This window comes from Nicotiana tabacum, chromosome 8, assembly GCF_000715075.1.
Source record: "Nicotiana tabacum cultivar K326 chromosome 8, ASM71507v2, whole genome shotgun sequence".
Classification (NCBI taxonomy): domain Eukaryota; kingdom Viridiplantae; phylum Streptophyta; class Magnoliopsida; order Solanales; family Solanaceae; genus Nicotiana; species Nicotiana tabacum.
This window is the reverse complement of record NC_134087.1, coordinates 5,253,155-5,397,333: the sequence shown is the minus strand read 5'-3', so window position 1 is coordinate 5,397,333 and position 144,179 is coordinate 5,253,155. Positions and strand designations below refer to the sequence as shown.

General features: G+C 38.2%; 4 protein-coding genes and 1 pseudogene across 11 annotated transcripts; 3 read left to right on the top strand and 2 right to left on the bottom strand.

Moving 5' to 3' along the window:
- Positions 1 to 29,685: 29,685 nt before the first annotated feature.
- On the top strand, positions 29,686 to 42,799 carry LOC107787319 (protein ROOT HAIR DEFECTIVE 3-like; annotated as a pseudogene).
- Positions 42,800 to 47,348: 4,549 nt separating this feature from the next.
- On the top strand, positions 47,349 to 54,236 carry LOC107787320 (protein HOTHEAD). Of its 2 annotated transcripts, none has more exons than XM_016608868.2 (6): positions 47,349 to 47,667; positions 48,571 to 48,958; positions 52,031 to 52,341; positions 52,445 to 52,830; positions 53,137 to 53,705; positions 53,779 to 54,236. In XM_016608868.2, exons 1-6 carry the CDS (start codon positions 47,577 to 47,579, stop codon positions 53,831 to 53,833), a joined length of 1,800 nt encoding a protein of 599 aa, XP_016464354.2. In that variant the 5' UTR covers positions 47,349 to 47,576; the 3' UTR covers positions 53,834 to 54,236. The 2 variants fall into 2 exon arrangements, with proteins under 2 accessions (XP_016464354.2, XP_016464352.2); XM_016608866.2 differs by having other exon boundaries at positions 47,370 to 47,667; positions 48,568 to 48,958.
- A 985-nt stretch (positions 54,237 to 55,221) lies between these two features.
- On the top strand, positions 55,222 to 60,494 carry LOC107787321 (putative pentatricopeptide repeat-containing protein At1g17630). 2 transcript variants are annotated; one of them, XM_016608869.2, is made up of 4 exons: positions 55,222 to 57,699; positions 58,079 to 58,178; positions 58,652 to 58,886; positions 60,042 to 60,494. In XM_016608869.2, the coding sequence occupies exon 1, from the start codon at positions 55,343 to 55,345 to the stop codon at positions 57,515 to 57,517; it is 2,175 nt and encodes a 724-aa protein (XP_016464355.2). In that variant the 5' UTR covers positions 55,222 to 55,342; the 3' UTR covers positions 57,518 to 57,699; positions 58,079 to 58,178; positions 58,652 to 58,886; positions 60,042 to 60,494. The 2 variants fall into 2 exon arrangements, with proteins under 2 accessions (XP_016464355.2, XP_075075019.1); XM_075218918.1 differs by having other exon boundaries at positions 59,951 to 60,494.
- Positions 58,862 to 60,470, bottom strand: LOC107787322 (uncharacterized). Its single transcript, XM_016608871.2, has 2 exons — positions 59,527 to 60,470; positions 58,862 to 58,983 (listed from the first exon to the last, which is right to left on the bottom strand). Exons 1-2 carry the CDS (start codon positions 60,468 to 60,470, stop codon positions 58,941 to 58,943), a joined length of 987 nt encoding a protein of 328 aa, XP_016464357.1. The 3' UTR covers positions 58,862 to 58,940.
- A 2,829-nt stretch (positions 60,495 to 63,323) lies between the features above and the next one.
- Positions 63,324 to 92,382, bottom strand: LOC107787323 (beta-galactosidase 17). Of its 6 annotated transcripts, none has more exons than XM_075218916.1 (20): positions 92,124 to 92,257; positions 91,753 to 91,857; positions 90,944 to 91,139; positions 78,021 to 78,109; positions 76,018 to 76,825; positions 72,044 to 72,124; positions 70,211 to 70,305; positions 69,893 to 69,963; positions 69,557 to 69,647; positions 69,361 to 69,478; positions 69,190 to 69,285; positions 69,068 to 69,116; positions 67,664 to 67,851; positions 67,492 to 67,563; positions 66,896 to 67,045; positions 65,418 to 65,468; positions 64,447 to 64,612; positions 64,181 to 64,337; positions 64,028 to 64,093; positions 63,324 to 63,757 (listed from the first exon to the last, which is right to left on the bottom strand). In XM_075218916.1, exons 5-20 carry the CDS (start codon positions 76,786 to 76,788, stop codon positions 63,742 to 63,744), a joined length of 2,238 nt encoding a protein of 745 aa, XP_075075017.1. In that variant the 5' UTR covers positions 76,789 to 76,825; positions 78,021 to 78,109; positions 90,944 to 91,139; positions 91,753 to 91,857; positions 92,124 to 92,257; the 3' UTR covers positions 63,324 to 63,741. The 6 variants fall into 6 exon arrangements, with proteins under 6 accessions (XP_075075017.1, XP_075075013.1, XP_075075018.1 ...); XM_075218912.1 differs by having other exon boundaries at positions 64,204 to 64,337; XM_075218917.1 differs by lacking the exon at positions 76,018 to 76,825 and having other exon boundaries at positions 64,204 to 64,337; positions 92,124 to 92,382.
- Positions 92,383 to 144,179: the final 51,797 nt, after the last annotated feature.

The window sequence follows — 144,179 nt, the reverse complement described above, 5'->3', positions numbered from 1 at the left end:
TGGTTCGATTGAGCCACTCCCCGCATGTACTATAAATCCGCTTGCAAGGAGCTTTGATCCGGCAGCACGATGCGCCTACCACTCCAATGTCGTAGGGCACAACATTGAGAGCTGTCATAGCTGGAGAAAGGAAGTAGAGAAAATGATCCGAGAAGGGCGGGTTGCGATTAATAACAGTGACATGGAGCACTCGAACCTCCTCGAGAACTTGCCTACGGAGGTTGATGAGGTTGAAGCTGGTAATATTGATGCAAAGCTCAGTGGCTAAAATGCCAATTTTGATAAAGTGGGAGGACGTTTTGTTCCTTGGTCAACAAGAGAGAAGCTTGCGGTGGCTCATTTTGTTGTCATTTCTGTTGTTCGGATTATTAGGGTTATGAGTCGGATGTTGTCTTATCCAGTTTGTTTTTAGGATTTTGTTCTGGATTGTTTTGTTTGTTTTGTTATTTAGACCATTTCGCCGGTAGTCTAATACAAAGTCCGGTCTTTTATTATTTCCAGTCATTTTTTGTTTAGTCCTTTTTACCATTTTGTTCAATGCCGATTCTAGGGACATGACCTGCGCACCCAGTTTGGGCCTAATCTTAAAAGTTAATCATAAAACCCTGGAAAGGCGATTCAGACCATTTAAAGGAAATAAGGACGATTGAGATTATTCAGAGCTCGAGTCATGTGGAACTGGGGCAAGTTGAACACAAAGAATACCGTTAAAGAAAGATTCGCCTAAATTGGCATGAGGGTCGTTCATAATAATGAGAATGAGAGTGTCGCCCAACGGTGCTTTAGAAGTGACAAATGAATAAACATATGTTTAACATAATTGTCAAGTCCAGCACCATCAGAAGAGACTACAAATTTAAATTGTGTTGTTTGCACTAGGCATGTTTTGAAGACTGGAATGACGAAGGCATTTTGTTCTGCTACCCAAACACTTTATCCTTCGTTAACCCCTTTTGAGCCTTATTTATTTTCCTTTCATACCCCTCTTTCGGAATTAGTAGCAACGAATAGAATACGCAAGCGCGGCAGGTAAACAAAAGAAAAAAAAAAGAAAAGAAAACAACAAAACGAAAGAAAAGAAAAGAAAAGAAAATTGATAACAAAAAAAAAAACGAAAGTCAAATGGAAAAGAGGAATTGGGAACTACGTTTGACCTGATTCCTCAAAGAGGATACGTAGGCGCTTCACGGCTCGGTCATAGTTTTGAAAAATGAAAAGAAAATCAATTAAAATATCCCCAAGCAAAAAACTGGGGCAAAGGTTGCGTTTGTTGTAAATAAATCTAATTCCGAAGGTTGTAATTAATAACCCAAAATTAATGCATTTTTGAGCCTTTAATACCCTTTTCTTTCTAGCCCTATCCAAAACCCACATTACGGTCCAAGAAAGACCTTCTGATCAGTCTTCAAAAGATGCCAAGTCAGACAAATGTTGTCTTACCGGCGAACATGACGTTCTGTTCCACAGCAGAAAGGACTCTACTCTCCAAAAGAAAGAGTCATGCCGGCAACACTCCAAACCCCCAGCTGGAGAGTGATACAAATGAGAGAGTCTTATCGGTGAAAACCTTCACAGGCACCATAAGGCGATGAAAGCTGAGAGAAAACCAAAATGAGAGAGACTTGATAGTGAAAACCCTTCGGGCACTACAAGTCGAATAAGATTGAGAATCAGAGGGGGAATCGCCAATGGAAGATCTTGAAAGATGATTGACGGTAGAGGATAGGCCACATACGCATGCCATGGCCATTAGAGTCGGTATCTGCGTTTGATAGGTTTTTATTTATAGTTTCTTTTGTAAAAGAGTCATCGTGTCCTTTGTCTTTTATTTTGTTTCTGTTGTTTTTCTCCTTTCATAAAAAATTTCCCCAATAGAGTCTGTCCGGTCAGAACAAGTATGAAATGACTTCAAAATATGCCATCATCTTTCCAAGATGAGATCTGACTAGTATATCCAAATGGTATAGTCAGCAAGGAACAAGCGCGAGGCCAGTGTCAAAAAAGATATCCCCAGCAAAGGGGAATTGACAGAAGGATTGACGAGCGTCAAGAGAGATATCCTTGCCAAAACCGAGGTTATAAACCTCAAAGACAAGGCCCGTGAACAGAGCAAGGAGAGCAGTGAGCATGATTTGGCGAAATCTATACTAGACTAAAAGGTCGGGAAAATGCCAGTTTCCGAGCTATGCCACAAAAGAAGATGGATATCCCCAGCATGAAGGGATTATCCCCAGCACATAATATCATCCCCAACAAGTTGTGGAACACAGAGCAAGGAGGGAGAAAGGGAACACCATCCCAGCAGGAGTATCACAACCAACCACCATGTTTTAAACTAACAATTTTGTTTGATTTGAAACAGGTAAGGGAAATGGCATTGAGGCAGAAACGCATGCCACAAGGGATATTATCAAACTGGGGCAGAAAATTTTCCTTCCATTTAGAAAATTTTCTGGAAGTCAGGTACCCCCATCTGATAACATTTTACCCCCAACAGGTAAGTAAATAATTCCTCAACAGTGTTATCCCTAGCAGTTGCGAGGGGTCCAACACAAGGTTGGAAAGTCGGTATCCTCAGCGGTTAGACTTCAAAGGAGGAAGCTAATAATAATAATAATAATAATAATAATAATAATAATAAATAATAATAATAAAAAAAAAGAATAATAATAAAAAATGGGGAAGGTAGAAAATGAAAATTCATCCCAATCCCCAGCAAGTATTCGAGGTAAGACATTTTCAAGTCTTAAAGATATTTTGGGTTCATCCGCCCTCAAATAGGATATGTCGGGTTCATCCGCCCTCAAATAGGATCTGTTGGGTTCATCCGCCCTCAAATAGGATATGTTGGGTTCATCCGCCCTCAAATAGGATCTGTCGAGTTCATCCGCCCTCAAATAGGATATGTCGGGTTCATCCGCCCTCAAATAGGATATGTCGGGTTCATCCGCCCTCAAATAGGATATGTTGGGTTCATCCGCCCTCAAATAGGATCTGTTGGGTTCATCCGCCCTCAAATAGGATATGTCGGGTTCATCCGCCCTCAAATAGGATATGTCGGGTTCATCCGCCCTCAAATAGGATATGTTGGGTTCATCCGCCCTCAAATAGGATATGTTGGGTTCATCCGCCCTCAAATAGGATCTGTTGGGTTCATCCGCCCTCAAATAGGATATGTCGGGTTCATCCGCCCTCAAATAGGATATGTTGGGTTCATCCGCCCTCAAATAGGATCTGTTGGGTTCATCCGCCCTCAAATAGGATCTGTCGGGTTAATCCGCCCTCAAATAGGATATGTTGGGTTCATCCGCCCTCAAATAGGATATGTTGGGTTCATCCGCCCTCAAATAGGATATGTTGGGTTCATCCGCCCTCAAATAGGATCTGTCGGGTTCATCCGCCCTCAAATAGGATATGTCGGGTTCATCCGCCCTCAAATAGGATATGTTGGGTTCATCCGCCCTCAAATAGGATCTGTTGGGTTCATCCGCCCTCAAATAGGATATGTCGGGTTCATCCGCCCTCAAATAGGATATGTCGGGTTCATCCGCCCTCAAATAGGATATGTCGGGTTCATCCGCCCTCAAATAGGATATGTCGGGTTCATCCGCCCTCAAATAGGATCTGTCGGGTTCATCCGCCCTCAAATAGGATCTGTCGGGTTCATCCGCCCTCAAATAGGATCTGTCGGGTTCATCCGCCCTCAAATAGGATCTGTCGGGTTCATCCGCCCTCAAATAGGATCTGTCGGGTTCATCCGCCCTCAAATAGGATCTGTCGGGTTCATCCGCCCTCAAATAGGATCTGTCGGGTTCATCCGCCCTCAAATAGGATATGTCGGGTTCATCCGCCCTCAAATAGGATATGTCGGGTTCATCCGCCCTCAAATAGGATATGTCGGGTTCATCCGCCCTCAAATAGGATATGTCGGGTTCATCCGCCCTCAAATAGGATATGTCGGGTTCATCCGCCCTCAAATAGGATATGTCGGGTTCATCCGCCCTCAAACAGGATATGTCGGGTTCATCCGCCCTCAAACAGGATATGTCGGGTTCATCCGCCCTCAAACAGGATATGTCGGGTTCATCCGCCCTCAAACAGGATATGTCGGGTTCATCCGCCCTCAAACAGGATATGTCGGGTTCATCCGCCCTCAAATAGGATATGTCGGGTTCATCCGCCTCAAATAGGATATGTCGGGTTCATCCGCCCTCAAATAGGATCTGTTGGGTTCATCCGCCCTCAAATAGGATATGTTGGGTTCATCCGCCCTCAAATAGGATCTGTTGGGTTCATCCGCCCTCAAATAGGATATGTTGGGTTAATCCGCCCTCAAATAGGATATGTTGGGTTCATCCGCCCTCAAATAGGATCTGTTGGGTTCATCCGCCCTCAAATAGGATATGTCGGGTTAATCCGCCCTCAAATAGGATATGTCGGGTTCATCCGCCCTCAAATAGGATCTGTTGGGTTAATCCGCCCTCAAATAGGATATGTTGGGTTCATCCGCCCTCAAATAGGATATGTTGGGTTCATCCGTCCTCAAATAGGATCTGTTGGGTTCATCCGCCCTCAAATAGGATATGTTGGGTTCATCCGCCCTCAAATAGGATCTGTTGGGTTCATCCGCCCTCAAATAGGATATGTTGGGTTCATCCGCCCTCAAATAGGATATGTTGGTTTCAGTCTTTACTTTTAAGTGTTGAAATTGGGAGCCCGCCCAGATAACAGAGGCATAAATTCAGTCTTTTTATTTTCAAGTGTCGAAGTTGGGAGCCCGCCCAGATAATAGAGGCATACATTCAGTCCTTTTATTTCAAGTGTTGAAGTTGGGAGCCCGCCCAGATAATAGAGGCATACATTCAGTCTTTTTATTTCAAGTGTTGAAATTGGGAGCCCGCCCAGATAATAGAGGCATACATTCCACGTCTTTACCCATAGGAGATGCATTTCCTCCTAAGTTTTAGTTTTACCCATAGGAGATGCATTTCCTCCTAGGTTTGTTTCAGTTTCACCCATAGGAGATGCATTTCCTCCTAAGTTCAGTTTTACCATAGGAGACGCACTTCCTAAGTTTCAGTTTCACCAATAGGAGACGCACTTCCTAAAGTTTATATGTTTCACCATAGGAGACGCACTTCCTAAGATATGTTTCACCATAGGAGACACACTTCCTAAAGTTCAGTTTCACCATAGGAGACGCACTTCCTAAAGCAAGTTTCACCAATAGGAGACGCACTTCCTAAGCAAGTTAAGTTTTACCAATAGGAGACGCACTTCCTAGATCCATTGTACCAATAGGAGACGCACTTCCTAAGTTTATTGTATCCAATAGGAGACGCATTTCCTCCTAATTTAAGTTTTACCCCCTAGGAGACGCATTTCCTCCTAAGTTTTAGTTTCAGTTTCACCCGTAGGAGATGCATTTCCTCCTAAGTGGTTGTTAAAGATAAAAAAAAAAAAAAAAACTAGTCTGATGAACCTTCTCATAGGATCAAAATCTTAGTCCGATGAATTTTTCTCCTGAGATAGAGACCTAGTCTGACGAACCTTCTCCTAGGATCAAAATCTTAGTCTGATGAATCTTTCTCCTAAGATAACCAAAAACAAAAAAAAACCTAGTCTGATGAACCTTCTCCTAGGATCAAAATCTTAGTCCGATGAATTTTTCTCCTGAGATAGAGACCTAGTCTGACGAACCTTCTCCTAGGATCAAAATCTTAGTCTGATGAATCTTTCTCCTAAGATAACCAAAAACAAAAAAAAGAAACCTAGTCTGATGAACCTTCTCCTAGGATCAAAATCTTAGTCCGATGAATTTTTCTCCTGAGATAGAGACCTAGTCTGACGAACCTTCTCCTAGGATCAAAATCTTAGTCTGATGAATCTTTCTCCTAAGATAACCAAAAAAAAACAAAATGACCTAGTCTGATGAACCTTCTCCTAGGATCAAAATCTTAGTCCGATGAATTTTTCTCCTAAGATAGAGACCTAGTCTGACGAACCTTCTCCTAGGATCAAAATCTTAGTCTGATGAATCTTTCTCCTAAGATACCAAAAAGAAAAACCAGACCTAGTCTGATGAACCTTCTCCTAGGATCAAAATCTTAGTCTGACGAATTTTTCTCCTAAGATAGAGACCTAGTCTGACGAACCTTCTCCTAGGATCAAAATCTTAGTCCGATGAATCTTTCTCCTAAGATGCTAAAAAAAACATTTTGAAAAAAAAAGAGTCATTTTCCTAAAGCCAGGCGCCCATATGTATAACGAGAGGAATACATTTCAGTCCTTACATTTCAAGCATTAAAGTTAGGTGCCCACCTGCATAACAAGGGAATACATCCTAATCTAGTGTTTAGTTCACTCTCAGCACTGCACCAGTAGTATCAGTGGGCTACGATTTTGCTAACGACTCACAAACCTTCCCAGTGCAAACTGGGTTAGGAAATTTTGTTTGTTTTGTTTGTTTTGATTGTCAGGGGCCTGCCTGTAGAGCAGAAGATTGTTATATGTCAAAGATTGAAGAAGTTAGGGGTCCGCCTGTAGAACAGCGGGATCGTTCAAAGTCAAGCCGTAACCCATTGGAAGGCATAAGGCTACAACAAAAATCCCCAGCACTCAATCCAAGATAGAAGCAACAAGAAGCTCGCCCCAAGAATGCGAGTCAACAGTCTGAGAGGGTCAACAAAAGCTAGTCACAAAAAAAAAATGAATGAATCCAAAGCACGGAAGTGGAGAACAGATGTGATCTGCTCAAGAACTAGCGCCTACAACTAGCAAGTATCAAGGTTCAAATCCACAGTCTGTATGAAGCACCATTCAAGACTCAAGACCAAGTTTCAGAAGACTTAAGAGATAGGAATCCTTGTAACTAGTAGTTGATAGGCTTAGTTAGTCTTTTTCAGTTTTCATTTTTGTTGTAACGACAGGACCGCGGACCGGAACCTCAACGGAACGGCACTTCGATCGGCTCTTCACCTCGGTACACTTCACTATCTCTATCATTTCCGAACTACACGTGGCCTGATTCCTGTATAACCAAGGATATGTAGGCAGCTCGGATACCAGGGCTCGGTCACATTCCCTCCCTTTCCTGAAGTGTAGTCCGTCCAAGTAATGGTCGGGTCAAAAACACGGCTAGTCGTTCTTTGTCGGAAAACTCTTCGTGTTTTCAGTCAAAGAGGGGCAGCTGTAAGCACGTGATTTTTGACCCTCCCCGAGAATTTTCACATTTTTAGTGTAAATATGTGAAATTGGGTCTAGTATAGCTATTTTAACTATTTTTACTTTATTTCGTTGCAAAAAGAAAAATTACAAAAAAAGTATATATATAAATTTTAGTTTATGTATCCCTCATAAACTTGAAAAAATCAAAAATTGCACTTTATTTTGGTACTTTATATAAATTCGAAAATTAACAAAATATATATATATAATTCTATTAATGTTTTGAAGTCATTTTAATACAAAATATTATTTCATATTTTTGTCTTTATTAAAAAAACGAAAATTACAAAAAATAGTTTTATTAATATTTTATAGTTATTTTAACTTTGAAAAATACAAAAAATATTACTTCATATTTTATCTTAATATTTACGAAAATTACAAAAAATGGTTTTATTAATATTTTATAGTCGTTTTAACTTTGAAAAAAATACAAAAATAGTACTTCATATTTTATCTTAATATTTACGAAAATTACAAAAAAATAGTTTTATTAATATTTTTGTAGCTATTTTAAAATCTTGAAAAATATTTAAAAATATATAGTTTTGTTTAAATACTAGTCTTATTTTTGGTAGTTATTTTGCTTACATAGGACTAGTTAAGCAACGTGTTCCTATTTCTCGGGTCCGGGCAAAAGAATAATATTCGGGTTCAAACTACCCGGTTTTAGGCCTAATTTTCGGACCTAGCCCATAATAAACCGTGTCCAGGACACGTGGGGAACCCCACCACGCGTGGGGGACATATGCCTTGAACCCCACCACGCGTGGGCTCATTTTTCTGGGCAAACCCATGCTAAATACACGGATGAAACAAAGAAAGGAGGGATTTTGGACTTTTGGTCAAAAAAGAAAAAGAAAAAAAAAATGAAGAAGGGAAAGGGTACTGTTTCATCATCTTCTTCAGGAGAAGAAGGAAAAAACCAACGGACTTTGAATATTTTTTGAAAAAATGGTACTGTTTCATCTTCTTCTTCACATGAAGAAGAAACAGGAACCCTACTGAACGAGCTCCCCCATCCTCACGTCCAAACCCTACTGTCAAGCCCAAACTCCATCAACGGACCACCCTCCTCTTCCCAAACACCACCTAGACGCCATAACTACCTCCCCCAGCGTCCAAAACTCCATCGTCGTCCAAAGACCACCACCCTACTCCGTCAAACCACCATAACCTGCTGCCCAGTTCCGGCGACCACGACCACCCCTCCAGTCCGTCGACCTCCATAACCGCTGCCCAGTTCCGTCGACCACGACCACTCCTCCATTGCTGCTGCTTCACGTTCTTCTTCTTCTTCTATACTACCCAAACCAGTCGCAAACCACCCCCAACGCACCAGCCTCGTCGTCGCTGCCCTTCGACTGCCGTTACCCGAAAAAAACAGCAGTTTCATCGCCTCCCTTCGAGCAGCAGTTGTGGCTGCGTTTGCTGCGTCGCATCACCCAAACAACCCACAGCCCGTCAAGGTCGTCGAAAGAGAGAAGATGAGTGTCGAGGTCATTGACAATCTTGGTTCGAGTCGTCGGTTCCGTTGAGGTCGTCGTTGTTCGTCGAGGTCCGTTATGTTGAGGACAAAGTAAGGTCCGCTTTTAATCTTTCTCTTGACATCTTATTCTCCTAAAATTGATGAAGGATAGTTGAATAAAGTCATTTTCTTATAAGTATTGTTACTGTTGTAAGCACGTGATTTTTGCCCTATATGAGAATTACTCCCAAAAATTCAAAAATAAAATGATTTTTCTTTGGTGTGCAATTTTGTGATATTTTGTGATATTTTGAAGAATTATTTGTATTTGTCTGTGCGTGTTTATTCGCTAAATTAATAAAAAATACAAAAATATGTCGCATTTTGCATGTAGGATTTAATTCTACAATTGTTAGTAATTAAAATTGTTTTACAAAAATTAAAAATTACAAAAATAGGCATCGTTTGCATTTTTAGCATTTAATGTCCAAATATACAATTTTATGCTTAATTAATACTTAATTGTGCGTTAATTGTTATTGGGAGTTAATTTGCGCCTTTATAACTTAATTTAGTTCTTAATAATAGTTTAAGTATTTTTATAATTTAGTTTTAGAAAAATAAAAGAAGAAAAGAGAGCGAAAATATAAAGAAAGTCGGAATTGGGCCTCTTCTTCAATTTCAAGCTATAGGCCCAAAAAATGGCCCAATCTTCCCTACGACCCAGTCTATTTCGAACTGGGTCGACCCAGTCCATTAACCCAACACCCCTTCTTCATTTTTGTCCAACACAAAACAAAACCAAAAATAAAAAATAAAAAATAAATAAAAAGTGAATTATCACTATTAATAGTTTTATTTTTTGTTTTTTTATATATATAAAAAAAAATCCGAAAATATTTTATTTTTTTTATTTTTTTTTAAAAAAATATATATATATATATAGTAATTTCGGAAATGATTTTAAAAAAAATAAAAAATAAAAAAAATAAAAAAGAATGTAGAAAATTTAAAAAAAAAGTAAAAAGTTTTAAAAAATTTAAAAGTAAAAGAAGGTTGGAATTAAAAAATAAATATAAAGATATCTGAAAATTTAAAAAATTTAAAGTAATTGAAAGTAGCATTTTTAAAAGAAAAAGAAAAGATAGTGGTTTATTTTTTAAAGAAAAGTTAAATAAAGTGAGATTCTCTTTTAAAAAATAAAAAAGTGGGATTTTAAATAAGATAAAGTAATTAAAGTTGGAATTTTAAAAATAAAAGTAAATAAAGGTGGGATTTTTTTTTCTAAAAAAATAAAAGCAATTTGTAAGTGGGATTTCTTTTAATTAAAAAAATAATAAAATAATAAAAAACAAATCTGAAAATTTCGAAAATTTTGCTATAAATAGAAGAGAAAATTTAGGAAGAAGGGTGGAAAAAAAGAGAGGAAAAACTAGATAGAGAGAAGAAAAAAAGAGGGGGCGGAGTGAGAAGTATACACCCGATATACATTCTGGATACACTAAATATACATGGGCAGAATTCATTTTGGAGAGTTTTGAAGTTGAAAAAGAATAGTTACTGTTTCATTGCCTCGCTTAGTATCTGAAATAGTCAGAACCTTCCTGCCTTTTACTTCTTCTCTATACTTGGAGTCGTTTATAGTCTCCTGGGTTTTCTGCTATTCCTACTGTTACTGGTCTATTCCTGTGTTGCTGGATTGTCGTTGCTGTGCTACATTGTTACTACTGTTGCTGCTTCTCATCTTCATCTTCTCTTGTTTTCCAATACCAGGTACACGAATGTAATACTAGTTATTGCAAGCTAAAAATGTGGAAGCATGAATACATATGAAGAATCGAATTTTGAAGTTTTAATTTCGCTTTTTCTCTGTTCCTTTTATTGATTGTATTTAGGCTATTTTATGTATTATTGAATAATAATTGGAATAAGAGAAAATAATATAAGTTAGTCTTTAATGAATCGGCTTGGCAAAACGGGTTAATTCACTAGCTACGAAGGTTCTAAGATTATCAACAGTAGGTTAATCGTGAACAAGTACTTAAACTTAGCTAAGACATGAATTTGAACTAAATTTCGTGAATTAGGTATTAAGGCATGATTTGAGTTCAAACAAAATTAGAAGAACGTTTAAGTCTAATAAACTTTCTATTAAGCTTTAGTAATTATGGTTAAATCTAGTTTCAAATGGTTGTGAATAATTAATTCCAATAGTTTTTTTTTATATATAACAATGCGAGCTTCAATCTAACTATATTTGATTCTTTTGAATATTAGTTGTCGAATTTTTATTTTATTTTATAATTTCGAATTTTTTTTAGTAAAATTCTTGTTCATCAATATTTGTATTAATATAGCAATTAGTATGCCATGCTTTCTTAAAAAAAAAAAAGCTCGTAATTAATTAGGATTTTCTTTATTTATTTTAGAGACTAATTTTAATAGAAAAGATGTAGTCGCTTTAGGATTTGTCCATTTAAAATAAATGAGATGAGCCTCGCCTAGTAAAATGTATAGATTGCGGGGCCCTCACAAATGTATGTGTTAATTACTTAGAACTCGGGATCGGCCGCTTAGCGAACTTCACGGCCTTTTCTCAAAATAACCCTGCGCTAGTCGCTTTAGGCGCGTATTTAATAATGTTATCTCCTTAAACTCGGGTGCACATTTATGTGACCCAAATCCAAATCTCAACCGAGTCGAGATATGCCAAACAACTACGGGTGCATTGATGTAACGTGGTTCGAGATATGTTTCCACGACGTTGCAATTCTCGTAAAATAATAACAATAAGTAAGAAATCGGTAAAAAGATAAAATTTTGCACATAAGTTCATATTTGTATAAAATCAGATAATCAAGCCGAATATAACAGTTGAGCGACCGTGCTAGAACCACGGAACTCGGGAATGCCTAACACCTTCTCCCGGGTTAACAGAATTCCTTATCCGGATTTCTGGTGCGCAGACTGTAATATGGAGTCATTCTTTTCCTCGATTCGGGATTAAAATTGGTGACTTGGGACACCCTAAATCTCTCAAGTGGCGACTCTGAAACAAACAAACAAATCCCGTTTCGACTGTCCTTTAATTGGAGAAAACTCCCTACGCACCCTCGCGGGTGCGGAAAAAGGAGGTGTGACAGCTCTGGCGACTCTGCTGGGGAGTTGGCCCAGAACCACTGGTTCAGGGTTAGAAATTCGAGCTTAAAATAACTGTTATAGTTGGCTTTATTTATTATTTGATTTTTACATGTTTATGCTTAATATGCTAAATGATGCTTTTACCGCTTTAATATTATCTGAATTGTGTATAAAACTGCTACGAAACTCTTCTTCTTTCTGAGTCTTCTAAATTTATGGTGTACACGTGCGCGTGACCCACCTTTCTGTTAGAAGTCATACCAAATAAGACGAAGTTGGGACAAGTAACTAGGCCGGGCAGACTTTCGTGCTCCCGGTACGTTGCCCCCATTTCGGCTCAAGCTGTCCACTTGGGTAAGCCAGGGCTAGAACAATATGCCTCAGGTTTTTTTTTCACTTAGAATAACTCAGCTTCATGCCGGATCCCTAGTAGGAACGTTTGTTTGCATCACATGCATTTGACTTTGGAGGCTCAACACAGGGGTTGGGTCTGTCTAGGACAGGTGTACCAAAAAATGAAAATGACCATCCTGATGCATCTTACTTGCTGCTATTTGCGCATTTATTTGATTCGGACTTTTGTGTTGACTGACTTTTGAATATCAGGAATAATATTTTGAAATTGAAAAAAAATAGCGGTTAGGGAATTGATTGTTTATTTTTGAAAAAAAAAACAATGCCCAAATAACTGTCAAAACTCTGCCGAAATTTTGAGAAAATGAAAAAAAAAAATATTTTATTAGTTTGTTTTATTAAAAGCAAAGGAAAAATAGAAAGAAAAAAAAAGAGTCGTTGTTCTGTCTTGTTTTTAAAAAACAAATTAGAAAAAAAAATAGTTTGTCTTGCCATAAAAAAAATGAAAATGAAAAAAAGTCTTGTTTTAAAATGAGTTTTTATTTATTTATTTGTTTAGATACCAAAATAAAAATAACTAATAAAATAAAAAGAGTCGCGTCGAAAGTGGTTTTATTATTTGTTGCAAATATGTATATATATAAAAATCCAAAAAAGTTGTTCTTTATTTCCAAAAAATGTATATATATCTTTATTTGTTGCAAAAATATTTGTCGTGCCAAAAGTCTAGAAAAGTTTTTTTTAGACTCTCAATTTTCAAAACAAAAAAAAAATCCAAAATTTTTTTTTCCGTTATTGACTTCTTTAGAAAGTCTTTTTAATTATTAATATATATATATATATATATATATATATAAATAAATAAATATATATATATATAATAAAATAAAATAAATTCGAAAATATTTTCCTTCTTCTTTAAAAATTGAAAAGAAAATTCAAAATTCAAAAAATATTTTTTTTAGAAAGCGTTTCTTTTATTAAAGGTAAAATTCCAAAAAAAAAATATTTTCTTTCTTCTTAGAATAAGAAAAAAAATATCTTCCTTTTACTTTTGAAATTCTCAAAGTTCAAATCAAAAGAAAAGGAATTCTTAGAAATCTTTCTTTCAAAAAGAAAATCAATCAAAAATCCAAAAAAAATATAAAAATACTTCCTTTCTTCTTTTAAAGCAGTTCTTTTACAAAAAAAAAATCATAATTTAAAATCAGTTTATTTACTTTATTCATGACCGGCCCGAACTACGCGGGTTTGATTCTCACTGGATGTGAGATACGTAGGCAACCCTCATCGGGTCCAACCCCCTTTTTTTGCTAAAATAGCCAAAAACCAATAAATAAATAAAAAATGTGTCAAAATTTTAATTTTGTCATAAATAAGTCGGGTAGTGTCCAGCCTCCACTTTTTGCTAAAACAAAATAGCCAAAAAAAAAATATGTCAAATTTTAAGAGTCATAAAGAAGTCGGGTGACGTTGTTTTATCAAGACATAGCCGAATGTTTCCGAATGGGACGCCAGAAGGCCGACTTTGCATAAACAACCACTTTTTGGGTCATGTTTAGGATTTTGGTCTAGTTGACCCACACAGCCTTAAAAATCTTCGTCCCCGAGGCGCTGAAAGGCCGTGTTTGCAACACCAGGTTTTTATTGTAATTTAAAAAATAAATAAATAAATAGTCGGCGGTCAGGTGAATACCGTTTGAATTTTGTCATAATAAGCCGAGCCAGCTTCGGCCGCGTCTTAAACCGTTCTTGCCGAAATAGCCTCAGAGTATCTTTCAGTTGTCGAAAGGCTATTTTCGTAAAAGAACGGACAAGTGTGTAAAGTGTCATAAAATAATCCTCTCCGGCCTCAAAATTTGGACGGGGCCACATTTGCAAAAATAACCGTTTGGTTGCATTTGTCAAACGGAGAAAGGAAGCTGACCGTTTGTTTTGGAGTTTGTAAAACTTTTGATTATAATATGTGGGTCGTTTGATTTTCTAGTTTGTAGGTCATTTTTAAACCTTTGAAACCCAATATGAAAATTGAAAAAAAAATGATTAGTATTGCTTATCTTTTATTGGTCCGAACTACGCAAGGTCTGATTCATGCGGGGTCATGATACGTAGGCAATCTCCATAAGATTCGACCACAACAAAAAAAAATGAAAAAAAGCAAAAAAAAAAAGAGAATGAAAAAGAAAAAATGGAAAAAAACCACACAACAAAAAAATGAAAAAAAAATGGAAAAAAAAAAAGAAAAAGAAAAAAAATGTTGTTAATAATGGGGACCAACGGAGTCCATTCTAACCTGTTTCGCTTTGAATCACAAAGAAAGTTAAGGTGGTTGGTTTGTGGTAAGCCGGAAATACAAGACCCAAAAGCACACTTTGTGGGGATCAGGCATGATAACAGAAGCACTCGAATCCTATTGGGACTTGTTGACTAAGGTTGATGATATCGAAGTTGGAAATGGTCTGGACAATACTGATGCAAAGCTCAGTGGCTAAAGATGCCAATTTTGATAAAATGGGAGGACGCTCCGTTCCTTGGTTAGCAAGAGAGAAGCTGGTGGTGTCTTATTTTGTTGTCATTTTTGTTGTCCGGATTATTCTTAGGGTTGTAATCCGAATATTATCTTGTGTCAAACCTTCTTATCTTTCCATTTTTGTCGTATCAGTTTGTTTAAGTCTCATTGATGTTGTGTTAAGATTTTATTCTGGTTGTTTTGTTTGTTTTTCTAACCATTCCGCCGGAAGTCTAATACAAAAGCCGGTCTTTTATTATTTCCAGTCATCTTTTTATTTAGTCCTTTTGTCATTTTCGTTCAATGCCGATTCTAGGGACATGACATGCGCATACAGTTTGGGCCTGGTCTATAAAGTTAATCATAAAACCCTGGGGAGGTGATCAAAGCATTTAAAGGAAATAAGAACGGTTTGAGATTATTTGAAGCCCGAGTCATGTGGAACCGGGGCAAGTAAAACATAAAGAAAATCGTTAAATGCAAGATTCGCCAAATTGGCATGAGGGTCGTGCATGAGAGTGAGAGTGTCGCCCAGCAGTGCTTTAGAAATGACAAATGAAAAAGCAAGTGTTTAACATAATTGTCAAGTCCAGCACCATCGGAAGAGACTATAAATCTATGTTCAATTGTGTTGTTTGCACTTGGCATGTTTTGAAGACTGGAATGACGAAGGCATTTTATTCTGCTACCTAAACACTTTATCCTTCGTTACCCCTTTTGAGCCTTATATATTTTCTTTCATACCCCTCGTTCGGAATCAATAGCAACGACTAGGAAATACGAGCCTGGAAGGTAAAGAAAAAATCAAAAAAAAAAAAAAACACAAAAACAAAAGAAAGTCAGAAGAAAACAGAGGAATTGGGAACTACGTTTGACCTGATTCCTCAAAGAGGATACGTAGGCGCTTCACAGCTCGGTCATAGGGTGCATAGTGCGCATAATGTGCGTAATATGCATAGTGTAAAAAAAAAAATAATTTAAAATATATATATAATAATAAATAATCCCCAAGCAAGAAACTGGGGCAAAGGTTGCGCTTGTTGTAAACAAATATGATTTCGAAGGTTGTAATTTTGAACCCCAAATTTGATTTGTTTTTGAGCCTTTAATACCCTTTCTTTCTAAGCCTATCCAAAAAACCCACTTTACGGTCCAAAGAAAGACCTTCTGACCAGTCTGCAAAAGATGCCAAGTCAGACAAATGAGAATCTTACCGACGAACATAACATTCTGTTCCACAGCAGAAAGGACTCTAATCTCCAGCAGAGAGAGTCATACCGGCAACACTCCAAATCCCCAGCTGGAAAGTGATATAAATGAGAGAGTCTTATCGGTGAAAATCTTCACGGACACCATAAGGCGATGAAAGCTGAGAGAAAAACCAAAATGAGAGAGACTTGATGGTGAAAACCTTTTGGGCACTACAAGTCGAATAAGATTGGGAATCAGATGGAGGATAGTCAAGGGAAGATCTTGAAAGACGATTGACGACGGAGGATAGGCCACATATGCATGTCATGACCATTAGAGTCGGTGTCTGCGTTTGATAGGTTTTTATTTATAATTTCTTTTGTTAAAGAGTCATCATTTTCCTTTGTCTTTTATTCTGTTCCTTTTTATCTTTCTCCTTTCATAGAAAATTCCCCTGTAGAGTCTGTTTGGTCAGAACCAGTGGGAAATGACTTCAAAATAAGCCATCAGCTTTCCAAGATAAGATCTGACTAATACATCCAAGTGATATAGTCAGCAAGGAACAAGCGTGAGGCTAGTATCAAAAATGATATCCCCGGCAAAAGGGAATTGACAAAAAGATCAACGAGTGTCAAGAGGGATATCCTTGCCGAAATAAGAGGTTATTAAAACCTCAAGGCCAAGGCCCGTGGACAAACAAAGAGAGCAATAAGCATGATTTGGGAAATTCATGCGAACTAAAATGTCGGGAAAATGAAAGTCTCCGAGCCATGCCACTAAAGAAGAGGGATATCCCCAGCAGAAAAGGATTATCCCCAGCAAATAATATCATCCCCCAGCAAGTTGTGGAACGCAGAGCAAGGAAGGATAAAGGGAAAAGCCATCCGAGTGAAGTATCACAGCCAACTACCACGCTTTAAGCTAACAAATTTTTGATTTGAAACAGGTAAAGGAAATGACATTGATGACGGAAAGGCATGCCATAAAAAAAAAAATTATCAAACTGGGGCAGAAAATTTTCTTTTCAATTAGAAAATTTTCTGAAAATCAGGTACCCATCTGGGGAAGAATAAAGATAACACCAAGGAAGTGGTCTTTGAACCAGTGTTGCCCCAACATAATAAGTTTCAATGGAGGAAGTTATCCCCAGCAGACAGAATAAAGGGATGACACTTGTGCTCAGAAAAGCAAAAAGCCATTATCATCCCCAGCAGCTTCCACAAGAATGAAGCATCGATTTGAAGGGATAAAATTCCCCAGCAGCGTTATCCTCAACAACGTTATCCCAAGAAGATAACACTTTTATCCCCAGCAGTGTTGAAAAAAAAAAGAAGAAAAAAAAACAACAAATTTGAAGGAGGGGAAGAAAGGAGACTCCCACAGTGGTATTATCCCCGGCAAGCAAGAACAAAGCAGCGCAAAGGAAGGAGAAAAGAAAAGAAGAAATTACGAAGGTAAGTTTCTCAAATCATTGATCTTTACTACATTTTTCTCCTAGGATAAAAAGTCCTAGTCTGATAAATTTACCTCCCGATACAATCTTGGTCCGATGAAATTTTTCTTCCAAGATAAGATATCAAATCTTAGTCGGATGAATCTTTCTCCTAAGATCACAACAAAATGGACCTAGTCTGACGATTTATCTCCTAGAGTCAAAATCTTGGTCTGATGAAATTGTTCTCCCAAGATAAAATCTTAGTCGGATGAATCTTTCTCCTAAGATCACAACAAAATGGACCTAGTCTGACGATTTATCTCCTAGAGTCAAAATCTTGGTCTGATGAAATTTTTCTCCCAAGATAAAATCTTAGTCGGATGAATCTTTCTCCTAAGATCACAACAAATGGACCTAGTCTGACGATTTATCTCCTAGAGTCAAAATCTTGGTCTGATGAAATTGTTCTCCCAAGATAAAATCTTAGTCGGATGAATCTTTATCCTAAGATCACAACAAATGGACCTAGTCTGACGATTTATCTCCTAGAGTCAAAATCTTGGTCTGATGAAATTTTTCTCCCAAGATAAAATCTTAGTCAGATGAATCTTTCTCCTAAGATAAGATATCAAATCCTAGTCTGATGAATTTTCTCCTAGGATAATAATTAAAAAAAATGAAAAAATTGAAAAAGAAGTCAGGCGTCCACCTGGAGAATGAGGATGAAAAATCGAAGAAGAAATCAGGCGCCCACCTGGAGAACAAGGGTAAACAGTTGAATTATCAGAAATCAGGCGTCCACCTGAAGAACAAGGAAGGACAGTTGAAATAGCAATCAGGAATCCACCTGGAGAACAAGGAAGAAGAGTTGAAATATCAGAAGTCAGGCGTCCACCTGGAGAACAAGGAAAAGCATCAAAACTGGGGCAGAAGATTTTCTGCCATGGTCGAAAATTTTCTCAGAAGAACAAGGAAATCAATTCAAGTTTTAAGAGATAGCAAGACAATAAGATTTGGAGAAAAACAGTCGGAGGTAAGACAATTCCAAGATGTTGAAAATGGGATCATCCGCCCTCGAATAGGATATTTGGGTTCATCCACCCTCGAATAGGATATTTTGGGATCATCCGCCCTCGAATAGGATATTATGGGTTCATCCGCCCTCGAATAGGATATTCTGGGTTCATCCGCCCTCGAATAGGATATTCTGGGTTCATCCGCCCTCGAATAGGATATTCTGGGTTCATCCGCCCTCGAATAGGATATTCTGGGTTCATCCGCCCTCGAATAGGATATTCTGGGTTCATCCGCCCTCGAATAGGATATTCTGGGTTCATCCGCCCTCGAATAGGATATTCTGGGTTCATCCGCCCTCGAATAGGATATTCTGGGTTCATCCGCCCTCGAATAGGATATTTTGGGTTCATCCGCCCTCGAATAGGATATTTTGGGTTCATCCGCCCTCGAATAGGATATTTTGGGTTCATCCGCCCTCGAATAGGATATTTTGGGTTCATCCGCCCTCGAATAGGATATTCTGGGTTCATCCGCCCTCGAATAGGATATTTTGGGTTCATCCGCCCTCGAATAGGATATTTTGGGTTCATCCGCCCTCGAATAGGATATTTTGGGTTCATCCGCCCTCGAATAGGATATTTTGGGTTCATCCGCCCTCGAATAGGATATTCTGGGTTCATCCGCCCTCGAATAGGATATTTTGGGTTCATCCGCCCTCGAATAGGATATTTTGGGTTCATCCGCCCTCGAATAGGATATTTTGGGTTCATCCGCCATCGAATAGGATATTTGGGTTCATCCGCCCTCGAATAGGATATTTGGGTTCATCCGCCCTCGAACAGGATATTTTGGGTTCATCCGCCCTCGAACAGGATATTTTGGGTTCATCCGCCCTCGAACAGGATATTTGGGTTCATCCGCCCTCGAATAGGATATTTTGGGTTCATCCGCCCTCGAATAGGATATATGGGTTCATCCGCCCTCGAATAGGATATTTTGGGTTCATCCGCCCTCGAATAGGATATTTTGGGTTCATCCGCCCTCGAATAGGATATTTTGGGTTCATCCGCCCTCGAATAGGATATTTTGGGTTCATCCGCCCTCGAATAGGATATTTGGGTTCATCCGCCCTCGAATAGGATATTTTGGGTTCATCCGCCCTCGAATAGGATATTTTGGGTTCATCCGCCCTCGAATAGGATATTTTGGGTTCATCCGCCCTCGAATAAGATATTTTGGGTTCATCCGCCCTCGAATAGGATATTTTGGGTTCATCCGCCCTCGAATAGGATATTTTGGGTTCATCCGCCCTCGAATAGGATATATGGGTTCATCCGCCCTCGAATAGGATATTTTGGGTTCATCCGCCCTCGAATAGGATATTTTGGGTTCATCCGCCCTCGAATAGGATATTTTGGGTTCATCCGCCCTCGAATAGGATATTTTGGGTTCATCCGCCCTCGAATAAGATATTTTGGGTTCATCCGCCCTCGAATAGGATATTTTGGGTTCATCCGCCCTCGAATAGGATATTTTGGGTTCATCCGCCCTCGAATAGGATATTTTGGGTTCATCCGCCCTCGAATAGGATATTTTGGGTTCATCCGCCCTCGAATAGGATATTTGGGTTCATCCGCCCTCGAATAGGATATTTTGGGTTCATCCGCCCTCGAATAGGATATTTTGGGTTCATCCGCCCTCGAATAGGATATTTGGGTTCATCCGCCCTCGAATAGGATATTTGGGTTCATCCGCCCTCGAATAGGATATTTGGGTTCATCCGCCCTCGAATAGGATATTTTGGGTTCATCCACCCTCGAATAGGATATTTTGGGTTCATCCGCCCTCGAATAGGATATTTGGGTTCATCCGCCCTCGAATAGGATATTTTGGGTTCATCCGCCCTCGAATAGGATATTTCGGGTTCATCCGCCCTCGAATAGGATTTTATTTTTTAAAGTTGTTGAAATCAGGAGCCCCCCTGAAGAACAGAATGGCGATGTATTGGTTGAAGAGAGGAATGACATTCATTTTTAAAGTTGTTGTTGAAGTTGGGAGCCCGCCCATAGAACAGAGGCATACATTTCAGTCTTTAATTTTCAAGCATTGAACTTGGGAGCCGGCCCAGATAACAGAGGCATACATTTCAAGTCTTTAATTTTCAAGTATTAAAATTGGGAGCCCGCCCAGATAACAGAGGCATACATTTCAAAATCAAGTCAGAGGACAATAAAACAGAGGGTTACAATAGGAATCCCCAGCAGGAAACAATAAAATTCCCCGGCACCGGGAAACAGAAGGTTGCAACAAGAGGTCACAGTACAAACTCAAGTACATGTGTCAAAAGAAGTAAAGCACCGAAAGAAATGCAAGCAGACAAGGAAGCAAGGCAACAAAAACAAATTGTACTCTAGCCTAGCTTCTTGTTTTTTTTAAGCACGGTGTAACAAGGAAATCGGTAAGCAGTAGTAATAACATGCAACAACAGTAACATTGCAGTCCAACGGTAGTCCCAGCTACCAAAATTTCTCGAACTACATTGACCTGATTCCTGTTTAGCCCAGGATATGTAGGAAACCTTTGAAGCAAAGGTTCGGTCAAATCTTTTTCAAAAAAATGCTTCAACGGAGTACTCGGATGGGCAAAAATCGCTCGCTTTATCTTTGCACGAAAACCCTTCGTGTCTCCGGGCAAAGAGGGGCAGCTGTAAGCACGTGATTTTTGCCCTATATGAGAATTACTCCCAAAAATTCAAAAATAAAATGATTTTTCTTTGGTGTGCAATTTTGTAATATTTTGTGATATTTTGAAGAATTATTTGTATTTGTCTGTGCGTGTTTATTCGCTAAATTAATAAAAAATACAAAAATATGTCGCATTTTGCATGTAGGATTTAATTCTACAATTGTTAGTAATTAAAATTGTTTTACAAAAATTAAAAATTACAAAAATAGGCATCGTTTGCATTTTTAGCATTTAATGTCCAAATATACAATTTTATGCTTAATTAATACTTAATTGTGCGTTAATTGTTATTGGGAGTTAATTTGCGCCTTTATAACTTAATTTAGTTCTTAATAATAGTTTAAGTATTTTTATAATTTAGTTTTAGAAAAATAAAAGAAGAAAAGAGAGCGAAAATATAAAGAAAGTCGGAATTGGGCCTCTTCTTCAATTTCAAGCTATAGGCCCAAAAAATGGCCCAATCTTCCCTACGACCCAGTCCATTTCGAACTGGGTCGACCCAGTCCATTAACCCAACACCCCTTCTTCATTTTTGTCCAACACAAAACAAAACCAAAAAAAAATAAAAAATAAAAAATAAAAAGTGAATTATCACTATTAATAGTTTTATTTTTTGTTTTTTTATATATATAAAAAAATCCGAAAATATTTTATTTTATTTATTATTTTTATTTTAAAAAATATATATATATTTATTTTAGTTTGTTTTATTAAAAGCAAAATAAAAAATAAAAAAATATAAAAGAATGTAGAAAATTTTTAAAAAAAAGTAAAAAGTTTTAAAAAATTTAAAAGTAAAAGAAGGTTGGAATTAAAAAATAAATATAAAGATATCTGAAAATTTAAAAAATTTAAAGTAATTGAAAGTAGCATTTTTAAAAGAAAAAGAAAAGATAGTGGTTTATTTTTTAAAGAAAAGTTAAATAAAGTGAGATTCTCTTTTAAAAAATAAAAAAGTGGGATTTTAAATAAGATAAAGTAATTAAAGTTGGAATTTTAAAAATAAAAGTAAATAAAGGTGGGATTTTTTTTTCTAAAAAAATAAAAGCAATTTGTAAGTGGGATTTCTTTTAATTAAAAAAATAATAAAATAATAAAAAACAAATCTGAAAATTTCGAAAATTTTGCTATAAATAGAAGAGAAAATTTAGGAAGAAGGGTGGAAAAAAGAGAGGAAAAACTAGATAGAGAGAAGAAAAAAAGAGGGGGCGGAGTGAGAAGTATACACCCGATATACATTCTGGATACACTAAATATACATGGGCAGAATTCATTTTGGAGAGTTTTGAAGTTGAAAAAGAATAGTTACTGTTTCATTGCCTCGCTTAGTATCTGAAATAGTCAGAACCTTCCTGCCTTTTACTTCTTCTCTATACTTGGAGTCGTTTATAGTCTCCTGGGTTTTCTGCTATTCCTACTGTTACTGGTCTATTCCTGTGTTGCTGGATTGTCGTTGCTGTGCTACATTGTTACTACTGTTGCTGCTTCTCATCTTCATCTTCTCTTGTTTTCCAATACCAGGTACACGAATGTAATACTAGTTATTGCAAGCTAAAAATGTGGAAGCATGAATACATATGAAGAATCGAATTTTGAAGTTTTAATTTCGCTTTTTCTCTGTTCCTTTTATTGATTGTATTTAGGCTATTTTATGTATTATTGAATAATAATTGGAATAAGAGAAAATAATATAAGTTAGTCTTTAATGAATCGGCTTGGCAAAACGGGTTAATTCACTAGCTACGAAGGTTCTAAGATTATCAACAGTAGGTTAATCGTGAACAAGTACTTAAACTTAGCTAAGACATGAATTTGAACTAAATTTCGTGAATTAGGTATTAAGGCATGATTTGAGTTCAAACAAAATTAGAAGAACGTTTAAGTCTAATAAACTTTCTATTAAGCTTTAGTAATTATGGTTAAATCTAGTTTCAAATGGTTGTGAATAATTAATTCCAATAGTTTTTTTTTATATATAACAATGCGAGCTTCAATCTAACTATATTTGATTCTTTTGAATATTAGTTGTCGAATTTTTATTTTATTTTATAATTTCGAATTTTTTTTAGTAAAATTCTTGTTCATCAATATTTGTATTAATATAGCAATTAGTATGCCATGCTTTCTTAAAAAAAAAACTCGTAATTAATTAGGATTTTCTTTATTTATTTTAGAGACTAATTTTAATAGAAAAGATGTAGTCGCTTTAGGATTTGTCCATTTAAAATAAATGAGATGAGCCTCGCCTAGTAAAATGTATAGATTGCGGGGCCCTCACAAATGTATGTGTTAATTACTTAGAACTCGGGATCGGCCGCTTAGCGAACTTCACGGCCTTTTCTCAAAATAACCCTGCGCTAGTCGCTTTAGGCGCGTATTTAATAATGTTATCTCCTTAAACTCGGGTGCACATTTATGTGACCCAAATCCAAATCTCAACCGAGTCGAGATATGCCAAACAACTACGGGTGCATTGATGTAACGTGGTTCGAGATATGTTTCCACGACGTTGCAATTCTCGTAAAATAATAACAATAAGTAAGAAATCGGTAAAAAGATAAAATTTTGCACATAAGTTCATATTTGTATAAAATCAGATAATCAAGCCGAATATAACAGTTGAGCGACCGTGCTAGAACCACGGAACTCGGGAATGCCTAACACCTTCTCCCGGGTTAACAGAATTCCTTATCCGGATTTCTGGTGCGCAGACTGTAATATGGAGTCATTCTTTTCCTCGATTCGGGATTAAAATTGGTGACTTGGGACACCCTAAATCTCTCAAGTGGCGACTCTGAAACAAATAAATAAATCCCGTTTCGACTGTCCTTTAATTGGAGAAAACTCCCTACGCACCCTCGCGGGTGCGGAAAAAGGAGGTGTGACAACTGTATTCAAATGCTATCTTACTTGTAGTTTGTTGTGATGGATATTCAATATGGTTTAATTCTTAATTATTAGGATAGTCAAGTGTTAAGAATTGTTGGTGCAGGCGTGAAAAATCACCCATATTATAATTATATTTTTGGCAAATAATCTGTTTAAGGCATGCATTTTGGGTATGGAATGATGATTCGAATAAATTAATTTCCGTTTCTGTTTCGTTGTGATTTGTAAAGTAACTTGTAGGGAAGATTTTTTTTTGAAAGATTTTTAGCTACGATATGTCTTTTGGGTTTTAACAGTTAAGTCGTTCATTCCCTTTGTAAGGATTTTCCATAACTCATGGCCCTTAATTAAATTTCAACTCTTTAGAAATCGAGGTGTGCTATTGGTTGGATTTTCCGTAGCCCTCGCAAAAAAAAAATAGAAAAATGTAGCTGCCATTAGTTTGGCCTTTGTAAATAATAAATGAGATGAGCCTCGCCAAAATAAAAAAAGCAAATTGCGGGGCCCTCAATAATTAGTCATAACAAATGCTTAGAATTCGGGATGAGCCGTTTAGTAAATTTCACTGCCTTCCCCAAAGATAATAACGCGTTAGCCTCTTTAGACGCGATTTAATTAAACTACTTTCTTAAACTCGGGTGCACATTTATGTGACCCAAATCCAAATCTCAACGGAGTCGAAATATGTCTCCAGTCACGGGTACATTGACTGTGACGCGGTACGAGATGCATTTCCATGACGTTGCAAATTCCTTCAAAAAATAAGAATGAGATGAGCCTCGCTGAATGAAAACACAAATTGCGGGGCCCTCAGTAAATACTTGTTTAAAATTACTTAAAATTCAGGAGGGTCGTTTAGCGGATTTCACGGCCTCCGCAAAATAATAACGCGATAGTCTTTTTAGGCGCGTGTTTCATAATTTACTTTCTTAAACTTGGGTGTGCATTTCATGCGACCCAAATCCAAATCCTAAAACATCAAATAAAATATGTTTCGGATTGTGGGTGCATTTCATGTGACGCAGTCCAAAGATATGTTTTAAGCGATGTTCACATTCCCTAAAAAAATAATGATAATAAAGCAGTAAAAGATAAATTTGCACATAAGTTCATATTGTATTAAAAATCAGATAAATAAGCCAAATATAACAGTTGAGCGACCGTGCTAGAACCACGGAACTCGGGAATGCCTAACACCTTCTCCCGGGTTAACAGAATTCCTTATCCGGATTTCTGGTATGCAGACTATAATATAGAGTCATTCTTTTCCTCGATTCGGGATTAAAATTGGTGACTTGGGACACCCTAAATCTCCCAAGTGGCGACTATGAAATAAATAAATAAACCAATCCCGTTTCGATTGTCCTTTAATTGGAAAAACTCCCCCTGCGCCCTCCCCCCGGGTGCGGAAAAAGGAGGTGTGACAGTAGCCATAAAAGACCTATTGAAACCTGCTATGTTAGCTATTGAAGCTGAGGAGGTATTATCTTTGGTTAGCATTCTGAGTAACTGGTTGTATTATTCTAGTGTAAAAGACATAGGTCCTGCTCCCCCTACCCCTGCATCCGGCCCAGTATGATATACTTTAGTGTTAGTGTTGGTTCCTCCTATTGTTAAATTATAAGCATCATTGTGGCCTTGAGGCTGTGTAGGGTAGGGTGCTGTAGAACCAACTGTATTATTAGCTCCACCAAAGCGATTTGTCTCCTTAAGTCCACCATAATTTGCAGCATTGGATCCACCATAACTCACAACATTAGCTCCTTGCTTTCTTCTCCCCTTGAAGTCAGGTGGATAGCCAATGAGATGATAACAATTTTCCTTGTTGTGGCCCTTCATCTTACAATGCTCATACTGAACAATGTTGTAGTTCTTGTCATTGTAACCTCTTTTGGGCTTCTGCTGCGAAGTTTTAGCAGTCCATAAGACAGTGATATCGTTTCCCTCTCCAGAACTGACGAGACTTTGGGGAGAACCTGATTTCTAAGTCTCTTCCTCTATGATCAAAGAATAAGCATAGTTCAGAGTAGGCTTAGTAGTCTTCATCAATATCTGTCTCCTAGCTTGAGCATAGGAATCATTTAATCCTCCTAGAAATTAAAGCAATCTCTGTTGGTGAAGATGTTCAACATAGTCTTTATATTTCTCACACCCACAACTAGGAATAAGAGCCATAACATCAAATTCATCCCAAAGTTCCTTCAATTTTGTGAAGTAAACTGAAACAGAATCGGTTCCATGCGAGATCGTTGCAATCGCACGATGCAACCGATAGATTCTCATACGATTGACCTTATCAAATTACTCTTGTAAATCCTTCCAAACCAAATGTGTGTTTGAAGCATAAACAACTCCACTCAACAGACATAGAGATACTGTATTCATGATCCAAGAGAGAACAATTGCATTGCATGTATCCCAATCCTCGTGCAATGCAACAGGAAATGACTCCTTAACACATGCACCAGTAACAAATCCTAGCTTTCGCTTGGCTTGAAGCGCAATTCTCATCGATCTTCTCCACAACCCATAATTCTCGGATCCTTTGAGCTGAACCGGAATTAAAACAAAGTTTGGATTGTCCGATGGATGTACAAACAAATGATGAGTATGATCTATCTTAATAGCTGCTATTGTTGTCGATGAAGAATCCCCCATTGTTCGAGCTAACTGAATGAGGATTAGAAATCGACCTAACAACTACAGAGAAAGAGAGACAGTTGACTTACAGTCACGAGAATGTGATGTGCGCGATCAATTTGCTGCCATAGCTCTGATACCATGTTGAGATGCAGCCATGGAAGTTTCTAGATTGAAAGAGAAGAAGAGAATGGAGAAGAAGCAAAACAGTTCTGTTATTTCCACTAACTGTTATGAGCTGTACAACTGTATTTATAGACACTATCATCTACTAACTAATAATTAGCACATAATTAATTGTAATTATCACTAACTAATTTCCTAACTAATCCACGTCATCATTCCTCTTACCAACCCGGATCTTTGGCATTGTCTAAGATAATTTACATAAGACTGTTTTCAATTTTTTTTTGTTTTCGCAAAAAATAATTTTTCAAGGAACACATTTTCTTAAACTAAAATATGACCTTTTATTCTTCGCAGAATTTTTTTTGCCGACCAAATGCAAGAAAGTTTATTTATTTTGGAAATAAGACTACTAAAAAGAATTTATCTTGACATTTGTTCTAAATCGAAATCAGTTTTGAACATAATAATAAACCCATTAGTCTGCCCCTAATCATCTCTAATGCCTCAGAATGCTACTTTCTTACCAATGCATCCCAACCAAAGTTTAAAAAAATTCCGCTGCATATTAAATGGCATCTACCGCACATAGAATTCGATAAACTTAATCTGGATGGATCTTACGCTCGCAACCAAAGTGGGGTAGGCGTAGTTTTTAGAAATCACTTGGGGCTTTGGAAATTGGGTTTCTCCAAACATATCCATGCTACTTCTTCCATCGACACTGAATTACATGCCTTACTGATAGGGCTACAACTAGCACTTCAACACCAACTTCTACCTCTCCACATCGAGGTGGACGCATCATATGTAATTATCATCCTTACACATGACCACCTCAATTATATTAATATACTTGATGATTGCAGGCCAATGATCTCACAACTGGATGATCCAGTCATCAAACACGCATACATGGAGCAAAATTATGTAGCAGATAATCTTGCCAAATATGCATCAAGGCAACAAAATGGAAGCAACTTGGAGATTTTTGCAATACTACCGTCTTTTGTCGCCCACAACTATCAAGTTGACTGCATGGGAGTTGTCTCTAAAAGACTTGTAAATGCCTGTATTTTTGAAGCAACGACCTCTCACTCTGTAAATCCACCACAGGCAGTAGTATCTCATTATAGTATCACTACTACTTTTTGTCATGATATCCCCACTAGGGGTGTAGAGGCCAGTTATATATCTACTACTATTTATAACAACTCTTGTACCGGGAGACTATTGAGCCCCTTGCCCACTGTATGCTTCCTACTTAATGTAAAAGTTTCTCTTTTTCACAAAAAGAAAGAAAGAAAGAAAGAAAAGCTTTTGCTAAAATTAGAAAAATCTATGCAAGACTCTTCTTCTATTATAAGAAGAAGACAAAAGAATATTGCAGAGAAAAATAGAGAGAAAATTCTTACTGATTTGGAATGAATTACAATATGATAAAAATTCCTCTATTTATATGAAAAAAGTGACTTAACCACAAAGTAACAAGATACCTAGAATACAATTCTATTTATAATATCTTCAAATTTATTTAGTTAAATAAGCTTTATCATAAAGGGAAAAGAAAAGAAGATTAAAGAAGCGGAAATGATTGAAGGACAATTCTTGCTAAAAATTGAAAAACTCTTTTAAAAAATTTAAATTCAAATATATATTGAAAATATGTGCACAATATCAATTTCATTTGTCTAAATGCTTATTCACATAGTAAATACAAATGAAATTGATACTGTGCTCATATTTTCAAAATAGAAAGAATTACAAGAAAATACACATGACTTCACACCATAACAAAAAATAGCTTATATTTTAAAGTTTTACCCGACTTAGCACATATTATACATATTTTGAAAGCACTAGTAAATTCAAAACCTGTGTTCTTACGACCATTGCTTCTAAAAGTTTTGGAGTTAGATATGTGTTCTCACAACCATTGCTTTCACTCTCTCTTATTCTCACATCTTCTACATATGTTTCAAGGGGTCGTGTATTTTCTGCTTCTCCCCCAGTATCACTTGATTGCAATGTAAGAAAATTGAAGAGTAGAAATCCACCATAGAAGGTCATTCAAAGCTTTGCTTTTGAAAACAAGATTTTTTGAGTTTGTTAGTTGTTTGGATTTGGTGTTGTTCCAATTGATTGAAAATATCAAAAGGAGTTCAAAATTTAAATTTGAAGTGATTTGGAACAGATTTGAGCAATATTTGAGTTAAATTTTAAAAAAAAGCGCAAGGAAGAAGACGAAGTTAGTTTTTTGTATAATTATGTATAATTTTGTATAAAAGTGTATATGAGTGTATAAACACATCTTATACACTATTATATACTTTTATACACCTTTATATAAGCGTATGTAGACAAACTTCTTCCACGATTTTTAGTTGCAATTCTTGTTCAAAACCAGTCCAAATCTCCATTAAATGACTTTAATTTTATATACAAACTCCTTATACTATTTCTAACAAGTCTAAATAACACCTACTCCAAATTTCTCACAAAATCAAATTTCGAATTTAAACTCACATATTTAAGCTTGTTAAAAATTTAATTTTCACCACCTAAATAGATTTGGTTTGTTGAACTAATATTTGAGTAACAGTTATTGATTCGAAAATTAATTTAAAAGTTTGAGCAATCTTTTTTAAAAATTAAATAGTAATTTCGAGAACAGAGTTGGACGTTGAATCTTAGATTATTATTTTTGGGTTAGTTGATTATAAATTGAAAATTTCCCTTAACTCTATTCTCTAGATTCTCTCCCCTCTCAAAAGGGAGACATATTTAATTAGATATTACAAATTTGTGTATTTCACCTTACAAGGTGTCCGGCGTGTTCATAAAATTTGCTTACCCGGTGCATTAACCTAATTATTATTGTAATTACTCTCACTAATTACTAGTAGTAGGAGTAGTATTCTTCCTTTTTGATTTTGATTGCGAGATTACAATTGTTGGGAGACTATTCGCATGTGATAATCGAATACGAGGCGCACTTTTTAAGACAGATGAAACCATATTTCTATTCAAAGATCGAACTTTGGTACTTCCTCCTCGAATTCACAAGCATTGATCGAGCTTTGAGCTTTGTCATATGGGTATGTCTTTTATCTTTCTGATGCTCCAATCCACTTCCATAGTTCCCAATTCATACTCTAAATGATCTGTTTTTAATTTCCCTCCTATTAATTTCGTGCTCCGTATTTATAAACCAAATGCAATGTAATAGGTCTTCAGTTTACCGTCTTTCTCACGGTTTAACTATATGGTTTTTTTTCTGGCTACTGGGTTTCAGTTGTTAAGTAGTACTAACTTATTTCAAATTACGTTGATTTCTTAGAGTGGATAGATTTCCTTTAGTTGTTTGTTTACCTGGCATAGTGTAAATGAGCTTAAATTGAATTCTCTTCGACAAATGGAAAAAATTGCTGAATGTTTTACAGTTAGAATAGATTTTCTATGCCATTTTCGAAAGCGCATGCATCTATGGTTGGTGCTTGTGGTTGAGGGGGTGGTTTTGAACTTATAAAGAAAAGGGCAGCCTGCTGCACGAAACATCCTTGAACATGGTCCAGGAAGGGACCCTCCTTTTTAATGTATAGCAAAAAGTAATATTTTCCTTTTTTTTTTGGGTATTCATAAGTTGATTTACTTTTATCTAATCAAGCAACGACAGATAGACGTTATGTATTATGGGTGCTAAAGCACCCATCGCTTTTTCAAACAAACACTATTATTTGGATAGAAAAACTAGTAATTTACACAAATATATTAACCAAGCGCCCAGTCTAAGTAGCAATTTCCAAATTAAAATCAGTTGAGCACCCATGGTTTAGAAATCCTGGATTAGCCACTATAATTAAGAGTGTAGCCCTTTGACTGTTAGCTTCAGATCATATATGGGGTTTTCTGACTTTATATCTGTGTTCTTTCAGATAAAAGTGATGAATGTTGTTCAACTCACCTCATTGATAGGGATGGGGTATTCAATGTTGCTGGACTTGAAAACTTCTACAAGGAAGTTAAACTGGCAGAATGCAGTCTTTCATATGCTGTAGTATCCATTATGGGCCCACAAAGTAGTGGTATGAACAATTTCTTGGAAATGTGAACACTTATCGCTCATTTTGCTCTTTGGAATCCATTGACTTCAATTTCACTTGAAAACTTGAAACCCAAATGTCTTCAGAATCTATTTAGTTGGAGTAATCTATCCCCCGTAAATTGTAACGACCCGACTGGTCGTTTTGCTTTCTAAAACCCTGTTCCCCTAAATAAGACTTCCCGTACTTGCCTTAACTGATTTATGACTTGTGGGGATGGTTGATTCGAGATTTGGAAGAGTTTGGGTTGAAATCAGAACACTTGGTTCCTTAAGATTGGCTTAAAAGGTCAAGTTTGACTTCGATCAACATTTTGAGTAAACGACCTCGGAATAGGGATTTGACGGTTCCAATAGGTTTGTATGATGATTTCGGACTTGGGCGTATGTCCGGATCGGGTTTTGGACGACCCGGGAGCGTTTTAGCGCATAAAAGTGAAAGTTGGTTCTTGAAGATTTTTGAAGTTCTTTAAATTTGGTTTGGAGCGGGTTTTTTCTGATATCGAGGTTCAAACAGAATTTCAAGATCGAGAATAGTTCCGTAATGTCATTTAAGACTTGCACGCAAAATTTGGTGGCAATCCGAGTAGTATAAGTATGTTTCGTCACATTGGAAGTAAGTTGAAGAACTTGAAGTTCACAAGTTTGAATCAATTGAAGTTCATAAGTTTGAAGAACATGGGTTTAGCAACTCCTAATTACTCCTTGAAAGCTAATTGTATAGTTTTGTTATATAGCTGGAGTAACCTCTCCCCTATTGGCTCCCACGAATTATTTTTGGATTTTGTTAGCTCCCTAACACTAGCATAGGACCATCTGTACAGAGCTAACATATCATCTTTTGTATTAGCACCTGGACAATGCTCTTTTGCATTTTCTTGATGCTTTTTATAATCTCTTACTTCATAAAAAAAAAAAAGTTTGAATCAATTATCGGACGAGGCTTGAGCTTAGTTGAAAATGTGGGAAGGAGCTGAAGCTCCAGGCTTCTGTCATAACCGCACCTGCGGTTGGCCAGCCGCAGGTACGAGCCCGCAGATGCGGCCATGGATGGCCAGCCCAGGAACCGCAGAAGCGGCCTCTTTTCCGCAGAAGCCGAGCTGCATGAGCGGTTGTCTTCCCACAGAAGCGGCCCAGGGGAATTCCGCAGAAGCGGACACTTTTCCGCAGATGCGGTGGGCGCAGGTGCGGCCCAGGACCGCAGATGCGGAAATCACTGAAGGAAGTGACCTTCATTTATTGCGGGAGTTAGCCATTTTTGGCTCATTTCCACTCAAAGGTTGGGCGATTTTGGAGTTCTTGAGAGAGGATGTTCACCAAGCTTTTAGAGGTAAGTAATTCCTACTATATGTGAGTTAAATACTTGAATTTTGGGTAGATTAACATGTAGAGATTAGTGAAAATCATGGGATTAGAGTAAAACCTAGGGTTTTGATAAAAACAAGATTTAACCACGAAATTCTTCATGGAATGAAGTAAAAATCATATATTCTTGATCCTTAGGTTATGGGTAAAAACTCCCTTCGAAAATTTTCGGAATTCGGGCACGTGGGCCCGGGGTTGAATTTTAGGAACCTTGCCTTTGGGGTTGGATAATCGCTTTAATAGCTAGAATATGAATTTGTAAACCTATAATGATGGACTTTTACACTATTTGAATAGTTTCGGATTGTGCGGATTCGATTTGAGAGTTTGAACGCATTCTTGAGTGGGAAGAAGGCTCGAAACGAGGTAAGTCTCTTTTCTAACTTTGTAAGAGGAAAATTTTCCTATATGTGAACTTAATCAATATATATATATATATATATATACGAATAATTGTGGGGGTTGCGTACGCACGAAGTGACGAGAGTCCGTACGTAGCTACTATTCATGTTATGTCTGGGTAGTTCTAGGCTTACACCATACTTTGTGTGTACCGTTATTTGGTTATAATTGTTGATTTGCATTGAATGGGATTAAGCTGAAGATGTTACGATTTCAAGTTTTCAACTAAATATTTATTTTGATAAGAATTGAGGAAAACATTAAGTTATATTTATACTTAACCGCGTCGCAAGTATATTCCGCGAGTGGAGTGATTATTTCCACTACTCTCATAGAGCGGGCCGTTCGCCTCGGTAGGACAGTAAATGTATATATGGTTCGGGCCGTTCGACCCTCGGCGGTGCACAATTACTTTTATGTTGGATCAGGCCGAACGTCCTCGGTGGTATTTGTGTGTAATAATAGAACCGGAACCCTTATAATTCGTATGATTTATTGCTTGAAAGATCGCTTATTTTAAATGAGGAAAGTGCATAGTTTTATTAATTGGATGAAAGGATTTTCAATAATTATTCTCGTTCGAGCTTGTTGTCTACATACCTTGTGAATTAAATATATTAAACTTCATATTGTTATATTTGCTGGCCCTAGTAAGTGTTGGAGTCGACCCCTTATCACTACTTCTGCGAGGTTAGACGAAATACTTATTGGGCACATATTTCTATGTACTCATGCTACATTTCTGTACTTGATTGTACAGGCTTTGAGGCAGGTGCATCTGGCCATCAGCCCGACGCATAGAGTGGACTCCTCAGCTCGAGACTTTCCGTGAGCTGCCCTTTTGAGCCGACCTGCAGCAGCGGGAGTCTCTCTTATGTTTTATTTTACTGTTTATTTCCTCTCAGACAGTAGGCTAGCAGTTTATTTTTGTATATTCTACTAGATTGCCCACACACTTGTGATACCAGGCCTTGGCACACACACATTAGTAGACTTATGATGTTTTGGCTTGTCTTCATGATTGAGATTCACATTTATTATTTCCATTTAAATATGCTTAAAGTTTTAAACTATAAATTTCTTAAATCTATAACGGAAGTCATCACGTACTAACTACACAAATTAGAATTTATTAATTGATTAGTGTTGGCTTGCCTAACAGTGGTGTTGGGCGCCATCACGGCCTAACATGGAATTTGGGTCGTGACATAAATGATGTTATCCCATTTCAAGATTTCATTAGCTCTCTAATTTTGACTCGACAGCCAACCTTTTTGGTTTTTGGTTCTTTTGGTTAGCTCACTGCCCTGGATAATGTACTTCTTGTAGAGGCTAAACCCATCTTCTTTTGTACTTTTTGCATCTTCTTGATGCCTGTTATATAACACCTTACATACAAGAATGTAACTTGGAAACATTGATCCTTAGTGAACAAAAGCTCAAAAGCATTCTAAAGCTGATTCAGATCTTCCTGTGCATGTTTTGGAAGGGCTCAATTTTTAGACCTCTCCTTAAACAGGATACCTTTCAGCTCTACTGACTACGGGTCATTTTGATTAACTCTTCGTCATTGTTTTTTTATTTATTTGAGTTGACGCTATTCCACAAATGCCAATTTTGACAAACTTTAACCATGATTATGACAGGGAAGAGTACGCTGTTAAATCATCTTTTCTTTACCAACTTCAGAGAGATGGATGCTTACAAGGGAAGGTAAAATTTTGGAAGTTATGTTATTAATGCTAATTCTCTGATGTTCTATTGAAGTGAGCTGAAAGGATTTACTTCATTTCAGGTCACAAACCACGAAAGGTATTTGGATGGCTCGATGTGCTGGAATTGAGCCTTGCACCCTTGCTATGGATTTAGAGGGCACTGATGGAAGAGAGCGAGGAGAGGTGTGGCTGTAAATGCTTAAAAAATGATTACTGACTTCCTCTTTGTTGCTCCATTTAATGCAATTCTTGTGACCAGACACATTACTCTCAATTCATATCTGCATGTACTGCTGTATGATATATTTGTATTCATTGTTACCGCTAATATGAATCAGCTGTTTGTTACTAATTAAAGAGGACACCAACCAATTATTTGCTTGATTCTTTATTGACCTTGTTGTCTCGTATTGCTTTTAGAATTTAATGTACCCGGCTCCTTGACTAGTAGCTTTCTCTGGGCCATTGTCAGGGACAATGTTCCTGACATAATGCTGGAAAAGTTCTCACTAATTGGCTTGTGTATGAGACATTTGATTTTGCTTCCCGTATTGTCTGTGCCAATGTTGTAATATCCATCTTCAATCATGTATATGAAAGAGATAAATTTGGAGCCGCCAAAATTCCAGCTACCAATGCTCATTGAATGCTCCCTGCCCATCATTTGTCATGGGTGTTATAACTGGGCATAGAGCTTATTGTTTTCTCATTCACACTTTATTTTCTTTTTAGGATGACACTGCGTTTGAAAAACAGAGTGCCCTGTTTACACTTGCTGTTTCCGATATAGTGCTAATCAACATGTAAGCTTCCTTTAGTGTATGAAGTACATAGACGTGACATAAAACAATACCAGCAAAAATTGAAATAGACAAGTTGGTCAAATGTTTCTAACATACGACATTGGCCGTGAGCAAGCTGCAAATAAACCTCTTTTGAAGACTGTTTTCCAGGTAAAAGTAGAAAAAATTTACTATTTTTTTTGTATATCCTGGATCAATTTACTGATTTCTTTATGTTAAACAGGTCATGATGCGGTTATTTAGTCCTCGTAAAACGACATTGATGTTTGTTATACGTGATAAAACAAGGGTAGGTTCCTTCCTCTCTTATAAATGAGTGTTACACATTCAACTGCAAATTGTATAAAGACTTCAATAAGCCAGTTAATTTTCCAATTGAATTTTGTAGACTCCACTTGAGAATTTGGAGCCTGTACTACGGGAAGATATTCAAAAGGTACTATATGCACGATTCTTCTTATTATGTTTCGTCTTACAAAATCAAATATTATTTTTTGTTCACTTCTCTTGGATATAGATTTGGGATTCCGTCCCAAAGCCGCAAGCTCACAAGGAAACACCTTTAAGCGACTTCTTTAATGTAAGTGTCATTACGATCTGTCCTAACCTTCTTACTGTCTCTTTTATGTCTATGCATGTTCATGTAATGAAATCAATTGACATTCCAGGTCGAGGTTGTGGCTCTTTCTAGTTATGAAGAAAAGGAAGAACAATTCAAAGAACAGGTACTTGAAAGTAAATTAGTGGAAACAATGATCATTTTTATCTTTCTTTTTCTCTTTTAAAAAGTTTAATTTCTTAGAAGTGGTTGCTTTGCCAATATGGTTTTTCTTTTTCCAGTTTAATGGGCTTTGAGTTGCTTATTTCTGTTCATTCTTGTTTTCTTCATAAAGTGGCTAGTCTAAGACACCGATTTTTTCATTCTATTGCACCTGGTGGGCTTGCTGGAGATCGTCGGGCAGTTGTTCCTGCTTCGGGCTTTTCATTTAGTGATCAAGAAATGTGGAAGATTATAAAGGAGAACAAGGACCTTGACCTTCCTGGTTACATTTGATTCTCTTTGAAGTTCCCGGTTATGTTTCCATAGTTATTGTGTTTGATTCTTATCTAGTTACAGGTTATGGCAGCTACTGTACGCTGTGAAGAAATTGCCCATGAAAAATATGCTTCTTTTACAGAAAATGAGGTATTGAATTGTTTTGAAGGTTAACTTAATGTGTTGTACATTCTTATATTTATTGACAATGTCGGATAAAATTGCCCATAAATATGTGCTTTTTTCAATACAAATGAGGTGTATTGACGTGATTGATCTTTGTTCTAGGAATGATGTCAATTAAAAGAGGCCGTGCAATCTCATCCAGTCCAGGGCTTTGGAAGGAAGCTTACCTCAATCTTAAACACTTGTCTGTCAGAGTAGGGACATACTTTCATGCAGCGCAGCATGAACTTTTCTATAGCTGTGTGCTTGTATTTTTTCCTTCGTCTACCAAATTTTGCGACCAAATTTCTATCATTTCTTATACACTCTCTGGTGACAAAGTCTAAAACTGCATCTATGATACCAAAGAATGTAGGAAGCCTGTAACTTTGTCTGAAGAGAAGCTACTACACTAAAACTACAAAGTTGCACTTCTACAGTGATGTAGATCTGTACAGAATTCTCTTTTTCCTATTGATGTAATTTGATGTTTTTTGTGTTCTTGATACATGTTATATCAGTTGTGGTGTACGTATTTCATTAATAAGGACATGTGCACTTGGTCAGTAACATTCTTTCTTTTCAGGTATGATGGTGACACTACTTTCTTTGATGATGGAGTAAGATCTACAAAACGGAAAGCAGTTGGAAGAGAAATTGCTGCAGGTAATGGTGGAAAAAATTAAAAAAGAAAAAAAGAAGAAAAAGAAGTATTATTATTTTTTCATTTATAATATTAAGCTAGATAATGTAACCAATTGGAAGAGAAACTGCCGGAGGTAATGGAAAGCCAGTGCTGGGCATTTTCCAAGCTTTTTAACCTTTGAAGGTACATTTTCTGATTGCTTTATCTAGTTACTTATCCTTTCTCCTATTGCAGCTTGTCCAAGAAGCGTACCAATCTACGCTGGGACACGTAAGATCTCGTACTTTGGAAAGATTCAAAGAAGCATTTAATAAGGCACTAAAGGGAGGTAACGGGTTTGCTGTGGCTGCTCAGGAGTGCACTGAGTTTTTTATGTCCCACTTCAATGAAGAATGTGCAGGTACAAGATATAGCCTGTTATTGCTGTCCTGCATGATATATCATATACGGAAAAGGGCCAAAATTACCCTTCAACTATGGGAAATAGACCACTTTTGCCCTTCGTTATCCTTTGGTATCGAAATTACCCTTGCTGTTAGTAAAGTGGACCACTTTTACCCCTTAAAACTAACCGCTGTCCATGTCAGCATGTATAGGTGGAAAAAACACCCACTACCCCTTTAACGCGTCCCATTTATCCATTAACCCGTATCTTATCCCGCGGCCCGTCCCTTTATCCCCTCTCCTTCAACGCTGTAAGTAGATGACTATGTTAGACGGGGAAGGCTAGGGAAGGCTTCGCCTGTAAATAACTGATATTATGCAGGGATTAAATATTGAGCTCAGTCACAGCGGATTATTTTTGAAATTTGACTACTAGTACTCTTTTGCAGATGCTGTTATTGGGCAAGCAAATTGGGATCCCTCTTGAATAAGGGATAAGCTCAAGCGTGATGTAGATGCTCATATTGCTGAAGTTCGTAGTGCCAAGCTGGCTGAAGTTACAATCCTCTATGAGGTATGAAGTTTGAGAACCTGTATGTTTTAATCATTGTAGTTATTCCTTTGGTAGTGCTTTCCTGTTGCATTTTGACATCCAATTAATTTGTCGTTGGTCTATCCCTCAATCAATCTAGGAAAAAAAGGAATGTTTGGGTTTCCCCTTTCTTATGTGGGGAGTTTGTCATCGGCCAGTTGCAGCTGAGAGCTGGATTGCTGCATTCATTCATGAAATAAATTGAAATGCTGATTGTTTTTAACGAATCGTAGATGATAACAAGCAACATTGAGAACTATATTTTTAGATTTAACTTTTCTTTCTAATTTCCCTCACTTATAGTGCTAATGTTATTCTTGTATTTCCCATTCTTAGATGTTACTATTACCTGTTGTTTATTTTGCTTCGGTTGTCTTATTTTGCTGGCTGCTGTTACTGTTTCTCTTTCTAAAGCTTCTCCACCTCCATATTTCTTTGTCGCCTGCTGTGACCATGCTTTCTTTGAGCCGAGGGTCTATCAAAAACAGCCTCTCTACCTTCACAAGGTAGGGGTAAGGTCTGCATACACACTACCCTCCCCATACCCCACTTGTGGGATTACACTGGGTATGCTGTTGTTGTTATTGCAACTGTTCTATCTAATGTAATTATACTGGCACTAATGGGAAATTTTTTCCTTCAGACAAAATTGAACGAGGCATTAATTGGACCTGTTGAGGCTCTTTTAGATGGAGCTGGTGATGATACATGGCCAGCGATAAGAAAGCTGCTTCAGCGTGAGACTGAAACAGGAGTCTTGGGTTTCTCTACGGCACTTTCTGATTTGAAATGGATGAACAAGCTAGGGATAATATGGTTTCAAGACTGAAGGATTATGCACAGGGAGTAGTTGAAGCAAAGGCAAAGGAAGAAGCTGGAAGGGTTTGATTCGCATGAAGGATAGGTACAGACATGAGTTACTCAATTCTCACTTTTCTTGACAGAAAAGTTGATGAAGAAGAGTTACTGACCTGAAAATTATTGACAGGTTTTCAACATTATTTAGTCATGATTCTGATTCAATGCCACGAGTCTGGACTGGAAAAGAAGATATCCGAGCAATTACCAAAACTGCTAGATCAGCTGTATGACTGACTAGATTAAGCTTCCTCATTTGGATGTGATTTCAGGTTTGAGTATTACATTTCAGTCTGCGTTGACTCCTTCAAATGTTCTCCCAGTCTCTGAAGCTCCTGTCAGTTATGGCTGCGATTCGCTTGGAAGATGAAGTGATAGTATAGAGAAGACACTAGCCCTTACTCTTGTGGATGGAAAATCAGGTGCTTCCACCTCAGGGAGCTCCACATCTGTTGATCCTCTAGCATCTAGCACTTGGGATCAGGTAATTAGCTTAATAGATGATGTGGTTTGTGTTAGAAGTTTTTGCAAGCAGAAAAAGTAACCAAAGAGGGGGTGGTGGGGTGGTGGGGGGACAAGATCCCGGCAAGTCTGGATGCCCAACAAGATGTCATAAAATGTGAATGTTTGCTTCGAATCTTCCCAGTCATGGCCATTAACTATGTTATGTAATTTTTTTTTTTTTATATAAGCGTGAAATCCCTGCGAGTTAGCTAGCCCAACCCCAATTGTAAGAACAGGTTTGAAACTTGATGGAGTATGGTCCCGCACCTCTACGCTGCTCCCATTTAAATTCCAGATTTTGTGTCAGTGCCAGGAGTCGAACTTGTGACATATGCCCAATTCATACAGCCTGCGCTGCGTCCTTAGAACTGAACCAAAATTCTGGGGCCTAAAGTATGTTATGTTAAAATCTGGATTGGGTTTTCTCAGTCCAATACTTTACGTGTATATGATAAGCTCACGAGTCACCACTTAGTTTCAGCTTTAGAAACTGTACCTCTGACATTTTTTGGTTGATTTTGCTTGCTATCTTTCAAGCTGTCAAGTTGATCATCTTTAAGCCAATTTTTATTGCAGGTCCCCACATTGAAAACTTTGATCACACCTGTCCAGTGCAAGTCTTTGTGGGGGCAATTTAAATCTGAGACTGAATATACTGTTACACAAGCCATTGCTGCTCAGGCATGATCTTTTGGCTGCTATTGCATCGCTTCAGTCTTCTTTTGAAAGTGAAGTCCTTTTATACTTGTTTTGGTTGGCATTAAGGTGGATTAGCAATGTTGAATAATATGTCTAGAATAATGGCTGGGTAATTATAATTGGTTCTTGGAAGTTGATTTTGAACAAAACCTACCCCCTTCAGTCGATGTTGGGGTTTCAGAGCAACTGTTTGAATGTAACTGTTTAAGCAGTTTAAGAATGTGTGGGAATGTGCGGATTCTCACTCGCGTTACCTGTGCTTGTCACTTTGATTCTAACTATTATGAGCTGTTATAAATATGTGCAACATTTACTGTACATTGTTGGTCTTACCATGTTGACTTTCTATTTGGAATATTTCTTGAGAAATTCTTTTGAGTTTTCTGATTGACATTTGAATATTTGTGGTTTCCCCTGATGCTGTATCTTTCTGAGTTTCTGGTACTTTATCCTGCAGGAGGCTAGCAGGAGAAGTAACAATTGGTTACCACCTCCTTGGGCAGTTTGTTGCCTTGGTTGTTTTGGGTTTCAATGAATTCATGACACTTTTAAGGTGCCTTTTCTGCTAATAAATCAGAAAGCACCGTAATTTTGAAACATTCATGTCTTTGTACCCACTGACAGGGTGTATCCATCGTTGATTGCATAACTTCTGTTGACATTTACTTTTTCTCCAGAAATCCTTTGTATTTGGGAGTTATATTTGTTTCTTTTCTACTACTGAAAGCCGTTTGGGGGCAATTGGACATCTCCGGTGAATTCCGCAATGGTGCTGTAAGTATCAGATCTGAATTCCTATTATTTCATTCCTATGTTTTAAAAGCAATTTGACCAATTAACTCTTACATGCAATTTCTGTGGCAGCTGACTTTCTAGACTTCTGTTTTGATAAGGCTAACCGAACCAACATAGTTAAACTTTCCTAAATTTAATGGTGCTTGATCAAAAATAGGTTCATTGTTTTCCTGTGGATTTTTTAGACGGACATATGGATTCCACATTCATGTTTCGCGTGGGCTTTCAGGAGTTATTATTTAATCTAATCTAGTCTCTGGTGGTGAAACATTCTTAGACTAGAAGTTGAAAGCAAGTGTGATTTGGCGAATTTCATTACTTTACTTGCAGTATGGAGAACTTCCTTCAAAATTTTAGGGAACTGATCTTCAATGTATGTGTTTCAGATTCCCGGACTTTTCTCTTTATCCACAAAGTTCCTTCCTACTGTCATGAACCTTCTCAGACGACTAGCAGAAGAAGGACAAAGGCAGGCAAATGGTGAACCTCAACGAAATCCTGCCCCTGCATCAAACAGTTTCAGCGGTAGCCCTAATGATCATAGTGCCGTATCAAGTGCTTCCTCTGATGTGACTTCTTCAGAAAATGGAGCAGAATACTCTAGCCCCTCTATACATAGTAAAACGAAGTATAGAGCAGTCTTCTTCTATTTCACGAGAACAAGCTTTCATGCTCACGCGGATGTGGTATCATGCACAATTCTGCTCCTGGCTTCCACCTTAGAGGCAAGCATGTAAAGATTCAGAGACTGAAGCCACTGATTCTTGTGTAGGACATGTATACTGGGCAGCGACTTGAGGTGAATGAGGTCCCCTCTTAAAGTAGATTTTCTTTCTCTCTTTTTATCTTTTCCCTTCTTCTGCCCCCTGCTATAGCTTCCTTTTTATATGTCGTTTACCTTTCTTATCTGGTTTTGAATATTAACCTTTCCCTGGTTTTGCCGTAAATTTTATCTTATGAGAAGCCTAATATCATGTCTACCTGAAGGATTAGCAACAACTGTATCGTAATGAAATATGACAATCTCAAGATTAAAGAGACGATACTGAAACGTTTCCTTTTTTTTTTTTTGTGAAGTAGAAGCTACTGTCATGTTTTATTGACCTTCACCCCTGTACATGTTAAGTTTCTGCTTGAGCATTACATCGACTCAACAAAGAAAACTGAATAGAGGGTGGTGTAATTTTCATTTCTTCTTGTTAATATTATTTTCTGTTGCTATAATATTGTATTTTTGCAACTGCTAGAGCAAAGGTAATTCCTTGCTAAAGGCTAGGTTGGTAGGATCTGATTGTACAGAAAATCAGAGTTTCCAGCCTTTGCCTTTTGTATTATCGTCTCAAACTAAGTCAATAGAGTGATGGCAATACTATTGAAATAGATTTTACACCTTTCTGGTTTCTTATGTGAAAAGGAGGAGGGGACTACTGGCACTTATATTACATTGAGCTTTTTACTTTTTAGTTTTTACTTCTTATTGTGGAATGTAGAGTGAATTCTTGATGAAAAAATAAGTCGAGTTTGAAACGAAGGGAAAGGATCAGTGAGGAGAGGGAAGAGAGGTAGGATCTTTGGTCTATTTTCAGTTATCTTCAAGAGCAATCACGTTGCCATTGTTAGGCTCTGATATTGGTACTAATATCCTTCATATCTGTTTGCTTAATTAACTTTTTCTGCCTTTTCTTTTTGTGAAATTTTCCTTGAAATTTTAGCTTCTTTATTTTGCAGTTGTGGCTATGAATGAAGGGGAGGGAAGTTAGGAAAAGGGAGTACCTTTTGTTGTATCAAAAGGTGACATTCATTAAGAAGCCTCTGAAAAAGGCTAAATGGTGAGTAAATTGATAGTTGAGTTCAATTTTGTTCAGGCTCTTTGACAATGGTGGTGCCATTTTATTTTTTTAATTTTTTTTTTGGATACAAATTCTGAGAATTGGTTGTGCATGTTCAAAACTCAATAGATTATGGGTCATCTCTACCCTTCTCCATTTAAATATCTGATTTTTGTTGGCGGCATTTGTGATGTGCCCCTAACCCACTGAACTATTAATTTTGTTTTCATATCATAATTTTAAAAAGAATTTTACATCGCAAATACACACATAGGGGTGGCAAAATGGTTTAAAAAAAACAGATAACCATTCCATTAAAAAATGGGTTGTATAATAAACTTTTTATAAATGGATCAAATATGGATAAGAACCATATTATCCATTTAGAAAATGGATAAATGGGTAACCAATGGGTCTAACTTTTACATTTATAAAGCCTCAAATTGGAGGCTAAGAATTCTCCTAAAAGTGATCATATGCAAGAACCTATATTATTCGCAAGGTTAATCCGTTTTTTATTCGTATTAAATATGGGTCGAATCGGATAATTTATCCGTTTTTCATTACTCGTTTTTTACCAGAACCACATCCGACCTGACCTGACTTGCCCGTTTGGCACTCCTATACACACGCTACGCATTCAACAAATGAACCACAGAAGTAGAGAAGGCATCTATGGTCTAAAATTGGCAAATGACAGCCTGAGAAAACATTTAACAAGTCCGAGTTGGCGCTCAACCGTCAAACTACGACATATTCAATACACATGCACATTTCCATTTATTTTGATTTTTCTATTTTTGCAGTTATTTCATTTTCATTACAAAGAAGATATTCTTAGTAATGATTGTACAACTGTGTTTTTCTGACTCCTCCTAACTAACAAATATTACATAATTCATATCCAACCTTAAGTGGAGGGTGGGAAGAGGATGTTTTCCTAAAGTTGTGAACCTGAAAAAAACATAATTAATCTGGCTATGCTCATATGCACATGACATGTTCCAACTGTATGAACGTTAATGAATGTTACTCTATTGGCTTGAAATTAATTTCTTAGACTCACCACAGATACAAACTTGATTAGGACATATATCTGTTATAGAAAGTCAACCCCTAAATCATAATGTATTTGTTGTCCTCTTTATGTGGCAGCTTTACGAACCCAGGATTTCACTCTCTCGTAATTTTTTACAATCTTAAAGTAAATTAAAGGACTAATTAACTTGAAATTGAGCATTTTTGTTTTTTTTTGTTCCTTCAATTCTATCATTTTTTATTGAAATTAAACTAAAGAAAACACGGACCTAAACCTCGTTAAACCAACATTCATCGATAAGCAGGCTTTAGATTGAGATTTGAGAGTAACCTTGATATTAGTTGGTGAATTTACTGCGAGTATTTGGTCCAAATATTAGTCATTTTGAAAAAAGAAGCATAATAATTAAACGACTTCTTCCTCATTTTTTTTCCTACTAAATTGTTAACTATTTCAAAAAAATAAAAAAAATTGCGAGTAATTTATTACTCTTTTTTCAAACTTGTTGTAACTATTTTTATTATACAATTAATTAATTAGAGATGTTTAAAGGTTGATAAATGTACTTTAGACAAATACTTTTATGATAAAGGCTATATATCATTCTTAAGGAGTGTAAAAAATGTTAAAAGACAAATAATATAGAGTGGAGAAGTAGTATAAAGTTTGTGTTAAAAGTCAATGTTTAATTGTTTATTTGGTACTCCCTACGTCTCATATTATCAGTCGTGATTACTAAAAATAGTTGTTTCAAATTATTTGTCATTTTAGAAGTCCAAGACAAAATTGATTATTTTTTTCCTTTTTTACCCTTAGTAATAATTATCCTTGAAGACGACAAACACCTCAATAATGAATAACGTTGTTCAATATCAATAAAGAAAGATTAAATATTAAGATATGAATAAGAATAAAGTAGTAAAACATTTATATGTTTGTCTCTTGCGACGACATGCATTTCTCTGGATCCAACTCCCCTCCATTTCCTAATTTCTCCATTTCTCCAAGTTCCTACTTGGATTGGAAACACTTGACATGGTTAAAAATCAACGGATGAGATTTAATTGAATAAAATAAAACCCTAACCATAGTTAAAATATTTAATTCCTTCTTTTATTCATTCTCAAATATTATCTTTTGCAATCCCATAATTATAGCTACACATTATCTAGGATTCCTTCTCTCTTTCTTGTAATAATTTTTTTTCTTCTGTGAATTAATTTTTTTTTTCAATTCTACAAAATCTTCCATTCTCATTAAAATTAAAAAAATATTAAAAGTAAGTTCCGATGTTAACGAGCTATGTAGATTTTCTAAAATCTTGGTACATTTTGATTGCGTGAAGAACATGTTTGGCTCCTGAATGAAAATCTTGATCAAAAGAAAAAAAAATTATGATGCTTTTCGGTTTACACGGCTAAAGCATCATTTTTAATAATTCTTATTAAAGTTGAAGAAAGTTTGAACATTTTATTAAAGCTCCAATCTTGAACATTTTTAATAATTCTTATTAAAAATTATGATGCTTTTACACGGCTAAAGTTGAAGAAAGTTTGATCTAAAATTGGTGCAAGATTGGAGTTTACTTCTTATATTTGTATCGTTCTTTAATTATTATCAAAGTTGGAGCTTACTTCTAATACTTCTTATTTTTAATAAGAATGGAAGATTTTGTAGAATTGAAAAAAAAAAATTAACTCAGAGAAAGAAAATCACTACAAGAAAGAGAAAAAGAATTTTAGTTAATGTTAGCTATAATTGTGGGATTGCAAAAATATTATTTGAAAATGAATAAAAGAAGTAATTAAATAATTTAACTATGGTTAGGACTTTATTTTATTCAATTAAACCTTATCCATTGATTTTTAATCATGTTAAATGTCTCCCATCCAAATAGGAACTTGGAGAAATGGAGAGATTAGGAAATAGAGGGGAGTTGAATCAAAATATAACATAACCTCCCATGCGAAAGAGAATAAAACTATATCGAGTTCTTAATTACATGATTTTTTCTAAATAACAAATTTATTAGTTACTATTTATTCCCTTCTGTCCACAATAAGTGACCAATTTGTTTTTGGCACGCCCATTAAGAAAATACTAAATTCTATACAAAAATACCTAGTATGACTAAACTACCTTTAATTAAATATTTAATGTGAGGAGTAAGAATTTTTTTTAAGGATATGTAGATAAGGGTAATCTTATAAAAATAAATTAAATTCTTTCTTGATTATATAAATGGATACTTATTTTGGACCAAAATAAAAAAACAAATTTATCACTTATTGTGGACCGGAAGGAGTACTATAACAATTTTGGGGGTTAAGTTCCTCTGCTAGTAGCTATTGTTGGTGGTGCATGGTGGTTAAGTAATAGTATGGTAATAGAAGAATCAACTTATATAGCCGCTCATACGATCTCTTAAACTAAAATTAGCTGGCGAATGTATTATATATGTACAATTCATATATAATATATGTATAATTATACATAATTAACATATAATCTATGTATATTCGGTAGCAAGTAAACATTAAATATGGCCGGCTAATTATTTAACAATCCCGTAGTAATATATATATATATATATATGCAGGCTTTGTCTTTATCAGTGAGCTGTCAAAATTAAAGTACGTTAGAGGCTATATAGACAAAAGATGAAGATGAGAAACTTAGAGATTGATAAACTTGAAATTAATCGGATGGCCATGCATTGATGATAGGAGTCCAACTGTAGGCATTCATTTCTCCATTAAATGACTCTCCTAGTTGGAGGTATCCTCACCTTTAACTTATATTACTGTTTAAATAATGTTGCTAGTATTTGCTAACTAAATAGCAACATTATTTAAACCTTTTACTAACATAAATAAACTAGATTGTTTACATGTGATGTACACTAGTTAAATTACAGTGATGCTACCAAATTTATTTGCTAATGTTGACGGTGTATAATTAGGGGTGTGCGTTCGGTCGGTTCGGTTTGGTTATTCGGTTATTCGGTTTTGTAAAAGTAGTAACCGAAATTGAACTGAAATAAGTTCGATTTTTCTAATTTCAGTTCGGTTATTCGGTTTTCGGTTTGAACATTATCATATTGGGCTCCTTCTATGTAATAATGGACCGACAAATTTGTTGTTTTTTCCCAAAAATTCGAAATTGTTGAAAATATTGTGTTTATAAAAAAAAAAAATAGACTAAACTTTGCACACTATTATGAATCATAAAATTCAAACATATGTATCTATCATATATGCTATGGAAGTTTTAATAGAGTGAAAGTCTTTAAGATTGGAAAATTGATGAATTTACTTAATTAGGTTGAGTCTTTTGATAGATTGGACGTAATAGTATTAATTTATTACCTGTGTGCTTAACCTATATATAACTTAAAGAACCTACTATATGCTAATAATTCAGTTTTTCGGTTAACTGAACTAAATAACTTAATAACCGAAAATCGAACCAAAAAATTGATTTAAAACTTTAAACCGAAATCGAACAAACCAAATAATCGAAATCGAAATAAAAAAAATTTCGATTCGGTCCGTTTATTCGGTTCCGACCGAAATATGCCCACCCTAGTGTATATAGCTTAAATTAGTGTACTACTAAAAATTTTATGCTCCATATCATGTCCTAATTTTTTACTAACAATTAATGTAGTAGTTGCGGAATTCTATAAGATTTAAGCGAATCAAATGCAAGTATATATATGTAGATAGTTCTATATATACATAATATATAGTACTCTATAGATGCACAAAGAACAAGGCCAACCAAAGAAAGCCACATCAAACTGAGCTAGTAGTTTGAGGTGGAAGAATTCAGTTCTCCTGCTGTGAGTTTCTTTTAGTAATTTTTTTTTTTTACCTCTTTGGTTTGTGTCTGAGCTCAATGGCTGTGGTTGGTCCTGTGATTGTGAAGCTCCTTCTTCCCTTAATACTTCTATGGCTCAACTTTAACTCCTCTCTCAGTCTTACTCAAGGTACTAATTTTGCTTTCAGTATTTCTCTACACTTACTTTTCACTATATTGGAATATAATTCTGGTGAAAACAGAAAGAAATGAAAGAGGAAGAGTGAAAGTTTTGCTCTCAATTTCTTTTTCTTGTTTCTTGATGGGCTAAATGTTCATGTTTTGTCCTAAACATTTCTTTTTCCGCTTAAATTTACGTGAACCTGTTTGATTGAGCACGAAGTTTAAGAAAAAACGAAGACTTTTGGAATTTATGATCCTAAACAAGTTAAAATAGAGCTTCTCATTAAGGGTAGAAGCTTCTCATTAAGAGTATTTGTGTTAGTAAATTTAAGCGTATTTGTGTGGTTATAAAAGCTTCTCATTAAGGGTAGAATTGGAAGTTTAAGCTAAATTGTTTTCAAATTTAGAAAAAATTATTTTTTTTGGAACGCACCAAAAAAGAAGTAGGTTCAGTGGAACGGAGCAGTAACTTCTGTTTTCTTGTTTATTGAGCGTACACATTTACTGCAGGTATGCCTTTTTATCACAATCAGTCCTAGTTGCAGTCAGATGCTAGAATTCAGAAAATAAAAATAAAATAAGGAAAAAGGCAAAAAAAAAAAAAAAAAAAAAGAGTAAGTAGCTAATAACTAGAACTGGATTAGATTTTTCAGAGCTAATTAACCAACAATATAAAGTAATTTTTATACTATCAGATCACCTGCAATAATTTTTACAGGTCATCTAAAATATAACTATACGCGACTGACCATATAAAAAAGTGAGATTAGTAACACGAGAAAATACGATACGCAAGTTACTTGATATAACATGTTAAAATATACTGATAGTGTAATATTTATTATACTATCATTAAATCCTACACTTTATAATTTCTAACAGTGGGAGTCTTTAATTTTGTGTAAAGCAGCAAGAAAATGGGAATCATGGAAAGATAGATATCCATTTATAAAAGCTGCAAGCTCATTCTCATCATCATCTTCATCTTCATCAAATGTTGGGAGCCAAAAGGCAAATTATTATGACTATATAATAGTGGGAGGAGGCACAGCTGGTTGTCCTTTGGCAGCAACTTTGTCACAGAAATTCAGTGTATTATTACTGGAAAGAGGAGGAGTTCCATTTGCAAATGTAAATGTGTCATTCATGCAAAACTTTCATATCTCTTTGGCTGACACTTCACCATCTTCTGCTTCCCAAATTTTTGTCTCAACTGATGGAGTCTTTAATTCAAGAGCTAAAATCTTGGGCGGAGGCAGTTGCATCAATGCTGGTTTCTACAGTCGTGCTAGCTCAAGGTTTGTAATTTAACTCTCATCTGATCTGCTTGCGTCCTTCATATGTACATTTCTTGTTGCTAATGTTGCGGGGTGCGGCCGCTCCTCGGACCCGTTGTGAATGCGGATACCTTATGCACCGGGCTGTTCTTTTTTAACGTTATGTTCTCTCGGCTTTGAGTTTGAATCTAACTTATATGTACTAATTACGGTCAGGGATGGATGTAGTATGTTATCAACGGGTTCAGTTGAATTCATAACTTCCGACGCAAAGTAAAAATTTATATGTAAAAATTCAATAAAATTGTTAAAATAATAGATATGAACCCATAATTTTAAAAATATAATGGGTTCAATGCTAAAATCATTAAAAGTTGAACCCATAAAATTTAAATCATGAATTCGCTTCTAGTTATTGTGTGTGTGTGTGTGTGTTTTTACATCATTTACATGTACTCTCTCTTTCCGAATTTAATTTAAGTGACAGTGTTTGATGGATAGGAAGTGTAACAACTAAAGAAAAAATTTTAAATCTTGTGATCTAAAACAAACCTTAGTAATTTATGCCACTATAAATTATTTCATTAAGAATAAAACAGAAAGTTTAAAGGTAAATCATTTTTAAATATAGAAACATGTAATTTTTATTTTATTTGTTGGGATAGATTAAAAATGAAAGAGTGTTATATAAATTGAGATAGAGGTAATTTCTTGTTATTATTCTAATTGAATAATCTAAAAGTCCAATTACGTAAAAAGTCCTTTACATTATCAATATAATATAAATTTTATCCTTGAGTTCTATTACTGTATGGTGAAGATACTATTAGGTTTTAATAAATTAAGAAAAGCCAAACTGAAGGTTGGTCAATGAATTAATAATGTCTCCCAACTAGAAAAGTTAAACCAGCTCATAGCTTTCAATGGTATTAGATTTTTTTCAAGTCATATTTAATTGACCTTGCTTTATGCAATTAAATCATTGGGAGACCTCACATGGTCTTCAAATTCCTAAAATGGAAGAGGTATTTTCTATCGAAAACAACATCTCTATCTAAGCACTACCTTCTTCAGTCCTTCTTGCGAGATTATATTGAATATATTGTTTGGCAGATGTATTTCTCTCGCATCATCACTGCACGTAAAAGAGTATTTATAACAACAACAAAAAATCCAGTAATTTCCCATAAGTGAGATCTGGGAAAGCTAAGCTGTTTCCGATAGACTCTCGGCCTCTATCTTAAAAGAGTATCTATAAGTAGACACTAAAATCACCAAAAAACTTTAGGATTCAATTTAGTGAAGCCATTGTGTGTGACTGTTTGATGTCTTTTGGCAGTCTAGCTACGTACACCCCGGGGCAGATTTAGGGGGCGGGAGGACTTGAATTCTATTTTTTACCTCTATATATTATATTTTGAATTAACTAAGTACAATTCAAAAGCATAACTTAGTGGTTAAGGGGTTTCAAAACTTTTATGAGGTTATTGGTTCAATTCCCACTAGCTACAATTTCTTTTAATTTTTTAACTTATTTCTTTTTTGAACCCCCTTAGCAGAAAATTCTGTCTCCGCCACAGCGTACATTACCTTTCTAAATCAATAGGATTGTTTTATTTTCAGAGTTGATTAGTTGCCAAGAGGGACAATAAATTTGTGGCGATGCTCATATGGTTAGACCCCCTTATTGATCTTGATATATGTTACTCTCTTTAGTAAATGAATGTCGTTTTAGACAAACCAGTTTGGTCTAAAATAAGTGTCGTTAGACATATAAAGAGTAATTAGTTAAATAGTAACCCTTATGATTAATATTATTAAATAATTTTTTTAATTGATAGTGTCAAGACCTTAGACGGCACTTATTTTAGATCGGAGGGAGTAATTATAAAATGTTTATAAATTCTTTTATTGTTTCCTGAACATGAAGCTGAAGTGTATGTCCTTGGTTTTTAATTCAATATGTGCTTTTTGCCTAGCTTGAAATAAAGATTTGGTAGGAAATGCACAATAATTTAAAGACAAATCAGACATGTGGTTGGTTGTAAAGCCATCTATACCCACAAATCCAGCCCATTTCCTACTTAAAACATCCCCAACTACCAGGTTTCTATCCTCATTTATTGTATTTACTGTACTCCCTCCGGTCCAAAATAAGTGATGTTTTAGTTGTTTTCACACATATTAAGAAATCCACCTTTTAACATTAATTAGCAATGAAATTGGCCATATTAACCTTTACTATCTCTTCACATAAATACTCTTAACATATACTCCAACACTTTTTACTCCAAGGGCAATGTAGGGAAAAAATAATTAATTCATTCTTGAAATCTGAAAAAATCACTTATTTTGGACCACAAAAAAATACCAAAAAATCACTTATTTTGGACCGGAGGGAGTACTATTTAAGGCCAACAATTTAAGTTTCCTCTTTATGATAGTTGCCATTGTGCTTAAAGTTTATATCATTGTCCTATTTAGCATAATGGTTGTTGAAATAAATATACAACAACAACAACTTACCTAGTAAAATCCCATTAGTGGGGTCTTGGGAGAGTAGAGTGTACGCAGACTTTACCCCTATCCCGAAAAGGGTAGAAAGGCTGTTTCCAGAAGACTCGTTGTTGAAATAAATATATGAAACAGAAATGTAGGTACATAAGTAATTAATGACTTTTCTTCTCCTAACATGCATGTAAACTTTGTAGTAATTTGTAATTTTAAGAGTTTAACCTCTGTACACTCTTTCTTTTACACTATTAGATCACCTTAGAGGTATTTTAAAAGTAAGTATAGTAACCTGAAAAATATAAAAAGGGTAGCACAGAGCACTAAGCTCCCGTTATGCACAGGGTCCGGGGAAGGGCCGGACCACAAAGGTCTATTGTAATTTGAAAAAATATGACAGTAACATTCTACAGTAGGTTAAGTTCTATTGATTATTGCGTAAATATTTTCATTTACATTGTCACCGAATATAAGATAAATCTTTACTGGAATATGGCTTGCGTGGCCGTGGCCTACGTCTGACTAGAAAATTCCAGCTTTTGATTGATGTATTGATCATGCTATGATCCTTTGAACTTGTAGTTATATCAAGAAAGCAGGGTGGGATTCTACACTGGTGAATGAATCATACCCTTGGATTGAGAAGCAAATTGTTCATAAACCAAACTTGGCACCATGGCAAAGAGCTGTAAGGGACGGTCTTTTAGAAGTTGGTATCTCACCTTTTAATGGATTTACGTATGATCATGTATATGGAACCAAATTTGGAGGAACCATTTTCGACAGAATTGGTCGTCGTAAATCTGCAGCTGAACTACTCGCCTCAGCTAACCCTGAGAAGCTTCATGTTTTGGTCCATGCAACAGTTCAAAAGATTGAGTTTGACACATCAGGTATTACATGTCAAATTAATCTAATATATTTAGTCCAAGATATAGTAAACTAGTACTAGTAAAAATCAGTCTTCAATGAGATGATGATAATAAAATTGTGTAGGAAAGAAGCCAAGAGCAGTAGGAGTCATCTTCAAAGATGAAAATGGGAACACCCACAAGGCATTTCTTTCAAAGAGAAGAGGAAGTGAAATTATAGTGTCATCTGGTGCAATTGGAAGCCCTCAAATTCTGATGCTCAGTGGAATAGGACCAAAGAAAGAATTGGAAAAATTGAACATCCCGGTGGTACTTGACAATAAATTCGTAGGTAAAGGCATGTCAGACAACCCCTTAAACACCATATTTGTTCCCACAAATAGGCCTGTTGAGCAGTCGCTGATCCAGACGGTAGGAATTACCAAGATGGGGGTCTATATTGAAGCTAGTAGTGGATATGGACAAACCGAAGACAGCATTCATTGCAATCATGGTGTCGTTTCAGCTGAGGTTAGTCATAAAACTTCCAACTTCTTTCAAGTTAAAGTTAGAGTAACTTTTATCTTGAGCTTATATATATATATCGCTGGTTAAGGAACGCCTAATACCTGCAATCAGTTCTTGTCTTGCTAGAGACATCCTCATTAGTCATTAGTTTACATACTAAAACAAGCTGACAACTTATAGTGGCAGGAGCCAGAACTTGGCTTATTAGGCATAGAATATACCTTTAAAACTCCTTGCGACTTCATAATAGAAGGCGCTAGGGCCTTCAATCCTTTTTCTGACATACGTTGCACGTTTTGGAATAACCAGATAGGGCAACTCTCCACCGTTCCTCCGAAGCAGAGAGCACAAGAAGCGATTGAAGTGTACAAAAGAAACAAGAAAAATGTTCCACAAGAAGCATTCAGAGGAGGTTTCATATTAGCAAAGATAGCTACACCTTTATCAACAGGGAAGATTAGCCTAAAGAGTAACAACATTGATGACATTCCTTCTGTCACCTTCAACTACTTCAGCCATCCATGCGATCTAAAGCGATGTGTAAATGGCATACGCATTATGGAGAAGCTTGTGAAGTCAAAACATTTCACCAACTACACACAATGCGACAAGGAGACATTGGACAAGTTGCTCAACATGAGTGTCCAAGCTAATATTAATCTTATACCGAAAAACACTAATGATACAGAGTCACTTGAACAGTTCTGCAAAGACACTGTGATCACAATATGGCATTATCACGGGGGTTGCCATGTCGGCAAGGTGGTAACCTCTGATTACAAGGTTATTAATGTCCACAGGCTCCGTGTAATTGATGGTTCGACATTCACTGAGTCGCCAGGCACCAATCCTCAAGCCACACTTATGATGATGGGCAGGTAAAATCATACTTTACAAGTTTCCTGTAGAGGAATGGCTAGTTCATTGGACTAATTGATTTCTTTGATGCAGGTATATGGGAGTACAGATTTTAAGAGAAAGATTAGGAAGAGCAGCTGGTTTATAAAGACCCTATAAATCCATTTCTTAGTTTCTTTTGGCTGTGGACAACTGAGTGATAGTAGGTGGCTGAAGTGGTTCTTTTGACATAAGTACAAGTTTTGTCATTTTAATTCTTTGGCAAACATTTATGTGGAGTCTGTATAGTTTGGCTTGTCATAAAGAAGAAGGCTACATAGAATGAAAAAACTTACTCATACCCGGTGTAACTACATTAGTTTATCCTGGTTAAATGGTAGATTGAGGTGATTATATACATTAATTAACCATGATTATTGAGCGTACATGAAAGACAAATGTCATTTATGTAAACGCAGGATGCGAGTAAGTTTTTTATTTATTTTTGTGTGTGCCCACCATAGATAATGTATATGAAGTGCTTGTTATATAATAGGCATCTGTACTCTAAACTTCACCTCTCTGAATGTCATCTTTTTGCTTCCTTTTAAGGTAAAGGCGTAAAGCTTGTTTCTTGAATTTGATTCAATTTGTAAAATATATCCATAAGTCCAATGTGAGTTTTTCTAGTTAGATTTGTTCCCCCGCCGGCCGCCGTTCAATGAAAATGGATAAGAGGCTCGTGGGATTGACGTGAAGGAGAAGGAACGGCTATATTTCTGGAAGCGAACTCTGGGCGAATATGAAATGCATGGATACAAGTTATTAGGGGTGTTCATGGTTTGGTTTGGATCGGTTTTTCCCTAAAAAGAAACCAAACCAAGTAAGTCGGTTTTTCAAATATTAGAACCAAACCAAACCAATTAAGTCGGTTTTTTCTCGATTTATGTCGGGTTTTGTCGGTTTTTTCGGTTATTTATTGTTTTTTTCTTAAATATAAGACATACACTACCAAACACATATTTCGACGACCATATTTTCAACGTAACACTATCAAATCAATTGCCCTTTGAGAAATCTATTATTCATTAAAATACATTGATGATAATGGAATCAAATAGTGATGAATAATTTAAGGACTCAAATAAAAATATATTTTTTTAAACATGAAATGGATTCTTACACTTAACAAAAGAAAACTACCAATCAAACTAGAATATAAAGGTAAAGAAGTGTACTAAAAGTGCAAACGATTAACATTCACCATAAAAATTTTAAAACTTTGTATAAAAATATACATATATATATAGGTGTAATAATAAATTTGAAATAGCTACTCCTATAGTCGGTTTGGTTCGGTTTTTTTCCGCTTATTTTTTGATTAAAACCAAAGCCAAACCAAATTTGATCGGTTTTTAAAATTCAAAACCAAAACCAAACCAAAAGTATCGATTTTTTTGGTCGGTTTGGTTTGATTTTCGGTTTGGTTCGATTTTTCGGGTTTTTATGAACACCCCAGCAAGTTATGCCTCCGAATCCAAAATTGAAGTCACAACAAAAGAATACACGGTCGATCACATTGAATAATTTTTCGTCCAATTTAGCCATTGCACAAGCTGCTGTACATATATAATAGTGTGTATTCTCTATAAAGAAACAATTTTTCTACGAGGAGGATATGCTCCACTGCCGTTGGCCAAGGCGCCTCACTTCCCTCCCTCCATTTTCAGTTTCCCCTACAATTTTCAACCATTTTCATTCTCTTTCTTCAGCCAATCAATCTCACAACACCCAAAATCATCAGCTTGACTTGTTGGACCATCTACTTCAACAATGTAGCCTTTATAATCTTAAACAACTGAAGCAAATTCATGCAAAGTTCATAAGTATTGGTTCGTCAAACTCTTCTTTTGTAGCTGCCAGACTTATATCCGTTTACGCTAAATTTGAGCTTCTTAATGAAGCCCAAAAAGTATTTGAAACCTGCCCAAATGAGTGCTTCTCGAATTTATTTTTGTGGAATTCGATCTTGAGGGCTAACGTTTCTCATGGAAAATGTGAAGAGGCTGTAAAGCTTTATATTAAAATGCGTGAATTTGGAAGTTTGGCTGATGGGTTTGGTTTTCCTTTAATTATAAAGGCATGTGGTATGTTGGGTGACTATAATCTGTGTAGCATAGTGCATTGTCATGTTGTACAAATGGGTTTTCGAGATCATCTTCATGTTGGAAATGAATTGATGAACATGTATGGGAAAATTGGGCGAATGGAAATTGCACATAAAGTGCTTGATAGAATGACCGTGAGAACTCAAATATCATGGAACATTATTGTTTCGGGTTTTGCGCAGAACTTTGACTGTGATGCTGCATACGAGACGTTTTTACAGATGGAACTTGAGGGATTTGTACCAAATTCTGTGACTTGGACGTCCTTATTATCTAGTTTTGCTAGGTGTAGACGTCACGAGGATACGTGGAAACTTTATGTTTTGATGAGAAAGAAAGAAGTTGAAGCCACTGCTGAGGCACTTGCTGTTGTAATATCAGTTTGTGTTGGTGACGATGCGATTCGTAAGTGTGAGACAGTGCACGGATATGTTATTAAGGGGGGCTTTGAGAATAATTCTATTGTGATAAACTCATTATTGTGCACGTATGGGAAAAGTGGTGCTGTGAAACAGGCTGAATGTCTGTTCTCTGGATTGCAATTAAAGACTATAGTGACCTGGAATTCTTTAGTATCTTGTTACGCAGAATCAGGGCTATGTAACGAGGCCTATTCTTTATTTTTGCAGTTACAAGAGTTAGATGATCCAATGATGAAACCTAACGTCATAAGTTGGAGTGCTGTTATAGGGGCTTTTGCTATGGCTGAGAGGCACGAGGAGTCTTTAGAAATCTTTCGACGTATGCAAGTTGCTAGAGTTGTGGCCAATGATGTTACAATTTCAAGTGTTTTATCAGTTTGTGCAGAGCTTTCAAACTTCCGTCTTGGTATGGAAGTCCATGGTTATTCAGTACGGTTTCTAGTGGACAAAAATACTTTGATGGGGAATGGGTTGGTTAATATGTACATGAAGTGTGGTAGTCTGCAGAAAGGGAACATAATATTTGAGGGCATAGGAAAAAAAGATTTAATTTCATGGAACACAATGATTTCTGGATTTGGAATGCATGGACTTGGTGTTAATGCCCTAGAAACATTTGAACAGATGATTAATGCTGGAACGAAGCCAGATGAAGTTACTTTTGTTGCAGTTCTTTCTGCATGTGGTCATGCAGGCCTTGTTGACGAGGGGAATAAAGTTTTCGATCAGATGAAGCGTGTGTTTGGAATTGAACCACAAATGGAGCATTATGCTTGTATGGTAGATCTTTTTGGCCGTGCTGGGCTATTGCAGAGGGCTAGTGAAATGGTGCAAAACATGCCAATGAGGCCCAATCCCTGTGTCTGGGGAGCACTGCTTAACTCTTGTAAAATGCATAAAAACACGGAAGTCGCAGAAGAAACCGCTGCTCAGATTTTCAACCTCGAGTCTGAGATGACGGGGAGCTACATGTTGCTCTGTAATCTATATGCTGGAAATGGAAGGTGGAAGGATTCAGCAAATGTGAGGATATCAGCAAAGACACAGGGTTTGAAAAAAGCTCCAGGACAAAGCTGGATTGAGGTGAAAAAGAAGGTTTATATGTTCTTAGCAGGGCAACCTATGGACTCGGGGATGGAAGATGTTCATATAATGCTTAATATTCTAAGCCTTCATATGGCTAAGGAAGAAATCATGCCCCAAAAGAGCACTGCTTTACAATGTGCAGAAGAACAAGAAGACTATCTGTATTTGGCATCATGAAGAATTCTGTGTCTATGCTTAATGCTGGAAAACCCGTTCAAAGCCATTTGCAGAACTTATTTAAACAGCTGACCTCCTTTCCCGTCTTTGTATCTATATATTTCATGGGCCAACCATATACGAGTTTGCTGTGCAGCCGCTTCATTGCTCATGTATGTACGATTTCACTTCCCAGGAAAAAGGTGTCGCATCTTGATATATTTTTCTTACTACAATTTCGTTTATGCTATTGTGAAGTCTCAATACATGTCTTAAAGTAATAAATGTTCACTAATCTGCTGTATGAGCTCATGATAATTTGGGTCCAAATCTGATGAGCCTACATGATGGATGTGGTTCGGTTGTACTTTAGTACAACAACAACAACAACAACCCAGTATAATCCCACTTAGTGGGGTCTGGGGAGGGTAGTGTCTACGCAGACCTTACCCCTACCCTGGGGTAGAGAGGCTGTTTCCAAAATAGACCCCCGGCATCCTTCCCTCCAAGAACTTTCCACCTTACAAAAAGGACTAATTAGATTGAACAGATACATTTATTATTTACTGTTTGATTTCTCAGGCTTGAATTGCCATGTCGCAAGGAGCTGATGAGCTTGCAGAAACTGGAAAATTATAAGGAGCAATGGCAAAACTTTGGCAGAGAGCCATTTATGGTTGCTGTAAGTATACCGATTTCTTAGTTTCTTATACAAACTGGTAATTGGATGTGTCGAAACTGAAGTCTCATTTATTTTAAGCTGCATATAAAGGAATGGTGTTTTTCATGAGCTGGAAATGGTGAAAAATGATGAAGCTTGGCCTTCTTTGTACCTCGGTTTTTCACAGACATGGAAGAATGTGAAATTTGTATCAAAGGCAGTTGCTTCAGAATAGTGAATATACAGTACCACTAGCATTTGACTCATGAAACCTCAATTCTATCTGCAAGTAATTCTTGGTTTGCGAATTTATCATCACATGCCTAAACTCATGCAACCTTTCTTTTCCAGTTTTTGTATCAAGGAATCAGAATAGTGAATGTACACCACCACTATCATTTGACTCATGAAATCAGAAGTAAATAAGCAAATCTAATCTCTTGTAATGCCAATTTATTGTTAAATGTCTAAACTTATGAGCCTTTGCTTTTCAGTAAAACCATATGGATTCCAGCTGCATGAACTTTACGATGAGTGAAGACCCCTGCAAACCAATTGGTAGCTAGTTTTGCATACCGATTGATTGTTTGGCACTTAAAAGAAAGGAAGAACAAAATATACACTGCACATTGGGAGTTCGGGCAAAATTGTGAAGTCAGTCGACTCAAAAGAAATTTCCTCTTGCGGATCTCTCTACTACAAAAATTCAGCGAAGTGTAGTTTGTGAAGGTAAACAGAGTAGCAGCACCTTTAGATCTTGTTCTTCGAGCATGTGGAAAGGATTCACCCTCTTCCTTCGATGGGACTATGTTCCCTTGTTGAATAGCTTCATTATTGAGCAATGAACAAGTGTCAAAATTATGTTCCAAATATAGAAAGAATTAAAGATAAAGGAGAGCAACTCTTAATATGACATAACCCTGTTCTCCTCTTGTTTTATTGTCTTTTCTTCTAAATGGCTGCACTAGGGTTAATCAGGGATCAAATGTTGAGTTGTTTTGAGTTTAAAATGGTTAACAAACAAAAAATTGAGATCAGCATTTACGTTCTAGATCCTATAATTGTAAATAACATTTAGATATTGTGGACTATATTACAATGTGCAAAAACTACTGTAGAAATGCATGAAGATCCATTCAGTAAAAACCATAATAATCTACTCTTTTTCCCTAAAACTGATCAAGCTATAATAACCGACAAATAAAATCAACGATTTTTATGTTATCCAAATTCATCATTTGATCTTTGAGCTCCTTTAAATGCTTAAACTCAAGATAAAATAATCAAATCACAGATGTTCTTAGAAACATCAACATACATACTTCTGAAGGGGAAAAAATGAAAAAACAAGGTGCATGTAATTACTAACCTGTGTTGATCAAAGGCTTGGTCATGTTCGAAACTTAGGCCTTCTTCTCCAAAACCTGTAATTCCCTCCAGAATCGGCTTGATATTGTCACATTGTTCATGAACAGAAAGTTGCTTCATCAAAGAATTAGGTGTCGATGTAGACGTGGATTCTTGTTCATGCAAGCTCCAAGGGAAGTTAATATCTGCTAAATCTAATTGGCCATCTTGAATTTCATCATATTGCTGATCATCTTCACCTTGCTGACAACTAGTATGATTGTAATAACTATGAGGATGGTAGTCTATAGTCTGTTGATCATATGAAGATGCATTATTATTCACCAAAGGATCTGCCTGATTCACAACGCCATCACAATTATTTTCATTGAATGATTCCTCCGTTGCATGATGATCTGCTAATATCTGTTGTTCTGAGGCAGCAGCAGCAGCAGCAACAGCCTGTGCTCTGCAGTAAGCGAGTTGATGAAGAACGATATCTAACTCCGCCTTGCAATAATCAATGTGGCGTTGCAGGTCTCGGATGATACGATAACAACCACCAACAGGGTCATTGGCACGAACGTCAGATTGGAAGATGATGGTGCGCATGGCTTCGTCTTTTAGAGGTTGATCTAAGTGTCGAATAATCTTGGTAATGTTGCTGACCCCAAACAATTTATGCGCGTTGAGGAATTGGCGTTGGCGATCATGAGGAAAGTAAGGGGCAAGAACGCAGTCAGGGGCACACTTCCGACGTTGATATTTGCATGCAGCACAAGCTTGGCCTGTACCGTTGACACGAAGAAGAACGTTCTTGTTATTGTTGTTGTTGTTGTTGTTGTTATTGTTTACGCGCTTAGTACTATAGTTATGATTGAGATTATTAGCAGTGGCGAATGTTGTATGAGTAGTGTGGTGGTGATTAGGAATGGAGGTGCTAATGGTGGTAATTTGATTCTGCATTTTGTAATTATTATAAGTTATTGATTTGTTTTGCAGGGAGATTTGTGCTGCGTCTCCGGCGGGGATGGAGAAAGAGGATTAGATAGAGAGCTTTCATTTGAGTTCCTCCCTTCTTTTCTCCTTGCTAATGTAACCAACTTACACCAAATGAGAGGCTCACAATGCTTCTTTATACTGACATAAACAAACACGATATTGTAATTTAGTATCCTTTAATAATGGTTAAAATGCTTTGATAAATAATGAAAGGTTAAAGTGGTTGTGGTTTTTTCTTAATTAACAAAATGAAGAAAAAAACTAAGTGAAATTATATCAGGTGACTCTATTATATATAGTGTATAAGTGGAAATGTGAATATCTATATAATAGATATTTCTTCCGACTTCCAAGAGCAATTTATTATGGTACCTGAGGTCATGTAATTTTTTGTCCCTATTTTTATTAAATATGCATATAATACCCTAATTCTAATAAACAATATTCACAAGTAGAATTTTCTCTTAACACCGTGAAGTTATGTGTGGCTTTATTGAAGGTTAGATGACTATGCTCATTTCTTCTTCAACTTTGAAAGGAAAAAATTCATATTACATTGATGTAAAAATTGCCTCCCCCCCCCCCCCCACCACCAAATTCCAGTCTTTATATGCATATGAAGTTAGTCTTTTTTAATTAAAAGAGTTGGTTATACTTCATTTCAATTATTTCCTTTTGATAGTTGTTATCTAAACTGGAGCTATCTTGATTAGTTAAAAAGAATATTCATTGACTACTAAACGCTCAAGAAACAATAAACGTTCCTACCTTATCATTGGTAAAACTTTTGTTTTGATGCTTAAACTAGTTATATTCATGAGAGATAGTCGAAGTAGTTAAAACTAACAAAATATTGAACTTAATATAAACAAGAAATACATACAATGTATAGCGACGCTACGTATTGTATGAGTTGGTGTTCTGCCATGTTGACTTTCTTTTTGTAAAGGGATTCATCTTTTATATTGCTGGAGACTCTAGGATTACATCGGATTGATATAGGACAAAAAAATGCTAACTGTGAATAGACAATTGTAAATGGTAATTGTCTATCCACAATTAGCATTTTGTGTCATATATCTATAAAGATATATTTGACTGTAAACCCAATCAATTATACTAAGGTATTCATTTTTTTGTTTGTGATAGGTAATTGATTGACATTAGTGAGACCATTTGTTAATAGAATAAAGAATATGTATGTGTTACGTGGTTAAATATTTTTTAAAAAATATCAAAAACACTTAATGGTATGACATCTGAATTATCCGTACTCCAACCATCATTAAAGTACAAACAAATGAGGGTTTACACCAATTTCAATTAGACACTTGGGGAAGTTTACGACCAGGTGTGACATTTATATGTACTCATGAGTCATGAATAGACAACTAGAGAGAAATATATATATATATTTTTAATATAATATTTTTTCATACTGATTACATTAAAGAGAAATGCTACACTGCGTATAAGAAAGGTTAAAATTTAGTGTGTCCACAGCCACAAGGGAAAGAGAGGCGCTGAGCGAGGCGTTCGTAAGACGTTTTACACTAGTGGTTTTGCATTCAATTTATGGTCTCCCCAATTCCCAAACTCCCCAAAAGACCAAAGTATACACAATTAATTGGTCATTACACATAACTAAGATTTTGGCCTAAGAAAAAAGGAGGTGTAATCTTTGAGAGTTCGAAGATTCTTCAATATTGGAGACTTAGGTTTGTATCATTTCTCAACTGCTCTATTTACATAAAAATCAATATTACCTATCTTTATGATCTATGGTCAAGCAAAATATACTTATATTCTCAAGAAAATGATATTCTTGAGTAGCTTTTGCAAGTATTCACGTTCATGTTGAATTGTTATTCCATCCCAGGGCATCTGGCAAGTGTCATTTCATATATGAAATTGGATACTTCATGTAGTAGAGGGAAAGAAAAAAAAAAATACTAATCTTACAAAAACTAAGCACAATATTATTACGTGCAAATATTTCTGGGAATGTCTTTTAACTTTCTTTGTTACTTTAACAAGATCAATGTTTTGTTTATCGACCTTGAGCTTTAATAGTCTGCCCTGTTTCATATAGGAAGACAAATAAATATGGAGGTAAAACCAGCAGTTGCCGTGAGGGCCATCCTTGTTGGAGGAATTGCTGCATTTGCTAAAATCGGCGGTGCTGTTAAAGCTGCAGGAGGCATAAAAATAGGTGCAGCTGCTGCTGCTATGACTGCTGCAGCAACTGCTGCCATTTCAGGATCCAAACAAGAAGCAAAAACTGCTTCTCAGCACTCATCAAAATGATTCAATACAAATTATAAGTTATAGAATAGTGGTGTTGCTAGTTGGATAGTATACATAATTGATCAAGTAGCTCACATATGAGTCTTGGATTGTTCTGTACAAATAAATGTAGGAATTTTTGAAGCGAAGTTTTTGTCATCACTTTGTTCTATAGTATACTGGGAATGTACTCTGGCGTAGGAATAAAGATTATTTGTGGCTTTACTGCTACTATCTGGTTCTATAAATTATGATGGTGCACCCAGAATATGTAAGTTAAGGATGAAACTCTACGCGCTGCCTGAGTTATTCATCAAACATTTTTGACCAAAAGCCAAGGTGCTAACAATTTTCTTTTCTTAAAAAAGAGGGCAGCCCAGTGCATTAAGCTCCCGCTATGCACAAGGTACGGGGAAGGGCCGAACCATAAGGGTCTATAGCACGCAGCCTTACGCTGCATTTCTGCAAGAGGTTGTTTCCTTAGAACAAGTAATTTCTAAGGGGTGAAGAACTCAAACAGGGTCTGATCAATATTGTAACCAGACACATTATTCTTTACTCACGAAGATTCAACATCTCAACACATTCAATCTCTACCCACATTTTGGCAAAGAAGGTTGTGTTTCTCCACGGTAAAATAATTACTGCGTGGAAGTTAAGAGTTACAAACTATTCACATACATGATACAACACTCAATAACCAAAATATGCTTGGTCCAAACTCAGGTGCTCCAACTTTCCATTGTTTCCACTTTCCAGTACACATCCTCGTGCTGTTTTGGAACCGGTGCATGGACACAGTATTAGCTAATAAGATGAAGATAATCAAACATCCCAGGTTTGGCAAAGACATGATGATGTCAGATTTGATGCACTTTTGAATTTGCGGAACCACATGTGAAATCCGGTTGGTCAACTGAGGTCACAAACAACTCAGCATTTGGAACCTCTAACTCAAGAATGACCTAGATGTAAGACAAGAAATGTAATTGCATGAGAACTATTCGAGGTTTATTCATCTAACAACATCTAAAAGATAGAGGACCCTGAAGAAATTAGTGTAATTAGTCTAATATAGTAATGTCAGAAAACCACCCAGGTTCAATCTGGAAATTCAATTTGCTTCCCGCAGAAAAAATCCAATAATAAACTACTATCTACCACCAAGTTCTTCCTTTAATATGAGATAGAAAGAAGAAACGCACGATAAATACCATAACTTCTCGATGACATACCAAAAGGTTTTTCCCTTTGTGCAGGAACGGAGCGGGAACATAAAGGTTACACTGTGGCCCAAAGGACTGCAAAGAGCCAAATAGAAAATTCCGTTTTGAGAAATGAAAGAATTTCAGGATTTTATTATCTGACCACTAAAAAGAAATACCTACAGAAATAAAAAGGCAAATTTTACCGGCCAAAATCTTCCTATATTATATCCATTGATAAATGCAACCCCTTTACTCCAGCCACGAAATGACAAAAAAGTGTCTTTCACTTCATCAACTGTAAGATGACCAGCATAGAAAGCTGGCTCTGGATGATAATCTGCGAAAGAATGAATAGTGTCACTATCCCCTGTACTCTTGCACTCTGATGAATCAACCAACTGTATGACCACTTGCACACAAAGTTTTATTACTGAATCCAAACTTACTTATTCTATTTTTCAGATTCTTCCGCACAGAATTTCCAAGGTTGGTGTATGCATCTGAAATAACAGAATTAATCTGTTGATCCTCATTCAGATTGTGAAAAGGAATAGGCAACATTTTCCACTTATGCAGCGGCTCGCCACCTAAATAAACAGGAGACAGTATACCCTGCAAAGCAAGTACACAGTTTACACCATTGTGATTGAGGAAGAAGGCAGAAAAGAGGAGGGGAAACCAAAAAAGGAGAAGGGAAAAAACAATTTTAACTTGCTAAAACTAATGAATGACAGGAAAATGTGCTGAGGTAGATCAAGTGAACCTATAGAGGAATGGCAAAAACACTACATTATTCTTGTAAAGTATATGGTTTTATATAGTCTCACATTAGTTGAGAGTATGAACTGTAATATCCTTATATGATCTTGGACAATTCTCGCCTCACGATCTACCCCTTAGGGGTTGAGTTATACTTATACCCAGGTCCATTTTCTTAACATGGTTCCAAAGCCAGGACCATTCCTAACAATGGGTTACTCAATGTTGAGCTCCTATGTTATGTCATCCACACTCTAGATGTCCAACTTGGACGTACAGGGGGTGTTAAGAGTCCAACATTTGTTGAGGTATGGGTTATAATCTCATTATATGGTCTTGGACAATTCTCACCTCATGAGTTAGATTTTTGAGTCAAGTTAAATCCAAGGTCAATTTTTCCAAGATTCTATTAGTTCGAGATCAAATTCTTGCTAGTCTAACTAATCTTACCTTTGAAGAAGTATCTACCAGACTTTTATCCATCTTTTCTCTACCTGAGGTAACATCTCACAAGACTTTTATGATGACTATTCTGTCTAAAGACTTTCATTTATGCAGACGTACAAGTTTAGAACTGCTTCCCAGAATTCATGTGTAAAATGTGCCCTCAATACCTCAGACGACAACAGAAGTTAATGCAGATCAACTCTTAACTTACCTTCTTGTCAAAGATATATTGCCCATAGTTTATACGCCCCATATTTTCTACCTGTAAAACAAAAATATTCATAAGTTAGAAAGATGAGATTTACTTTCATCATTCATGAGTAGCAAACTGAAAAGTGTACAAACTACTGGATATGGCAATTCCTATTAAGAATGATACGGTTAGTGCATTTTCTTTTTTCCTTTTTCCTTTTCGGAGAAATGCCCGTCACAGAGACTATGCAGTTGCTCCTTTTCGTTTGAGTTCTCTTCCTGTATAGTTGAACAGTAAACATTATCATTCCATGTTATGGACCAAACATTTCCTCTTTTCTCATTCCCCAACTCCTACACCCAGCCTCTACTCTCTCTTGTTTCTTCTTGTTCTTTTCATTGCTTCATCTCCCCTTCCCTGCTTCCTCCTTTCCCCAATACTGTGCTCCTCCCCCCCCCCCCCCCCCCTCTTTAGATTCCTTTCTTTCTGTTTTCCTTTATTTTCTTCTTTTTCCATAAATCCTTCTCAAACCCCGTCCCCGACCCCCCCCGGCTGGATGGAATCTCCTTCCACAAACAATTAGTGGATTTTGTTTGTTCATCCATTCCCCTTTTTCTTCCTTTCTTTTTGCTTCACAATCACTAAACATAAGGAACAAATGTGTAGAAAGCAGGAAAGCAATAAATAGGGAAATTTGGGAATGAAAGAAAATACTACTAAAAAAAACTCCTGGAAGTAGGATCCCTCATATTAATTTATCTTACAAGTTCCAACAAAGACAACGGAATTTTTTGAAAATAGATCCTTTTCCTTTTTGTTGTTCTGTTAGTAGAATACATTAGGGAACACACTGAGGACAACAAGAAGGAGAAGAGATAGAAATGAAAAGGACTTTCTTCTGTCAACCACTTGGCTGAAAACTTAAGGAGAGCTGTGCAAAAGCTGGTTTTTAAGAGTTTAGGGGTAAATTGATTCAAGAAAACGTTTAACGAGAAAGGTTCTAGGATGAGGAATGTCGGGAAGAAATAAAGTATTTCACCCTATTTTATTCCTCATATATCTTCATAATATGGGAATATCAAAGCAGAAGAGCACAAGTTGGCAATAAAAAGGAAATACCGAATATGTACATAAAAGGCATTCTTACGAGTCCTGTGGACCGTGTTGTTGTTCTGTTTTATATTAGGAGCACATAAGAATATGCATTTAGTGATTGAACAAAAACTATATATATGAAGTGCTCTTTGTAACTTCTTTTTTATGTATACCATTTCTAAACAGGAACACCCTATTTTCGTTGCAACCCTCTCAAAAAGAGAAGTAGAAGCAGTAATTGTGATCCATGCCCTTAATTTTCAGAAAGAAGTTGCTTAAAATTTTATCAAAATCAACGAAAACTTCCATCTTCGGAATTCATAGTAAGGTGTATCTCCCGAAAGGATCACAGCATAACTCAAAAGCATTGCTAGACATGACGAAAAGCAAGTACTACGTACCAGTATATAAATTTTGCTACCAGAAGAACATTGAGTATGAGGAAGCCTGATTGGAGTATTTGACCATCTAGCTATAGTGCCTACATATTTTGGAATTTCTTCATTGCTGTTTGAAGGGCATGAAATGAATACTTGCCCCCTGTCACGCACCTGCAAAATTATATTAAGACACTCCTTTGTACAATAATAGTGACATAAGCGCCAAAAAAAAAACATAGCAGTAAATCAAATTTCATTTCCTTTCAAAAGAAAAAATTGACAAGCTCAGACCAAAACCCAAAGAGGTTCACACAAGGGTAAGCCCCAGCAATCGGCTAGGCTGAGCTAGTTGGCATATTACACGATGGCCAAAGTATATTGAAGATATTATTCAATTGCACAGAGATACAGCTTCTTAGTAAGGAGATGAAATTCAGTAAATACCTGCACCAATGAGACACAAAGGGATAGTTCTATTCACAAGTGAATCTCCAAAGTGGAAGTAGAAAAGAACTACGGTTGTTTAACTGAAAACCTTTTACCAGTACTAATTAAATGAAATAAGGAAACAGACAGACATAACGGAAACTTTCCAGTTATATGACAAAACCACTTACCTTTGGTATGAACAACAAACTTCCATTAGCTTTTGCTTTGTAATCAGAAACATAAAACATGAAGCCAAACATCTGAACAAGAAAAAACATTAAAATAGGTGGATCATATCAATCAGGCATTTTAATAACTCAGAACTATGAAACATGCATCTATGATAAGAGTATGTTATACCTGGCCCAAAGACTCCATTGCAAGTGGGTCTTCAGATTCAGTGACACCATCAAAGTATTTAGTATCAATTATGTTGAACAGAGATTTAGTCTTCTGCAACTTAATAAGGCCATATGCTTTCTTTTCATTATTGGGAGGAACTGAGGCAAGAGGCGCTGCAGTATATTTTGCAATCACCCTCCGAAGAGCTGAAAGTTGATTAATGAAAGATAATGAGGTAGCTAACAAAAGTATCTTTAACCAATTAGTTGGAGATGAAAAATATTCGCATAAGGTTAGAAAATGATTAAAGCTTACAACATTTGCATTTCATTAAAGTGATATGGTTTTAATCACTTAAATAAGACAGAAAACTGGTTCTTACTTCAGATTTATGGACAAAAGTTGAAGCTGCAACGAGCCCAAAAAATCTTTTTATTTTTATTTTATGTCCTGCCCACAGGTGGGAATATACTGGATATGTTGTTGTATAACAATGGTGTCCTGACCAATTTATGTGCATTTAGACTATTCCACCAGTTACCTATTAACTCCCACCAGCATGGTGCCTGGTAACTCTGCCCGTCAAGACTTAAGCAGATGGAAATTAATCACCTAACAATTGTTGCCTTGCTGGGATTTGAACCGCAGCTCCGATGGTTCTCATCCCACTTCATTGACGGCTAGGCCACATAGGTGGGTGTCAATGAGCCCAAATATTCTAAAGAGACATCTACTATTTTTTCCATCTTTGCTCCAAACAATGTTCTAAGGAAGTTCTGGTTTGGACCTTTTGAGTCCTCTCATAAGTGACGTACTCTAGTAAAGCCAATAATGTGAGGCACATATGCCATATTTCTCTTGCAAGTTCATAGTGTAGCATTACATGATGGACTGATTCTTAATCTTTCTCACATACGTAAGATATGTCACACAATTTACCGGGAGTGCACTGAACAAGGGAATGGAATGCAAAGAAAAACTTCTGTCAAGTCCTCTGAGCTTTGGTTACACTACTAAGAGGAAACACTTGATGAGATATAAAACAATTTGATCATTTGAGAGAGCAAAAGTAGTCATCATTCACTTTCCAGGACTTTTTCTTTGTCGATGGAACTAAAAGTGTTTCGTCCTTCTATTTAACGACAATACACCCTCCCCCCTCCCAAGGAAAAAGTAAAGAAGAAAAGAAAAACAGGAAAAAGTGTCCAGACTGAAAAGAAAAAGGTCTTACACCCCCTCAATCCTCTAATCTTGAAAATTTTTGACCTTCCACCAGTAGGAAGTTCCATGGAAAGGGACAAACAAAAGATAAACAAAAACTTCAAAGAAAAGGTTCCATAATAAGATAACAGATGGCAAAGGAAAAGCTTTGCCATGATAAAATTACAACAAGAGAACAGGTATATATTCAGATTAGTACACCTTGGTATTTTGGATTGTCAATGTCGCCAGATTCTTTGATAGGTGCATCCTGGACAAGGTCTTTAGTTTCATTACTATGATAGAGCAAGAAACTTTAATGAAAATTTTCAGAAATTTCTCACATAATCATAGGATGTAAGATCAGGCTTGTAATCAGACTCGTCTGCACCAGTATTTGCACCATTATAAAACCCAAAATTTGTTCCACCATGCGCCATCTAGGAGAAAAGAGTATATATCAGCTTGGTATCAAGTAATGATATGTTACTATAAACAGCAGAATTGGAACTCACGTAGAGCACAGCTGATCCATTTCTTGACAAGATCCGTTCTAAGTAAGTTGCTGTAACAGTTGCATCAGTATTTGCAATATGCTCTCCCCAGTGCGTGAGCCAGCCAGTGTAGAACTCCCTAAATACCAAAACCTATCAACATCACCTATAGCAGCTGATGGCTTGATAAGAAAGGAGCAAACAAAAAGACACTAACGTAGAAAGAGGTGGTGATTTCCCTGGTGCATTGAACTCTTTTTGCAACTTAAAATTGGGCCATGGATCGTCTCCAGTTGTAAAATCGACAGCTAAAGTAGAGAATCCATGATTAGAATCAAGCTGACAAGAACTTCCAAAGACAAATATAACAGAATATAAGGCAGCCAAATTCTCTACTATATGTTTAAAAAACAACTTTTTGAGGAGGCTACATAACGTCCTATTTTATTATTCAATTTGATTATTATCATCTGCACTAGCCACATTGACAGAGACAACAGCATTTTTACTTGTTTCGAGTTGGTAAGTTTTACGGGTTGGTATTAACTGCTACCTGAAAAGACAGTATCCCCAGGAATAGTCCCTTTGTTAAGATTTTCTCTTGAACCTCCATCTGTAGTATATCTGTTAACCATCAGGTAGTCAATGATACATAACAGTAAACTCCAAAATGAAAAACAGAGCAAAGCATAATAGACTGAAACCCAACCTTAAAAGATAATTGATATTTAATTCAGGGAAAATACAGTCACACAGACACACGCACGCGGAAAGAAAATATCGAAAGGCTAGCAATCAAGCAACCGTATTACAGTTTTGAGAAGGTTTAAGTCAAGCGAGAGGATCAAACAAGATCATAAGAGCAACTTACAGAATAACATCATCTCCAAGGTGTCTGCGGGCTATCCTTGCTAAATGATGCAGGTAGGCCTTGTCATCTCCATATGAACCAAATTCATTTTCTATCTGTCCCATTTTCACCATTCAGTGTAATCTACATCTATTGGCTTATACAAAAGCTGAAACACGGTAAAAAGAAAATCATGGAATGCCAAGTATTTCATCATGTATAAAATAGAACTTCTGTCATAATCGTATTTGACTTCCAGGTAGATGAAAAAGTCTATGGACTGGGTATTTATGATGATAATTGTAATTTTAATGGAACAGCAGTAAGTTTTTTGAAAGATGTCATCTCAAAGCCAAATATAACATTAGGTAAAGTTCTATATATGTTACTGTTGAAGACATAATTAAGGATGTTGAGTGGTAGTTACAGAATTCAACATGATATCAAAGCCAGCCTTTGACAAGCCCGTTTTAGCACCCATAAGTTTGCATTGAAGCTCATGTATGAATTGCAAAGGGTTACACGTGAGGGAGGATGTTGAGTTATGTTATCTTGGCAACCTTTGGCAAGCCCGTTTTAGCACCCCATAAGTTTGCATTGAAGTTCATGTATGAATTGCAAAGGGTTACACGTGAGAGAGGATGTTGAGTTATGTTATCTTGCCACACAGGATGACAGTTGCCTAACGTCTTCCAAAGGAGTTTATAAGATCTTGGGCCACTCCAATCATAACCTTAAGGTTTGAGTTGTAAAGATCGGATCAGGTAAGGCCTTGAGTTCCACATGCAGGAAAAGAATCAAACCCCATGTAAAGGGGCGGACGAGTTGGGAACACAATTAAGTAAATAAGAATGTACCCTATCTGAAAGATAAGCTTTTAGATGAGGCAGTCACACAATTTAATTGTAATCTTAAAATCTTGGAGAAAGTCTGTAGTGCAATTTATTAGAAAGGGTCTGGGACAGAGAAAAAGATATCAAGTAAATAGGGGTAAATGCAGGCTCCTATTCTTACTAAGTTACTTTTCATGAGCATTTGAGTAATAAGTAGGAGCTCACAGTTTAAGCAAAGGGCATTTAAGTTATCTGATTATTCTAGCGCATTAAATGGAACTTCATATAAACCTTAAGAAGGCATTTTATATAAACTTACCACAATAACAGCTAAAAGAAGTACTATCTTTGATTAAATATAACGTTCACATATGTAAAATAGGTCACCCTAAATTTGTACCATTTTTTGATATGTTGCCATTTGTTTTTGTTTCAGAAAAAAAAAAACAATGAGAGATGTCACGACTTTAATTGCATCTAATATCTCTGTAACCAAATACTGGAGTCAAGTATCAGCGAACATTAAAGACATACCCTTCATATCTCCTTAGTGGGATGGATAAAATATAACTTAAACTTATCAGTTACTCATCCTGTTACTCACAATTTAGGTACAATGTTACGAAGGGTTATCAATCTACCACATTACTAAGACAAGCGACAGGATTTCAGATAGTTGCCAGAAGACATCTCATACTCATACTTTAGCTCTGCACACCAAAAGTTTCATTATAGGAAACTAAGAAGCACACTTCCAACAGTATAAAAGATATTCCATATCCGTTTAGGTTTGAGTATTAACATATCCACGCTCTGATGATCCTTCATTAAAGTTTTAGTGAAGTATTTCCTGGGCAGATCATAGAATTTGCAGGTGACACATCATATTTGTTCAGAACTTACAGCGCCTAGCTTTGCTGCTGCATTTTGCTGTAACTATTATTCTAGATGTGGAGTTGTATTTATCTGGATTAATAGCTATGCTATTTTAATGAAGCCAGCTTTGCGAAGTTCAATTCACCTGGACCATCATTATAGGGCCGCCATTTTTGTATGCATAAGAGACTATCTTCGGCAGCAAAATTCCCCACCATCTCTCAACCTGTAATCATTTTTAAGATTACATACAATACCACTAAATCAAGCAAATGATGCCAAAAAGGCTAAAAAAAAAAGTTGCTCCATCAATGTTGAGCGGAATAGGCTCGCAAGACTACCATTAACTTTTCCTTTAAAGGAAAAAACAAAGGATGAAACAAAAAGACAGAGATCAGTTGTGCGATCGACAATTTCTTAAAGTTTCAGTCACAAACTCATAGAAAGAAAATATGTTGTTAAAACTGCTATTTTCTTCCCATCTCTCCTGCACATGGGAGAGGCACTACTTTCTATTCATCGCATCAAAAAAAGAGTTTGTTAGCGGAAACGTAAAAGAAAGAACACAAGATTTAACGTGGTTCGGATCAAAATAATCCTACGTCCACCAGAGAACAATTGCCTTTTTAATATTAACAAAGGAAGGGGAGAGTTCCCAATTACACTTAAGAGAATTTCTCTCTTAACTCTCTACTCACTACAATGTGTTGTATTGTTTTTGGGATGGTTTCTACAAATGAAGGAGTGCATCTATTTATAGAGGTAAAGACCTCCTCTTGATGTCATGGGTGACATCAAAGGAGGAAGCTTCCTCCTAGCATCTGCATCAACTCTTTCCACCAACTCTTCCAATTGGCATGTCATTGTTGACTAAACATAAACCAACACCTTCAATCTCCACCTTGGTTTGCGTTTCGAGCGTGCGTGTGAACAACTCTGGCCAAAACTTCTAAGCTTACTGGGCAACCCCATTGTAAGAAACAAGAAGAATCAAACCATTGTTGAACATACGACCTCCACCTAACAACTGTTCTCTTCGGAGTTGCATCAGTTGATGCACACCCCCGCCAAGTCCTTGCAGTGTGCAAACTTAGCGAGTGGGACTATCTTGGTCAACATATCTGCAGCATTATCGTCTGTGATAACCTTCACGACCTTGATAGTTCCCTCTTCAACAACATCTCGAATAAAATGAAATCTGACATCAATGTGTTTAGTGCGCTCATGAAATCTCTGATTTTTCATTAGATGAATAGCACTCTGACTATCACATCTAAGAGTTGATTCCAGCTGAACCAAACTCAATTCCGCTACTAAACCTTTCAACCAGATAGCTTCCTTCACCGCCTCCGCTGCTGCCATGTATTCTGCTTCTGTCGTAGACAAAGCGGCAATCGACTGCAGAGTCAACTTCCAACTAACGGCACTGTCAACGAGGGTAAAGATGTATCCAGTTGTGGACCTTCTTCTGTCAAGATCTCCTGCATAGTCAGAATCTACATAACCGAGAATTGAAATACCTCAACCACTTTTTCGAAAGGTCAGACCAACACCAGAAGCTCCTTTGAGATATCTCAATATCCATTTGACGGCTTCCCAATGCCTCTTTCCTGGGCTGGACATGTATCTACTTACCACACTTACAGATTGAGCAATATCTGGACGTGTGCATACCATAGCATACATAATGCTACCAACTGCACTGGCATAAGGAATCTTTGACATATGCTCCACCTCATCCTCGGACTGAGGCATTTGTAACTCTGAAAGTTTAAAATGAGGAGCTAATGGTGTACTTACAGGCTTGCACGTATGCATATTGAATCTCTTGAGAACCCTTTCAATATACCTCTTCTGAGAAAGATGTACAACACCGTCTTCTCTTGAAATCTCCATACCAAGGATTTTCTTTGCAGCTCCTAAATCCCTCATGTCAAATTCTTTACTCAACAGTTTCTTCAAAGCATTTATCTCTGTAATGTTGTTAGCAGCAATAAGCATATCATTAACATACAACAGTAAATAAATCATTGAGTTACCAGACATCTTCTTGTGATACACACAGCTATCAAATGCACTCCTCGAGAATTCATGTGTAGTCATGAATGCATCAAACCTCTTGTACCACTGTCTAGGGGATTGCTTCAAACCATACAAAGACTTCTTTAGTTGGCATACGTGATCTTCTTTTCCCTCAGCTAGGAAACTTTCAGGCTGATCCATATAGATTGTCTCTTCTAGATCACCGTGTAAGAAAGTAGTTTTGACATCAAGCTGTTGAAGCTCCAAGTCAAATTGGGCAACCAATGCTAGTAGCACGCGAATTGAGCTATGCTTTACGACTGGAGAGAAAATCTCATAGTAGTCAATTCCCTCCTTCTGACTGAATCCTTTTGCAACCAATCTCGCCTTGAACCTAGCATCTTCCACTTCAGGAATCCCCTCTTTCTTTCGGTAGACCCACTTGCATCCAACTGTCCTCTTCCTCTTTTGTCTTTTCACTAAGACCCATGTCTGATTCTTGTGAAGAGACTCCATCTCTTCAGTCATGGCTAACTGCCATTGTACAGCATCCTTGCAAGAAGTTGCTTCAATATACGAGGAGGGCTCTAGATCCTTAATCTCTTCTTGTGCAGCTACGAACGCATATGCAATCAAGTTTGCTTGATCTATAAGGCGTTCCGGTTCTCGTGTTTGCCTCTTCTCCCTCCCCTTTGCAATTGTGTATGGTTCATTGACAGCAAGTTCTTCAAGGTCTACATCTTCTGACTCATCTTTAACCTGAGTCTCTTGATCCTTTTCCTTGGCAAGCTCCACCGGAAGCTCCACCTGCTCGTCGTTCTTGTTTCCTGAAAACTCCACGGAAACTTTACGGGGATCAAGTATAGAGGATTCATCAAAGGTGACATCTCTACTAACTATAAATTTGAGTAAAGACAAACACCAAAGTTTGTACCCTTTTACTCCATCCACATACCCTACGAATATGGCCTTCTTAGCCCTTGGTTCAAGCTTTCCTTCATTAACGTGATAATAAGCTGGACACCCAAATACTCATAAGTATGAATAGTTAGAGGGTTCACCTGACCATACCTCATTCGGAGTCTTAAAGTCAATTGCCGATACTGGAGATCGATTGACAATATGAGCAGCAGTGTGAACTGCTTCAGCCCAAAATACTTTGGACATTTTGGCTTGTAGGAGCATACAATGAGCCTTTTCAAGAAGAGTTCTGTTCATTCTCTCGGCAACTCCATTCTGCTGTGGGGTATGCCTGATAGTCCTATGTCTTGAGATCCCATGAACCTTGCAGAATTCATTAAACTCTTCATTGCAAAACTCCAAGCCATTGTCTGTGCGAAGATACTTGATTTTCCGCTCCATTTGATTTTCAACCAAAATCTTCCACTCTTTAAATGCTCTTTTTGCCCTTCGATGGAAGTTTAGAGGGACCCCATAAATCTGAATGGATGTAGTCTAGCACTCCTCTTGTCTTGTGTTTGCCAGTGCTGAAGCTGACCTTCTTTTGCTTCCCTAGAACGCAGTGCTCACAGAAGTCAAGTGTGCTGATCTTCTCACCTTCCAAAGGTTACGATTGCTCAACATCTCCAGTCCACGTGCGCTCATATGACCCAGTCTCATGTGCCATAGTCTTGCCGTGTCATCATTAGATAACTGCACTGTAGATGCATTTGCAGAGCCAACAATGGTGCTTCCGGCCAATGTGTAAAGGCCGTTCTCCAGCTTGCCTTTCAGCATGACTAAAGAACCTTTAGTCACCTTTATAGTTCCTGCTTCGCTCATGTACCTGTAGCCTTGTTCATCCAGAGTACTCAGGGAGATCAAATTCTTCTTTAGATCAGGAACATGACGGACTTGTGTAATAGTCCTCACGACTCCATCATGGCAGCGAACCCGAACTGAGCCAATGCCAACTATTGCACAAGTTGCATTATTGCCCATTACTACGGTTCCTCCACTTTTCTCATAGCTGCTAAACCAGTCTTTTCGGAACGTCATATGCAGAGTGCAAGCAGAGTCTAACACCCATTTGTTTCCATAACTACTATTATTATTACACGATGTTGTTAGTACATAATCATTATCAAAATCATGTACCTGTTCAACTGTGGATGCACTCGCCTTTTTCTTGGACTTTGACATTGGGCAGTCTCGTTCAAAGTGCCCCTTCTTGCCACAACTCCAACACTCTATATTCTTCTTGTTCACACGAGACTTTGATCTGTGCTTTGATTTGCTCTTTCCCTGTTGACTAGTCCGGCCTCTCACAAAGAGTCCACTTGCCTGGTCATCTCTATCTCCTTCAATGTGCCTCCGCACATCACTAGAGTTAAGTGCCTGCCGCACTTGCTCAAGCTTGATAGGCTCCTTGCTATACATCATTGAATTCTCAATATCACGATATCCTGAAGTCAATGAAAATAGCAAAGCACATGCAAGCGTCTCCTCCTCCTTTTTAATTCCTGCAATCTGTAAGTCCATGACAAGTTTATTGAACGCATCTAAATGATCTTGTAACGAATTACCTGACCCCATCTTAAATGTGTGAAGACGCCGTTGTAACAACATCCTTGTTGTCACTGATCGGTCTTGGTATAGCCCTTCTAGCTTTTCCCATAATTGTTTGGCCGTCTCTTCGGTACCCGTACTCACTTCACAAAGCACGTTAGGTGCAAGGGATAGTTGGATTGCACTCAATGCATCCCCTTCAATCTTCTCCTTGTCGGGAGCTGATATATCCTTAGGATACTTTCCGTCAATAGCATGGATTGAACCTTCCCTCCGCAGTAACGCCATTATCTGGATCTTCCAGATATTGAAGTTGTTGCGTCCACTGAATCTATCAATTTCAAACTTCATGGAACTCATCTTTGCTTGTTCTTCCTTCTTGGATCGTTAAAGAATCCTGTTGCTCTGATACCAATTGTTAGCGGAAACGTAAAAGAAAGAATACAAGATTTAACGTGGTTCGGATCAAAATAATCCTACGTCCACCAGAGAACAGTTGCCTTTTTAATGTTAACAAAGGAAGGGGAGAGTTCCCAATTACACTTAAGAGAATTTCTCTCTTAACTCTCTACTCACTACAATGTGTTGTATTGTTTTTGGGATAGTTTCTACAAATGAAGGAGTGCATCTATTTATAAAGGTAAAGACCTCCTCTTGATGTCATTGGTGACATCAAACTACCTCCTCTTGATGTCATGGGTGACATCAAAGGAGGAAGCTTCCTCCTAGCATTCACACCAACTCTTTCCACCAACTCTTCCAATTGGCATGCCATTGTTGACTAAACATAAACCAACACCTTCAGAGTTGATGTGATGACTACCAGAAATCCAGAAGACAAGCATTCGGCATTACTTCTTGAAAAGTTATAACTATAACCTATAGAGAGTCAAGAAGAGCACATTAGATTGCTAATTATCTGCAATGGTGATCGACAGGATATGAGGAGTTCTTAATGAAGTGATATAGCACACATCCATGTGTAATGCATCTTCAGTTAGGCCTACTTAACTTAGGAAATTAAGTCCGCACTTTTACTAGGCAGGCTTCACATTTATTTCTAGCTTCTTGTCATTCACATCATGTTGCTTGTGTAAGAAAACCTATATAAAATGATTAGAGTGCAGTCCTGGATCTAGTTGAGTGATTGTTTACTTGAAAATGAATATCAATCTTGTTTGATGTTCTTTTTCCTTTCCTTTTCTTATGGTAGAGATTAATCATATTATCTCTAGCAGCAATTGAGAAATCACTATATTTAATATTTGACAACTAAAGAAATAGACTACCTTCCTACCGGGTGGTCTGTAGGAACAACATGTTACGGCCTAGTTTACTCTTTTTTGTTTACTTCTCTTTCTCTAAGAAAGGTAAGATGCAAGCACGTAGCCTAGCTTAAAGTTGCTTGGTAACCCATTTCTACACTTGGATTCCCTTGGACCATGCCTAGTGCATCCCAAAAAGATTGTGAACTCCTATGTAAGCTTAATCTGGTCAGCAACTGACTTGTGGATGTGGGATGTTCTAGGTCTTGTGCAGCATTTATGACCACAAAGAAAACCATAAGTAACTAGAACAATTGGAATACATACCAAGTCAATGAAAGCAGGATCTGACGATCTAAGTCTTACAGCAGGTTCAATGGCAAGTAACCAAGCAGGGAAACCCCCAAAATCCCACTCTGCAGCAAGGAGTAAAGAAAACGTCAATAAACATTTCCAGAACATCTGCTGATAAGCTTATACAGCAAAAGATGGACTAAATAAAACAGTAAAATTCAATCATTCCCTAGCATATTCATATAAGTACAAATGGAGCTGAAATTTATACATGAAAAAATGCAAAATTTTGACTTTAAAAGTATAGTAGAGATGCTAGTGATGTGATAACCAATTTGACCAATTGATGCCTCAGAGGTGAGAGAGAAACTCCAACTTCTCACTAAAATTCACTACCTCTCTCTCTTCTAACTCCTTGAAACTATCGAAACAATGACTAACAATCCTCCAATTCCCAACACTGATCCACCTAACCTGAGTTCATGAATATTGATGAACCAATCACTACCCAACAAACTCCATCTTTCTTCAAACATTACTAAACAATAATGATACTTCAATTCCAACCATCTCCAACACCCAATACCATCTTGACATGTCGGCTGAAACATTGGAAGACCAATTTCCAGATAATTTCATTCCACTCTCCACAGAAGACAAAGCAAGGCTTTACTCTCCTTGGGAATACTCAATTAATTAAAGTTTTTGGCCGGAAAGTGGGCACTTAGCCCTCAAACAAAAATTGCAAAACCTCTAGAAACCAACGGAATCTCTATCCCTCATTGATCTAGGAAACGAGTTCTTCCTCATCAAATATCAAAAGGAAGAAAATATGAATAAGGCATTACATGAGGGTCTGTGGTTTGTGTTAAACCATTTCCTATCAGTTAGACAATGGGAACCTAAGTTTCTAGCCTCTAATGCGAAACTTACTTACACTGTCATTTGGTCTAGACTACCGGAGCTACCCACTGAATTCTATGATGTAGATATCCTACAACAAGTGGGAAATAAACTGGGTAAACTACTAAAAATCGACACATGCACGTCATCTACAACTAGAGGACGATATGCTCAAATATGTATCGAAGTACCTATTGAAAGCCCCCTCTAAAGTCTCATGTTTTCGTAGGGAACCATCGCCAGCAAATCCTTTATGAAGGACTTAATATGTTATGTATCCGCTGTGGTAGAATTGGCCATATTACGACCAATTGCCCCACGAAACTCACCTCATCAGCTACAACACCACAATCCAACAACAATTCCTAATCTAAGGAAAGTGAAAGAAAGGAGCTACAAGAACCAGATTCCGAATGGAAGACAGCTACATTTCCCAAACGGCCTCCCAAATCTATGATGCACAAACCTACATCAGTTCCAAGCACCAAGGACATAATTCCTTCAACTTCAGCGACTTCCTCAAAAGGACATCTACTACGCAACTCATCTATACAGAGGACTATCGAAGATCATAAAGGTACGAACTCGCCCAGTACTCTTACTAATCAATTAATTACTGTTTTACCTCAGCAAGTAACTACTAAAAACCTACTAGCAATAAAAAATAGTTTTGAACTATTAACAAATTCTAATGACCTAGTGGATCAAACTACAAGCCCAAACCTAGTAGACCAAACTACAAGCCCAACATTAGAGCTAGTGGCCCAACCTCAGGAAATGGATACATCCGCCGGGTCTATCCAGTTACCACCCTACTTACCTGCTCCACCTCTAGAAAATAACCTTCGTAATTACCCTATATCACTCTAGTGATATAGGGTATATAGTAACCCTAGTGACATGCATCTTACAACTACATGTGCCACGTTGGCAGCACTTGGTATCTCTGCCAATCAAGCAACAACTAACATGCAATCTCCAAACTTTGTTATGAGCCCACACACTACTACCAAACGCCATCATGACCCCTTTCCTAAGCCCAACTCAATACACAACACTGCCATCCATCTACCCATGTAAACCACAAAACTGATCCTGGCAGCACTTGGTATCTCTGCCAATCAAGCAACAACTAACATGCAATCTCCAAACTTTGTTATGAGCCCACACACTACTACCAAACGCCATCATGACCCCTTTCCTAAGCCCAACTCAATACACAACACTGCCATCCATCTACCCATGTAAACCACAAAACTGATCCATAGCCCACGTGACCAACCCAATATACACGAAACCCCTTCTCCCACACAAACACAACCGCCTCAATTAACCAATCCAACTAATACATATAATGCCAAACCATCATTAACAAATCTAATTCATACACAACTTTCCCTACATCAACTTATAACCATGCAAAGACACCATGCACCAACATTTCCACTAAGAATTCACCACCAACGACCATCTCAACTACCCTTCTGGCCACTCAACATCCAATTCCTCAACCCAGCGACCATGCAACAAAACACACCACCACCCACAACTAACCCAGTGATTTACACATCACAAGCACCCAATCCATTCCAACCACCACAATCATGACTGGAGATGGGTTTACAAAACCATGCACTCACATTCTCTATGATAGTGAACAACCAAAAGTGATAGTTCGCCTCCAAAACCCACAGGAGTTGGCACAGATAGTAACCGAAGGAATGACAGCAGCTATGACATACTACGGTCAGTACAACTGGACGACAACACCCATGAACACCACCAACACATGGTGGAACCCTTTCCCTCAGTACCAGCACCGCTACCCCCCCTCCCACCTGCGGAACTACCCTTTTACCCACAAGTACAATCCCAGGTCTCTTGGATCCACGAATACATACACATACCTCCAACAATGCCAATGTCACCAATGAGCCCCTTCGAACCACTAACTCCATCATCAACTTCCATGAGCCCACAGCCCCAAGCCCAAGAGATTAAGAAATACTAACTCCACAGGAAATAGCAGCAATCATGGAAGAAATGAGGGAAACACGAACGGAACCAGTGTGGCTAGGAGCATGCCATATCTCTGTCCTCAAGGAGCAATACGAAAAAAATACTACTCAATTGTCCACCAGAAGTGACCAAGTGCCTGATCAAACTGAGGCCACCAGTGAACCCAAAAGCAGGGAAATTTGCTGTGGTGATCACACCAACTCTCAAGGAGGTGAATCAGCAAGCCAACCAGGAGAATCAAGTACAGGTGGAGCAGGACACAACACCACCATAACCACCTCATCGTAGTAGATCCATGAATTTTGTCATGTGGAACAGTAGAGGTGCATAATCACCAAAATTTCGAAGGAACTTTCGTTCCATGCTAAATTATTACCAACCATCATTAGTCTTGCTCCTAGAAACACACTTACTGGACCATCACCTGCTTAAGAAAGATTTTGATTTCTCCAACCTCTCACAAGCACTAGCTGAGGGGTAGGCAGGGGGTATAGTGGTTCTATGGAATGACAATCTAATTCATGTAACTGAAATTATCGTCACAAATCAGGAAATACATGCATGGTCCACAAGGTCCACCTTTTTTATTTTCGGCTATCTGTGCAAGCACTTTACTATCATCAAGGAAAATTTTATGGCAAAATTTAATGCATATAGCTAATACTTACCAAGGTCCATGAATCGTAAGGGGTGATTTCAACGATATTATCTACTCGACTGAAAAATTTGAAGGTTGTGCATTAAACTAACACTAGAGCAGATTTGATGCTTAATTGTTTTAACTAATGTAATCTAATAGACTTAGGATTTAGGGGAAACAAATATACTTGGACGAATGAACGAAACCATGATACTGGAAAGATTAGATCGTATTGTAGCAAATTATGAATGGTTAAATATCTATCCTGAAGCTCATGTTCATCACCTACCCAAAACTCATTCGGACCATTGTCCTTTATTGTTAACCCTTAATAAAAATACATATCCAAAAAGTAATATATTCATATTCGAAACAATGCAGTTGTCATACCAAGAGTTTCCCAAATTAGTTCATCAATATCACAGGCTATTAATAATTTTACTACCCTAGTCAAAACGTGGAACAAAGAATCTTTTAGAAATATCTTTTATAAAAAAATAATATCAAAGCAAGGCTAGCAGGTATTCAAAAATCTCCAAATTACCCCACTAGCAATTTCTTACAAAATTTGGAAAGGGACCTTATATCCAAATATAATCAAATTCTCGCCCTTGAAGAAGAGTTTTGGAAATTAAAATCTCGTGTCAATTGGCTTAACCAAGGGGACGCCAATACAAGATTTTTCCATCTGTCTACCCTAAAGAGAAGGCGCCGTAACTGAATAATTGCTTTAAAAGATTCTATGGGAAATTGGATTTCTAATAATAACCAACTCCAGCAACTAATTATTAACTATTATCACACTCTTTATACAACCTCTCATACAAATTCCTTTAAGACCTACACTCCTACTACTTACAATACACTTTTACAAGCTGAAGCTACTACTTTATTGATGCCAGTGACTGATCAAGAAATTTTCCAAGTTGTGCATTCTTTTCAACCTCTTAAATCTCCTGGACCTGACGGACTCCATCCGTTATTTTATCAGAAATTTTGGCCTCAAATAAAACACTCTCTAATTCAATTCTGTAAAAATATTTTCCAACAAGGGCATATACCCCTAGAATTAAACAAGACGTATATTTGTTTGATCCCTAAAATAAAGAGCCCTTCCACTCCGAACCATTTTAGACCGATTAGTTTATGTAACAATCTTTACAAAATAATCACTAAAATTATTGTTAATCGTATTAAACCTTTTCTTCATACACTTATTCACCCTACTCAGTCTGCTTTCCATAAAGATAGAAGGGCAGCAGCTAATGCTATAATTGTTCAAGAATTACTGAATCATTTTAGGACTTATAGATCAAAGTGCTCAAGCATGCTTCTAAAAATAGACCTTGAAAAGCTGTCGACCGAATGGAATGGAGTTTTATATGCCATTCTTTAACATTCTTCAATTTCCCTGCAAAGTTAGTATCTCTCATTATGTCATGTGTTTCCACAGCCTCTCTGCAATCCTTTTTAATGGATCCCCCACAAAGTTCTTCACACCATCTAGAGGTATTAGGCAAGGTGACCCGATCTACCTTACATTTTTATTATCTGCATGGAAATTGTTAAGTAGTTAGTCATTTTTAGTGTCCCACATCGGGAAGTAGATACTTATTATTATGTAATTACTGTATATAAATAGGGTTGTATAACACTTTAATCAATAATAAGATTTTTTTCTTCCGTGCATTCTCACATGGTATCAGAGCAACCGTGAGAAATTTATCGCTGTGCATAAATTCCAGCGACTCCGGGAAGAGAAAACAGTCAACCGGAAGCCCTTTTTCCGGGAAAAACAGGTCTGTCCGCAAGAATCATACTATCTGTCAATGTTGTGCAAAAATCAACACCACCGGGAAGTAGATCAGAGCTCCGCGACCAATCCATTAAAAAATCTTCTGCAGAAAAGGCTGCACGCGCCCCCACGCGCCTCCGGCGAAGTTCCGACGCCCACACGTCGGGGCGCGAGGCAGTTTCCGGCTAGAATTTGGTAAAATTTCTTCAGGGCAGTGTCTTCTCCTTGCAAATCCGAGCATACCCATCCAATTTAAATCAAACTAAGACCACTTTTATATTTTTCCGGCGTGAACAACGATTTCCAGAAAATTTCTGCTTTTTCGACGCAACATTATAATAGCATTCGTATCAGAAGTCGTTAACTCACAATCCGTTGGATCCAATTCGTTGAATCCAAACAGATAATAGCGTGACTTGTGTCTCCCAAGCTTCAACCTCTGAGTCTTGGGTCATTGATTCAGGTGCATCTGATCATATTTCTGGTGACAAATCTCTTTTCACTAGTATTTCATATTGTCAATCTCTTCCAACAGTCACAATCGCCAATGGGTCTCAAACCATGGCAACTGCAATAGGTCAAGCAAGCCCACTTCATCCCTTACCTTTAGACACAGTCCTTTATATTCCCAATAGTCCTTTTAATCTCATAGATGTTAGTCGCTTAGCCAAATCACTTAAATGCGCTGTTTTATTTCTTGATGACCTTGTTTTTATACAGGAACGCAGTACGGGGCGGGTCATTGGTACCGGACGTGAATCAGATGGACTTTATTACCTTATCCTTGCAAAATCACATAGACTCGCATCTTGTCTTCCTTCAATAACTTGTCGTGTTGCCGATTCACCAGATTTATTACATAAACGGTTGGGACATCCCAGTTTGTCAAAACTTCAGAAAATGGTACCTGGTTTATCTCACTTGTCCACTCTAGAGTGTGAGTCATGTCAGCTCGGTAAGCATATGCTCTCCCATTTCCCTCGGCGTCTTGATAATAGTGTAGAGTCACCTTTTACTTTAGTCCATTCAGATGTTTGGGGTCCTAGTCGGGTCAGTTCTACCTTGGGATTCCGCTACTTTGCCAGTTTCATCGATGATTATTCCAGGTGCACTTGAATATTTTTGATGAAAAATCGATCTGAGTTGTTTTCTATTTTCCAGACCTTCCACGCTGAAATTCAAAATCAATTTGGAGTTTCTATTCGCACATTTCGTAGTGATAATGCCCGAGAGTATTTGTCTTCCCCATTTCAACAGTTTATGAACTCTCATGGGATTATTCATCAAACATCTTGTTCGTACACATCTCAACAAAATGGGGTAGCTGAAAGAAAGAATAGACATCTTATTGAAACTGCTCGTACCCTACTCATACAATCTCATGCTCCGTTGCGTTTTTGGGGGGATGCAGTTCTTACATCTTGCTATCTTATTAATCGTATGCCATCTTCAGCTATCCAGAATCAAGTTCCATTCTCTGTCCTGTTTCCCCACTTACCTTTGTTCTCTCTTCCACCCCGTGTCTTTGGAAGCACATGTTTTGTTCATAACCTTACTCCAAGAAAAGATAAGTTAGATCCTCGTGCTCTTAAGTGTGTATTTCTAGGTTACTCGAGAAAGCAAAAGGGGTATCAATGCTATTCTCCTGACCTCCAGCGATACCTTATGTCTGTTGATGTTACCTTCTTTGAAACTCAATCATATTTCACAGGTCCAGGTAATCACTTAGATATTTCTGAGGTGCGACCAGTTTCATCTTTTGGAGATTCAGTCACTATCTCCCATTCATCTTCCTCTACAACTCCAGTTCCACCACCTACTGCTCCAGTTGCAGCTCCACCACCTATAGCTCCAGTTCCACTACATATAGCTCCAGTTCCACCACCTATAGCTCCAGTTCCACTACATATAGCTCCAGTTCCACCACCTAGTCCAGTTCAACCTTCTGTAGCTCCACCACTCTTGACTTATCATCGTCCTCCACGTCCAGCATCAGACCCAGGTGATTAACGTCCTGCATCAGATTCTGCACCTACTGCGGACTTGTCTCCTCTAAGTCAACCAATTGCACTCCGCAAAGGTGTACGATCCACTCTTAATCCTAATCCCCATTATGTCAGTTTAAGTTATCATTGTCTGTCATCACCTCATTATGCTTTAATATCATCTTTGTCCACTTTTTCTATCCCAAAGTCTACAGGTAAGGCACTATCTCATCCAGGATGGCGACAGGCTATGATTGAGGAGATATCTACTTTACATGCGAGTGGCACTTGGGAGCTTGTTCCTCTTCCTTCAGGTAAGTCTAGTGTTGGTTGTCGTTGGGTTTATGCAGTCAAAGTCGGCCCGAATGGCCAGGTTGATCGTCTTAAGGCTCGTCTTGTTGCAAAAGGATACACTCAGATTTTTGGGCTTAATTATAGTGACACTTTCTCTCCTGTGGCTAAAGTAGCATCTGTTCGTCTCTTCTTGTCCATGGTTGTTGTACGTCATTGGCCTCTTTATTAGTTAAACATTAAGAATGCTTTCCTCCACAGTGATCTTGAGGAAGAAGTTTATATAAAGCAACCACCTGATTTTGTTGCTCGGGGGAGTCTAGTGGTCTTGTATGCCGATTACGCAAGTCACTATATGGTTTGAAACAATTCCCTCGAGCTTGGTTTGGTAAGTTCAGCACATTTATTCAGGAGTTCGGCATGACTTGTAGTGAAGATGATCACTCTGTGTTTTATCTGCATTCTGCTCCTAATCTGTCTATTTATCTGGTGGTTTATGTTGATGATATTGTTATTACTGGCAATGATCAGGATGGTATTACTAATCTGAAGCAGCATCTCTTTCAGCACTTCCACACTAAGGATCTGGGCAGATTAAAGTATTTTCTAAGTATTGAGGTCGCTCAGTCTAGCTCAGGTATTGTTATTTCACAGCTGAAGTATGCCTTACACATTCTTAAGGAGACTGGAATAATGGGTTGTAGACCTGTTGACACTCCTATGGATCCGAATGCTAAGCTTCTGCCTGGACAGGGGAGCCTCTTAGAGATCCTACGAGATATAGGAGGTTGGTTGGCAAATTGAATTACTTCATAGTGACTAGACCTGACATTTCTTTTCCGGTGAGTGTTGTAAGTCAGTTTATGGATTCTCCCTATGATAGTCACTGGGATGCAGTTATTCGCATTCTTCGATATATAAAGTCAGCTCTAGGCAAAGGGTTACTATTCGAGGATCAAGGCCACGAGTAGATTGTTGGATACACATGCTGATTGGGCAGGATCACCTTCTGATATACATTCTACGTCTGGATGTTCTAGTATGAGGTAATTTGGTCTCTTGGAAGAGCAAGAAATAGAATGTAGTTGCTCGATCTAGTGCCGAAGCCAAATATCGAGTCATGGTTATGGCAACGTGTGAGCTAGTATGGATCAAGCAGTTGCTCAAGGAGTTGAAGTTCGGAGAAATCAGCAAGATGGAACTGTTGTGTGATAATCACGCTGCTCTTCATATTGCATCAAATCCGGTGTCCCATGAGAGGACTAAACACATTGAGATCGCCTGTCACTTTGTCAGAGAAAAGATACTCTCAGAAAATATGGTTACAAAGTTTATAAAGTCGAATGATCAGCTAGCAGATATTTTTACTAAGACTCTTACTGGTTCTCGTATTAGTTACATCTGTAACAAGCTCGGTACATATGATTTATATACACCGGCTTGAGGGGGAATGTTAAGTAGTTAGTCATGTTTAGTGTCCCACATCGGGAAGTAGATACCTATTATTATGTAATTACTGTATATAAATAGGGTTGTACAACACTTTAATCAATAATAAGATTTTTCTCCCGTGCATTCTCACAGAAATGTTGTCTCGGAGGATAAACAATGCAGTGGATTACAATCAATAGAAACCTATTACCTTGAATGCTAAAGCACCTCAAGTATCTCATTTATTCTTTGCAGATGACAATATATTGACATCCAAAATAACAACGTCCAATTGTCATAAAATTATTGATTTACTGGACCAATTCACTCAGCACTTTGGTCAAAAAGTTATTTTTGAAAAATCAAGGGTTTACTTCTCTAAATATTGTTCAGCAAATGACAAGAATTTCATCCTCTCCTCCTTCAATATGGTGGAAGGGAAATCATTTGGCACATATCTGGGTTTTCCTACTTTCACTTCAAATCCCAACAAAAGAAATTTTTAATTCTTAATTGACAATTTCAAAAATAGGTTAGCAGGCTGGAAAACGAACCACCTCACAATGGCCGGACGTACAACTTTAATCAAAACAACTCTAAATATCATTCCCGATCATATAATGCAAATTATGCCTATCCTAACTCATGTAATTACCAAACTAGAAAGCTATCAAAAGAACTTCTTTGGGGTTCTACCTCCCAGAAAAAAAGGCTACACCTAATTAACTGGAAAACAATAACTACTCCAAAGGATCAAGGTGGACTGGGTATTCAACGACTAAGAGATAAAAATGATGCCATATTAGCAGTACGACTTGGAGGCTTTTTCATCAACCTCACACGCCTTGGGCATCCTTTCTAATCTCTAAATACATTAACCCCCCCCCCCCAAGCTCCCTATTAAATGAACTATTATGGAAACAACTGATAAATGGATGGAAGATTTGTCAAATTGGATTACAATGGCATGTCACGAGAGGTACCCATGTACGCTTTTGGACTGACAATTGGATTGCTCCAAACACCAATATTAGAAGCCTTATCCATGGGCCTTTAAATCATAACGAAGTTAATCTATTTGTAGCTAATGTGCTCCAACTCAATAGCTGCCCAGCAATCAATCTATTATTCGAATTACCTCAACATATAACTCACAAAATTAATAGTACTTACATTCCTACGTATGGAACAAACCCTGATCATATCGTCTGGGGTCTAACTACCACGGGCAGCTTCTCTGTTAGCTCATACTATAAAGCTATCACTAAGTCTACACAAAATGTTAATAATCACGACTGGATTTGGCGATAAAATTGCTATAAAAAATTAAGCACTTCTTATGGTTAATTAGCCACAATCGATTGCCTACCAAGGCATACCTACATAAGTTGGGAATTACTTCATCTAACGTGTGCACAATCTGCCAAGCCGGAGAAGAGACTATCAGCCACATACTACTACATTGTGTACATGCAAATCACTGTTGGAAAGACCTCAATCTAGAACACCTTACACATTCTTTAATCACTTATCGCATTCCAAATCATGTGTGGCTCAAACAACTCATTCTTCATAATGGCACATTTCATACAAATGCCCTCTCTTTAAAACAGGTGATTCCTTTCACGTTATGGCACCTATGGAATATTCGAAACAAAAATTGTTTTGAAAATGTGCAACTTAAGCCTTCTATCAACACAATTATGCAATTAACTACTGAACATCTTTTTTTAACTAACTTCTCCACCCATAAACGTATTAAAGTGCCTGTGTATGTCAAATGGAACCCACCACCATTAGGAATCATTAGACTAAATATGGATGAGGCAGTCAGTTCCAACAAATCACAAGCGGGCTTTGGAGGAGTATTCAGAAATCACGAAGGTAACTGGGTATGGGCTATGCTGGACATCACCAACTGTCCAATGTTATAGATATCGAACTAATGGCATTACTACGTGGTTTGCAAATAGCGTTCATGCACAACCTAACTCCACTGGAAATTCACATGCCCAAGAGGTAATAACTATGTTGCAATCCCCTGCCATAAAGTACTCACCTTTGTTAAATGATTGCAGACTATTGATTCAGCAATTGAGTAATCCACTAGTAAGTCACACCTATAGGGAGAAAAATATGGTAGCAGACCAACTCGCACATTTTGGAATGGACTTATCGGGCAGCAACATCACCTTTTTGGCAAATCATCCTCAATTCATCATCCAGCACCTTATGGAAGATAAGAAAGGACATAGGAAACCTAGAATGGGTAGCACAACAAATACCACTATGTATGGATCAACGCACACTTTTTGTACTATGTTGGACGTGCGTTCCACAAGCACTGCCTCCAACATAAGCTTCCATCATCAACCCCCATAATATTAGTAATACTACTAGACATAGTGTAGCAAGGCAAAATAGTGTAGTTACTTATATTCCTAGCACTTTTTGTAATGCTGGAGTAAACCATGGTTGCCCTAGCATTGAAAGGGTTTCAGTATGAACAGATCTTGAAAGAGCATTTCCTGAAAACATTCGTCTAGAAACTGATGGACACCTTTAACCAATATACTTACCTTTGAACACTAGATGATATAGTGGATGGCTATAGTTTCAGAAAGTGTTGGCTGCTTGTGACCCTCCGGTAAATCAGATTGATGCAACAGGTCCTATGGAATTTGAGGAAGATTGGAAGTAGTGGAGGCTACAAAATGGTTCTTTACAGAACAAAACTCCAGAATCGATCTTGAATATTCATCTTTTCAAAGTTAATCAGCATCAAGATGGTAATGGAACTCATATTTCCTTTTGGATTGACGCATATGGAAATTCAGCCTCAATGATGCTCAGATTAGCCGTTCTTGTCTCTACAATAAAAGGAGGTTTCATTTACTAATGTTGTTGTTCTGGCCCTTGTGAAGCAGGTAGGATATGGTTTTTCATGTGCACCGATACAAAGGAGGACTATCTTAGTGCCCTTTTTTTTAGAAGGTAACATATTTATATATTCATTGTTCCTTGAGCCGAGGATCTATTGGAAACAACCTCTCTATCTCTATGAGGTAGGGGTAAGGTCTGCGTACACACTACCCTCCCCAGATCCCATTTATGAGATCAAACTGGGTTTTTTTTTTTTTTTTTTTGTTGTTGTTGTTGTTGTAACATATTTTTGTATATTAAAATATAGACTGCACAAAAATGTGAAGTCCCCCGTATTTACAATATGGAATGTAACAACAGATAATCCTACTCATTAGTCTTCTAAAAGGAGTCTAAACTTAATGCCTTTTAAGGTCTATATGAATTGAAGAAATTGGAGGCCCTTTGATGGATTAGAGAATCCTTTCCGGGTGATCTAGAGTTCATCCTTTCGTTTTCTTGTCCATCCAGGTTTTGGTATTTTTCAAGCTGTAAAGATAGACGTACTAAACAATATTGCTACTTGGTCAGAATACTCACAAACTTTGAGCCACACATAGCTATGCAATATATGTTGACTTGCTGCACCATAATTTTTACGTTTTTCCTGCGCAATTAGATATAAAATGGTAGATAGAACTCCCTAGACCTGCTGCAGCAGTAAATAGAGAAGATTTTACACTTCCTCGATGCATAAGCAAATTTGGAAGTAAGTACTAAAAATAATGAGACATTCTATGAATTTATTAGATTTACTTATATATTCACTCTTAGTCAAAGGAGTTGTTCATTTTTTCCCGATGAACTTCATGGATCTTGTTCCTTCCTCCAACATTTCACACGAACAATTCAATTAGTCACAATTGAGATTTTATTAGATCAATTGAAGGAGGATTGAACTTGAGGAAAATTATACTTCACGAATGACGAAAAATCTGCGAAGTTGTACAAGAGAAAGCTCATGTCTGACCTGCACAAATATAAGGCCCAACTCGAAGCATCACCAGGAGATCCAATTTCTGACAAAGATTAAGAAAAGAAAAAATATCTGCTATTCCTTCAAAAACCAGTTGGCCTTCTCTTGGTTCATGCAAATTCCATGGGACATATGTTTGAATGGTATTCAAGCCCAATGCCTTTGCTCTCAGCAGTCTATCTTCCCAATACTAAAGCGAGTATTTATATATCAATACCTCAATTCAAATTGGTATTACCGAACAACATAAGAAGAAAATAACTCCGTTTACAGAGAAAGAAACAAATCAAAAACAAAAAAGAAATGTATACCTTCACCACTCCATGAAGGACTTAAAAAATGAAGGTTTTGACTTTCAACTAAATGTGCGCAAGTGAACTATCACTAACTTATTTTGACATGTTTGACACCAACAACGAAAACAACTCAAAAATTCATTTCTGATGATTTTACAGGTAACTTGTACAACACTATAACGGATTTCAAAGAACAGTTGAATGAAAAAACAAAACTCCTTTTAAATTTCACGTAGGAGAAATTCTGTATGGGTGACATCGATATGATATATGCAGAATCTGCACCAAATGTAAGTTTTTATGCTAGACTGATTACTTCAGCATTAGTTTTACCTTTTAATCATCATTTTCCTAACACGGAGTTCATCAAAAGAGCATATGAAGTTAACTATCAAACAAGTTTGCTTCACTTTAAAGGATCACCCTCACTGTGTGTGTTTGAACAAGATTATATACTAATACTATGATCAGAAGTATTTAGCTATCCATAGGAAACCCATAAAGTACCTCTGGAAGAACCCGAAAATAATGGACGTCGCCGCCTATAATCTGAAAAGGCTTTCCATCTTTCCAGAACATGTCATCCGCAATCTCAAATTTTCTCTCATTTCCCTGCCAATTTAAGAATCAAACAACTTCTGAATGAAAACATATGAACGAATTAAGTGCAGTCGATCAATCAGCTACACCTCTAAATTCTAATCACAAACTAATCCGTATAAAGCTTGTATTTTATTCTACTCTATGAAATTCATCATAATGAGACTATTTTTGTGCTGATCCTTAACCTGCCGTTTCACTGAATACTCGAATTAAGTGCAACTTTTTCTTAAAAAGCTTGAATTAGGTACTAAAAACATAAAATTTCAAACTCGTACCACAGAGTTAAGTGTTGAGAGGTCGGAATGAGAAGAAGAGAAAGAAGGAAGAGGAGCAAAGGCAGGTGCGAAAGATCCGAAAGCTAAGAGAGCTAAGAGGAGCATGAAGATCGTCGTTTCCAAACGTCGCTTTTTCGCCATTGCTCCGAGACTGGAAATGCCGCTTTTCTTCACTGTTGTAGTCATTGAAAGTTGAAAGAGTAAATTCGCTCGCTCCTTCGTTAGGTAATAAGAATGCCACCGTAATTTCTCCATTTAATTTTGCTGCAGCGGTTTCCAAAATTAATTGTACCAAAATATTTGTCATTTTAGAAGTTAAAAACTAAATTAATTTATTTTTTCTTATTTTACCTTTAATATTAATTACTTTTAATGATTACAAATACCTCAATTATAAGTAAATAAAAAGAGTTTACTGTCTCCGATCCACTTTAATTGATTGTTTGATCATTTTCATGAGCATTAAGGAATTCACCTTTTAGCATTAATTAATAACAAAATTGATCATATTAACCTTAATTTATTCGTTAAAACTATAACAAATACTTCAAGGCTCTTTAATCCAAAGGCAACTTGAAAGAAAAAAAGTTAATTTCTTCTTGCTGTCTGAAAAAATCAAATATTATAGACCACAAAGAAAAGCCAAAAATCAATTAAAATGGACCAAGGGAGTATATCTTAAGACATAAATAAATGTGAAATAGTCAAAAAAAAAATTATGTTCAATATTATTTTAAGGGATGTGTAAAAAAAATACGACTAATAATCTGAGACACGAGTAGTCAAATAAATAAGTTCCTCCACTAACATTACATATTGGCCAAGAATAGAATGAGTCACCGGAAAAATTCACACCTATTAATTGAGTGGCTCTTATATTTCTTTTTTGTTTTTTAATTTTCACGTGTTTGATACCATGACTTAAGAATACAAGTAGCATTCATATGCTAGTGGGCATTTGGACATGAGAATTGTAAAATTTCAAAATATGGTGAAAAAAAATTTCAAGTGAAAATGATATTTGAAATTTTAGAGTTGTGTTTGAAAATAATATAATTTTGGGTTGCTTTTGAAGTTTTGTGAGTGATTTGAGTGAAAATTTTGAAAAACAGTTTTTTGGAGTTTTTCAAATTTTCGAAAATTTTCAAAATGCATCTGCAAGTGAAAATTGAAAATTTTATGAACAAGCGTTGATTCCAAAATGCATCTTCAAGTGAAACTTTTTTGAAAAAAAAAAAGAAAAAAATTTATGTCCAAATGGGCTCTTAATTTACATCGGCAATAGTAAAAATTAATGGATATTCGTGAATTGGAGGGAAAAAAATTAAATACTTATAATATAAAAGAGTAATGGCAAAGATATTTTTGTTGCCAACTTTGAAGGGTATATTTTGTAGATTTTGAAATACTTGATATCTTCATTTTCAGTTGTAGAACATCTAACTAGCATTCGTGTATGATCTGAACCTGTGCTAGCCATGTGTTCTACACTGAACCTTGAAGTCTTTGATATCCACTCATGGTTCAGAAATACTCCATCTAACCTCTTTCATATTCTATTTCATTTGTCTCTAGTATTATACTATGTGAATCTAGGCCCGATATAACCAGCATCTACCATTCTTCACTCCTCCATGCATTTAATGAAGTCCCAGCTTTTCTGTGGGGTCCCTGTTGCAATAATTAAAATAAGAAAGAAACAAGTTGCAATGACAACTTGTTCAATAATGGCAGAAACAAAAAAAAATTAAGTTGCAAGTTGCAACAAGTTAGTGAAACCAAAACAAAGTTTGGGCGGTGACATTTTGCTTAGCAAATTACAATAAAATTGAGCCTTCTGATTGGTTCAAATTTTGGCAATTCCTCTTATAAATAGGAGCTCAATTCTTCTTGTTTGGACACACCAAAACGAGAAAGAAACAACTGAAGTTAGAGAGAGTAATTCACAGATTGTAGTGTGTGAGATAAATAGTGAGTGTGAGTAATATTGTAGTAAGGTATTTAAAATAAAGAGTATTATTTCTTTCGAAGTTGTAGTAGTCTCTTGGAATTACTAAGTTGTAATATTATAGTGGTAATATTGCTCCACTCGGATATTATATTTTACCCCGTTAAAAAAAATCAGTATTTTTGTTACTCTCTTGTGTTATTGTTATTTATTATTGATAATTCTTGGGTGGGATATTATTTTTTCCAACAACATGGTATCAGAGTCATGGAGAGTAATGGTCCGATGTCTTTTTAATACCCGTCTCACAAAAGATAATTATGAGAAATGATGTCTACACATGAAATCCATTCTTAGCTCCCAGGATGTCACGATCCAAATTTTCCTCCGTTGGATATCATGATGACACCTAGTCTTAGGGACTAGGTAAGCCTAACATTAAATGAAACAACAAAAATGTTTAAATAATATCTAATAATTTGAAATAGAAATCTCTTTAAAATTTACAACCCCAAAACCGGTAGTACAAGTCATAAGCTCTAAAGAGTTTGCTAGAAAACCTTTAAAACACAAATGTCTCGAAATAAAAGTGAATAGTGTAAATACAAAATAAGAAGGTGACTCTGAAGCTTGTGAACGTGGCAGCAGGTTTTCCTTGATTCTCCACAACAACGATCCACGCAGCTACTAACGATCAAATACCTGGATCTGCACAAAAATTGCAAAACCGTAGTATGAGTACACCACAGCCGTAATTAGTAAGTATCAAGACTAATATCGGAGGAGTAGTGACGAGGAACATTCAAGACACATACTAAACTAAATAACCTCACAAGTATAGGTACATAACAACAGAATACAATATCTATATAAAACCTATGCATAATGACAAAACTATACGGTAATTGTAGTAAAAAAAGGAAAGCAACAACTAACGGGCTCTTAGTTTACATTGGCAATAGTAAAAATTAATGGATATCCGTGAATTGGAGGGAAAAAAATTAAATACTTATAATATAAAAGAGTAATGGCAAAGATATTTTTGTTGCCAACTTTGAAGGGTAGATTTTGAAATACTTGATATCCTCATTTTTAGTTGTAGAACATCCTACTAGCATTCGTGTATGATCTGAACCTGTGCTAGCCATGTGTTCTACACTAAACCTTGAAGTCTTTGATGTCCACTCATAGTTCAGAAATACTCTATATAACCTCTTTCATATTCTGTTCCATTTGTCTCTAGCATTACACCATGTGAATCTAGGCCCGCTATAACCATCATCTACCATTCCTCACTCCTCCATGCATTTAATAAAGTCCCGACTTTTCTGTGGGGTTCCTGTTGCAATATTTAAAATAAGAAAGAAACAAGTTGCAATGACAACTTGTTCAATAATGGCAGAAACAAAAAAGTTTTAAGTTGCAACAAGTTAGTGAAACCAAAACAAAATTTGGCGATGGAAAATTGAGCCTTCTGATTGGTCCAAATTTTGGCAATTCCTCTTATAAATAGGAGCTCAATTTTTCTTGTTTGGACATACCAAAATGAGAAAGAAGTAACTAAAGTTAGAGAGAGTAATTCACAGATTGTAGTCCGTGAGATAAATAGTGAGTATGAGTAATATTGTAGTAAGGTGTTTCAAATAAAGAGTATTATTTCTTTCGAAGTTGTAGTAGTCTCTTGGCACTACTAAGTAGTAATATTATAGTGATAATATTGCTCCGCTCGGATATTGTATTTTACCCCGTTAAAAAAATTTAGTGTCTTTGTTACTCTCTTGTGTTATTGATATTTATCATGGATATTATTCTTAGGTGGGATATTATTTTTTCCCAACAACGTGGTATCAGAGCCATGTCGAGTAATGGTCCGATGTCTTTTCAATACATGTCTCACAAAAGATAATTATGAGAAATGATGTCTATGCATGAAAGCCATTCTTGGCTCCTAGGATGTCACGACCCAAATTTTCCTCCGTTGGGTATCGTTATGGTACCTAGTCTTAGGGACTAGGTAAGCCTAACATTAAATGAAACAACAACAGTGTTTAAATAACATCTTACAATTTGAAATAGAAATCTCTTTAAAATTTACAACCCCAAAATTGGTAGTACAAGTCATAAGCTCTATAGAGTTTGTTAGAAAACCTTTAAAATACAACTGTCTCGAAATAAGAGTGAACAGTGTAAATACAAAATAAGAATGTGACTCTGAAGCCTGCGAACGCAGCAGCAAGTTTACCTTGATTTTCCGTAGCAACGATCCGCACAGCTACTAACGATCAAATACCTGGATCTGCATAAAAATTGCAGAAGCATAGTATGAGTACACCACAACCGTAACCAGTAAGTATCAAAACTAATCTCAGAGGAGTAGTGACGAGGAACAGTCAAGACACCTACTAAACTAAATAACCTGACAAGTATAGGTACAGAACAACAGGGTATAATATCTATATAAAGAATATGCATAATGACAAAATGATATGGTAATTGCAGTAAGAAAAGAAAAGCAGCAACTAACAGTGAAATATCATGATAATAACAGAGTAGGATGAGCGGAACATAATTTAAATCTGGTGATCACAGATAAAGGACACTCAAATAATAACTTAACAAAAACGTTTGCTTTTACACCAGGTTTTAGCTGATAACCATCACGAGGTACCGAACCTCAATGTATTCACAATTCACAGGTCCAAATTCCGGAACTCTAACCACCTGGCATCGTGTGCCCTCATTATACATTTATATCCACACTAGCGACTCACATACCAAGAGAGTCATTCTCACATAGAAGGCAAGTAACAAAGGTGTGCATCAATACTCAACAATATAAAGATCCATCCTCTTTACCGATAGGAGTGCTTAACTATGTGTATGCTTGTGCAAGTGTTATAACATAGTTCATGCCAGCTAGTAAATATAAAAAAAGAAACGGATAGTACGTAGAATGTTTTTCCACAATTTCCACAAAAAATAGAACTCACACAAGTAAGTTCATCACTACACAAATATCAACAACACGAATGCCCCCAAGCCATCACAAGTCATCACAAATCAATCCTCGACATAGCCCATATTGTCTCGCCACGTGTGCAATAATAAAGTAATGCCCGTCTTGTCTCGCCACACGTGCAATATAATATTCACACCTTGTCTCGCCACATGCGCAACCCATATATATCCCGCCTTATCACGCCGCATGTGCAAATATCAACAGTAACAATAGCACAACAGAAATCTCGCGCAACCCAATAACACTCGCACGACAGAAACCTCGTACATTACAATAACAACTGCACAGCAGAAACCTCGTGCATCACAATAGCAATCGCACGGCAGAAACCTCGTGCATCACAATAACAAGTACAACAACAACAATGGTAATAAATGCAAGAGTATGGCAAACAAATCAACTCAAGAACTTTCGATCACAAAGAAATGGTAGAACTAGTTCATAAGGAATAACCACAATAGAGAATACTAGGCGTAATAAGAACAACTCAACAAGAGAGAAAATAATATGTAACAACGATCCCTCAATATGCAGTTCAACAACAAGGGAGCTAACACAAGTTAACTAATTCCAAATAAGGACATGCCAACTAAGATATAGGATATCTAAACTTCTTTTAAGCTTGGGTGATGTGTGGCTATAACTCCATAGTTTTGTACATTATGTGCCTTGCATTTTACGTGATTTAATGATACATTACACTTTATTTGTACGTAATGGAGTTTATTTTATATGTAGGTAAATTGGAGATGAAGGTAGAGTAAAAGATATACTTAAACGTTGCACGAGAACAGTGAAAAGGAGAGGCTAGGCAAAAGCCAGCTCAACCAGGTTTTAGCCTGGCGAGGCCAGCCTAAGGCCAGGTCCAGTCTGAGTTTTGAAGACCTTATTCATCTCCTGGTTTGACTAGGACTTGGCTTACATGTTTAGGTCTTTTCCTACACATATAAATAGACCTAAAAGCGCCACTCTTGAGGGGGAGATCGAGTTTGGACACACTTGAGACTTACGGAGGCAAGAACACACTAGGAGCAAGGCGGAGAATTCTTCTGCGGGTTTTTCACGTCCTTCTTCCTATTTCATTATTGATTATGAATTCTAGTATTGTAATTATGCATACTATTATGAATAGCTAATTTGTTACCTAGGGTTTTGATGGAACCTCTTGAAGGATGATTTTCCTGTTACGTTAATATAGATTTGTTGTAGTATTTTCTCTATTTGTTAAACTACGTTATTATAGTGTGTAGTACTCGGGAGAGAGTGCATATTTAGGTTGTTGTTACAATATCACTCCAAACGTATAGGAGAGATCAATACGGAGGGTTTAAAGTCGGGATTAGGGATAACGAGACCTTGGTGCAATCCGAGTGAGCCGTACTTAATGTCAGCTAGCGTAATTCAGGAGAATATGTCTAATAAAATATAGTAATTGCTCGGGAGAGAGTTACGACAGTCAGAGTGCTCATGATCAGTAGAGAAGACTTAGGCAAATTTATAGAAAATGTGACGGAAAGGATTCTGACAATAGGGGAAATCATAACTCTAGACCTCCTTAATCTTGTCTCCAATTCTTATCCTTGTTAATTGATAGTTTTACTGCGTTCTAGTATTTGTTAGTTAATTAGATAAAAATAAATATTATAATCTTTATAATTAGGAAATTATTTGGATTTTTGTTTCTTAGCGATATTGAACAATTGTAGCTAAGCCTTAGTTCTCTGTGGGATTCGACTCCGGACTTGTAAACCAGATTATATTTGCAACGACCGCTTAGTCCTTTTTATAAGGCATAGTTGGGCGTGATCATTGCGCAATTACGAAGAAGATACAACAAATTCAATTAAGGCTAAGCAGCAGAAAGATAATCATAGCATCAACTAAGATTAAACAATTAAAGGATGAGATAATAATAATTTCAAATAAAGATTAGCAGTTATGAAAAGATAGCATGACAATAGAAGAGATAAAAATCTCCAGTTATGTTAAATAAGAGTCAAATAGGCAATAAGAGTGAATCATAAAGAAATTAATTCCAATTAAAGCATGTAGAGGTGAAACTAGTAAATATGAAACTCAATCATATCAAGAACAACTTCATACTCAGTGAATATAAGAACCTAAGAACCCTAAAAGACCAACTTTCCATAAATAAGTCCGAGCACGCACTCATCACCTCATGTATGAGGACTACAATTAGCATATGAGACTCAAATCCTAAGAGGTAGTTCCCCACAAGGTTAGGCAAGATACTTGCCTCGAACCAAGCTCAATCAATCAGTAAGAATGCTTCTTCCACGATTTTCTTACTCTGAATGGCCCAAATCTAACCACAAACGATTTGATATAATCAACACGAGCTAAAATAATCAATTCCATAAGAAAATACTAAGCTTTAAGTCAAAAGTCAACACAAAAACCGGGCCCCGGGCCCATATCTCAAAATCGGGTAAAAGTCACAAAATCTGAATACCCAATCAACCACGAGTCCAACCATACCAAAATTAACCAATTCTGATCACAACTCGACCTTCAAATCCCCAATTTATAGTTTATGAAGTTTCTATAATTTTTCCCAAATTCTCATTTCAAAGTACTAATTAAATGATGAAATCAGTAATATATTCATGTATATTAACCTAATCCGACTTAGAATCACTTACCCCGATGAATTTCTTGAAAACCCCATGAAAAATCGTCTCAAACCGAGCTCCCAAAGTTCAAAAAGAAATAATACCTAAACCTCGGTTATATAGTACCCAACCTGACCTCCCAATGTGTGGTCCGCACAATTCCAAGTGTGGTCGCACATCCTAGCTTCTGCGGCCGCGATTTAAAATTGTGCGGCCCCACTTATGCAACTTGTGCATACCAAACTTCAGTATTTTGACCATAACTTTCTGTACAAATGTCCAAATGATTATTTCTTTATTTTTCTGAAAACTAGATACGAAGGGATACAACTTTTTTTTGTGAATCATCTCCAAATTCCTTATCTATCAAAAGATATAAGCTTCCGAAGTCGGACTATCGAACCTGCGGAATCACCAGAAGTGCAGCCACAAACAAAATTATTGCGGTCCGCACTTTTACTCTATGGTCCACAATTTTTCATCTGCTGCAACACTTTTACATCTGTTACAACACTCAAAAATGTGCCTCAGCACATGGAATTGTGCAATCCGCACTTCCAACATTCCAGAACAACATCAGAGTGCCGAAATGCCTGGACTCACTCAAAACTCACCTCGAAACACACCCGAGGCCCCCGGGACCTCAACCAAACATACCAACAAGTCCTAAAATATTGTACTACTTAGTCGAGCCTTCAAATCACATCAAAGACCGTTAAAAACATGAATCGTCCTCCAATTCAAACTTAATGAACTTGAAACTTCAAATTTCTACAACTGATGCTGAAACCTATCAAACCACGTCCAATTGACCCCAAATTTTGTACACAAGTCATATTCAACATTACAGACCTATTCCCGCTTTCGGAATAGGAATCCAACCCCGATATCAAAAAGTCCACTTCTAGTCAAAATCTTCAAAAATTAGACTTTCGCCATTTCAAGCCTAAATCGGCTACAGACCTCCAAAACACAATCCAGACGCGCCCCTAAATTCAAAATCACCCAACAGAGCTGTTGAAATCATCCAAAACCCACTCTGTAGCGGTTCACACAAAATCAAAATCCTGGTCAACTCTTGATCACGCCCAACTATGCCGTATTAAAAAGGACTAAGCGGACGTTGCAAATATAATCTAAGTATTTAGCCCAAAGTTGAATCCACAGGAAATTTACCTATCAATTACTCTTGTTAGACTCACAAAATTCTACGTAATCAACTTCCTAAATATTTTGACTAATAATTAATGATATTTTTACTAACTATAATTGAATGCAATTAAGTAAACTAAAGACTAACTATGATTGAGTTGTAAGCAATTAAGAGAAGGATCTAAGGTTGTGATTTCCCCTATTGATAGAATCCCTTCATATGATGTTTCATACAGATTTGCATAATCATCTCTATCGATCATGAGCACTCTTACTACCGTAAATCTCTCCCGAGTAGTTACGATAATTTACTAGACGCACTCTCCCTAGTTACGCTAGTTGGCCTTTATTACAGCTCACTGTAGATCACACCCAAGGCTTCATTATCCCTAATCCCGCCTTTAAACCCTCGGTTATTGATTCCTCATATACTTTGGGAGTGGTGTTGTTCAACAATTACCTAAATATGCACCCTCTCCCGAGTAATACATACTAAATAGGCACAACTAATTGAGGATCCTATCAATTAACTACAACAAGAACGTAGTTGAACAAATAGAGATTTAACCGGACAAACTATATTAACATAACACGAAGTTCATCCTTCAATAGGTTCCATCAAAACCCTAGACTAAATAATTAGCTACTCATAGCAAAGCAAGATAAAACTACAAAAGTATTCATAATGTGCAATTAAAAATAACAAAGAGAAGATTGAAAAACTCTATTGTTTGATTGCTATTCTCATACTTGTTCTTGCCTCCAATTTAGTCTAAAAACAAGTTTAACCTTTGCTTGGGCGAGTTTGTTGAGTTTATAAAGGGTTAGGATAAGTTTTCCCCGATTTACACTTTAGTTCCAAAATTTTTGGGCGATTACACAGTCGACCGCGGTCGTGGCAGAACACGGCGCGACCGCGGTGAATCGAAACTATTTTGCCTCAATCTTTTGGCCTACCGCGTTCCAACCGCGGTCGCGATGGCCTCTTATCCAGTCCTCCTTTGCCTCTTTCTTGCTTATTTTCGTTTGAGTTCTTCTTGATTGGCCTTATATCCACATTATTGACTCCAAAACACTTCATAGTCTCTTCCTAACTTGGATTAGTCCCTGCAAAGCAAAAGAACACCAATTAGAGCATTTTATTATCATTTAGCCTTTAAAACAACAATAAAATATGGTACATTTAGAGTGTAAATAGCGTCTATATAGCCTACTATCAACACTCCACACTTAAATCGTTGCTAGTCCTCTAGCAACAAACCACACTCTAGAGGTCGTCATTGGGTCACTTCCCTACTCCCTATACCAAGAATAGTTCACATTGATAGACTACTTCAGCGCAACCTCCTCCCCTCAAAAAGTGGACTCCTTTCTAGCCACGCAATACCCCTAAACAACTCTCCTACTCTTAGTCAGAGGTCTAGACTTACCTTCTCTTCATGAATCATGTGCCTACTCACTACAAAAGAGACTTATATCATTTACAAACTACACACTTAGGAATTCGAATACAACATTTCACTCACCCTCAGAACAAATTCTTATTCCACAAACAACACACCATAGGCTTTCCCGTAGTGTAATACTCGACTAATCGAGCTCATTCGGTCTAGAATCAAATAGGACTTTATTTAGTTGTAATGTTGGATGTGAGATGGGTAGGATACATCTGGGTATAGTGACTACACCTCCCTAAGCACTCCACTTCATTGTGTACTTTTAAGCTCTTAACTTTGTCACACCTTCCTTCCACCATTACATTATTGTGTTAACCCCTTATTTTTTTTCTTTTTCTTTAAGCACACTTTTTCTTTTAATAGCTGCCACCACTTTGAGCCTTTTTTTTCTTCTTCTTGTCCCCTTAATTCCACTTAAAAGCCCAACCAACCACCCCGCACTTATAGTTTTCCGTATCCGTTACACTTTGAGTGCTTCTAAGAGGTGATAGGGTTTAACAAGATAGGCTATTTAAACTCGGGTTAGGCTTGTAATGTGGTTGCCAAGGAAAATAGGCTTACATGCTCAACAGGGTTGACTAGGGTATACACATTTAGGTGGGAACAAGCATACATAGAAGGGTTAAGCAAAGAAACGCCTATATCACTTTACAGACCAAAAAAGGCTACCATTTCGCTTTGCACACACACAGGGCAAGTTCTAGGCATTGAATGTTAACACATAATACATAAAGCCTCACTCACACACGGCACATGACTCAATTCAGTTAGGATCATCAGACACTCTGTTCTAAGTACTTGAGCCATTCAGGAACACACAATTTAAGGCCTTCTTTGAGTCAACTAAAGAGCCTAAGTGTCACGCTAAAGCAGGGTCCTATTTCCATTTTTGTTTCTCGCCCAAGACTTTCTAAACTAAAAAGAAAAACTAACTACACCCAGTTCAAATAGAAACCCTAGGAAAAGAACCGTGGTTTAAAGAAAAACCAAGGGGGAGTTGATACACTACCTAATCAAATAAAAATATTTTTTTTTATTTTTTTTTGTTCGACTTATATCCCTCAAGAGACCCGTCGAGAGGTGTCCGTCTTTGGGCCAAGTCAAAGTTAACTAACATAAAACAACAATACCAAACAAAAAAAACACCATACAAAGTTATACAATTTTACAATAACAACAACCATCCCCCACCCCACACTTAAAGCTTTGGCATGTCCCCATGTCAACGAATATAAAGCAAAGTAAGGTAAGGGGACTTCCCTGATGCTCAATCCTGATCAGATACGATGTTAGGATTGAGGTGACATGCTCGTCCTAGTGCCCGGAGCCAGCCCATGATCGTTTTCTCCAACTTGGCATGTTGAGTAGTCAAATTGTCAACTCTGGTGCCCAGGTTAGTGACCGAAGTGCGGAGGCCAGCCATTTTTTGCTCCAAGGCTGTCATGCGGGTACTTCGGCGGGCCTGTGATGGGCCCGCCTCATCAGCTCTCGACTGTGGTGGGGTGGCAAGCATCCTCAACATCCTCATCAGCATTATCATCATCATCAACCATCACTACCATCTCTCTCCCAACTGTGATTTTGCTAGCCCCGAATGGGGCTTTCAATGGCAATTTCCCATATACTCTGGGATTTTTAGGAACTCATGCAGCATGGCACAGCTTGGTAACTAGAGAGGGGAAGTAAAACCCTTTGAGTACTTCTGGGGAGTGAATGAACATCTTATCATGAAGGAGCTTGGCAACTTCAAAATCATGGTGGGTCATAAAACAGTAGATAGCTGCTGCTTGTGGCCCATTAACATCAGTAGTGTTGCTGGAGGGCAACAAACAACTGTGTGAGCCAACACTTAGCCTCCCAATTGAGAGACTGGGAGTTCAATGTGATCCAGTGCTTTATCCATATATGCTCTCTGTCAGGCACACATATTGCTTCTAGAATCGGTGCCCACCAGACAGGTGGGCAGTGATAAGCAAGGTAATGATCTCTATCCCCAGTGAATACTGGCAGCCGATACACTCGGCGGATGGCCTCAAGGAACGCATTTACCTGGGTGTTTCGTACTGTGACCACCCCATTAACATGCTTCGGGTAGTTTGCATAAAACTCCCTTACCATAAGTACATTCGCCTCCTCCGGTTCATCAAAGAAGATGTCCAGCTGACACCTCCTCAACTCTGCAAAGATACTTGGGCATTCCACTTGCAAGGCTTGCCGATCAATATGTACTTCAGGTAACAATTTCTTGGACGCCTTGGCGTTATACCTATCCTCAACTGGTTTGGAGACAAACCTAGCGTGGTCAAACTATTCCGCACTAGCTTAACCTCGAGCTCTAGAAGAACTATCCGTTCTACTAGCGGAGGACCTTGTGGTACGTCGCTTCCTGGATTGATGCATTGTACCTACCAAAAATAGAGGCTCCCATTAGTGAGCGTTTAAGTTGTATGAACCCCGAGTGGTTACTCAGACTTCACCACCACCATGGTCACATTAGCCATTACAACTCCATCGGGGCAATTTTATAAACACATTGTGAGCATGGTCTCTATTCTAACACACCTAACCCCATGGAAGCATGACTGATCCCTCAAATCAACCATTCTCACTTACCATTCCACCCAACTACAATTAATTTTACACAACAAAACCACACTCTTCTCTACAACATTGTGCACATAACCTACTAAAAAGCAAAAAAGAAAATAAAAAGAAAAAAAATCTACTAAAAGTCCTACAACAATTAAAGCATTAAACTTGCAAAATACTAAAAAAAAAATACAAAAGAAGAGATATGGAAGCTTGACATACCTGGTTCTAATAGAGGGCGAGAAGAATAGAAGTTGGGGAAGAGAGAGTGGGAAGTGGGTGGTGTGTGGGGGGGAGTATAAGAGATGTGAAGAAGAAGGAGAAGAGGAGAGAGAGGCTTGGTTAGGGTTGATCGAGTGAGAGGAGATGGGGGAAAATAAGGGTGGGGCGGGTGTGTTATAATTTTATTGGGGGGGGGGGGGAATTAGAAAAGAAAATAAAAAAAAATTAGGGCGACAGACGCTTCGCGAATCACCGCGGTCGACAACGATCCCACCATGGCCGCGGTGAGTGAAGGGGCGTGAAACAGAATGATCTTGTTTTACCGCGGTCGTGCCGCAGTCTCACCGCGGTCGCGGTGCCTAATACAGTATACTCATCATTTACTGCGGTCTCACCGCAGTCGTAGTCACGAGATTTTTTTTTAAAGGAAGTTAGTTTCCTATACCTTTGGTACAACATCAAACAAAACAAAAGAAAAACAATAAAAATCATGGGTTGCCTCCCATGTAGCACCTGATTTAACGTCGCGGCTTGACTCAGATAAGCACATTTAAGGCTCGTTCGACCTTTGAGGTTCAGTCAGATGGATCTCTGACACTTCCTTTGGTTCATACCCACATATGATTTCAATCTCTGTCCATTGACTCTAAATATATGAGAATCTTTTTCTGAGGCAATCTCTACAGCACCTGAAGGGAATACTTCAACCACTCGAAATGGTCCAGACCATTGTGACTTGAGTTTACCCGGAAATAGCCTTAATCTTGAGTTATAGAGCAATACCATGTCTCCGAGAGTGAAATTTCGCTCAACAATGTTCTTGTCATGTAGCCTCTTCATTCTCTCCTTATACAACCTCGTGCTCTCGAAAGCACGATATCGGAACTTGCCGAGCTCATGCAATTCTGTGACTCTAGTTGTGCCCGTAGCCTCAATGTCTAGATTTAGCTGTTTCATTGCCCACCAAGCTCTATGTTCTAGTTCCACTAGCAAGTGACAGGCCTTCCGAACAACAACTTATATGGTGACATGCCAATTGGTGTTCTAAAGCAGTTCTGTAGGCCTAGAGTGCATCATCCAGCTTTTTCGCCCAATTAGTTCTTGTGGCGTTCACAGTCTTGGTCAGTACACTCTTTATCTCTCTATTAGACACTTAGACCTGTCCACTGGTCTGAGGATGATATGGTGTTGCCACCTTGTGGCGCACATCATACTTTGCTAGCAACTTCTCGAAGGCTCAATTGCAAAAGTGAGTGCCCCCATTACTGATAATAGCTCTTGGGGTCCTGAAACGGGTGAATATATTCTTCTTCAAAAGCCCCACCACCACTCTTGCATCATTGGTGGGAAGTGCTACAGCTTCCACCTATTTGGACACGTAATCTACAGCAACAAGTATGTACTTATTGCCAAAGGAGCTGACGAAGGGGCCCATGAAGTCTATCCCCCAGACATCAAACACTTCAACCTATTGAATTGGGTTCATGGGCATCTCATGGTGATAGAAAATGTTCCCAATTCGCTGACATTCATTACAACTCTTCACCTATTTATGTGCATCCTTAAACACTATTGGCCAATAGAACCCTGCTTTTAGCACTTTCGCTGCCGTCCTGACTCCTCCAAAATGCCCGCCATATGCTGATGTGTGACATGCCTGTAAAATAGAAGATTGTTCTGTCTCGGGGACACACCTCCGGATCATATTGTTAACACATATTAAATAGATAAGGTTCATCCCAGTAATACATGTGGTAGTCACGATAAAACATTTTCTTTTGCACAGAGGAAAGGTCATAGGGAACTATACCGCTTGCTAGATAATTTGCAAAGTTTGCATACCATGGCACTTCCTCAAGGCTTGTAGCAAGTAGCTGCTCGTCTAGAAAGGTTTCTAGATATCCTCAACCTCAACTGAATTTTCAGCTCCTTCAGGTCGTGATAAATGATCGGCAACTTGGTGTTCTATGCCCTTACGATCACGAATCTCAAGGTCAAACTCTTGCAGTAACATCACCCAACAAATCAGGCGGCGATTTGAACTCCTTCTTCTCAATCAAGTACCTGAGAGCTGCATGATCAGTATATATAATTACCTTAGAGCCAGTCAGGTATGATCTGAACTTGTCAAATGCAAACACCACAGCCAGTATCTCCTTTTCAGTCAGAGTGTAGTTCATATGGGCTCCACTCAACATTCTACTAGCATAGTAAATTGGGTGTATTATCTTGTCTTTCCGCTATCCCAGCACTGCCCTACTGCATAGTCACTAGCGTCACACATGAGTTCGAATGGTAGCTCCCAGTCGGGGGCAACAATGATAGGTGCTGTGACTAGCCTCTTTTTCAACCCTCGAATGCTACCCTGCACTCATCAGAAAACAAAAAAGGGTGATCTTTTACTAACAACTTACAGAGAGGGTTGGCAATTTTTGAGGTCTTTTATGAATCTCCGGTAGAAATTGGCATGCCCGAGGAAGCTCCGCCTTGACTGAGTTGGGGGTAGCAGCTTTGCTATCACATCAACTTTAGCATGATCCACCTCGATTCCCTTGCTTGATACTCGGTACCCCAAGACTATTCCCTCTTGTACCATGAAATGACTTTTTTCCCAATTAAGTACTAGGTTAGTTTCAATACATCTTTTCAACACTCGGGGTCAGATTAATAAGGCACTCGTCGAACGAGTTTCCCACCACTGAGAAATTATCCATGAACACCTCCATTATATCTTCAACCATGTTAGTGAATATGGCCATCATGCACCTTTAGAATGTGGCGGGTGCATTGCATAGGCCAAAAGGCATCCTCCGAAAAGCATAAATGCCATATGGGCAAGTGAAGGAGGTCTTCTCTCTGTCCTCTGGTGTAATGGAGATTTGATTGTACCCTGAGTACCCATCCAGAAAACAGAAGTGGGACCTCCCTGCCAATCTTTCAAGCATCTGATCAATGAAGGGTAGTGGGAAGTGGTCTTTCTGAGTGGCCAGGTTTAATTTTCTATAGTCCATGCAAATTCTCTAGCCTGTGATGGTTCTTGTAGAGATCATCTCATTGTTATCATTTTTGACCACCATCATGCCACCCTTCTTAGGAACACATTGTACCGGGCTAACCCAATTGTTGTCAGAGATTGGGAAAATGATTCCTGCATCCAACCACTTAATCACCTCTTTCTTCACCACTTCCTTCATGTTGGGGTTCAGCCTTCTTTGGTGATCCCTGGAAGGTTTGTGTCCCTCTTCCAGTAGAATTTTATGCATACAATATGCCAGGCTGATCCCCTTAATGTCTGCCATGGTCCACCCAATGACAGTCTTGCACTCCTTGAGTACCTGCAAAAGTTGTTGTGACTGCACATCTAACAAACTAGATGAGATAATAACAGGTAATGTGGAGTTAGGTCATAGGAACTCATTCCTGAGATGGACGAGAAGTGGCTTCAATTCTACCTTTGGTGGTTCTTCTATGGATGGCTTGGCTGGAGGAGTTTCTCTGTTTTCTAAGTGTAGGGGCTCGAATTCAAGAGTTCTATCCCAAAACCCTCTGCCCTCTAAAACCAACACCTATTCTGCCAATTCTTCCCCATTCACCTCATCTAAATTTACCAGACATGCGCGCCCTCAATAGTTAACGTCTCATCTGCTTCTACGATTACATCCACGACATCAATAAGAGAACAATTGGCGAATTCACTTGGTCGCCTCATAGATTTATGCATATTGAATGTTATTTCCTCATTGTTCAACCTCATCTTGAGCTACCTAGTTTCACAATCAATGAGAGCTCTCCCCATGGCCAAGAACGGCCTTCCCAAAATTATGGGAATTTATTCATCCACCTTGCAATCTAGAATCACAAAATATGCAAGGAACACAAATTTCCCTACCTGAATCAACACATCATCCAAGATACCAAAGGATTTTTTCATGGTCCTGTCAGCCAGCTGCAATAACATAGAAGGGGGTCTAGGTCTTCCAATCCCCAACCTCTTATAGATCACCAGTGGCATAAGATTTATGCTAGCCCCCAAATCACAAAGTGCTTTAGCAAAAGCAAAGTTACTAATGGTGCAGGGAATTGTGAAACTCCCTGGGTCAAACAACTTCTCAGTAACTGGTCTAGTCACCACTGCACTGCAGATTTGAGTAAGAGTCATTGTGGCCAAGTCTTGGAAATCGAATTTTCGAGACATCAAGTCCTTCATCATTCTTGCATAACCAGGCATCTCCTTCAATGCATCGATCAATGGAAGATTTACCAAGAATTTCTTGTATTGTTCCTCTTTTTGGTACTTGGCCAGCTTCTGTGGGAATGGTGCTGGGGGTCTCTTCTTCCCAATGATTTAGGTATTTTCTTTGTCATGCACCACCTCAACTACCGGTTCCTGGGCTGTCTCAGCTGCTTTCTCAGCCTCAATCTCTGTGTTGGTTTCTTCCTGGGCAGGCTGTACTGTCACCTCTGTCAGTTTCCTTGCATCATCTAGCTCAATGGGCACTGGTACAAGTATCTCAGCTTGTCTGCTTTCTCGAGCTCTATCTTGCTCAAAGTCTAAGTCTTTCCCATTCCGTAGACTCACTACCATCAGCTGCTTCGGGCCTTGATCTTTTGGATTTATTTGAGTGTCTGTAGGTAATGTCCCATGAGGACGATTATTCAGAGACATCGAAATCTGGCTCATCTGTACTTCAATATTCTTTATAGCTGACTCATGTGCATCTACCCTTTCACTCATTTTTGTATTTGACCCAATAACCTGCTACATCATTGCCTTGAGTCTGGCAATGTCATCTTCCTGTCTTCCACCATGTTGTTGTTGAGGAGGATGATAACATTGCTGCTGATTTTGATTGTTATATCCCTGTGGCCTTTGGTAAAGCGCCATATTATTATGAGGTCGCATACCTCCTATATTTCCATTGTTGAGTTGTGGCTGGACTGGCCTGTATGGCTGATTTTATTGGCCCCAATTCTGACCATCCTATCTCTGGCCCTCATAATCAGACACATAATTCATGTCCTCAAGGTAACGATGATGCTCACTTTCTGCATTCCACTGGTTACCAATTGGCTGACTAATGCAATATGTGCATAAGCCCCCATTGGTAGTATCAACAATGTGTACCTGCTACTTCTTCCCTGACTCTTCCACCTTTTTGGTAAGTAAACTCATCTATGTCATTAATGTGGCCATATTTTCAGAAAAAGTGTTGGATGGATCTAAGGGCACTGAGTGAACTACTGGAGTGATAGGTGCATTCCTGGTTGTCCACCCCGAATTTTGTGCCATCTTGTCAAGCAGGCTCTGGCTTTCTCTCCATGTTTTGCTCAAGAATGCTTCACCAGTTGAAGCATCAACATTAGCTTTCACGCTATCTGTCAAACCCATATAAAACTGCTGCCCCAACATCTGATCTGGAATACCGTGGTGCGAACATATAACCAACGTCTCTTTGAATCGTTCCCACGTTTCTTGTAGTGTCTCTATTGATTTCTGTTTGAAGCTCAAAATTTCATCAATTTGCTTAGCAATCTTGTTGGGTGGATGAAACTTATTCACAAATTGCTTGACTAACTCCTCCCAAGTCGTGATGGAATTAATGGGGAGTGAGTTTAACCAGGTCTGGGCAGCTCCTGTCACTGAGAATGGAAACAATAATAGCTTTATTGCTTCTTGGGTTACGTTTGACTGCCTCTGAGTTTTGCAGATTGACAGGAAATTCTTCAAGTGTTGTTGCGGATCCTCAATGTATGACCCCGAAAATAGTCCCTTGTTTTGCAACAAGTGCATCATGTTGTTCGTGATTTGAAACGACTCAGCCTGAATCTGCGGGACTAATATTGTTGTGGCCAAATTCTCAGTTGTGGGTTGTGCCCAGTCATATAGAGCAGCCTCTGGCACAAGAGGTGTCGCTGGCACTAACGACGCATCTAGGTCTACCGCGTCATCCCCCATGTCTGGTTCGAGTTGTTCAGTTACTTGTTGTTTGTTTTTCTGGTTGGCCCGATTCAAGGCCTTGAAAACTTTCTCAAGATCTGATAATGATTCAAATACTTCACCAGTTCTCGATGAGTTTCTAAGCATGCACCTATACAACCAAGTCAACAAACGTTAAAATTTCAATGTACCGATTGAAAATAAAGAAAACTGACTATACTAAGAATTTTTGTATTTCTTTCAACTGTAATTGATAACGCCGTTAATTCCCCGGCAACGACGCCAAAATTTGATCACGCCCAACTATGCCTTATTAAAAAGGACTAAGCGGACGTTGCAAATATAATCTGATTATTTAACCCAGAGTCGAATCCACAGGGAATTAACCTATCAATTATTCTTGTTAGACTCACTAAATTCTATGTAATCAACTTCCCAAATATTTTGACTAAAAATTGATGATATTTTTACTAACTATTACTAAATGCAATTAAGTAAACTAAAGACTAGCTATGATTGAGTTGTAAACAATTAAGAGAAGGATCTAATGTTGTGATTTCCCCTATTGATAGAATCCCTTCCTGTGATGTTTCATACAAATTTGCATAATCATCTCTATCGATCATGAGCACTCTTACTACCGTAAATCTCTCCCGAGTAATTACGACAATTTACTAGACGCACTCTCCCGAGTTACGCTAGCTGGCCTTTATTACAGCTCACTTTAGATCACACCCAAGGCTTTGTTATCCCTAATCCCGCCTTTAAACCCTTGATTATTGATTCCTCATATACTTTGAGAGGGGTGTTGTTCAACAATTACCTAAATATGCACCCTCTCCCGAGTAATACATACTAAATAGGCACAACTAATTGAGGATCCTATCAATTAACTACAACAAGAACGTAGTTGAACAAATAGAGATTTAACCGGACAAACTATATTAACATAACACGAAGTTCATCCTTCAATAGGTTCCATCAAAACCCTAGACTAAATAATTAGCTACTCATAGTAAAGCAAGATAAAACTACAAAAGTATTGATAAAGTGCAATTAAAAATAACAAAGAGAAGATTGAAAAACTCTAATGGTTGATTGCTCTTCTCACACTTATTCTTGCCTCCAATTTAGTCTAAAAACAAGATTAACCTTTGCTTGGGCGAGTTGTTGAGTTTATAAAGGGTTAGGATAAGTTTTCCTCGATGTACACTTTAGTTCCAAAATTTCTGGGTGATTACACAGTCGACCGCGGCCGCGGAAGAATGCGGTGCGACCGCAGTGAATCACAACTATTCTGCCTCAATATTTTGGCCTACCGCGTTCCAGCCGCGGTCGACCGCGGTCACGGTGGCCTCTTGTCTAGTCCTCCTTTGCCTCTTTCTTGCTTATTTTCGTTTGGGTTCTTCTTGATTGGCCTTATATCCACATTATTGACTCCAAAACACTCCATAGTCTCTTTCTAACTTAGATTAGTCCCTGCAAAGCAAAAGAAAACCAATTAGAGTATTTTGTTATCATTTAGCCTTTAAAACAACAATAAAATATGGTATATTTAGAGTGTAAATATCGTCTATATAGCCTACTATCAACTCTCACTGCTTAAGCTTCCAATACTAGAATCCTTATTCCAATTTGACTTTGAATCATCTGGTAACTGAACTCGACCACGCACGCAAGTCATAACACATAATACGAAGCAACTCAAGACCTTATGCCACTGAACGGAGCTTAAATTCTCAAAACAACTGGCCGGGTCATTACACAGGTTGTGTGGGAAATCATAGAGAAAGGGTATGCAAAATCCGATAATGAGGAAGCTCTGTCTTAAAATGAAAAAGATGTCTTAGAAAAGACAAGGAAGAAGGATCAACAAGCCCTCACGCTCATTCACCAATGTCTAGATGATGCCATATTTAAAAAGGTGGCAGATCATATCACCTCAAAGGAAGCATGAGAGATTTTACAAGGAGTTGACAAGGTAAGGAAGGTAAAACTTCAAACTCTATGGGCTGATTTTGAAGTTTTAAAATTGAAAGAATCCGAATGCATTTCAGATTATTGTTCAAAACTGAAGGTGGTTGTGAATCAATTAAGAAGATACGGGGATGACATAGAAGATGTCCGTATGGTAAAAAAGATCCTTTGCACTTTAATACCTAAATTTGATTTTATGGTATGTGCTATTGAGGAGTCTAAAAATTAAGACTCTATAATGGTGGAGCAACTGGAGGGTTCTTTACAGTCCCATGAAAAAAAGATCAAAAGGAGACAAGAAGTGTCATTGGAGCAACTTCTTATAACTCAGGCATCCTTCAAGTATTATGGATGTGAAAAGAGCTATCGAGGGAATGGACGGGGACAAGGCCATGGCGGTCATGGAAGAGGAAGAAGTAATGGTAGCAACTTAAACAATGAAGTTGAAATCCACCAAACATTTAGAGGTCGAAGCCGTGGACAAAGAGGAGGAAGAAGACGTGGCTACTACCAAGAAAATAATGGACACAGGTATGACAAATAAAAAATTGAATGTTATAATTGTCATAAATTTGGAAATTACTCTTGGGAGTGTCATAGCAATATTGAAGAAAAAGCCAACCTTATTGACGACAAGAAAGAAGAAGTTGAGTCAACATTGTTGATGGCACTCAAAGAAGAGGACAGGGATGATTGTAGCTCATGGTATTTGGACAATGGAGCAAGCAATCATATGTGTGGATGCACAGAAATGTTTGTGGAGAGAAATAAAATGGTGAGAGGTAATGTGTCCTTTGGAGATACCTCAAAGATTCAAATCGAAGGGACAAGTACGATTCCGATCTCTTGTAAAGATGGTAGTCACAAATTAATTCAAGATGTTTATTATGTGCCAAAATTAAAAAGTAATATTTTGAGTATGAGACAACTTCTTGAAAGGGAATATGATATCCACACGAAAAATATGCATCTTTGGCTTAGAGATTCAAATGGTATTCTAATAGCTAAAGTGCATATGGCAAAGAATAGATTATTTTCTCTGGATCTTAAAGTAATTAACGCAAAATGTTTGAAGGATAATGTGCAAGATGAATCATGGTGTTAGCACATGCGATTTGGGCACTTGAATTTTGAAGCGCTAAAATCAACGGGAGAAAAAAAACCATGGTGCATGGGATACCATCAATCAACCATCCCAATCAATTGTGTGAAGCTTGTCTTCTTGAAAAACATACAAGGAGGAGTTTTCCAAAGGAGGCTATGTCAAGATCAACCAAACCACTCCAGCTTGTTCACACTGATATATGTGGACCAATCAATCCACATTCCTTTGGTAAAAGTAAATACTTTCTGCTTTTCATTAGAAAGACTTAGGTTTATTTCTTGAACCAAAAATCTGAAGCTTTTGCTACTTTTAAAAATTTTAAAGTACTTGTGGAGAAAGAAAGTGGCTATGAAATTAAAGTTTTAAGGTCCTATAGAGGAGGCAAATTCCCTTCAAAAGAATTTAATAACTTCTATTAGTCTCATGGAATTCATCGCCCTCTAACGGTACCTTATTCACCCCAACAATATGGAGTTTGATCGGCTCCAACCCTACACCATTATATAATGGCAAGGAGTAGTCGATGCAGCTTTTACCCGAAAGGTCGGGATCGATTTCCACAGGGAGTTAACATTGGTTAGGAGTTGAGTTTCTATCTAATCTAGCTATGCGTGTTACTTTTAATTACACTTCTAACCATGTTTGGATTTATTAATATTCTACTTTTAATGCTATTGATTGCTGAAAATAAACTAAGTACAATATTTTTGTAAAGTTTTCTCAAGTGATAAAAAGCACTAGGGAAGTGACTTACACCTAGGCGAGTATCTAATGAGATCTAAAATTTAAGACAAGATTGTTATATTTGGGGTCATGATATAACCTTTACACATAGTTATGCACTCTATACCTATCGGTAGTTTGAGCGACTTTGTCCTAATTGTTTTTTTCAAGCCCAATTGGGTGTTCAAATAATGCAAGTAAAATTGGTTCAAGTCGGGCATTACTATCTCTAAGTTTAACCCTTTAATTGGGGCTATCAATCTCTTGAATGCACCCCAATTCCTTGTTAGCCTAATTTTCCTAGACTTAGTCATAAAGGCATGAATCAGTGTTTGCAACCACCAATTCTACAATTAAAGCATGAATCAAGCTAAATATCACTAGCCCATAAATAATTAAGCCCTAAAATAGAATACCCATTAAATACCCACACTAGGGTTGGGTCACAACCCTAGATAATGGATTTAGCTACTCATAATAAAAGTAGAAATCAAAGATGAAGATAAAATGTAAGCCATAAAAGTTAATTAAAAGTACAATCTAAGGTTAATAGCTAAAGCTGTTCTAAAATTACTCTAAATAGTAAAATACGACTGTTCACGAGCTCCTTAATACAAAAGATACCCTAAAAATATGAAAAAGATCTATTTATATACAACTGAAATTACTGGACAAAAATACCCCTACGGAAGTTCCGCTGTCAGCGCAATACTGAGCGCCTCAGAGCTTGGACTTTCACGGCCATGCAAAAGCAGGCACGGCCCGCGTTTCTTTCGTTTTAGACTGGGACTGGTATTGATTTCACTGGGAGCGTAAAAGAGACCGCCTCAGCATTGTCTTCATTTGAGCTCAGATTTTCAGGCCTCTGAATCTCCATTTTGCCCTCAGCAGAATTTGCACTGTGGCCGCGTCAAGTATTCCGCTGCTGCGCTATTTCACCGTGGTCAGCGATATTTGTTGTACCCAAAAATGCTTTCTCTGAATCTCAATTCCGCGGACAGCGTAATTCTGGCTGCCCCAGTGTTGGACCTTCCGCGGCCGCTCTTTTCTTTCGCGGTCAGCGCTTTTATCTCAGCTTTGAGCTTGTGTAGTTTTAACTCCTTCATGAGTTGGTTATGGCTTTCTTGCCTCATTTTGACCAAATCCTGCAATCAAGCATAATAAATCAGTTTTCGAAAATATTTTTACACATTTTTTATCCAAAACCTAAGCAAAAGAGAGCATAAGATAGGCTAGAATCCGTAGTTATCAACTCCCCCAAACTTAAGCTTTTGCTTGTCTTCAAGCAAACAAAGTAATTCCCACCTCCACAAGGTAAAAGAAAGAAAAATTCAGTTGTTCTAAGGTGACTTCAGCAAGCATCAATTGGGACTAATATTTACCCTCAACACAAATACATTATCAATAACACACAATCTTTTTAGCACCATGGCTCTAGTGCGACACAAGAGCACCAAGAGTTGGCTTAACTCATCAAGGGAACTTTCTCTACTACATAGGTCGCTGTGAAACCCAAACTCTTTCTCCTCTGCTCTCCATAAGAAAATCTCACTTTAGATTATAGCACTCAGAACATGGATTGTGGAAAAATATACTCATCTCTCTCAAGGGAATGTCACAAGCCCTGCTCTAAGTACCATAAGCTTGACCCTCTTGTGAATCAACCACTAATGTAAGCTCACTCAACTCGAAATCATATAGGGCTTTTTCGGGAATATAATGAAGGCTTTTGGTTCAAGGTAGGATATATCGGTCTATGAAGGTTTCATCTTTCCTTAAGCACTTTATTTTCTCATTTCGGCTCGCACTTTCTTGACTCTTTAAGTCATTTTCTTCTTTCTTAAGGACTAGAGAGACACACTATCGCTCTTTCTTGTTCATGTCAATTATTTTTCTCCTTTCTAATCATTCCAAGCCTTTCACCATTGCTTTTATTGAATCCTTTCTTTTTTCTACATTATTCACTTTCTTTTTGACTTTTTGGCTTTTCTTTCTTTTTCTTTTGCCTTCCCTTTTCATCATTTTGTACCTTTTATCACTTTTTCTTTCCTCGTGTCTCCCCTCAAACTTATGCTTTTGCCAATTATGCTAAGGAAAGATCGGGTGTCAAGAGAGGGTCATTTTAGAACGGATAAAGGCTTGTATCATGGTTATTGAAAGAACAAGGGCTATGGATCAACATGGTTAACTAGGGATATCATATTTGGTGGGCAATGGATTCTTTCAAGTTTCAATTTGGATCAATGAGATCCTATAATCATTTCTCAAGTCGAGCTACACTTAGAATTTCACCTAGACAAATATTCAGGGCAAGTTCTAGACTTATTGGTACGGGACTTGGACTTGCAAATCAATACCTCACCTCACAAGCTATTGGATTGCTAAAGAGAACAGAGTCGAGGGCCCACAACAACCTTAGCTAAGATTGAGCAACACAAATGGTCCCGAAAAAATACTCGATGATTGTTTAGTCAACACAAGAGTCTAAAGTCAAAACTAGCACCATTATTTTCAAATCAACTTGTTTCTAACCATAAGGTCAAAGGTAAATGTGTTAGGCCCAAGTGAAGCTTTTCCCGAAACACTTTTATTCTTTAATAATATTTACACAAAACATAAAAAAAACGGACTCAAACCCTTAAGAAGGTTGTCATGCCATCCATCATGGGGAAGAGCCACCCGGTTCACACAAATTCCACATTTGGAAAGAACCGTGACATTAAAAAAACCAAAGGCTTATTGATCACGAGAACTTGTAAAAGTAAGAAACTACAAATTGAAAAAGAAACTACTAAATAAAATAAGAAGCTATGCTATTAAGGAAAATTTCAGAAGAAGTTATAAAGTAAAATACGGAAAGTACACTGAATATGTACAATTGGGGATTGAGACGAATATACATAAAAAGGGAATGAATATATACATGGAGAGGTAACTTTATATACATACCGAAATTGAAAAATAACAAAAAGTGAAAAATAAATGGTAAAGTTATATACATACCAAAAGTGAAAAATAATGATAAAGAAAAATAAGTATCATAATTACATTCTAGTAACCAAATAAAAATAGGACCACCCCCCAAATAAACACTAAGCATTGTCCCCAATGCTAAAAGCAAAAATAAGATCGAAGAGGGGTTAGAGAGTAAATAAAACACCCTATGTTTCCTCTGTCTGCATGGGGTCACTGGCTGGGTCATGTGGTTGGCCTGAGGCACCTCCCTCGGGATCCTCCAGCTCAATCTCCAAGTCATCAGTATGGGGAATCACCCCTCTCCTCATGGCTCTGTATCAGCCTCCTGCTCTGGTGCCTGTGCTACCTCAGCTGCTGGGACTTACTCCTCCAATATTAGGTCCAACGGGATGTCTCCAGCTGATCTAATCTTTTCCACCTCCTTCCTCGACAGCTTTACCGACTTCTTTGAAGCCTGAATCTTCTTCATTTTCTTTGTCTGTTTGATCAGGTCCATGATAACTTTTCCGTATGCTTCCAAAGTGGCCATAATCAGCTTCTGGTTGTCCAGTAGCTTCTTCTGGTTGTCCAGAAGCTCCTTAAGTGGTTCCTCTATTGAAGTAGGCAATCTGAGGCTGTGCTAGAGCTGGCTGAGCTGCCACTGTGCTGGATAGGACAAACAACTTTGATGTAGCTACCTGCTTTCAGTTGTTGATACTAGATAGAGTCTGGTTAACCCTCAGTGCAGCGAGAGGATAAGATGATGAAGAAGGCATCAAATAAGGCATTGAAGTAGATAGTCCGGAGGGAGGATGTAGTATGGCAGTGGGAGACTCGGAACCAGTGGCCACCACCTCTGGCTCTTCAGAGTGGCCAATGGAAGTGGAGGCTTTGCCCTTGGACTTGGGGTTGTCTAAACCCTAAAGTTTGTACCAGGAGAATGGCCTCTTGGGTTTCACCTTGGTGTCAAAGTCCCTTCCCTCGACTTCTTGATCCTCCAGGTACATGGTGAGGAAGTTCGGGAAAGGGTAGGAGCTATCATTCTTGTTGACCACTCTGGTGATCACCCTAGACATAATATTCCCGATGTTGATCGGGTACCCTACCATGATGGACCCCATAATAATAGCCTGGGATACCGGCATATCACCGTCATGTGTAGTGGGGTCTAACCGGCTGCACACAAATATTTCCCAACCCTTCGCCTCAAAGCTCAATGTGTTCTTATAGATTGGGGCCCCTAGTGTCAGCCAGGCTAGAGTAGTCCCCGGGAGAGCAATCACTAATGCCAGCCACGGGCGAGATAACTCATCCATCGCCACCTTCTCCAAATACAAGGACTCATCCTCGTTATTGAACCCAACATAGTCATTCTGCGTCTTGCCATCAAATCTGATCTTTCAGTTTCGCACCTTGGTCACACATGTTCCCCTTTTGATGTGGGCAACGTTGGCATAGAACTCTTTGACTAAATGCTCATTGGCCTCCGGCAGCTTGCTTGTGAAGAATTTCCACCCCAATCTTTCATCAAATTGCCTCTTTACATTGGGGTTGTGGGGTAGAAGATCCCTTTCTATGAATCGCCTCTCATGTGTGAGTGACCTCTGAGGCCACCATTTCCGAAACTTGTGGTAGGCTTTTTCACTCACAAATCTTTCTTTCCATACCACTTGGTTCCTTGTTCTCTCCAACCCTCCTGTCTGGGTGTCACCACCCCTTCCGTCGTCAGGGATCCAGCATCTACATCAATAGGGTTCTGTCTAGGTAGAGAAGCTGGAGGAGAGGCCAATGCTGAGGACTCACTACTTTCCTCTGAGCCATCAGACGACTCAGAAGAAGCAGGAGAAATAGGGGAAGCTGGGGGTGTAGGCTTGTCTCTCAGCTAAAACCTCCCTTGGAAGTCTGTGGGAATGTGTGTTGGCACTGAGTCTCCTTCCGAAACTTCCTAGGAAGGGACATACTCACTACCCTCAGAATCGAATGCGGCTCTGTCCGCAGCTTTGATTGTTTTCTGCAACTTCCCTATCGATTTTTGGACCGCTAATGGTAACTTGGTCCTTCCTTGACCTCCTCTTCCCCTGGCTGGGGAGGATTCAACCCTCCTTTTTTGTGCATCACCGGCACCTCTAGATCGTACCTTTGTCTGCATAGAAAATCAATGAAAGATCCTTAGTATTGGTGTTAAAAGAATCATCAAAGAAAAACAGATGAAAAGTTGACAGTGTTTCATAAGCAGAGGTCCGCTGACATCGAAAAAAGGAGAGCGACGCGGAATGGGTACCGCTGACAGTAGAAAAAGGGTCGTGGGCGCGAAAGACTGGGGATCAGACTACCCAGTCTCTGAATCTAAGGTATCACTAAGAGCAAAATTTTGGGCGTGGACGCGACCCAATTTGACCATTCTCTAAACTTAGAATCCGCTGTTCGCGAAAAAGGAAGCGCCACCCCGTAAAGCAGGCTACTGTCAGCGGAATTTCTACTTCTAACCGCGAAAAACAAACCATGAAGCTCTTACACAGCATGAACGCGGATAATAAAATTTGGACCGTTGTCCGCGAAATTCTACGACCAGATGGGCATTTTTGATTTTCTTAGACCCAGGGTTTAACTTTTTTAGTTATTAACAAGTATCATGAACACCATTAACCCCTACTAGTCATGCACAACAAGTTTCATCATGAATTTTTAGCATCAACCAATTAACAACTACTTAACCCTGGTTAAAACTAAAAGAAAGAAGGAAGAAGTTAAAACTAAAAGAAAAGAAAAACAAAATTATAGAAGCAATGCTATGATTTGAACATACCAGTTGTTTGAATTTATGTTAGAAATTGACTTCTTATTAGTGTTATGCAAATGGGATCAGATTTAGGGCTGATGAAATAGTAGAAATTTTCTTTTGAGAGTTCAAAGTGCGAAAAGGGTAAAAGGAGGAGGGCCCTACTATTTATAATAAAATCATGAGGGCCCACACCAACCTACCTGACGTGGTCACGGAATTCCACCACGGTCCGCGCTTTGGCTGTTCTGGAGAATTGCAAGTTCAACACTACCGTTGAGAGCGAAAAAGTGGGCGTGGTTGCAGAACAAATCCGCTGACCGCAAAAAAGCCACCGCGGATGCGGTTGAAACTTCAGAGAGGTCACATTTTGGACTTTTCAAGGCCGCGTCTGCTACAAAAGTACGCCCCCGCGAAAAAGCTTCCGCTGATCATGGAATTTTGAGCGCGGTCAGCAGTCCCAATGCATACTTAGCCAAATTCTATTGTATTAGTCCTGCACTGCATCAAAAGTTCCTACACAAATCTTACAATCAGTTAGTCCAAAACAAATCCTACACTAAGAAGAAAATGAAAAACACATGGGTTGCCTCCCAAGAAGTGCCTGATTTAACGTCGTGGAACGACGCATGTTACCATCATCATTTGAAATTGATCAAGGCCACCACGGGGCTATCATCAAATTTTCCCAGGTAGTGTTTGACTCGGTGCCCATCAACTCTAAAAACTTCACCATTTTTATTCTTCAAATCAGGAGCACCAAATGGAGTCACATGTACCACTTCAAAAGGGCCACTCCAGTTTGACTTGAGCTTTCCTGAAAACAGTCGTAACCGAGAGTTGAATAAGAGAACCAAGTCACCCTCCTTGAATTACTTGCTCGGGGCATATTTGTCATGTAAGTATTCATCTTGTCCTTATACAAGGACGACCTGGAATAGGCATGAAACCAGAACTCATCTAGTTCATTGAGTTGCTCTACCTGGAGATTTGCTGCAACATCACACTCAAGATTTAACCTCCTCAATGCCCATATGGCCTTGTGCTCTAACTCAACCGAAAGATGGCACGCTTTTCCAAATACCAACCGGTACAGAAACATACCAATTGGAGTCTTATAAGCAGTCCTTTAAGCCCATAAAGCATCATCTGGTTTCGTTGACCAGTCAGTCCTATTTGCATTGTCAGTTTTTGACAATATGTTTTTATCTCCCTGTTGGAGACATCAAACTTGTCCACTAGCCTGAGGATGATAAGGGGTTGATACCTTGTGATTGACACCATACTTTACAAGCAAAGTGTCAAATGCCCTATTGCAGAAATGAGAACCCCCATCAGTAATGGTTGCCTGAGGAGTGCCAAACCGTGTGAAGATATTTTTCTTAAGAAATGCCACCACACTCCGGGCTTCATTGTTGGGAAAAGCCATGGCCTCAACCCACTTGGTAACATAATCAACGTCCACCAGAATATAAGTGTTGCCACATGAACTAACAAAAGGCCTCATGAAGTCTATGCCCCACACGTAAAAAATGTCAACCTCAAGAATAGTGGTGAGACACATTTCATCTTTCTTTGAAATTCCACCCGCTCTCTGACACTCATCACATCTCTTGACAAGCTCACCAATATCTTTATACAAAGTAGGCCAATAAAAAACACAGCTAAGAACATTTAAAGCAATTCTTACCCCACCATGATGACCACCGTAGGGCGAAGAATGGCAGGGATCGAGAATACTCATTTTCTCCTCTTTCGGAGCACATCTCTGAATCACACCATAATTACAAATCTTGAAGAGATACGGTTTGTCCCAGTAATAATCCAAGATGTCCTATTTAAGCTTCTTCCTTTGGTTAGAATAGAACTCACTCGGAATAATGCGGGTCACAAGAAAATTGGCCATATCGTCGAACCAAGGCATACTATTCAAAGAGACTAAGATGAGTTGTTCATCTGGGAATGCATCATTAATTTTGAGACCATCTTTGGGTCTCCCCTCCTCCTCCAAGCGGGACAAGTGGTCCGCCACTTGATTTTGACTTCCTGTCCGATCAATAATCTCTAGGTCAAATTCTTGAAGTAACAAAACTTATCTCATCAATATATCTTTAGAGTCTTTTTTGGTCATCAAGTAACAGAGTTCTGCGTGATCAATATGAACAATCACTTTGGCACCCATGAGATAAGGCCTAAACTTCTCCATTGCAAACACAATTGCTAGCAACTCTTTCTCTGTCACAGTATAATTAACTTGGGCATCATTCATAGTTTTGCTTGCATAGTACACCGGATGAAACATCTTGTTCACCCTTTGCCCTAAGACCTCTCCAACCGCAACATCACTAGCATCACACATGAGCTCAAATGGCAAGCTCCAATTGGGTGCGATGATAATGAGAGTGGTATTCAATCTATACTTGAGAAGCTCACAAGCTTTCATGCACTCGTCATTAAACATAAACTTTGCATCCTTTTCCAACAATTTGCACAAGGGATTCACCACCTTGGATAAGTCCTTGATGAACCTTCGGTAGAACCTTGCATGCCCAAGAAATCTCCTCACCCCTTTGATGGAAATAGGAGGAGGTAGTTTTGAAATTACTTCAATCTTCACTTTGTCCACTTCTATACCATTTTTTGAGATCTTATGGCCGAGGACAATGCCCTCCTCGACCATAAGTGGCACTTTTCCCAAATAAGCACTAGATTTGTCTCTTCACATCGGGCCAACACTTTGTCAAGATTACTCAAACATTCTTCAAAAGAGTCACTCACAACATTAAAATCATCCATGAACACTTCCAAAAAGTCCTCCACCATGTCAGTAAATGTAGCCATCATATACCACTAAAAGGTAGCCGGTGCATTACACAAACAAAATGGCATTCGAGAAAATGCGAAAGTGCCATACGGACATGTAAAGGTGGTTTTCTTCTGGTCCTCTGGTGCAATCATAATCTGGTTGTAGCCTGAGTACCCATCCAAAAAGCAATAGTAGTAACGCCTAACAAGTCTATCCAGCATTTGGTCAAGAAAGGGCAATAGAAAATGATCTTTGCGGGTCACTTTGTTCAGCTTCCGATAGTCCATGCATACCCTCCATCCGGTGATAGTTTGTAACGACCCGACTGGTCGTTTTGAGCAATTGCATCCGGTTTGGCAGTTTGAGGTCACGAGTAGTTTTATATTATGTGTATCGACTTGCGTTCATGGTTGGATTTAGTTTCCGGATGAATCAAAGTCGAATTATAAGAAGGAATATAATTTTGGAAGCTTAAGCAGAGGGAATTTGACCGGAATTTGACTTTTGAGTATTTATAATTTTAAATAATGAATTAATTTCTTAAGCATTTAACTAGTTCTAATCATTGGTGAATGTGTAATCATTCTATAGGCTCGAAATTCGAAGACTGGTTCACATTTGAGAATAAATGATTATGCTATTTGTGAGCTAAAGTTAGATGAGCAAGTTGTAGGGTGTAGCATTTTGCTAAACAAAGGGGCAATTAATTAGTTTTGGCCTCTGAAATGAGTTTTGGATGTTGTCAATAGTTTTGTATGGTGATTATGGACTTGGGCGTGTGTTAGGATTTGGATTTGGAGGCCCATAGGGTAATTTGAGGCATTTCGGTAAAAGTTAGAAAATGTTGGAAAATGGAGAAATTTGACCTATAGTTGACTTTTGTGTTATTGAGGTCGGAATGCGATTTTGAAAGTTGGAACAACTCCGTTATGTCATTTTGGACTTTCTTGCAAAGTTTGGTGTCGTTTGGAGTTGATTTGATATGGTTTGGACGCGTGGTTGCAATTTTAGAATTTCTTGAAGTTCATAGTGATTTTCATGCGTTTTGGCATTCGCTTCATGGTTTTAGATGTTATTTTGATGTTCCGATTGCGTGAGCGAGTTCGTGTTGTTGTTCAGACTTGTGCAGGTATTTGGTTTGGAGCCCCGAGGGCTCGGGTGAGTATCAAATTAGATTGATACTCAATGGTTTTGGAATAGTTTCATGAAATTAGATTTTTTGGTTCTGGTATCTTCGCATTTGCGATGTTCTGGTCGCAAATGCGGCCATCACAATTGCGAAGAACCATCGCATTTGTGATGCCTGGGTGGTTGGGCATTTTCTCGCATTTGCAATAAGGCTGCCGCATTTGCGAAAGCCGACCTTCGCATTTGCGCAGTTTCTGTCACAAATGCGACCTTAGCAGGGTAATTCCAGGCTTCACATTTGTGAAACTTTCTTCGCATTTGCGAATCCAGTGTCGCAAATGCGACATCTACAGCATGCTAAAAGCTGAGTATTCCGATGTTTTGCTCATTTTTCATATCTTTGAACCCTAACTCCGAGAGTGGGCGATTTTGAGAGAAGATTTTCACACCAAATCATTGGTTAAGTGTCTCTAACTAATTTCCAACTATATTTTGTGATTATATCTTAGATTTAACATCAAATTCATATTCATGAGAATCTAAAGGAAAATTTGGGGAAAATTGGGAAATCTTTCAAAAATGTAAAATGATGATTTGAAGGACCAAATGGTATCAGAATTGAATAATTTTTTTATGGGTGAACTCATATCGGAATGGGTATTCGGTTTTTGTAAATTTTGTCGGGTTCTGAGGTGCGGGCCTGGAGAGTTGACTTCTGTTGACTTTTTGCAAATTGTATAAGAATCATAGTTTTGTTAATTGAAATTGTTTCTCTTACATTGTTTGATATATTCAAGTCGTATTTGGTTAGATTTGAGCCGTTCAGAGGTTTTTTCACCCGAGGTCTTTCCTAACCTTGTGTGGGGGACTTTTCCCTAGGATTTGAGTCTTCTATGCTAATTATAGTCCGTGCACGCGAGGTGACGAGTGTGTGCTCGGACTTATTTGTGGAAAATTTACCTCTAGGGTTCTTAGGTCCTTATGTTCATTATGTGGAAAGTATTCCGTTATGATTGAGTTTCCTAATTGCTTAAATTACCTCTATATGCTCCATATGATGTTGTTAGCTTTCCTCTAATTCTTACGTGTTACTTGACCCCTAATTGCCTTAATTGAAGTGATTGCCTTCCCTATTGTTTTGATACTTCTTGATTGTGAGTTCCTCTATGACTTCGTGCAAATATGTTACATGTCCAATTGTTGTGGTCCGTTGTAGTTATCACGTGCTTATTATGTATTGTTGTTTTGTTAAGGTTATTGTGCTTCTTGGTTTTTCCGTGATCCTTATTATGTACTATTCATGTTTAAATTGACAATTATACATGTTGAACAAGACTTATGACATTATCTTGGTAATTTACCATTCTTGGGTATTGACTCAAGTTGAGCTATATATTGCTAAGCTAACTATTGAAATAAGAGTGGTTATTGTTGATTCCCTTACCAGAAGATTATTGTTTCTATTGTTGATTCCCTTGCCGGGATGTTATTGTTTCTATTGTTGATTCCCTTGCTGGGATGTTATTGATTTCTATTGTTGATTCCCTTGCCGGGATATTATTATTTCTATTGTTTGGGTGAGGAAGAGTGTAAAGCACGAAGGGTGATGCTGTGCATGATATTGTGAGTGAGTGTAAAAGCACAACGGGTGATGCCGTACCACATTATTGAGAGTAAAAGTATGAAGGGTGATACCGTGCTACATTATTGAGAGTAAAAGCATGAAGGGTGATGCCGTGCCACACTATTGAGAGTAAAATCACGAAGGGTGATGTCGTGCCATGATTACGAGAGAGCTAGAGCACGAAGGTGATGCCTTGCACATTTCTTTTTATGCATATGGCGAGGAAGAGTGATAAAGTACGAAGGGTGATGCCGTGCACTTTCTATTTGTTGTGTTTATTCGTGGTTATCAATTCAAGTATTTTAATTGTTCAGATTCTGTTGTGATCCTTTGTGATGGAACCCCATAGTGCTTTCAATACCTCACCGTATTTATATTCATATTTCAAAACTTCAAGTTTCAATAATTGTTCACTTTTACATTCAATTAGTTACTCAATTAAATTCCCTTAAACCGTCTGAGGTTGTATTTTACTTAAAAAGAAATTTCTACTAAGTTAATTTATTAAATCCCATGTTAAAGGTAATAATTTATTCGGCGTTGTATTATAATTGAAAATGGTACTTTATTTATTCCAGTGATTTCTAAAAATAACTTCATCTTTCTTGCTGAGTTCCTAATTGGCTTAGAAGTTGTACTCTACTTTATGTTATGTAAATGAAACTCTCTGAGCATCTTAATTGCATTGATTATGGACCCTATGTATTGAGTAACATGAGAACGTTGTTGTGCAAAGAGAGATAGAAATATGTGGGAACAAGGTGTCGGGTGTGCTAAGGATTTGGCAATTGAGGTTATGATATGAGACATCGAGTTTGAGATGGCTGGAATTGTGCATCAGAAATGATATGATTTATTGAGCTGACATCGCCTTCCGTATTAAGTACATTTTTATTTGTTTGTGTTCCAGTTATGTTGGTGTTAATTTACTTGATTATCTTTCGTTTATATCCGAGATTTCCTTTTGTTATTTCGGCTATTTGTAATTGGATTTATCCCTACTGTTGATATTACCTCGTCACCTTATCTTGATATTTGATATCATATCCTGTTTAATCTATCTGACCAGTAGGTGTCTTGACTGTTCCTCGTCACTACCCCACCGAGGTTAGTCTTGATACTTACTAGGAACCGCCGTGGTGTGCTCATACTACACTTCTGTACATTTTTGTATACAGATCCAGATATTGATTGATAGTAGCTGTACGGATCGTCGTGGTGGAAACTCAAGGCAACCTGCTGCTGCGTTCGCAGGCCTCGGAGTCACCTTCGTTTGTAATTATGTTCCATTGATTCCTTCTCGTTCTGGAACAATGTTGTATTTATTTTGTATAACTACTTTTAGAAAGGCTTGTGACTTGTACTACCGGTTTTGGGAAATTGTGATTTATTCAGAGTTATTAAATTTGAAGTTAGTAAATGTCAATATTATCTCAGCTAATGTTAGGCTTACCTATTTTAGAGACGAGGTGCCATCGCGAATCCTTCGAAGGGATTTTGGGTCGTGACACAGTCCTAGTGGGGATCAACTTCTTTTGCTCATTTGTGACCACAGTCATACCCCTTTTTCGGCACACATTGTACCGGTGAAGTCCATGAACTATCCAAGATGAGATACACAACCCCTGCATCTAGCCACTTGATAACTTCCTTCTTGACGACCTCTTGCATAGCCCCATTCAACCTCATTTGATGTTCCACGGAGGGTTTGGCATCATCCTCAAGTATAATCTTGTTTATGTAAAAGGCGGGGCTTATCCCCCGAATATCAGCTAGAGTCCATCCAATTGCCCTCTTCCTTCTTTGAAGCACCTAAAGGGTGGCATCTACCTGCATATTAGTAAGACAAGAAGAAAGAATAACAGGTAAAGTTGAACTAGGGCCCAAAAATTTATACTTGAGATGTGGAGGCAAAGGCTTGAACTCCAATACGGGAGGTTCCTAGATTAAGGGCTTTTTTGGTGGAGTCTTTCTATTCTCAATATCCAAGGAAAGTTTACGGGGCTCATAGGAGTAAGAACCCATTCCTTGCAAGGCATTGACATACTCTACCAAGCCTTCATCCTCGGTTACATCATGGTTCAACAATACAACTTCCAAAGGATCCAACCCATTTATCATGGCAATAGTGTCATCAACTATCACCTCTGTCACCATATCTATAAAAGAACAAACCTCAGTACTATTCGGCTGCCTAATTGATTTGCACTGGTGGAAGATAACTTTTTCGTCACCCACCCGGAATGTGAGCTCCCATGCTTCCACATCAACCAATGCCTTCCATATTGTGAGGAAAGGCCTTCCCAATATTATCGGCACCTCATAGTCGACTTCACAGTCGAGAATCACAAAATTTGCAGGCAAGATAAAGTTGTCAACTCGGACAAGAACATCATCAATAATACCAAGCGGCATCTTCATTGTTCTATCAGCCATTTGCAATCTCATTAAAGTAGCTCTCAGTTGACCAATACCCAAAGTTTTGAATATGGAGTAAGGCATTAAATTTATACTTGCTCCCAAATCACATAAGGCCTTTGCAAAATCCGCACTCCCAATGGTACATGGAATGGTAAATGCACCGGGATATTCAAGCTTTGGAACCATCGAGTGCATAATAACACTCACTTGATGAGTCATTTTGATGATCTCATAATCCATAGATTGCTTTTTAGTTACCAAGTCTTTCATAAACTTGGCATATCCCAGCATTTGCTCAAGAGCTTCCACCAATAGCACATTGATCGACAAACTTTTCATCATCTCAATAAACTTCTTGAACTAGTTTTCATTCTTCTGCTTCTCTAAGTCTTTGAGGGTAAGGTGGAGGAGGCCTTGGCAAGGGAGCCTTGGCTTTAGGCATTACCATTTCCGGCATGTCTATCACATGTTCCCTAGGGTTCACGTCATTTTGAATCTCCTCCTCATTGTCATGAATATCAATTCTCACCTCACCATTCACATTCTCTTTACTCACTTGCTCATCAACTATAGGATCATCATCATTTTGCACTTCGACATCATCACTCACAACTTCCTTTTGCTTGAAGGTACTTGTTTCACTACCTCTAACGCTCCTTATGGTCACCGTCATTGCATGGCCGGTATTGTTCCCACCCTTTGAGTTTACTACTGTGTTACTAGGTAGTGCCCCCTTAGGGCGAGTGTTTAAAGCTTGCAAAATCTGACCAAGTTGGACCTCTAGATTACGGATAGAGGTATTATGGGACACCAATTGTGCGTTGGAGTCAGCGTTCTTCTTCATCATTTGCTCAAACATTGACTCAATCCGTCCCATCTCATTGTTGGACGAGCTAGGACCTTGGGACGGAAATGGAGGCAGATTGTTTGATTGTTAAAACATTGGAGGCCTTTGAAAATGTGGCCCTCGATTACCTTGATTACCATTATTCCAACCCCCATGGTTGTTGTTGCCACCCCAATTGCTATTGTTACCCTAATTCTGGTTATTGTTCCCCCAATTGTTGGAGTTGTTATTGTTATTGTTCCAATTTCCTTGGCCTTGGTTGCCCTAATTCTAATTATCCTCCTGCGATCTCCATTGTTGATTTGGAGCATTACCTCGTTGTCCTTGATAGTTGTTGGCATACAAAACCTCTTCACTTTGCTCACAATACCCATCATCCTGGTTGTAACCACTACTACCTTGCTCATATTGATCTTGATTGCCTTGCATTTGTTCCCCATGCTGTCTCCTCTTGATTACCAATAGATTAACGCCTTCCATTGCGTTCACTTGCTTTAGTTCCTGAATCTGTTGAAGCTGTGCTTTGGCTAATTGGTTCATGGTTGTTGTCAACTCAGCTATGACTTGTTCATGGTCTTGAAGTTCCTTGTGAAGATTTATGACATGAGGGTCCCCCCCTGAGGAACATTTGCCCGACTCTGCCAGGCTGAGGAAGTTTTAGCCATCTCATCAAGAATCTCACAAGCCTTAGCATAAGGCATCTTCATAAAATTACCCCCTGCTAACTAGTTTACCACACATTGATTGGTCGTGTTTATACCCTGGTAAAATGTCTGTTGGATCATTGCTTCAGTCATATCATTGTTGGGGCATTCCTTGACCATAGTTCTATATCTATCCTAGATTTCATGAAGGGGTTCATTTGGTTCCTGTTTAAATGCTAAGATCTCATCCCTTAATGCAACCATATGTCTAGGTGAGAAAAACTTAGCTATAAACTTGTCGGCCAACTCATCCCACGTAGTGATGGAATGATTGGGGAGTCTTTCGAGCGAATCCAAAGCTTTCCCTCTAAGTGAAAAAGGGAATAATCTCAGTCTCAATGCATCCTCCGACACATTAGTTTGTTTGCTCCCCAGCAGGTATCCACAAAAGGCCTTTAGATGTTTATATGCATTCTGATGGGGATCACCTGTAAAGTACCCTCTTTGCTCCAATAAGGTCAGCATGACATTTGTAATCTGGAAATTGCCGCCCGAATCCGAGGTGGGACAATTGCAGTTGCGTACCCTTCATTTGGAAGCACCCGAGGAGCCATTCGTGAAGGAGCTGGAGGAGGGTCTGGAATATTGTCATTGGCCTGGCGGCCTCTTTTTTGAGCTTGAGGTACTAGAGGCACCTCATCTTCACCATTATCATCTACCTCCTCCTCCGGGAGAACATTTCCGGTAGGATCATTATTCTCTATTTTGTATCTAAATCAATTAACTCATACAAGTTAGTAAAATAGAAGGAAAGAAAAACAAGACACACAACTAGTCAGATAGATAGCGAAAACCATTTCACTCCCCGACAATTACGCCAAAAAGTGATCGGCTCTAACCCTACACCACTATATAATAGCAAGGAGTGGTTGATGCAGCTTTTACCCGAAAGGTCAGGATCGATTTCCACAGGGAGTTAATATTGGTTGAGAGTTGGGTTTCTATCTAATCTAGTTATGCGTGTTACTTTTAATTTCACTTCTAATCATGTTTGGATTTGTTACTATTCTACTTTTAATGCTATTGATTGCTGAAAATAAACTAAGTACAATATTTTTGTAAAGTTTTCTCAAGTGATAAAAAGCACTAGGGAAGTGACTTACACCTAGGCGAGTATCTAATGGGATCTAAAATTTAGGACAAGCTTGTTATATTTGGGGTCGTGATATAAACTTTACACATAGTTACTCACTCTATACCTCTCGGTAGTTTGAGTGACTTTGCCCTAATTGGCTTTCTCAAGCCCAATTGGGTGTTCAAATAATACAAGTAAAATTGGCTTAAGTCGGGTATTACTATCTCTAGGTTTAACCCTTTAATTGGGGCTATCAATCTCTTGAATGCACCTCAATTCCTTGTTAGCCTAATTTTCCTAGACTTAGTCTCTCTTTCTCTAGAAGAGTCTAAGTCATAAAGGCATGAATCAGTATTTGCAACCACCAATTCTACAATTAAAGCATGAATCAAGCTAAATATCACTAACCCATAAATAATTAATCCCTAAAATAGAAGACCCACTAAATACCCTCACTAGGGTTGGGTCACAACACTAGATAATGGGTTTAGCTACTCATAATAAAGGTAGAAATCAAATATGAAGATGAAATATAAGCCATAAAAGTTAATTACAAGAATAAAATCTAAGATTAATAGCTAAATTTGTTCTAAAATTACTCTAAGTAGTAAAATATGGCTGTTCACGAGCTCCTTAATACAAAAGGTACCCTAAAAATGTGAAAAAGATCTATTTATACACAGTTGAAATTACTGGACAAAAATACCCCTACGGAGGTTCTGCTGTCAGTGCAATACTGAGTGCCTCAACGTTTGGACTTTCGCGGCCCGTGCAAAAGCAAGCGCGGATCGCATTTCTTCCATTTTGGACTAGGACTGGGATTAATTTCAATGGGAGCGTAAAAGAGACTGCCTCAGCGTTGTCTTCAACCACGGTCGCATAAAATATTCGCGGACCGCGCTTTTCATTTGAACTCAGATTTCCAGGCCTCTGAATCTCTATTTCGCCCTCAGCGGAATTTGCACTTTGGCCGCGTCAAGTATTCCGCTGTCGCGCTATTTTACCGTGGTCAGCGGTATTTGTTGTACCTAAAAATACCTTCTCTAAATCTCAATTCCGCGGACAACGTAATTCTGGCCACCCCAGCGTTGGACCTTTCGCGGCCGCACTTTTCCTTCGCGGTCAACACTTTTATCTCAGCTTTGAGTTTGTGCAGTTTTAACTCCTTCATGAGTTGGTTATGGCTTTCTTGCCTCATTTTGACCAAACCCTGCAAACAAGCACAATAAGTCAGTTTTTGGAAATACTTTTACACATTTTTTATCCAAAACCTAAGCAAAAGAGAGCATAAGATAGGCTAGAATCCATAGTTATCAGAGTTGTAGAGAGAAAGAATCGAACCATTCTTTGCACGAAAACCCTGCATGTTTCCGAACAAAGAGGGGCAGCTGTGAGCACGTGATTTTTGTTTTGCGCGACAGTCACTCCAAAAGAATAAAATTGGTCCTGTTGTACAATTTTCGGATTTCTGTGCGGCACCTTGTTGATTTATTTGTGACTTTGACCCATTTTTATTTATTTACTTTATTAAAATAAAAATCAAAAAATATATGTGTCCTGCATAATTCAAACCGTAATCCGGTCGTTAAATAGAAAATCATGAATAGGCATTTTCGTCCGTGATTTTATTTGGTTTGACTTTACCTGTTTTGAAATACTTTAGTGTGTGTGCAAATAATTGTATTGAGTGTGTATTTAATTTTAAATTTTGATTTTTTTGGCTTAGTTTTGTTTTGAAATAAATCAGAAATAAATAAATAAAAAAATAAAAAATAAATAAATATATAAATAAAAAAATAGACCCCTTCCCTTCCGGACTTGGGCCAATTTTAACAAAATTGGCCCAAACAAACAGCCCAAAATCCAAGCCTGCCCGGTCCAACACCACCTGATGCCTGGGACGTCCAAACGACGTCGTTTGAGTCGTGCCTGATCTGGGCCGTTGATCTCAGAGTGATCAACGGCCAAGATCAATTCCCCATAACCCACCAATAAACCCGACCCGTCTCACCCGGACCGACCCCAACCCTCAACACCTGAAACGACACCGTTTCACTTAAGACCCTCAGATCCAAACCGTAGATCTAGATTGATCTAACGGTTGAGATCAACCCACCCACTAACTATATAAGCCTAGATCCTTACCCTACCCCCTATCCAATACCCCAGCCTCGTCGTCTTCACCCAAACCCACAAACCCTAGAGCCGCCCCTGTACTCTTCACCATTGAAGACCGGCGGCATGAACGCCGGTGGCCTAGCCCTGAACACCATAGAACCCCCATGCCATCCTGAACCCAAATCTACCAACCCCATGGTTCGAATCACCCCCCAGGCCCTCGAATCTTCATTTGAAGATTCGAGTCAAAACTCGATCTAACCCAACCAACCCCAGTTTCATACCAGACACTCCCCAGACCCTCCTCGTGACCAAACCATACTTGGTTTGGTCCGAATCTAACCAGGGAAACACGAATCCCGGATCTAAGTTTTTGAACTCTAGTTTTCCCTGTGCATGTTCCGTCACTGGTTCAACCGAAGAGATTAAGGTCTAATGGACTTTAATCAAAGTGTTTCTCATTTAAAGTCCGTTCAGCCTTAAGAAAGGCCTGACCAAGTCCGAGTTAAGGTTTTGATCTTTTACGGTTGAGGTAAGTTTCTTTCTTTCCTTTATTGTTTTAGTCCGTTTGATTGTTTAAAAAGTCTGTTCATATTTGTTTTGATTTTATCAACTTTTGTTTGTTCACTTTACTTAAACCTCTTTGTTTGTCTAAATCCCCCCTCCTATTCTGATAAGGCAAGTGTAATGTTTGTGTTTCGAGTTTGGACTGACTAGTTAACTCCTCGAGTGCATTTCTGTTTAGTCAGTATAACTCAAACCATGTATCGATATTGTTTAAATGCTTGATTTTTTTGGCTACGATTGTGTATGTTAATGCTAATATAGTCGAGTCGACATGAGTCGTCGATTAGTTTCAACTGTCCGAACAATAACAAATCAACTTACTTCTGCTAAGCATGTGTTGGGTCAATTAAGAACCAGTTTTTGTTTACTTATAACTTGTTTGAATTGATCAGTAATGTAAAAAGGATTATTTTGTTTAAAGTTCTGAAATGGAGGGCATGTGCACTTGGCACAGCATGTGCATTGGTGCACCTCATGTGCCTTGTGCACAGCCTGTTTTCTCCTGCATAAAAGGGCTTTCAATTTTTAAATTGGTTTGACAGCATATGCTGTCAGATATATTCTGTTGCCCACACCCTACTTTAGTTTCAGAAATAATAAACATCACAAAAGGTAAGCATGCCAAGAGAATATGATGGGAACTTTCTAATACTTAAGTAGCTAAGTGGAACTGAAAAAGGGCAGCACATGGGAGGGGTTATTTGATTAATCCAACAGGCTGATAAAGGGCTGGGGTTGAGGCTTATAAAAGGAGGATGGACATACACCGAAAGAGGGGGAGAAAAACACACACACACTGTGAAGATAGAAAGAAAAGAGAGAGTTGACAAGAATAGAAAGAGAGCAAGAAAGAGAGAAAACAGACTAAGAAATCAGAAATTTGGTCTTGTTTGTCTGAAGTTCATTTATTGTCAATACGTTAGGCAGTGTTCTTTCTTCAATCGAGATTATTGTTAGTGTTCTGCTGCATTGGTATATTCCGGAATTGGACTGTCTGGAGTATCGCACTGTGTGCTGTTTCATCGAGTTGTTCTCCTTCAACTCTAGTTCCATCTCGCAACAGAATCCTTTCTGTTGTGCTGTTCTGATTGTTGCTGCTATCTTGCTCGCTATTGCTGCTGCATTTTGTCCTGCTGCTACTGTTAATTCTGCCTTTTGGCTGCTGCTGATTCCCATCTTCTTCTCCTTCTCCTTTGCACTTTCAGCATTTTCAGGTACACATTTCAAGTCCCATATTGATGTAATTGGAACAGTTTGAAAGCATGAAATGAAAAAGGTTGAAGAAGTTCAAGCATTTGCTGTAATATTCATAGTACATTAACAGGCCTTGTGGAAATTGATTTAGCTTATGTTTCAATAGTTCAAAAGAGTATACTGATAGCCGACTGAGTTTCACCCCTTTGTATTTGAGCTCGACAATTGTCTGTTTAGTATAAGTATGCATATTTCGACTTTACACAATACCGTTTTCTGTTTCATTTAGTTTTTTTTAAGACTAGCCCATATAAGTTTGGTTAAGCTCAATACAAGAAATGCTCGGATTAAACGTTGTATTTCGCTAACTCGTATATGATAAATTAAAGCATTTTACTTCGCCAGTTATCCTTTAACCCAGTTCAAATAAGTTCAGTTAAGTTCAAATTAAGAAATGTTCGGATTAAGTATTGCATTTCATCTATCTCATATGTAATCTTTTATTCGACCAAATCATTTTCGTAAAAGGCATGACGTCCTTTTTACCTTAAAAGTAATCAATCAAAATTGACAGGAGTTTGGTTTAAGCTGAAGTATATACTTCAATTAGCACACACACTTTCTTTTCTTCTATCTCTGGAAATAAAAATAATAGAAATGTAGTCACTGTAGGATACCCTTCTAAAAATAATAAGACAAGCCTCGCCCAAAAATAAAAAAAAAAAACAATTGCGGGGCCCTCAACAACTGACGATAATTATTTAGAATTCAAGATAGGCCATTTAATAAATTTCATGGCCTTCTACAAAGATAATAACGCGTTAGGTTCTGTTGGCGCGGTTTAATTAAATCACATTCTTAAATTCGGGTGCACATTAATGTGACCCAAATCCAAATCTCAACGAAGTCCAAATGTGTCGACAATCACGGGTGCATTGATTGTGACGTGGTTCGAGACGCATTTTCACGACGTTGCAATTCTGTAAAATAAATGATAATAACAAAAGCGGTTAAAACTTAATAAAAGCACATAAGTTACAACATGTATTTAAATCAGATATTTAGCTATTATAACAATTTAAGTGACCGTGCTAGAACCACGGGATTCGAGGGTGCCTAACACCTTCCCTCGGGTCAACAGAATTCCTTGCTTAGAATTTCTGGTTCGCAGACTTCATTTGGAAAAGTCGAAAATCTCCTCGATTTGGGATTCAAGATAAACCGGTGACTTGGGACACCAAAAGCCAAACCTTTCCCAAGTGGCGACTCTGAATTAAATAAATAATCCCATTTCGAATATTGTCACTTGAATTGGAAAAACTCCACCCGCGCATCTTAACCCTTCGGGGCGGGCGCGCAAAAAGGAGGTGTGACAGCTCTGGCGACTCTGCTGGGGATTTAAAACCCAGAACCACTGGTTCAGGGTTCAAGAATTCGAGCTTAGAATAATTGTTATATTTGGCTTTATTATCTGATATTTATTACATGTTTTTGCATAACGTGCTAAATGTTGTCTTTTACCGCTTTGATATTATCTGAACTGTATATAAACGGTGCCGAAACCCTTCTCTTCTTACCTCCGGGGAGAAGCTCGCTGGTCGAGACTCCCTATTCTGTTAGTGTCTATACCTGAAATAAGAAAGAGGCCGGACAAGTTACAAAGCCGGACGATCTCGCGGGTCCCCGGTACGTAGCCCCCTCCTCGACTCGAGTTGTCCGCTCGGGTACACAGTCTAGAACAAATACCCAGGTTACGAACCTAGAATAACTTGACTTCATGCCGGATCCCTAGTAGGAACGCTTATCTGCATCATGTTGCATTTGACTTAGGGGACTCAACACAGGGGTTGGGTCCGTCTAGGACAGGCAGCCTAAAACGAAAAAGACCCCCTGGTGCATCCTTTTGTGTTGTGCATTTATTTGCTTCGGTTCCGCATGTCGACCGGTTCCTAAAAAGGGGAAAATAGCAGCATAGGGGAGATAATTACTTATTTTTGAAAAATAAAACCAATGTCCAAGTAGTGTCAAAACCTCGCCGGAATTTTTCTAAAAAAAAAAAAAAACTGTCTTGTTTATTGAGAGTTATTAAAAAATATATATATAAATTTTTTTTTATCACTTTCAAAAAAAAGGGGGGTTATTTATTTTAAAAGTAAAAAAAAAATTAAAAAAAAATGTGTTGTTTCTTTCGTAGTACCCCTTTTATGAATTCAGACTAATAGTCCAAATTTTTCCAAAAAAAAATAATATAAAAAAAAATAATTTCTTTTAATCTTTATCTCTTTTCAAAAAAAATACGCATTCCTGATTTCTAGGTTTATTCGATTTTTTTTTCCTATATGCGAGAACTACGCCGGTTTGATTCTCACCGGATGTGAGATACGTAGGCAACCCTCGTCGGGTTCAACCCCATTTTTCTAAATAGCCAAAAATCAGTAAATAAACAAATAAAAGATGTGTCAAATTTTTAATAGAGTCGTAAATAAGTCAGGTGACATTGTTTTATCATAAATAGCCAAATGTTCCTGAAAGGGACGCCGGAAGGCTGACTTTGCATAAACAGCCACCTTTGGGTCTTGTTTAGCGTTTTTTTAGACCCGCACAGCCTTAAAATCTTTGTCTCCGAAGTGTTTAAAGGCCGTGGGCAAAGCTTGATCCTCTCTAAAAAAAATATATATATATTTTTTTTGAGTCAGTCAATTTTGTTAAAATCACCTTAATAAATGTGCAGGATGAGCACGATGCAAAATGAACATTTTTCAATAATGACCAAAATCCCTGTCAAGTTACGGCTATGGTGGAATGATCTAGGTGTTGAAGGACAAAATGAGGTTAAGAAATATTTGAAAGGTCTTGTGGGTCTGTTGGAAGTCCAGCCTCGGGGAGATATCATAAGAGCTTTGGTTACCTATTGGGACCCGGCGCACAATGTTTTCCATTTCTCTGATTTTGAGCTCACCCCAACTTTGGAAGAAATGGCCGGATACATCGGGAATACTGAACTCCCGTTGAAGAAAAAATACTTGGTCGCCCCAAGAGTCGTCACGGTACATCGGTTCCTGGATTCATTGAAAATACCTAGAACAGTCCACAACCCGGATCTAGCAGCCGGATTCTGTACTCCATGCTTCATATATGATAGATACGGTCACGAGGGGGGATTCAATAATCCAATCAACAAACTGTGCAGCAAAGGAGTTCGTCAGAAGTGGGACAAGCACAGACGGGTGGCGTTCATGATAACGTTTCTGGGTCTTCTGGTATTTCCCAGGAAAGATGGAAACATTGATTTGAAGATATCTGGGGTCGCCAGCACTTTACTCACGCAAAGTGGCAGCACTCTCGCGCCAATGGTGGTATCTGACATCTTTCGAGCTCTCACAACTTGTAAAGCTGGGGGAAATTTCTTCGAAGGTTGTAACTTGCTCCTGCAGATATGGATGACCGAGCACCTTTGCCATCATTCCGAGATTTTGAGCCATGGTTCCCCGGAAAAGACCCGCATAGAAGAATCTTACGCGAGAGCCAAAGAGATCAGTTTGCCCGAAGGAGTCCTGACTTGGACCTCGTTCTTTCAAGCTCTTACTGCCAGCCAAATACAATGGAAGTTGGGATGGTTGCCCGTTGATGAGGTCTTATATATGTCAGCGGCTAAAACTCATTTCTTGCTGATGGGGCTTAAAAGCATTCAACCTTACGCACCCTGCCGAGTTTTAAGACAGTTCGGAAGATGCCAGACAGTACCTCATGAGGAGGATCTAAGCACTCAAGCAGTTGAGATAAGTCCTAACGGACAGTTCCCAGAAGCAAAGATTCGCCAAATCTGGAATGAGGGACAATATTTGAAATCAGATACTTGCGTGCGGGATCAAGCCAAAGGAGAAACGGCGCCAGGTTACCTTGCATGGTACAGAAGGGAACTCGAGCATGAAAGGCCAGCTAAGAGACCCCACATCCGGAATTTTACTGAATCATCACAAAAGCAGTGGGATTGGTTAGCAAAAGAAAGAGGCTATTGCACCGAAATCAGCAGGTTAAAGCAACAAGTGGAAAACTTGAAATATGAACACAACGTGCAAGTTGCTACCGATCTGGGAGAGCAGAACATGTTAATTCAAGAAAATGAAATGCTCAGAGCCCAGATCAAACAAATAAGGTTGGATGCAGATAGACAACCAAGGCGTCGATCGGACGAGCAGCTGATAAAAAGGCTAAAAGGTGAAATCAGGGAATGGCGAGATGGTTTGGAGAAATCTGAAAACATCATAGCAGAGCTCAAAGCACAGTGGGATACAAGAGCAGATAAGCATCGCAGACACCTGAATCGATTGGAAGGCGACCACGAGAAGACTGTTGCTAAAATAAAGAGAGAGATGGCAGCACTTGAGATCAAAGCAGCTAGTCAGGCAAAGGATTTCCAAATTGAGAGCAGATACTGGTACGACTCAATAGCCCAGATGAAGTTGGAAGTACGGCGATTGAAGCATCAACACGTACAGGATGTTCAAGTCTTCAAGATATGCAGCGATCAGATAAAGCACCTACTTGTAGAGAAGAAGCAAACCAGAGATAGGATCAAAGCCATTGCCCACGCCATCACCAGACGATGTCTACGATGTGAGAACATGTCCAGTGTTACCTTCCTCTCGGCAGTAATGATTTATGTCAAGCAGACTATGCACGAGCTAGAGCAACTTGAGAGGGATCTCACGCCTAGGACCGCGACGAGACCGAACGATGCCCCGCGGAAACCAATTTTTAAAACCATAATGCATTCATAGGTCAAATCTGCATCTTAGCATCTTCCGCCTGTTTTTCCATCAGGGTGATTTTTAGTCTATTTTTTGAGTCTAGGTTTATTTTCAAAGTTTGCTTTTTCTTTTGCAAAATGTAGTTTGTAATAGACTGCTTCAATAATAAAGAATTTGCTTCTTTCACACTCATTTGTGTTTTCGAACTACGTAATGATCTGATTCACGTGAGTATCGTGATACGTAGGCAATCCTCATCGGATCCGATCGCATTTTCCTTTGCTAAAAAAAATATAAAAGAAAAATAATTGTAAATAAAATAAAAAAAAAAAAGGGGGGGAAATAAGAGGAAAAACACCGGAATGACGCATGCTCTCGTAGCAGACATATAGCAATCCGCTTAACTGTATAGGTGCATCATGCCCAACGTGAGATTAACTGTCTGTTATTTGCTGCAAATTAACCGGGCACTTGTCATTGAGCAGTTTCCAGGGTTTTTGAAAAGACGGTTGGTTTGGTGAAAGTCTGGCCTCGCATTCATACTTCACGAGATCAAGGAGAGGTGTTCAACTACCTATTGTTAGGACCAGAAACAGTACTCACACTTACTTCACCAGGTCAAAAGGAAGTGTGGAAATGTCTTCGGAAATTCCATTGCAAACAGTCCCCGTCTCTGAGGAGAGCTCAATCTCAGCCGTCCTCACGCCTGAATCCGCAACTGCGGAAGAAAATAGAATCCTACGGCTCCGCATGTTGGAAATGCTGGATGACTGGAACAATGGGAAAGAGCCGCCAAGTGTCGTCCCCGGATTCCCTGAATTATTCTCCAGGTCAGGTGGGACTTCTAATGTCCCCATAAATTACCCTGCTACCCCATTCGGGTACCCAACCAACTCCGCTTTCTCTGCAGGATCACCTTCTGAGCCTCATCCCCGAATGTCGGCCACTGATGCAAGCATGAACATCTTTACTGCATCGCCTTGCCCAGCTACGGCACAGCCTGCCACATACAAGCCAAGCTTTGACTCATCCTCTTTTACATTCCAAGCACCATCGTTCTCAATGGAACCAACCAGGTTCGCTACCAACAATAATCCTCTACCGCCTCAGTGCGAACTCGCACTGGGACAGGATCAGAACCCCAGGATTGCAGAACAAAATGAGATTGCTAAGAGAATGAGAAGCCTTGAACAAAGTTTGAAGAATATGCAAGGGTTGAGCGGACAAAAGAGCGTCTCTTACGCCGACCTGTGCATATTCCCTCACGTGCACCTGCCGACGGGTTTCAAGACCCCCAAGTTCGAGAAATACGATGGGCACGGTGACCCCATTGCACATCTTAAGAAATACTGCAACCAATTGCGGGGAGCCGGCGGAAAAGAAGAACTGCTAATGGCGTATTTTGGGGAAAGCTTAGTAGGGATAGCTTTGGAATGGTATATGGATCAGGAAATGTCCCGATGGCATATATGGGATGATCTCGCCAGAGATTTTGTAAAGCAATTCCAGTATAACATCGACATTGCGCCAGACCGAAACTCTCTGTCGAATTTGAAAAAAAAAGCCTTCGGAAAGCTTTAGAGAGTATGCTATTAAGTGGCGTGAACAGGCGTCGAGAGTGAAGCCTCTCATGGATGAAGTGGAAATGGTCACTACCTTTCTCCAGGCTCAAGAGTCTGACTATTTCCAAAATATGATGTCGGCCATGGGTAAGCCATTCGCAGAAGCAATCAAGATAGGAGAGATGGTAGAGAATGGGCTGAAAACGGGTCGGATTCTGAGTCAAGCAGCCCTAAGAGCAACCTCCCAGGCCGTCCAAAGCGGGTCTGGAGGGACGACAAGGGGGAAGAAGAAGGAAGAAACGGCTATGGCAGCCTCTGAAGCAAGGGAGTATCGTCATCCCAGGCCCCCTTTTCCGGGAAGAGCCCCACAACACTACTACCCCCATTCAAATTCGGCATATGCTCATCAACCTTATATGGTCATGAATGCCCAACCTTATAACCATCCACCGCAACCAGCCAACCGAGGCCCAGCTCCACCTCCCAGAAATCAGCCTCACTACCGCAACCACTATAACCCACAACCCCCGCAAAATAACTACCGCCCCCAAGAGCCACCTCGACGGCGGACTTTCACGCCCATCGGTGAGCCATACTCAACTTTGTTCCCAAAGTTGGTTCAGTTGGGTTTCCTGCAACCCATCCCTCAAACAAGGCAAAACCCGACATCTCCTTCTTACAAAGCCGGAGTCAGATGCGCCTATCATTCAGGGGCCGAGGGGCATGATACAAACGACTGCTGGTCATTGAAAAGAGTGGTCGAAAATTTGATAGAGCAGGGGAAAATAGTGCTAAGGGACGAGGAGATCCCGAATGTAACAAACAACCCATTGCCCGCTCACAATAATGGGCCATTGATCGGCATGATTTGTGAAGACAAAGAGTTCGACCCTGCTTTGAAAGCCATAATTGCCATTGTCGACACGGGGAAGAGGCCTGAAATAGACCAGAAATCAGAAAAGGGGAAGGAGGTCAAGGTCGCAGAAAGCAAGTCTGAAAAGAAGGTGGAAGAGAAAGTAGTACCAGCAAAGGGCGGAGTTCTTTACGTACCACGGGGCCAAGCTGAGAAGACGCAGAAATACGGGATCAAAAAGACAAAAACCTATGTACGTGCAAAAAGGGGCCTATGTGGTCCGGGGGACGATTCAACCACCTCGGCTGAATGAGCCAGTGGTTATCGGACGCGTGCCACAAAAGCCAATGACCAACCCGTCCACAGTGCCGTGGAATTATCAAAAGACTTTGGTAACATACAAAGGTAAGGAGGTCATGGAAGAACTTCCAGAAAATACTTTCGTTGGAGGGTACTCAAATACCCAAGAACTGAACAACGCCACACAAAGGCGCTTTCCTCCAAATAAGCCTGTGAGTGTTGAAGAGGCGGAAGTGTTCTTCCAACAAATGAAGATGCCGGATTACGAAGTGATAGATCAGTTGCGCAAGCACCCTGAGCAGGTGTCCATGCTATCATTATTGACAAGGTCGGCCGAGCATCAAAAGATCTTACTGAAGACCCTGAATGAGGCATATGTGCCGGTTGAAACTTCGGTGGAGCAATTAGAGCGGATGACAGAACGACTCTTCGCCGTCAACCAAATCTCCTTCAGCAAGAACGATCTACCCCCGGAAGGAGCAGCACACAACAAGGCATTGCATTTAACAGTCAAATGTGAGGACTACTATGTCAAGCGGGTGATGCTGGATGGGGGATCAGGTGTTGACATTTGCCCGCTCTCCACGCTGCAAAGAATGGAAATTGAGACCGGAAGAATCCGACCCAACAACGTCTGCGTGAGAGCTTTCGATGGTATCAAGAGAGACACCATGGGAGAAATAGACCTGCTGCTAGTCATAGGACCAGTCGAATTTCGAGTCACTTTCCAAGTGATCGACATGGACACATCTTACAATTTCCTCCTTGGCAGGCCTTGGATCCATGCGGCAGGAGCCGTGCCTTCTACTCTTCACCAGATGGTGAAGTTCGAGTATGAAGACCAAGAGATCGTGGTCCATGGAGAAGATGAACATGCCATTTATCGGGACCCATCTATCCCGTATCTTGAACCAAGAGAAGGGAGCGAGCATACGGTCTATCAAGCTTTCGAGGTGGTATTGGCAGAGCAGCACGAAGAGGGAGTACCTTGCCCCCAGCCTTTCTTGTCTAACACTTCGGTTATGGTGGCCAAAGAGATGATCCGACACGGATTTAGGCCAGGGAAGGGGCTTGGACGAACCCTTCAGGGAATGACGGAACCCATTACTTTACCAGTCATCAAGAAACCTTTTGGACTAGGTTTCAAAACTACTCCAGCAGACGAAAAATGGGCAAAGAAAAGGAGAAATGAGGGCTGGAAGTTGCCTCAACCACTGCCGGATTTACATGCGACTTTTGTCAGGCCAAGGTACGCTGAAGAAGAAGATGATGAGGTCTTCACAGCGGAGGAAATCGAGGAAATATGTGGGGCAATGAGGGAAATGCTCTACGAGGTCCACATGGTTCAACCAGGCGAAGGCACGAGCACTGCTGAGATGATGTACATGGGGCCAAACGCCAAGCTCCAAAACTGGGAGATCACGCCATTCCCAACTAGACGGAAGTCCGGGTAGACCTGTCCTGCCACCTTTCCTGTATCACAAGTTATCTCCGGGACATAACTTGAACGTTTTCTTCTTTTCATTTGTTGTTCCGAATTCCTAGTTGTAAACGTCGTTGTCTTCCAATTTTCCAAAGAAAATAAAAAAAAAAAAAAAATCATCATTGC

What these genes read in the sequence shown, in the direction of transcription:
- LOC107787320 (XM_016608866.2), top strand. Translation starts at nt 47,577, where the DNA reads ATGGCTGTGGTTGGTCCTGTGATTGTGAAGCTCCTTCTTCCCTTAATA. An exon ending in ATGGTGTCGTTTCAGCTGAG is followed by an intron (nt 52,831 to 53,136) that starts GTTAGTCATAAA and finishes TGGAATAACCAG; the next exon opens with ATAGGGCAACTCTCCACCGT. An exon ending in ACACTTATGATGATGGGCAG is followed by an intron (nt 53,706 to 53,778) that starts GTAAAATCATAC and finishes TCTTTGATGCAG; the next exon opens with GTATATGGGAGTACAGATTT.
- LOC107787323 (XM_075218912.1), bottom strand. Translation starts at nt 76,788, where the DNA reads ATGAGTTCCATGAAGTTTGAAATTGATAGATTCAGTGGACGCAACAAC. An exon ending in ATCTTACATCCTATGATTAT is followed by an intron (nt 69,117 to 69,189) that starts GTGAGAAATTTC and finishes GACCTTGTCCAG; the next exon opens with GATGCACCTATCAAAGAATC. An exon ending in GTAGCAAAATTTATATACTG is followed by an intron (nt 65,469 to 66,895) that starts GTACGTAGTACT and finishes TTTGTTTTACAG; the next exon opens with GTAGAAAATATGGGGCGTAT.
- LOC107787322 (XM_016608871.2), bottom strand. Translation starts at nt 60,470, where the DNA reads ATGCAGAATCAAATTACCACCATTAGCACCTCCATTCCTAATCACCAC. An exon ending in CAAGCCTTTGATCAACACAG is followed by an intron (nt 58,984 to 59,526) that starts GTTAGTAATTAC and finishes TCAATAATGAAG; the next exon opens with CTATTCAACAAGGGAACATA.
- LOC107787321 (XM_016608869.2), top strand. Translation starts at nt 55,343, where the DNA reads ATGCTCCACTGCCGTTGGCCAAGGCGCCTCACTTCCCTCCCTCCATTT.